This window comes from Oryzias latipes, chromosome 8 (genome assembly GCF_002234675.1).
Source record: "Oryzias latipes chromosome 8, ASM223467v1".
NCBI lineage: Eukaryota > Metazoa > Chordata > Actinopteri > Beloniformes > Adrianichthyidae > Oryzias > Oryzias latipes.
Genome location: NC_019866.2, coordinates 10,207,286 through 10,344,601, shown reverse-complemented (window position 1 = coordinate 10,344,601; position 137,316 = coordinate 10,207,286). Strand labels below are relative to the sequence as shown.

The window sequence follows — 137,316 nt, the reverse complement described above, 5'->3', positions numbered from 1 at the left end:
AAAAGGCAAATATGCTGTCCACGTTTTTGCATTGTACAAGTTAGCAGAATCAGGTCGTTGTGCAGTTAGCTAACCGGAATACTGCGTCAATACATGTTTAGGGGGAAAAGATCTCACGTGTTCACTTACTGACATCAGGTTTTTCCTGCTGTGTTTTACCGTTTTTTTCCCCTTTTCCAGACAGAAACAATTTGCATGTCCCTGTTTTAAACACTTCCTGGTTTTCTTTATTTTTTGTATGGGTAAATGAAAGTGTTTAGTATTATTCCTACATTTCTTGGAACTAGACTCATATTTTTCCCCCACAAAGCTGTGTGTCAAAAAGTGTGATGTCAGCATTAAGAGCGGTACATTTTCACAACAAACATCATCTGACAGCTTTAAGGTCATCAAAATTCATATTGAGACCACAAAAAATGACCGTTTGATATGATGGGACCATATTTTATTTTGGATATTTTAAAGGAAAAAAGAGACGAGATAAAAAAAAGAAGAAAATAAAGAGACATGATATATCCAAAGGGGGGGGACGATCATCTTTAATTCAAGAGCAAAAACAGAAATTCAAAATTCCGTAATGTAAGAAGCATTGTTATTAAGCCCATTTGTGTAAAAAAAGACTCAGAATTTACCTACATTCAACAGCAGAAGCAATCAATAAAATCTTAATGTAATAGGATTACAGGAAATAACTTCTCATTGTACTCCACATTTTAGTCTTTGCCAAGTCGTTCAGAGATATGAAATGTCTGCATGCTGATACTTTTAAAATTCTTATGACACAAACAAAATAAAACACAGATAATTCTCTTTAAATGGTGGTGAATGTTGAAATTTAGATTAGGAAATTCTTTGATTTGAGATTTTCCAAATAAAGGCTGGAAACTGTTTCCTCAGAAATGATTATGCACGTCTGGAAATCTCTTCTTTTTCTTGGTTTCCAGTGTTTTGGCGATTTCAGCAAAGCATTCATGCATGCTTGTAAGGGCATGCTTGCTGCAAAACCACACCACGTTTTTTTTGTTTCACATAACCACGATTTAATACGAATAAATAGCTTTTTTTCATTCCACATGGAGCTACAATGTTTAAAACACTTTGCAAATATTGAACAGGAACATCCCCAAGGGCATGAAATCAGCCTCACCTTCTGCAAAGGAATATTGAAAGTATCAAGGCTGCTTGCAGCGTTCTGTAGAATTTCTCTGGTAGTTTCTGATCACGTGATTCTTCAGAATTGGCTTTGATGACTATCCAGTCATAGGCAGGCGGCTGTGAGTATCTTGCAGCCTTAGTCAAGTGCTGCAGCTGAAGCAGTAGTGAAACCCTTTCAGCTCTCTTGTGATTCTTAGGAAGCACTCGCATTGCCCTTGCCGTTTTGGTCAAGCCTTTTACATAGTAGACTCTACACACAGAAAGGAATTCAATCTCATTCTCACGATTTTTTTTAGGATAATGCTTTGCTTTAAATGTTTTGTAATGTGCAGTTATTATGACATATAACGGGGATGCTTTTACTTTGAAGTAAACTCAAAGGATGGGAAAATCCATTCACATCAGTGGCTGACTTGTAATGACAAGTTAGAGTTAAAATTCATGAACTTCATGATCTGGCTTTAATGCCCCAGACGAAGGGAAAAAAACGTTTTTCCAATAAAGAACAAATGAAAGCGGTAAAGCAAGTTGTGACATGTTTGCTCCAATTAATATTTCTACGTCTGCTTCAAGTTACAGCTGATGATATACAGAAGTGCAAGGAAATTAAAGGTAACAAACGCTATCATGAATCATGAGGCTGCCTTTTGTTTCAATTTGACATCTGTTCTATTCTAAGTCAACCTGAGAGACTCGTAGTTAAACAGTGTGTTTTAAAATTCAGCACTAGCTTGGAGCTTTAATAGATCGATTAAATTGCCACAGCTATGAACCGGAGTTTAGAGAAAACGTAGCCTGCATAAGACGTTTTTACCCCAGGGACAGCAGCACCACAAAGCGAAACCTCATTTTGTGTGTGGCAGGGCTAATGTTTTCCACTTCACAGCAGCAAAATTCATTTCAGGAGAGATTTTTTCCCCCCACGTTATTCCTTTATTAATTTATTTATTTTTGTATTGCTCTTATTTGTCCCGTCCAGCAGCTGAGCAGACAGACGGAAGCTGAGAACGTCTTACGTTGAGCAGATTTGATTATTGAAGCTGGGGTAATGCTTTGTATTCCTTGCACAAACAGTATATGTTTGCATATATGTATATATTTGCATAAACCCCTTTTTATTTTAAAGTTCTGGACCAGATGGCAAATATACAAAATTACTGCATGCACACACACGTATTTAGCCACACACCTGTGTACACTATACATACAAGCCAGCTAACATGGCCGTATATATTTGCATACTAGCATACACGTAAAGACATACATACAATATGCATGCAACACAGAGCGCAGTGTTTGTAGCCTGGGTCCCTCTAGACCCCTCCATTGAGAAAGACGTCTGAGGACATCTGCTTGTCTGAATACCAGCCATCCAGAGACATGACCAGAGGGAACCACTGAAAAACATGGTATACGTAGAAGCCCCAGAGATTGGGCCTCAAAGGCCAAGGGTTTCATTGGAGAGCCCATCATTGCCTGGGAGTCCTTAGCACCAGTCACCACAGTCTCATAAGGGGGTGTCGGCCATTGGGCCAAAGAAGCCAATGCACACAAGACATAATTGACCTCTCCCCCTTAGTGTGTGTTATTTAATGCACTGTCTTGTACATGTATAAAAATATGTGACTAACATGTATTTTATCACCATTTTTTTGGAACCCCTTGTCTTTGATATGCTGTCAAAAACCAATCCTGCCACCGTCCAACCCTGGGCTCAAACAGGCAAGTGTGGCCCCTGGACAAACCAACAGGGGTAGGCTGATTCCTGAAAGACCATGAGGTTAGCTATGGGGGAGCAGAACGACTGAACTCTTTCTCTGTTAAGTCTTGTTGAGATCGATAGTTTATCTAGGCTAATATGGACCAACAATAGGTTTCTGTATGGAATGCTGGAGATGGTATTTGGATATTTCCAATTGAGTAAAACTGTTTTATGAGCTGTAGAGATGCTATTTTCCATCTCTGTATCTATGGCGCGTTAGCCATCATGATAAATCTGCTTATACATGTTTTTTTTCCTTCTTTTTTTCCCCCAAGAAATGTTCTCATTAAATTTAGCACACTCAGCATTAAAACATTGCTGGAAACTGATGCGTTTTCTTTTTAATTGTCTTAAAGTGGTGGAGAAGCGGAACAAGAACTGCCATGTCAGTTTGTTTAAATTAACAAGGATGCAATTTTAAAAAAAAATCTCTTTAACAACATAGAGAAATGAGGACATGTAGTTGCCATAGCAGAGGTGTTCTTCTGCCAGCATTTTTTGCAGGCTGAAGTTGAAATGGCCAGCTGGAGTATGTCAAAGTCATGGAAAGGCTTGATTAACACCAGGTTCCAACCTCTTTGCTATGTTTTTAATGTTAACAACTGTTGTTAAGGGGTTGATGCCTAGATTTTTAGTTTTTTATAGCTTTGGTTCATGAAAAAAAGTAAGAGTTACAACATTTTGTCCAACACAATTAAGATGGTTTTGTTGTTGGAAACTCTTGTTTTGGGTTGAAACGTTTCAATTTTAAGGAGTTTTGGAGTTTTAGACTGTGATCATAGAGTTTTTCTTTTACATTTGGCTCAGTGTTTCATCACATGCCGTTTTTGACCTCAGCACGTGCACAGCCAGTACGCTGACAAGAGCTTCTGGAGCCTTTGGCAACATTGTGGAGAAACCGTGAAAGCCCGATTCCCACTCCTCTTTCCAGTCTTACTTTGTTTACAGTTCCCAACCACTGGTTGCCATGGAGATGTAGTAAATGAGCTCCAGATGCAAGGCATCCAAGCAAAGCAGAGAAATCGTGAGTCATCGCGTCCCACAGACCCGTCCCTCTGAGTTTCTTCTGCCTTTCTTCTGAACTCTATATTTACTCTTGGAAATCCACTCCCTTATGTTCTTTTGCTCACAAACCTGGTTTCTATAATGATGTGTCTCCTGCACCTTTATCTTTGTCCATTGCTTGATTCCCAAAAGCTTTTGTCACAGCTCAGCTTTGCTTCTTAAAATGAGGTTTTCAAAGACAAACCGATAAAACAGGATATCAGAACGTTGCGAAATTAGATCAAGTCTATGAGGGGATTTTGTGTCATTGCTGTTGCCGCAGATGAAAAACTCAATCAGTGTTATCTCAGATTTACCACACAAGAGTTCACAGACAGCATGTTTAGAATGTTAATAAAGATTTTATTTCAGTTGAAAATCATTTTTGCAGCATTTGAAACATGTTTTTTTCCTTCGAACAAATGCTGATGGTTATTCATTTTGCAAGCAAATTCCAGAATGTTGATGACAATCTAACCTGACACGTCTTGTCAAAATATTTTTTAGTATAATGTCATTATGGGAAGTCAAAACCTGTGAAATCAGGCCACTTCCACTAATCTGTTGGATTAACCTGCTGGTGTCAAAACAGGATTTTTAGGCTTGATAAGATCTTTTCAAGTAGAGACATCTTGCTTCTATAGGTTTCCCCTAATATCACACATGTAAAAAAAAAAAAGAAAAAAACCTGACAGTTTTCCTTTCTCTAAGTCGCCTTCCCAGAATACCAAATGCAATTATTTTCTGTTGTCAGGTAGGTATAAACATAAACAATGTCAGATGAAGAGAAATCCCGAACACTCCTCTCTGTGCTGGGAACTCCCTGTGAGTCATTGTAACAGAATATGAAGCAGCCTGATGCGCTGGTAGATTGGTGGAGACTGAAAGAACAAATCGCCACACAAGGCATTAGAACTCACGTGCAAACACAGCTTTTGTAAATAACTGTAAAAGAGTACAGCATACATTTTTTGGGGAATGTCAACAAGGAAATCTTCTTTTGTTCTGCGCGAGTGCTTCTTTGTGTTGGAACAGGGTGTGCTTCATTTTGTGGTGTCAGGAAGGCTTGTTGAACTGTGACGCAATCAGTGAGTGTGATACCTTTGTGTGTAGACTGTAAGTAAAGATAAAATCAGTCTGTCTCGTGACAGGGCGACAAAGCAGCCAGAAGTACTAGGGATTTAGGCTTATTATCAGTACCTTTCAAAGGGATCTTCAAAGAGAAATTCTGTTGTAGTCCTTTGCCAGTTTTCCCTAAAATTCCTCAGTGGCAAAGCAGAGTTGGTGCACTCATCCGTTACAGAAATGAAATAAAATAAAATAAATATATATATATATACTTAAAAAAGCGCAAAAGCAGAATCTGTGCAGCTTTACAAGAACTGCAATGCTTTTTTTTCTTTCCTCGAAAAGACTTTGTTGGTAGAGTTCAGAGCTTGTTTGACCTTTGCAGAACACCTACAGGTGTCTTTCTGGTTGCAGTGTACTTTATCAAGCACATGCAATCGTCACGTGAGGCGATGTGGGCTTGTTTCTTAGAAATCTACACTCAATCTACACTGAAAAGTGCTATTGTGTAGCACCTTTCAACCACAAAGGAGGTTCAGAGTGCCATGCAGAAAAGCAAAAACCTTTTGCAGCTTTATAACAAAGTGAGATTAAAACATAAGGAAATAAAGAAAAGTAGGAGCTCTTCTACTGTGATGTGAGGAACTAGGCTGTTTGAGTTTATGTGCTAAATCACTCCTGCAGGAGATTGCCTTGTGTTAAGAATACTTGATAGAGCCCCGACTCTTCCCCTGTAGCTATGATGTTGATGCCTGAATACTTTTAGCTGATCAAACACTATTATAAATGGCCACCGTTTGGGGAAGCTCTTCTTTTCTTACATTTATGGCATTACTTTGTCTTTTTTATCACTCTGTGATGCGTTCTGTAAAGATAGCAGCATTCAAAGTCAACTTTACCTAATCTAGAACTGAGTTATTTTGAAGGAAATTGCTCCACACGTTACTATTCCATGTAAGTGCAAAGATATCATTTTGATTTCCATGTGACTTTCCAGTACTGGTGTATCAGCTGAGTGTTCCTGCTAAAACTATCAGGCTCCTAGGCTTCCTGAATGCTCGTTAAGTGTTCATATCTGAGATGTTCAGTCAATCAGGAGTGACTAAATTCAAATTATGCAATTCAGCCAAACAGTCATACATTTAATTGAATTTTAAGCTTAGTCTTCCTCTGTGCTGCCATATGTGGTGTAAATACATAAGAAAAAAAGGACATGAAACAGGATAGCTGCTTGTTTGTGCCAGCATGCATCAGCTGTAAAAAGCAGAAAGAGGTGTTGTATAAATAGAACACAAAGCTGAATCTGAAACCCAGTCTAGAAGTCCTTATATCAGATAATAAATGACAGAAAAATCCTGTCTGAGCACAAAATATCACGTGGACAGGAATAACACTCAAATGCACAACGTTTACTTTGTCAAATGGGCTCAGTCGGTGTGTCAAAAGAAGCCAAACAAAACACAGTAATACAAAGAAAATCCCCAGTGATTGGAAACATTGTTGGCTCTGTTCAGGGGCGTGGTCCATGTCCATTTTTTAAAACTGGGTTTTTTTATTCTTTCAGATACAGGATCCTGTGGGTTCTTTTTTTTTTTGTACAGTAAGTCAATAGAATGGAATTGAAAGATAAGTCTCAATGTTTTTACAGTAAGCTTAAAAGCACAAAAACAAAAGGGATGTTTCTGATTCCTTTCTGGTGCATTATGATAGACTTGACAGCATTATGAACAGCTCACTTCCATGGAAGTCAAGGCACAGACATGAGAGAACGGGCACACTGTGCTCATTGTGTTCTCCTATGTGTCAGTACAGACTGATTTTAAACTTTTGACTTACTGGTTTTTCCAAGTTCCAAGGAAAATACGTGGTCTTAAAGATTACGTTCAGTATTCTAAAAGAAATAAAGCTGAATTTTTAGGCTTTTCCTGAAACAGCACTAAAGGGAGAATTTTTGCAGAAGAATCGCAAAACTGACAGGCTGCTGACAATTAATGGATCGAATGAAAGCCTGTCACCGAGAGCTATGCATGTGCTGACCTGTCATCTTTTCTGTTTCATGCTGATTTATAGGTTCTTTCTGCTGTTCACTAGTATTAGGGACAAACCCTGGTTTTGAACTATAGTTTGATCTTCCCAAACTATAAAAAGGTTTGAATAAGTAAAAATAATACAGGGATTTTCTTGTAAGCAGCCCCAGACAGGAACGTGTGATTTTTGTTTGGTTCACATGACTCAGAAAACAAACAGAACGTGTCAACTTTTACAACTGCTCTTTCTACTGAGCTTAATGTTTGACTATAGATGAACAAAAAGATTATGTTCAGAGTTCGGGTGGTAAAATAGAATAGATTTTTTTAGTCAAGTTTTCTATTGAGGCCTTTCCTGAGGTAGGTCTATCATAGAAATATGTCAAACATTTTTGAAGTTTGTCTTGCCAAGAATTCTTACTTTAAGAAATAAATTCTAGTCACTTAGAAATGCTATTGAAAAACTGTAAGAATATTTTTCTTGCAAGACAGAAAATAAGACCATTTCTTGTGAAACAAGGGTTTTTTGCTTTCTTAAGATTGAGTTTTTGCAGTGCTTTTAGTCATTCTGTGCATTAATGTGAGTTTTTTCTCATTGGCTTGATGTTCTGCAAGTTCTTTGCCTATTCACATGCTTTCTTGCAGTCAGTTGTACACAATGCAAAGTATTGTGTACAACTGAGGGGGGTTGATGGGAAGGATATTGGAAAGTCATCCTAATACTTTTTCTGGAAAAGCTATCATGACTAAGCTTTCTGCATTCTTTTAAACAGCAACTGATAGAAATATAATTGTTATAAATTAATTTTGCACCAACAAATAACAGCAGCTCAAAAAGTTATTTTTTGCTCTTTCCACATCTGAGACAGTTTTTGATAATGCAGTTAGGGGAAGAAAGATCTAGGGTCAGCCCAGGACAAAATCAGATTCCTTGTAAGTCGGTTGAGTCATGTTTGATGAATGCAGATTTGGAAAAACCGCAAACTTCCTGCTAAATATCTTTCTTTTTTATCTCAATTCAGTGAGACTTATCAAATGGCATTACACTTTGGCACAATAAGAATCCCAAAGCAGTGAAACCTAATCTTGCCACTTCTTTGTGCTGAGATCTTGCCCAACATCCCAGCAGTTTTTAAAGATTCCTGATTTGGAAGATCTTGCTTGAGAAAATCTGCTGGCTTTCTTATACTTCTGCTTTTCTTTCATATTTCTTGAGAAGAATTGTGGTTTGTTTTGTACGGAACCTGTGATCTGACATGGGCAAAAAAAAAAAAAAAAAAAGAATTTGTTCCCACGAAATAATATTCTGAAAACAATTATCCTATTGTATCCTGTTGGCATGTTGATTGGTCGAGATGCATTATGGGATATATGTAATGCATTATGGGATACGTAGCATGTCGCCTTTGGATGTAAAGTGACTGCTAACAAGTATGTTATTAAGAGACAAGTTACCTCAGCACCTGAATATTAGTATTCGTGTTCGACTCTAGACTACAACATCTCATACCGAAGCGGCTCACCGTCTGCTGGCCAGCCTGCTGCCTGGATGCCGGCATGACAAGCAAAAGAGCTCCACGGCCAGCTGTTGTAGGAACTAAAACTGTTCGGGGGCATTCAACTAATGATGACATCACACTATTTGATTGGCTGTGCGTTGGTCCGATGATTGGTTAAGATAGTGATTGGTCTGGACAAATAAGGGTACGATAAAAGAAATTACGATACGGTTGTTTACACGCAATACGGTTCTTTGTGAGAAACATGGATGACCTGTATTCAGCCTTTATTTTGTCTGGTAACACAAATTCACATGATTGTTTACATGGTTTCTCAAGACTGCATTTCTGCACTCAAAAGCCACCTCCGCAAGCTCACAGACAGTCCCATAGTCGCTCCTCTGCTTGGAGACACAGTTTCTCCCGGGAGACACTGGCAACTCGCTCACGCAGAGGAGACTGCGGTACAAAGCGCACACCGTAACAATGCCCCCCTACCCTGCCCGCAAACACAAAGCCATGAGTCCGGCTGCTCTGCTCAGAGACACGGTTCGCTCATGTTGGGCAGCCTGTTGATTCTAACAGCCACAGATCTTTTTACAAAGTGGGTTGTGGCAAAGACACAACAACAGCCACAACAAACAATGATGTCAGACACACCTTATGAGGGAAAAGAACTTTAGGCTACAAAAGGAAACGTGAAATGAAAATATGTAGAGCCTGAGCAGATCTCAACGCTACGTAGTGTGTCCAAGTGGGGTTACAGTGGTGTGAGCTCATCATTAGCAGAAGGCCCCCGAACACTTAGTGCATGCCGAACAATTTGGGTACCTACACCGGCCGAAGCTCGCACACCAGAATAGCTCGCTCGCCAGTCGGAGCTCGTTTGCTTGTCATGCTGTAAACCCAAGTATTGCTTACATCCGTGTTTTTGAATGACTTATCACAAAAATTATTATTTAGATCCCAAAAATGTATTATTTCGTGGGAACGAAATATTATTCCATGGGAACGAAATATTATTTCATGGGAACGAATTATTATTCCGTGGGACTGAAATATTCATTCGTGGGAACAATTACCTATGTCAAATCACGGGCTCCTTTTGCACTTTTGCAGGATCCTTAAATTTTTTGTTTTGAGTAGAAAAAAACGAAATAAATATAAGATACTGCAGTAGAAAAGGGCCTAACTGGTAGGCTAAATTTAGATAATGGTTGGGCTTTTGCTTTACAAGCAGGATTTTAGAATAATGTTAAGGAGAAGAACAATCCAATGAAAACAGGAAAAGGTCAGGGTGGGAAATCAAATCTGTCCTCTTTCCAACACCTTTTAAATTCATGTTTTCCAGAAAGTGCTTACAGAGAGGTATTTCATAATATATTTAGAGATTTTTTACAAAACAAAATTAACATAATCCTTTTATATAATCATTTTCTCATTACAATGGCCTCTTACTTGTTGTTTAGCTTTTTTAAAATATGCCTCAAGACATATGGTTGCAGGAAATGCTGACATCAAACCAAACAAACCAGTGTTTTCTTTACTGGTAGGTACAAGCCCAAGGCTTAATGCATGTGCATTACAGTCAGTCGGTGCTTCCCAAGCCACATGGGATCCTGTTTTACAGCCGGAAGAACCTTGGAATTCATCATCCTTCCATTCTACAATGATTCTGATATGGTAACAGAGTGGACATTAGAGCCACGTCGCACTGCCAAATTCCGTTTAGATTGGGTCACATGTTGATTATTTAATTTAAAACAATTCTGTTAAACAGTAATTCAGTTTTTGTTGTCTCACCAGATGCCAGATTTCCAAAGCACCACATTGGGCTTTTTTCTGTGTAGAGCAGAGGTGTCTCCTCATAGCTTCCAACTTCCTGACTTACTGTCAGATCTGAGAATTAGGTTCAAGGCCTGTTTGTCCATGGCTGGCCCCAAAAAGCCCACCCACACACACACATATATACTGACATTCTGAGGGACACTGTCAAATGCATTTTCCAAGTAAACAAAATACATGTGAACTGGATGTAAGAGCTTCTAAACTTCTCCAACACAAAAAAAAGTAAATCAGCTAAGCTACCTGTGTACTCCAGATCGGAACAATTCCTATTCGAAAATGTCAAATCTAAAAATAAACAAACATCCCCTTTCATGCAAAGTAGAGGCCTATTTAGAACGTTACCCTTTTTAAATAACTGGAACAGGAAAGAAGGAAAACATGACTCTACAATCTCCCTTAAAGTCAAATAGTGGTCAGTATCTGATGGATTCGCCTAAAAAAATTCTCAATTTCACACAGACACTTGGGCCGAATCCGAATCCAAATTCTTTCCCTACCCTTACAGCTTCTCCCTACCCGCATCGCCCTCCAAACGGAGAGTTATGGAAAACTAGTGTCTTTGAAGTCGGATGTTTCTCCCACTCTATGACGTCATCACTGGTCTCCAGACATTACATTAGCGCAGAGCTGCTAGTGCTCAGAAATGCTTAAAAAACTTGGTTTTCAGATTTCAAAAGGTCATGCTAAAACGAAGTATTGCTTAAATTTAAATGTAAACTTCTGTGCATCAGAGCACACCTATGTGAAGATAAGGGCTTCTCGCGACTGGGCATCCCTCTGCCATGAGGGTTAGCCCTCAAAAAGTATTTGATACAACCCTACCCCTCCATATGCACCCACAATTGCCCCTACAGTAGGGAGAAGCGTAGGGGTTAGTTGAAGAATTCAGATTCGGCCTTGGACCATATGAGACTCGCACAATACTGTGGAATTTTCCTTCATTCTTTGTTACGTAACTGATGGAGTTGAGTCAGGTTTATGGACACGCTTGCTTGCACACCCCCTTTCCAGTTTTGTGAAAGTTCCAGTCGACTGAGGTCAGGTTTTCTGATGACCAATCCCATAACTTCTCAGTCGGTTTGTCACCTTTTTTTTTGTGTGGCAAATTTGGATCGCCGCGTGTACTCAAAGTCTGGAAAAAGCCACCCACATTCAAACTTGAGTAATCTGAAGAGTTTTTAGCCAAACAAACTAATGAAATAGTCTGTTCCTTTCAGCTCCTGTCAGGGTGTTTCCACTGAGTTTGCCTTAAGTAAACTTGCGTGGTCAGTTTACTGGTTTCCACAAAAGAACTAGATTAGAATTGAGAAAGATTTTTGCAGGAGAAACAAAAAACAAGTGTTAATATATGTCAATATCCAAATTATATACAATATATACAATTTTTTGGTGTTTTTACCATGTTTTTGTGACATTTTTCTGATGATAGAGAATATATATTTAGAAAATCAAGCATAAAACTGCATTTCTGCACATTTCTTAATTCAAATTGTAAACAATCAGGAACAGATAAAACAATGCAGTTGAAAAAGCTTGTGACGTAGGACCAACAACTGCAGGCTACTAGCTCCTGCTCCGCTCCATTTTGATGCATCCACTTGTACACAAATAGATCCATGTGCGTCTTCATTTTCCGCATCTGAGCTGGTATCTTGCTCAAAACTGCGCCGATGGATGGCTCTAATATTACTCGTTATTTTTGTTGCATCGGCAATGTTTGGGATGTGAGGGGCAGTAAGCTAGCAGGAGAGCGTGTAAAAAGATGGATGATGGAAGGTGAGGGCAGGCTTACTCCACGCCAGCAGTCTAACCCACAACTAAGAGGCAACTTTATTTTTTTTATTTTTTCTTCTTCCAGGGGCGACTTTCTACTGAACTGCTGTCACTCTACAGAAACTATGTTGTAGAAAACGATACAGGTTTTTTAATTTTGCCCAAAAGCTTCATAATCATAATTAAAAGACCACTGGGAGCGCTTTTATTATAGTTTTAAAGACCAAACTTGAAAAAAGTAAATGTATCTTTATGTAAACCATATGGAAATATACAAAGCAGCAGTATGAATGTGAACTATTCTAGATTCCATTATCAATGCTTAGCATGAGCTTGTGGCCATTAATGGGACGAAAGTGAGCTTAACAGTGAGATAGCTCATAAAATGTTGACTGTAAGTCTGTTCCTGCAATTTGACTCACAGCGCTGATGACTGTGTCCATTTATCACTGTTCCCAACAACTATATACACTCATATCCTGCCTTGGTATATTTTTGCCTAAAAAAATTAAAACATTAACATTAAGTTAATAAAAATCAATCCTGGAGCTGTCTGTGGACCCAAAAAGTGGTTGCGGTCATTGAAACTTCAGTTAACGATAAAAACAACCCAACATACAGCACATGCTTGCAAAATAGCTTTGACCAGAAATGTACAGTTGCTCAATTTACATAGAAGGAAGTGCCAGAATTGTTCCGCAGATAAAGTATGAAACAGCGGCTGAGTGACACTGAGATGTGGAGCTGCACAAGGGACAGCTGTGGCCTATTTATTCACAGCAGAGCATGAGCGATCACCTGCTGTAAATTCATGGCCACATCTGAGAGCTGTTTTTTTTTGCACAAAGTGGATCATTTGTCCAGTTGATGCTGTGACAACAGGCCCAAATATGCAGAAAGAGTCAACAGTGAATCTGCCCTTTAACTGGAAATGCACAGTTGTGTTATGATGAGCCATGTGAGCGCGCTCCATTCTGACGAAATTCAGTAATTCCTACAAAATGGAGGTTTCACCACTCTTTGTGAAGTTTGTAGTTTTCACAATCCTGATGTAAAGGTGCTTTAAAATTATGCTGCAAGGACTAAAAGACAGTGAACAGTGAGTTGAATAGCTTTCACATGTTTGCCATAGACCACAAAAAACAGAAGCCACGCCTCTGGGACAAGATTAGGGCAAAGAGGTTAGAATAGCGACATGACAGGTAAATGTAGCTATCAGAGCGGCGTGCGTCATGAATGGAACAAGATGCTTTCATGTGAATGAGGCTTAAGAAAAAAAAGGCCTCCAAAGATAGAAGAATGGGAGGAGACAGAGGGGGGAGGAGGAGACAGCAGTTGCTGTCTTAGTAACAATTCAGGGAATTGATTTCAACCTCTGAGAAGTGTGACTCATCCTGTGGCGTGTCAGGAAACCCTTCAGATCTTTGTCACAACCTGCGTGACTTAAGCAAACACAGGCTCATTTGGTGTGAAATTATCACACCTCTTCCCTTTTTTCTAAATTCTCAAAACTCGCACAGACCCATCAGTGGGCATGGCCGCCCCCCTTTTCTGCCATACATGATCAGTTCTCCGCCAAAGCAGTTTTGTTTTACTTTGAAAGTTCACCTATAGGATTATGACACCTTTGTGATCTTAAGGTAGAAACAAGGAAAAGAAAATGAAAGCTCTTTTAAAAATATCCTAGTCACTTCCTCTAACTGTAGACAGGCTGATAAAAGCAGCTTTAGCTTTTAAAAAGTATATATTTTTATAATTACATTTTACTCTTTTGAATGTTATTCAAAGTCTAATAAACTATTAAGAAAAAGAGTTATCTCTTTGTGGGTGATTCATCTGAAATTAGTTTCCATGAGTTTCAGGTATTTTTTTTCTCTTGGTGACCAGACTTCTTTAAAATGTGGCTATTTCTAATAAACAGTCATGAGGAAATGTGCTTCTCTCCACCTCTCGTGTGAGAACAGAGGACTCTATTTTTTTTAGTTGTTTTTTTTTTAGCTCACAACGCTGATAGGAAGTGATAACTTGAAGTCTGATGACTGTTTAGGAGAGATGAGACCCCCCAGTCTCTGAGCTGTGGTTATAATACCCGACCCCCGCGACTACCACCACCAGTCTCAGAGCCAACTTCTGTCAGATAAAAGAGTTTCCTCTAAGCTCTGTCTTTCTGTTACCACAGCGCGTCATGTTTTCTCAGATAAGAAGTACAGAAGCCAGTCAAGTCTCTTTATTCCATCCCTGTGTTTTGTGGTGGGCTTGGTGTGTATTAAAATAAAGTTACAGTAATTTTGTGAAGACTTTTTCAAAGTGGTTCAAAGCATGGTGTGATGTGGAAGTCAGTAGAATCTACCCACGAAGACAATTTGACTAATTTTGGATTTTTGTGATTAAACACATTTTTCCAGGCTGACTAAAAAAAACTATATCGATAAAAATAGAGTTAAATGTCCTGACGTGTACTGAGAGTACAGCACTGGTTTTATCCCTGTAATTTTTGTCAGTTCTTTGTTTTCTACGTCAGAGTTGGTGATTGTGTCAAACATAGATCATCAGTTTCACATGAAACTTCTATGGTGATAGCATCATTGAGCTGAGTACTATGAAGATTATGTAAAAAAAAAGACAAGCAAATATATAGAAAGAAGCTCTCCCTCATCTTCGTGTGCTGCGTTTGCGGTGGAGAGTGCAGATAGAGTACAAAGGAAGCAGCAGAAGAGATTCAACAAGATGAACTCTTGCACGGTAAATTATAGGAAGTGAGAGCAAAAAGTTTGAGGCTTTAGACTTCAAAGATGGAAACTTCATATCTTTATGCTAATCTGACTCAGGTGAGCGGTATGAAAGAGGCCCTCCTCTTGTTTCCAGGAAGAGCCCGTTGTAAAACTCTCTCTTTTTATCTTTGCAGCTCAGATAAGCAGAAAAAAGGTTTCCCATAAACTGAAGGTTTCCAGCATTACAAACCAACTAACCCTTAAGAAAATGAATTTGTGTGGTTGAAAAAAAAAAAAAGATGGGAAGAAAATAATCCAAAATGAGTCTTTCTGTTTCATAATCTTCAAGATGTAGTCATTCATGAAGACGCCTTCCTGGAAAATCTTTGGCCTTATTTGAAAGCCAAATTACTCCAGTTCCATTCAAATGAGCTTTTATTCCAGTAATTCAGAAACGACATGGGGAAATGCCTTATTACTCAAGACCTAATAGCACATTAGGACTTTAAAGTCTTCATTTTTTTTTTTAAACCTTCAAAATAATTCAAATATCTATTTATAGAAAAGATTTTGTGTAGTTTTTCACACTTTTTCTTCATGAGAATTGAGTTCAGATGTAAAAGTTGTGCTGGCAGCTGTCAGGGGGGGTCCCTAACATGTGATGATCCAAACGTTTCTTCCCTCATACCAACCAGTAAATATCAAACGACAGTGTCTGGGACCGCGTAATGGCTACAAACTAATGTCTATCTGCTAATTTATCCACTGTGTAGAGAACAAAATAAACAGTAGAACATGCTTTACATTCCCCCAGCTTCATTTGCACTTCTAACCATATCGGGCACACTGAACACAGTGATTACACAGACGATAGGAATTACCATGAAATTAGCTGATCTGGATAACTCCAAAAAAGGACTGAGCCACTCCAAAGTTTAACTTTCCTGTAATACCACTGGTGCTGTGAGATTAGACACAAGGACAACAAAAGTTTCATTAGGACTTTTAACCTTGTGGATGATTGACCCACTTCTTGTTAGCAAAATGGACCAAATGTCTCAGGTACAAAGAGTGTATTTTCTTTCCCCATCTTCTGGTAACGGTTAATCTTAGGGTTCAGGTCAGGGCTAGTCTTGAAAAAAGAAGGGGGGGGTAGAGGGGAGTCTTGTCAGTAGTCAATGTTCTGCTCATTGCCTTACTTGAGTGTTTTAGCTGTGTTTTAGCTGAGACCAAGTCGAACATTAAGTTCCATCACAGATCAGATGGTCTTGAGGTTTCATTATATGTCACAGATTCAAGACACCTTGTGATAGATTCAGCAGAAAAGCCACAGACCATAACCAAACCTCTTTCTCCTTTTACACTTTGGACAGTTTTGGCATTTATTTCATCTTTGCATCTATGAACAAAGAGCTGACGATTCTAAAAAGGTTTTGATTTTGTCACATCTGTCAGAAGGATGTTTTTCCCAGAAACACTTTGTGGATAAATAAGTTGATCCAAAAAACATTGTCCTCCTTGGTTGTCTACCATAATGACCAATACGTTAATGCAGTGACAGATAATGAAATCTGACACAGATTCATCTTAATAATAATAATAATTATTAGATGCATCTTGTAACAACAGTTATCTATGGTCTTATGAACCTTAGACTTTTGAAAAATGTGAAAAATGTGTGCAGCTGCAGTCTCATGAAGATCAAGCTGCTCAGACTACCGTGAACATTATTTGTCTTTCTAATCTTCTAAGAAAACTCTATGTGTTCAAAGTGGTACATCATGTTAGCATACAGCACACTGGCGACAAATCCCCCTTTACTTAATACTACTTTAAAGTCCCACTCCAATCATCTTTTGAGCTATTTGAAAAGCATTCCCGGTGGTCTCATAAACATAATTTTGCCATTTTTGGGTAAAAAACATACAGTGTTGTTTTCTGGTACATAGTTTCTGCAGAGCGGAAAAGTGTTCATTAGAAATTTCTTTCTGGATTGAGGGCGGAACTGTTGGCGCAAACTAAGCCTGTCCTCATTTCCCATGATCCCTTTGTTTACACATTCTCCCAATTGCTTGCAGCCCCTGACAACCCCAAGCTAACATTAGTGGTGCAACAAAAATGGCAAACAATAGCCTATTGGAGAAATCCAGCCATACAGGTTTGAGCCAGATGCCAGTTTGAATGAGGAAAACGAAGATGTACATGCATCTAATCATCTGGAAGTGGATTCAGCGGAGCAGGGTGGTTGTGGCCGGCCATCAGTAGCACCGATGTCACCGATACACGCTTTTTAAAATTGCTTTTTTTGTCTATTCCCTGATTCACAACAATTTTATTAAAGAAATACTCAGAAATGCAATTTTATGTTGAATTTTCTTAATATGCATTATGAGGAAAAAAATCTATAAGATGTTAAAAAACACCAGAAACAGGAGTTTCAATGGAGTGCATCTTAAAATACACATTTGATGCTGATTAGAGAACACCACTCATTTTATGATCAAAAATTTTTCAAAATTTTCTCAGACTACATCATGTTTTCCAGGCCTGTTACATTAGTTTGCTTTTCTGCAAAAATTCCACTTTAGAACTCTCTAAAACCAATTTTGGAATTTTTATGGTTAACTTTAGTAAGTTTCTGCTTGTTTTTTCAGTTATATTTCAGTTCCTATTGTGGTTTCTTTTATTGACAAAAGGAACCAACACAGAAGTCTGAGTGCCGCGGCTTATTTAGTTTTGAATCAAAATGTGATGATAATAAAAAGTATGAGTTTTGTATAAGTTTACCAAAAACAGCTAAAAAAAAGTTGGAAAAAAAAATTCTTAGAGGATATCAGAAACTATGTAAGTATTATGTGAAGTATTATGACCAAAAACGTTACACTATGTTGTTTTATCATTTAAATATTTGAAGGAAATGTCATTTACCATAACTGTTATGCCCTTTTATTAAAGTATTACTTACTAATAGTCAACACAATAGAATGGATTGAAGTGGAAGTGAAGCAACAACTTCCTCAACATGACATTAGTCAGAAAAAAAGCCCCATCTGAAGGTTGAATTAAGTTTCCACCTTTTTCCGTGTGGACCACAAAGGTCCTCAGCTAGTTTTCATATGTACACTTCTCTGCTTAAATTTAGCAAATTGTTCAGTAGCCATGCAAGCGGTGGGAAATTTATTTCAATATGTTAATTGAACTGGGCAAAACAGTGGACTTTGAAAAAAATTGTAAAATCAAGTTAACCATTAGAAGTCTCTGAACTTTGTTACGGCTGTGGCCATATTTGATTTGGATTTCTTTTTGTTCTGTATTTTGTGAATGGTATTTTTGTATCAGAGAGGGACCTTGTTGGATTAGTGGATCTTTGTGTGTGTTTGTTTGTTTGTTTGATTATTTTCAGGTGTGCTGGAAAGGGTGTGGCGTCCATTTGGACCCAAGCTGATGGAGGCAGCCTCAAAAGCACCATATGGACCTCCAGACTGTCAGAAGGGAGCCTTGCAGCAACAAGTCTCCACTGCAGCTTGGCCTTCTTCATTTTGTTTTGTAGTTCTCCACCTGTTTTGCTGTGTGTTGCACTTTAGTATTTTGTGGTTTTATGCCCACTCTGTTTAGTCTTTTGGTGTGAAGCTGTAGGGGTGAACTGCCATTTTCTTTAGTACTTGTTTTCTCCTTTGTCTAGGGAGGTTTGTGTTTTGTCATTGATTTCCCTTTTCTTTCATTTACAGGTAAGATGACATGTTTCAGTTAGGTGAGGTTTTGTTTGTTATTTTGGCCTTGGTTCACCCTGAGGCCTTTTTGCTTCACTTTTAGATATTGTTGGTCGTTGGTAATATATCTAAAAATAAATTTGTGATACCTTTTGTATGGAGACATTCTCCTGGTGTTTTTGTTAAGTCAATTTGGAAGCCAAAACTTTACTTTTTTATGTTATGCTCCTCTAGGGCCCCTAGACATTAAAAAGGGCGTAACACTTACCGGTGAGTTTGCTAATCACACCAGCTGTTTACCGACATAGAAATGACACTCATCTCCCGCCCCATTAGTATAGTTTTTATTAAAAATTTAACATAAAGGATTCAAAAAGTTTTACATTTTTAAAATTTTAGCCTTAAAACAAACATAAAAGTTGGAATAAAGTTTGAAAACAGTTCATTGGAGGTTCAACTGGCTTTTTAGTAATTTTTCTGATTATTTTAACTTTGTCTTTGCCTTGTTTTTGGTTTTATACATTATTTTGTTTATACATGTTGATCTTCTGCTATTAAACATAAAAACTATTGGATCTAAAAACTTATGACTAAATTTACTGCTCGGAATTTAGCTTATCTTTGGGCAGTGTCAGGTTCATTGTGGAAATATTGTGAAATACAATAGAAATGTGTGTAAAATTAAAGAAGCTGGGGATGTACTCAAAAGATAGGCATCAATCTCTAACACAAACCGTTTCAAAAATAAATTATAAGGTAATAAAATACGCTTTCAAAAGGATCCAGACTACCAAAGGTTAAAACAAGCAACTGCTTGTATGTATGTCATGTATGTCATGTAATGCATGACATGAGTGTCTTACAGCCATGAATGAACATGCAGTTTCCATGGTAACCAGGTGACGCAGCTTTGGTGACGCAGCTTATGTGGGATGTAAATGGGTTCAATGGTCAGGCTGCGAGGGTTTGGAGACCGCCGCTCCTGAACCTGACTGAGGCGGATCCGCAGTGACGTCAGCCGAGGCTCAGAACTCAGCCATCCAAAACCACACAGACCCCTTAATATTTACAGCTAGGTAAACAGTAAAATACTGCCCATGTGTGTTTAGATCAGAACCAAACTGCTTTCAACAATAGAGACATGACTCATCCTTTCATAAAAATGATCTGTTGAGCTATTAATTTACAGGAGCCCTTGCGGGGATGAGGGAGGGGTTACAGCACTAAAGCAGTGACACAAATTCGGACACTTGTGTATTTAACCCACGTTTTGGATCAAGATTGTACAAAGAATTCACTCAGTTCACCATGAGTTTGTCTTTTCTCAAGGAAGACAAAAAAAATTTGACTTCTTGAAAACTAGCTTTAAGATATGTAAGACAGTTAAAACACAGATTTTACTCTATTCCAAGTTTCCTTATGTGAAACTTTTGCAAAAAAAACAGTAATTTAACAAACTTAGGCATTGGATTTTCCTTAAGAAAGTACTTTTGAAGACTTTCTAATTCAGCCTTTTTGTTATTTCAGAAGCTATGTACGATCAACTATTAGCAATAACCCCATTGTTAAGCGTTCTTTGTTCTAAGTGTTGATTTCTAAGTATGTTTTTCTAAAAAGTGTCAGTTTTTCCTTATTCTCTTGGTGCATTGATTTTTGTAGTGTTCTTAAAAAAAAGAAAAACCTGATAAGAATAATAACGATCGGTTAAACAAGTGTGCAAAGATTGTTTTGAATGAACAATTCACAATGAACGCAGACTCCATTTATCCTGCTTGGTGGTCACTGAAGAAACCCAAGCCTGTGTGGTATGAGGTAATGCTGTAGTGTCTGCACTCAGCTGCACGAGTGGATCAAATGACGGCAAGGAGGTCAGGGAGAAACACTTCCATTTTTAATCAACTCACACATCCTCTGTCTTTTTTCTTCTCTCTATCACATGCACAGAATAGTCTTTTCTCCTTCTTAAAAGCTTGAAGTAGAAAAAGGTCCAAATTACATTGTGAGTCTTTACATTTACCTTGTTCAGGATCAGTCAACCGCACAAAAGAACATTTTCTCGACATTCATTCACCTAAAAGCTGTGAAAGTGACGGTTGTGCATTGCCGTCTGCTTTTTACTCTTTACTGGCAAATCCCGGAGATGTTAATGCTGCTTGGATAGGTTAATACTACATGGGTGCTTTAAAGCGGCACAGCTGCGCAAATGAAATTCAACTGGAGACCTTTAACATGCGGGGAACCTTTACCGCATAAAAAATAATCAGGCACTTTAGAAGCATACCAGCCGAGAGAAACTCTGTCTAGAAGATTTATTTAATCACCAGCACTTATGAGAATAAAAGTTGCTATTCATGAGCACATCTGCAAATTACTAGATTCGTTAGAATGAACTAAAAGACTAGTGCATTAAAAAATCTGAAACCATCTTTTGGATATGGATGCACATAGTCTCAGTTCAGTTCAAAAGTAGAAGGATTTAAATATGTTTGTCCACAGGAGCCATGAGTAAAATGCAAAAAGGTTGCGGAGCAGCAATTAACATAACTCTATGAATAGAAAAGGAAACAAAAGGGAGAACTTTTACCATATTCATTACTTGGAAGGGAAAGAAGGAAATGTAAAGGCCTGTGCAGTTTCTGTATTCACCAGAAATGACATCACAATGAGGATGTAGCTAACAGAGATGAGTGTGTATTCTGTTCCCCAATCCTGTAAAGTTTCATTGTGCCAAATTCAAATAATAGGCCATTTTTTTGGTTCACGGAAGCATTAGTTTTGACTTTTGAAGTAACATTCCCCTGAGCTACTGTCATAAATTCAAATTCAAAAATTTTACAAGAACAGAATTTCTGTTGCAAAAATGGATTCTGGTGAAGTTTTTCTTAAAAATCCACACATTAACTCAGTTTTTACCCGTTGGCACAGATTAACTGACGGCAACTTTCAAAATTTGCAAACTGTCAGCAGAGCGGCATTTTTGTAGGACTTGTGCCTGCAGCTCAGTTTAAGCAACCACTTTATTTTTGGAAAGTCACATTAACCAGAAATTGATTCATCTGACATTTTTGGTAACTGGTCTGGGCTGGTCTAGTGGATAAGTAAAAGTGTTGTTTTTTTGTTTTTTTTGTCATTGTTGTAAGCTTTTGACACTGATCAGGCTTTTCCCTGTTAATTTATATTGGAAATAAAATGTGAGTTAAAGAGTTTTGAGGTCTAATTTCGTCCTCTGATCATACTGTTTATTAAAGTAAATCCTCATCCTGTACTTTAAGCTCCAATTATCTTGTCTTTTAACTGCTGTAATGCTGTTGTTTCCAAATGTTGTAATTTATGTAAATGTGAGCATAAACTCTTTTGAGTATATTCGATCTGTTTCAGATCAATTTATTGCCTAAAATGTCTGCACCTCTGATCCAGTGAACATGTCGACGTGAAAACAGTCAGCGGCTAAGATCGGGTTAACCCTTGTGCTATCTTAGATGACCCCACCCTTACTTTGACGTGTTCTCCCTACCAGGACAAAGGCGGATAAAGCTGGAAAGATTTAATGTAATCCAAGTGAGGTTCACAAATCATTGAAGGAAAAAAGTTGAGCGCACTGTCTAGTGGGTCTAGATGACCCATATCCCAATGGTAAACTGCCTAGGATAGCACAAGGGTTAATATGCCAGCAATCGCTTTTGTTGAGATGAAATGTCATACATTTGCATGCATGCATTTTTGGGTAAAAAACAAAGATACCAAAATACAACACTCAAAATAAAATGGATTTCGAAATCAAAACTAGTGTTTCTATTGTAAAACACATTATAAAAGATTAATGTGATTAAATAGATATTCTGTGCTGTTTTTTAAGACCAAAAATACTTAAGAGCGGAGCATATTTCATTTTCAATCTTGTATGATTGTTCGGTGAGAATATATTTTTCTTTAGAAAACTTCCTCATTAGGAATTTCTTGTGAAAAATGGCGCCTGCTTTTAGTGTCAAGCTAATGACGAATTTTAACGGTTGAACAATTGATGTGATCGGCTCGACAACTTCCTCTTTCTTAATAACCAGATCAGAGCAGGTTTAGTGTTTCGCAGAAGCTGCCAGTTTTATAATCAGACAAAAAGTGACAGACATAGTCATTAACTCTTTTACAACTGTAATACGAGTTGGTGTCTGAACATATTTGTGATGGCTCACTTTGAAATATGTGTCAGTAGGATGAGTGAGGACTAAAGTGGGGAGGCACAAGATGGCACCTATCCTTATTCATCCCATAAAAATATTTAAAATATTACAGGGAAGGTTGATGAGTGATAGAAACTGTATTTTTTTGCTTTAGTCTGTTTTCATTGGAAGATGGCAGGACACAATGGAACTAATGTTGATGGCAGAATTAAAGACCCACTCTGATGAAAATGGTGTTTTGGGCATTTTTAACATGTTCTTGTAGTATTTTCTCATGAGACATACATAAAGAAAATTAAGCTTAAAATGGTATATCTGAGTATATTTTCATTGAAATCCTTGTGAATCCCAAAAAAGCTTGCAGACAAACAAATATTATTATTATTATTAATGATAATAATAAATTGATTGAATTTATCTGTGCTTTTCCAGATGATCAAAGCGCTCACAATGTGTCCATTATTCATTCACTCCTCATTCACTGTGATGTCTGCTACTGATGTAGCCACAGCTGCCCTGGGGCAGACTGACAGAGGCGTGGCTGCCAGTACGCGCCTACGGCCCCTTTGACCATCACTGGGACATTCATACACACTCACACACCATTGGGGCCACACTGGAGACAGGGAGGGTGAAGTGTCTTGCCCATGGACACAGCAACAGTTGACTGGGGGAAGCAGGCATTGATATGCATGATTGTTTTCCTCACCTGAGCTGGCATCTGGCTCAAACATTGCTTGCCATTTTTGTAGCACCAGTGATGTTAGGTTTGGGTTATTAGGGGCTGTAAGCTAGCAGGAGTTAGTGTAAATAAAGGGTTGATGGGAAATGGGGACAATCCCACCCACGACTGAGAGATGAATTTCTAACGAACTGCTGGAGCTCTGCAGAAACAATGTCCTGGAACACAATTTGTTTTTCTTAATTATTTTTGGCTTAAAATTGCATAATTGTAATTAAAAAGAACCACTGGGAACACTTTTGCAATGGATCAGGCGATGATCTGAGTGGGCCTTTAATCAAGGCTCTGTGGGGGGAAGGGAAGTTGGCAGAACCCCATCAATGAGCTCATGTTGGCCCGTCCCATCTTGTCTCGACTTTTGTTTTATCTCTTAAAGTCGTTCAGTTTGACAATATTTGCAGGGAGTTTTGGCTTCTTTGTTGATTCAAGATCACTTTGACGAGCAAAGGCATTGCCGGTTATTCATCTCCTTTGTCTTATTTACTGTGGCATTAGAGCAAGGTCTGCGGGAATAAGCACAAACTGCTTATCAAGCCTAGCAAACATAGCAGAGGGCAGATGTTGGCTGAGTAATTGGATGCAATGCCTTGGAAACATTGTACTGTTTATATTTAACACTATATGACTCAGAGCCCTTTGAAGAGGAGGATGCAGTTCACCTCACACAACGTGGGCTTTTGTCCTGCCGACACATTGAGTGATCAGACACGGACACAAGGAGACATTACTGAAATGAAACAAAGTAATCTCTCAGTCAAAGCCATTAAAATTCACCAGATTACGTTTTTGTTTACTTTTGCTAACATGTCTGCACATAGACCACAATTGTCCAGCAAACACCGGATCACCCTAAAAAAGCACTAATTTCAATGAACAGTTCAGATCATTTTCAGGATCTTTATTGCATGGACAAGTTAGTGACCTTTTATGTGTGAAACTGTAAAGAAGTTTTCATTAAGAAGATAAGAAGTGTTTGCATTTATATCCCTGTGGGGAAACTCTTGCAGAGAAGGCACATGACCTCATTGTAATGGAATAGACTACCAGGAAGCAATGCCAAACACAAACTCAGCTTGCCCTGACTGGAAGCAGTGTGCTATTTGTATTTCCTCATGTGACCTGCATGTCACCTCAGTGGCATAATTTAGTGATCGGCAAGATGACAGTAACACACAGGTAATACAACTCCAGTCCAGAAAATTTTCTGTTAGGAAGGGAGAGAAAAAAATAAAAATAAAAAACACATTTTGTGCATTTACTCTGTCACTGCAGACAACAAGATGCCATAGTGGAGATCACAAACATTTTGTGTTCTTTTTTATAAATTATGTGCTTGCGGTTTTAGCGATTTCCAGATGATATATAAAAAATAAAAAAAAAATTGTGTCTGGGAGCAAAAGCAACATGAGAGAAGTGCTGAGCCTTTTAAAGAGCAAAGATTTCCAGTCAGAGTCCAAAATGCATGAAAAAAAATCAATAGTACTGCTGTGAACCAGACATGTTCACAGGGCAAATATTATTAGATATTAACATTTAACAAAGCTTCCCAAAACTTCATAACTCTTTGATCAGAGAGAAATAAATCATTGCAAAGTCCTGCAGTCTTACATTTATTTTTCTATTGGAATGTCTTTTTGCCATTTTGAAATTAAATAGACTGTATATTACACCGATAACATATCCGATAACATATTTCATTTTGTAGTATACTTTTTAGTGCACAAAAAAAGTGTTTTTCATAAAGTGCATTCATAAAGTGCATTGCGTTTAAAAGGCCAAAACATTTTGTGTTTATCTCACATTGAAATTAAGTCCCTGTAATGCAGCTGCTGCAGCATCCAAATCTCTAGATGTCAAAGAGGGCGACTGTGTTGCAGTCTGTGTCACAGTCAGTGGTTGTTCTTCAGTGCATGACAGCTTAATGAAGGACTGTGAGCAAGGCACTATTTTCAATTGACTCAAGTTAAGACGCTGGGAAACTGAAGAGAGACTGACACCTGGTGGTTGGTTGGGGAACACTTTTCCAGCTGTGGCTGGTGCTCTGCTGCAAACATTAGCATTCACCTGGATGATTAATTGCTTGCCAGCAGTCTCTGCATGTACAATGAGTTTGTGATAAGGCTTAAAGAAGTCTATGCTTAAAAAAACAGCAAGTTTCAAGGTTGTGTGGCTTTTTTTTCAAGTGTAAATTAGTTGTGTGTGCTCTCCATGGTTGGAGCATGCCAGGAATGGCAGATGTTGCTTTGTCAATCAATGTTTGACCTGAGAAACTCATTTTAACTGCTATTGACTTGGACGTGATCAATTTGGTCAGACCTTCATGATTGCAGGGACATAAATCAAATGAAGGAACCAGAACCAGAATGTTTAAAAAAATGCCTAAAATCTAATTTTTGGCCAAATTAGTGCTCTAAGTTATTTTTTCTTTTCTGTGACTTATTTTGTTTGCAAATAGTCATTAAACATATGAATGATGATATGCCTGCGTAAAGAAAAGACATGAAGATAAGGACTGGTACAATGGTACATTGGTACAGTGGTACACTGGGAGTAGAGTGGTAAAATATGTAAGTCAGAAAGTCATTACTTTTTTTTTCCTCTGTTGGGAGCAGATGAAAGGTAAAACAATGTGTGACTGCAAGATTCAATTTCATTTGTTCCTCAGGGGGTAGAGCTTGCAAGGTCAGTCAGTTTTAAGCCCTGGAATTCCAAGTTATTGGTTCAAATGTCTTTGTGGAAGCCTTTTTACATGCTAGAAACAAAAGCTTTATAACGGAATGACATTTTGTTTATCATTTTTTATCACACTATGTTTAATAAAATACTTTCACCAGCTGGAGAAAGCAGCTGGGTGTTGAATCATTACACCAAATTTAACCCTGAACCATTGTGTACTGACATGACAGCTTACAGCATAGAGAAACAGAAAACAATTAACAATAAACGCACCAAACACAATTTTGAATGAAGCTTGAATCCCGCAAACACACTTGGTAAATGCTACAGCATAGAAAAAGTATTTGTCGGTTACTAATTCTGCAAGTTGTCCCACTTAAAAAGATGAGAGAGATCTGTAATGTTTATCATAGATTACGTTGTTTGATTTTAAAAGAATGTACTTGTATAATGGTGCAGAAAATATATATTTAACTCCAAAAAACAAGCAATAATTTTTTGTCCCTCCCAGACCTGCAACTTCTCCACTATGACTAAGACCAAAGAGCTGTGTAAAGACACCAGGGATAAGATTTTAGATCTGAATAAGACTGGGATGAACCGATCTAAAATCAGCAATCAGCTCAGAGAGAGAATACCAACTGTTGGAGAAATTATTAGAAAATGGAAGAAACATAAGATCAATGACGATCACCTTAAGCTCCATGAAAGATCTCACCTGGTGGGGTAGAAATGATTTTGAGAATGGTGAGAAATCAGCCCAGAACTACACTGGGGAAACTGGTCAATGACCTGAGGAAACCTGGGACCACAGTAATAAAGGTTACCATAGTAGCACAACGTCGTCATGGATTCAAATCCCACGATGCTGGAAAGGTCTTCCTGCTTAAGCCATTCCATGACCAGGCCGGTCTAAAATTTCTCAGACACCATCTGGATGATCCAGAGGAGGATTGGGAGAAGGTCATGTGGTCAGACAAAAACCAAGATGGAACTCTTTGGCGTAAACACCACTTCCAATGTTTGGAGAGGGAAGAGGCTGAGTTGCGTCCCAAAAGCACTATAAAGCAAGGAGGTGGAAACATTATGCTTTGGGGCTGCTTATCTACAAAGAGGACTGGACAGCTGATCTATTTAAAGGCAATTATGAATGCGGGACCATGTAAGGTAGAATTTTGAGCAGAAACCTCCTTTTAGTAGTGAGAACTTTGAGGATGAAACAAGGCTAGATTTTCCTGGTAATGTGATCAAGCACATCATCCAGTGGCTACATTCAAAGCATTTCAAGGTTCTTGAGTGGTCTTGCTAGTCTCTGAACGTCTGTGGAGGGAGTTTAAGGGGGGTATTGCCCAGTGACATCCCCATAACAATCCCAGCTCTTGAGAAGATCTGCATGGAAGAATGGACCAAAATAACAGCTACAGAGTGACTAAACCAGGTGAAAATGTTTGACCTTTGTCAATGCCAACCAGGGTTACATTACAAAGTGTTGAGTATTGACTTATTTTCATTATACAAATAAGGTTTTTAAAAAACATACAATGTGATTTTCTGGACTTTTTTTTTTAATTTTGTGTCTCACAGTAAAAGTGTATCCATGATGAACATTACAGAGTTTGTGAGTGCCAAAACCTTTTTTGTCTTGCTGTATTTCCACGTTGGGAGACAGCTGCATGTGTTACACGCTAAAACATTCAAGGAAGAAGAGTCTAGGAATTGTAAACGCTCCTCCCGGCAGCCTCTATTAAAACTATTAGAATGGCAACTGGCAAAGATGTTTAATAAAGCAACAGAGCAGAACTTCAAATGTATATTTATTGAAAAGCACTGAAACATTATACAAAAAATAAAAACTAATATAAAAGAAAATCAGCTGCCAACCATCTGAATGGAGGGACGTCATGCCCACCGGACTGACCACAAACTCTTCAGGACTTTAACTATGATTGATAGACAATGGTTTATGCAACAATCAGCCATGACGTGTGTATTCTTAAATATAGAAATATAAATGCTTTGGAAAATTGGTTACTCTGAGGATCTTCTTAAGTAATCAGGATGATTACTGGACAGAAATTATTTGCTAGCTTTTAAATTTAAACTGCCAGAGCAGAAGGCTATAATTTGAGCAAAGCAGGCATTGTGTGTTGATTCCTTTGTTAGCTGTCACTAAATATATATGTAATCAAAAGTTATGGTTCAAGTTTTATTTTTGGCTTTTTCAGGCTGGAAGAATTAGTTTTACAGCGAGTTTTAACATGTAATATTTTTATGAACTGAAATATAAAGAAAAAGGCATAATTGAAGTTTGGGTTGAGACTTTTCTTTGGTTTGTTTGTTGTTGGTTCTTTGAATACTACTAATTATGTTGGAGAGGAAGCCGAAAGCCCCCATTGCTTCCCGAGTTTACTCTAATTTGTAAGCCTCAGGTTTCTGTCAGCATCCTCAGCAACACAGAAGGCTTTAATGGGAGCATCAATTCACCTCGGTTCTGTCTATTCCAGGGGCTGTCGGAAATGTTTCTGTAGAGTCCAGCTGAACAAAGACCAAATTTAGGAAAACGTTGTCTTGTCTCTGTAAGATTTTGTATATTTAGGCAGAAAGTTTCATGTAAATATAGGTCAGTTAACTCAAATGCTATGTGTGTCATCCTTCACTAAGTGAATTTAGAGGGTGTGATGCTGCTGAAATCATGCTGCTTATTTCCAAACCGGGAATCGTTGTTTCCCACACATAGTTCCCCACATGCCCTCTTTGCATTATTTCTTGGCTTCATTTAACCTTATTAGTCTCACATTTACGCAGCTTGCCGGCAGTTTGGGTGCTTTCGGAAAGAAGCTGCACTGCGAAGATAAGAATATGTTTGACCAGAACAGAAAGAGCACGTCTTTGTGGAAATAAACTCAGTCAGGACGAGGGCAGGAATGATGGAGGAGAAAGCCCATTTGTATTATGAATCCCAGTCCCCTTTCTCATTTCCTCTCTCTTTAGACTTCAAATATTGTGCTGCAGATGTACTTCTTCTAGTTTTGTTTTTCTATGTCTGTCTGAAACCATACAGCCAAATATCTGGATGCACCCTTCAATTTCAGACACATATTACATTAGGAACCATTTCAGTTCCCTTTTCTATCACAAACCGATTAAAAAAACAGAATTGTCTGATAGAATTTTGAAAGTTTTCCAGTACTGCTCACATTTCCTCATCGAACAATGTCAAATCAGGATGCAGGATGCTCTGTTCTTCAGCTCATCATTCCTAAAGTAATTAGAAGAATGTTTTTTGATAACTTACACAACCACTGCACTTGAAATTCTAGCTTAAACCCCAGTCTGCTTGTGCTCGAGCCTTTAAAAGCACAATCTGCTTGGACTGGGAAAGGTTTCCTGCAAAAACAGCTGCTCCTTCCCCATTTAAATGTGAGCCAAATGAGGCGGAAATCATGCAAATATTGATGTGTGTAGTTTGGCAAAAGGAAAATGCCGGGTTTGTGATTGAGATAGGATATGTTTTTCATTTTCAGGGAACTTTAGCACTATTGAGTTTGCAGATGCATGAATGCACAAAAAACTCCTCTAGAAAAGCAAAATTAGGAATGAAATTGACTTTTTATTAAAAAAAAAACTTTTCATCATCATTGGGGTGACATTATTGTACAGTGATTTTGCTTTTCCTGCATTTGTTGTAAAGATGTGCAGTTGTACAACATTAAACACAGCTCTGCTCTATGAAAGCAAATGTTTCACAGTCTTTTTTGTTGCTAAAAATCCCTTCATGTTTTAGTATCAAAGCAACACTTACTGAAAAAACCCACTGTGTACCCTTGATGCAGCCTGCATTGTGTTTTTTTTTGCCATATAGTTTCAGATAATGTTGTTTCTCTGTTCCTTCAAAGACAGTTGAAACAAAGATGGAGCAAACTTTTTGCAGCATCTTCAAGGCTGAACACAGTTTTTCATCCATGCAACAGAATTTCAGCTCTATTTTCCTTTTGTTTGGACTTTTTTTTAATAAACAGCCTTGGCACTGAACTTCCATCCTATGGGAAAGTCTAAATACTAATCTAACAGTTTTTATATCTTCGTAAATGTAGGATCTTTTTTTTTCTTTTTTGGGGTTTTCTTTTAAAATTCAAGGTAGATTAAATGTGTTCTAAAGCCGCCACACAAAAGGGTCCGACATCTTTCTGGGATCGGTCTGCCGTCAACTCATAAATGATGGCATGACTCTGAAACGGAAAGCAGACTCCCCTGAGGTTCTCCCCCTCCTCACCCCTTTCAGCCTCACAACTTTATCTAGCTGTAAAGAATGTATTAATCAGTACAGTTGTGTTGACTTTCACTCATATCATCCTCCTCATGCAGCAATGCAGGAGACTTCAATATCTTAATTTTTTTTTTTCATGTCACACACTTCAATGCATCTTCAAAATGACTTTCACCATGTAAATTAGGCTTCTTGATACAAAATAAAAAAAATAAAAATAAAAAAAAAAGAGGAAAAGTTTTCTTCTATTTCAAAAGCCTTTTCAAGGTACAAAAGAAGCAGGTAAAACACATTCAGCATTGTACACCTTACAGTTTCCAAACCCAATCCACTAAAGTCTTTGTTCCCTTTTCTTTCAAACTTTCTGAAACCTTGACAACTTGACATCAAAAGCAGTTTGGACTCAAGTATTTATTTAATGCCACGATATACAGGGTACAAGCAGTCTGTCTGGCTATACAACAAAAATAAAATGTCCACGTTTATAAATGTTAGCCTAATAATACAACTAAAAACATTGTTAGACTTGAGAAGTCTGCATTTGTGAGGACAAATACAGATATTGCCAATGAATCAACATGCAAACAAATAAACGTAAAAAAACATTAAACTCTAAAAATGTGTCTATCAAATCTGCTTTAGTTTTGTTATTATTTATCAATTACTTTTTCCCATGATTAAAAAAAATTCCAGATTTCCTATGTAAAAAAAAGAAATAAAATCCTTAGACCTGTCGATCTTTTAGATTGATGCAGCGACTTTCTGTGTGTGTGTGACAAAAAGAGGTCTCAATCCTGCTCCTCAGAGACTGCATGAGTCCCTTCTTAGTTTATGAGGCCACACACTTCTGAGACTTCAGCTCCCCACAGCGTCTAGAGCACAAGAACGAGACAACGTGGACCACAGAAGGTCTAAACAAGGCACAGCTTTTAAGAGTTGTCAGAGAAAAAGAGAAAATCTTTGATTCAAACTCTGAGGATAAATGTATTGATGTTTTCTCTGGCAAAAGTGATGATTTTTCTTTTTAAATCAAAGCAATCATTGTTAGACACATTGCAGAAAATGTATATGGTTTTCACATTTAGTAGATGTCTTGCCAGGAATCAGGTTGTGCTGCATGTTTTGGCAGTTTTCTTCAACAAGTAACCACTTGATTTAGTGACAAATGCAAATATTTTCATATTTTCTGTATTCTTCAGATTTTTGTAAGTAGTTCAACATCTCATAAGTCCAAAAATGCTGTTGAAAGAAAAAAGGGGCCAAGAAGCATTGAAATGTTTATTTTTTTACATGAACAAAAAAATTCTGTAAAACTTGATTGAATGAATAAACTAATTAATTTGAAGACCTTAGCAAAGCCTTTCCATTGTGTTGTCACTCTGTGGTTTTTACTCAAGGACGACGCAATAACACAGGTCTTCACAGCAATCTGTTTTACACTCACTCGTACCCTTGAGGCAGTGACGTATCCCCTAATATGAGACACTGGCGCTTTATCCATTATAATGATAGACTAAAGGGAAAAAATTAATAAAAACAATGACTTGCTTTAGGTAAAATCATATTTATTTTCATTCAGAACACCCAAATGCCATTGCAAGATCTCCACACTGTACTCTGATTTAAATTCATAGAAACGCTTTGTTACTTTATCCTCCTGAGAACCATCCTATTTATTTAATTTTTCTGTAGTGGACATTTGTGTTTGGATTTGGACTCATCTGAAGTTCTCTATTAAGACCTACTTAAATAAGGACATCCAAGCCTTTCCAATTATATCTCGTGTTTGGGTGGAAGATAAAATTTAGTCTATAGAGGTTATGAATTAATGGGTTGTTTCTAAGGAGGATATTATAGATAATCAGAAATATTGTAGTGATGTAGTCAAGTGTTGTAATAATTACAGTTTTAAAACAATAAAAAAAAAAATGATTGGACACAATCTGTTTAAAATAAATAATAAATCTCAAAACACAATTAAAATATATAGATTAAAAATATATACATACATGTATACATACAAAATAAATAGATACTTAAATAACATATATAAGTAGCTACGTTCTTTGCATTAATAAATAAATGTGTTGTTTTGCCCCACTAACTTCTACATTCAATCAGTTGTCTTATAAACTCCTTCTTTGCAAGTTGTTAAATGTCAGAAACACTCATCCGCCAAAGATGAAGCTGCAGTTCTGTTAAGCTTTGGATCACTGATCACATCTGATAGCAGAGTGAAAGCAAAAGGTTCTTGGAAAGCAGCTTGGGCTACAAGACAGGCGAAAAAGACATATGTTTCAACACCAAACCTGCAAGGAAAAAAAAAAAGAGAGACTGATTTAAAAGTGCCCACATTGGCAATGAGACTGAGGGTTTAGAAACCTTCTGCAAGAAAAAGAGACCTGTCTCACACGAACTAATGGGGAAAAACCTAAATAAATTCTGAAAATGAGCCCAGAGTCAAAATTACCACACTCTGTCAAGTACAAGGACATGAACCAAAGAGAAATGGCTCAGCACCAACTTCTGCCACAACAGATTGAATTATTATGTTCCATAAAGGTTTAATGGGATTTCTGTAGGTCTCATATATAAAAGGAAGGCTATGTGAGGTTGAGAAGGTGTAATTTTGCCCTGTTTTATCGTCTTCTCCAGCCGGTTTCATTTGAGACGGGATTACTGGCTGCAACGCAAACAGCTGAGTGGACACAAAGGCTCCTGGTTTGGTCTGTGATTAACTGGCCAGAGCAAGTTAAATCATGTTACAAATCACATTTAGACAAACACACTTCGAATGCTCCAGGATCTATCATAAACATCCGTATCAATGCTTTTCCCCTTCCGGATGACAGAGCAGAGTAAATCTGAATTAAATAAATAAAGCTCATATCCACATCCAAAGTTGGAGAGTTCTTAGCTCTTTTAAGGCTATTTCCCTGAAACGTTTTACAGGGGCAGACATACCAGTGATCCTCTCAAATGAAATACGAAAGATGAACCAAATCACATCTGAATTTAAATCTCTCCGTTCAGTAGAAAATACTGAAAACTGTTCTGTTTACGTCGCTTAAGTCCCATTAGAAATAACAAATTTATCCACATTTAAAGGTAAAAATCACTGCACTACACATTTGTTTTCATAGCTTTAGCAACAGAATCAATTACTTTATGTAATATCCATCTATTTGAAAGTGGGTTAACACTTTTACAAAGATCTAAACATATTTTGTTGCAATACAATCAAAATGATAAATTATTTCTGTTAAATCAAATCACTTTTACATGTAATAACAAGACTTTTGGCTGATTGAAATGTAAAGCCTCTGAAAGGCTAATTTTAAGTACATTGTGCAAACCAAGAATTGGCTGTGCTGACGCTTCCGATTATGTTGTTATCTCAGAGTTTAATTAGATTACAAAGGCAGAGCCGCATCTCCTTTTCTCCTCATTTCTTCACCCCCTTCAGCGGATCCTCCACAACTGTTCGCCACATCTAACAATCCAAACCAAATATTAAGTTAGAAAAACTCAAGCAATGCTTGTTAAGAGTTGTGGGATGGTAATAGCGCAATCCATCTTTTCTGAAGTGCTTAATGCTGTATATTAAGAGTGTTCTGTTCACTTGCAGTGAGCAGAAAGAGGCTGTTTCATTGCTAGGACACAGGTTATTACACTACTGAGTCATTAAAGAGGGAGGCAGGCAGAACATGCACATGTGCCGTACAACGGAAAACAGCTTCCAGCCTCCCCAAAGGTGCACTCACTCTTATATCCACCCCATTTCCATGACAAACACCTCCACCAGTAGCTTAAGCACAGAACTGTGTGCGAAAGAGGCGTAAACTTACATTTAGACGTTGCTTTTAAAAGTCAAGTGCTTGCAGCCGCCTTCTCTCCGGCATCTACAAAATGCAACAGTTTCTCATAATCAGAGAAGTGCAGTACTTATTTATTTATTTCCTCTCTTTTTTTTTTTTTGTTTGGTCTTAGGCACACCAAGCAGCAATTTAGCAGCTGGGCTGTTAGGAATTATTAGAACCTATACCCCCTCTTACTGTGTGCCATGCGGTGGTTTGCTCCACAGAGCTCTCAATGAAACACACCGCAGCACTAATGCAAGCCACATTTAGAAAATGCACAGCACTGGAGAGGGGGGGATGCTAGCATCCTTTGTGAGGCGTGAGAGTCCCAACACATGAAAAAGAAAATATTGACACCACAACAAGGCTGGAAACATACAGTGTTAATACAATCAGCGCTGGGGAAAAAATGCACGGCTATAATTACCCTGTGAATCGTCGGCTTCGTTTCATGTGACATTATAGTAAAAAATGGACAATGGAGACAAAACAGCACAAGATGAAAGGCAGCGGTCTATAATCTGCCAGCAACCACAATGAAGAAAAAGATGTTAAACAAGATAATTTAATCAGCTTCTTTGTCTCAGTTTGTGTTTACCTACAGGCATCTTTTATTACATTATGTGGGATTAACCTCTTGTTGGTCTATTACCGTTAATAACACTTTATGAACAATAATAAATATGTAACAGCCACAAAAAGAAGGTTTGTGTGTTTTGTTATAACATGGCGATGGCTACTCCCGAGTCATAGTGCCCCTTCATTTGAATTATTCTAGCAGCCAGCATGAGCAGAAGGCCGGCTGCCACCTCCAGGCTGTAGGAGAGCCACGCCGTGGCCAGTGACCAACCAAACGACACCTGCACGAAGGTGAGGTTTTCAGGGGGCACAATCCGCTGGAACTCCTCCATGGCGAGATTGGAGTATTTGATGTACGTGCTGACCCCTGACAGGGTGGAAACACCTGTTGACACACAGACGAGGAGATTTCAAAGGTTCAAAATATGCAACTGTGGAGCGGAGATGTTTGAGCGGCAGGACCTTGAGCTGTAGTCCTTATTAAAAAGCGACGCAGAAAACTTTTAGAAATGACAACAGTGCAAAGAGGTCACTGAGCTCAAAGGTGCAGATCATCCAACTAATAATCTAAATATGAACGGTTTCTGTGTTCGAAACTTATTTGAGAGGATGCACTCACATTTTGCACAGTTTTAATGTATTTTTTTTAGAAATAATTCGACATCATTTTATTTAAATAGATCAAATTATCTTTTTAAAGTTTGGAGTTAAATTGGTCACTTCTGAGAGTATCTGAAAGGTTTGAAATCCAGCCTAGGAATTACAACTGTGAATGTTCCTTTTTTTTGTCACAAAACAAGAAAAAATAAATGACCATTTCCCGAATGCAATCCAACAAACTTGTTGTTTAAACCTAAAAAAGATCCTGCTGTGGAGATATGTTTCAAATGAGGCTTCAAACACTTATGTGAAGTGACAGTGAAAACACTGATTACTGGACATTGTTTCTCTGCTCTGCATTGCCTTGTTCTTTCCTCCCTTGCATGCGTATTATCCCAGCAAAGTGCCCACAAATTGAATTTAGTCATTTACATAACAGTGGGAACTTTGAATGCATTTAATTTCATTTGTTTTTTTCTTCTTCTTTCCTTTATATTAAGCGTCTAGCATCTCCATTAAATCTGAGGTGAGCCAAGAGCAACATCACCAGCTATTGACATCAAAATGCCTGAAAGACATAACCTGAATCATTAAGTCTAGTGTTCAAACTGACCTTTTTGAGGTACAATGAAAACAAAACCCCTTCACACATCACACACGCACTAAGGCGCAGGACATGATCCTGAAAATCACACCAGCTAAGGTTAAATCCACAGCTATGAGCTTTTTTCTCAACGAACACAATCTGCATCAAGATAGCAACAGAATAATTATCCTCAAATTTTGGGGGATTTGATTTCTATAAAAAAAGAAGAAAAAAGAGAAAGAAAAAATCTGAAGACCAGATCCGTAAATATATTCATTCTAAGCATTAAGATATCGAGCACACTAACATTGCAAAAACAGACATAAATCCAAAATAACTGATGCTAAAATATCAAACTGAGGGAAAAAAAACAGCTCTTAACAACCAATAAATGATGAGAAAAAAAAAACAACCATTGAAATCCATTTTCTCTGTTTACTGTTGTGAATGCAGCAAAGCTCAAACGTTTTTCTTTTCCATCAGGGTTTGGTTGAGAAAACAAATAAAAATTAGCTGTCAGCTCTGTAAAACATTTGAGGCTTATTAGGAGAGACGATGTCATATATAATTAGACGCATTTCTGTGCCACACTCGTGCATCTACCTTGAACCATGCTAAAACTAGGATTCAAACTGAGTTCAGACTAAACCAAATTCAAGCTGTGGTCACTGTGAGAGTTCAGCAGCTGAGCCATTCACAAGGGAAAAAAATACAGATACATCTTTTTCTATCTGTAATACAAAAACAGAAGAGTTCTGTTTACCAAAACCCTTTTACTCACAGAGGACGCAGCACCATTAGGATATTTTCTATTATTATTTCCAACTAAATTGGAAATTCACATCATGGTTTACCAAGAATTGAAGGAATTTGTGAAGGACTTTACTTCTGAGTCTAAATAAATATTAGTTGTGATTGATTTTTTACCTGTGACTCAATAGGGATTTATTATTTCCCAAAGAAATTATTTTTTTATTTTTCAGAAACAGAACATGATAACTATATAGGGAACAACAACAGAAAAAGTCAGACTCCTTCAATCAGGAGCAGTTTTGTGCCTCTCTAGTTTGATCAGCAATTAGCCAGCGTACCATCATCAATACTGTCTATTATGTCATTATTCACGCTGCGATTCCTCACTTGAATGGAGTCAAGATTACTGGTCAGCTCAGCAGGCATCGAGTTGTGATGCTGATCCATTTTATGCAGATTTATCTCTAAAAGCAAAATGATATGCCATTATTTAGTAAATGACTGCTGCAAGCACTCTAGGAATCTTTTTGTGTTTGAGAAGAAGATGTGCTAAAGCACATGGGACCTAATGCGTGAGGAGGACACTTTTTTCTAAATGTATGTAATTATTCTAAATATAGCAAATTGTTCATCTGTCCTTTGCAGGAAATTTGATATTGACATGAATTTCTCTAATTTTACTCTTTGGAAAAAAATATTATATCATTTCAATTCTCTACTCCTCAATAGGCTCTGGAGCTTATGCAGAGAAATTTTAAAAATACATTTGCCTACTCTGGCTATAACTTTGAGGAAGAGAAATAATTCTTTCATAGTTGCAATTACAGTTTTCTTATTTATGATCAGGGGAAAATGCTCTATAAAAAGACTGAAATTAGATATAAGCAAAGAGAGGAGATGAAATTGAAATGTTAATGTCTCCTTTCACCTATAAATGCACTCATTTATTATTTAAATTGCACAAGTTCACCCTGGGTTGCAAAGCATGCTTTATGATTTGAGGCTCTGCAACAATAGTAACTAAAGGAACTTACTGCAGGTAAGGAAGTAGCATGCTGATGCGGCCAGCAGCTTGGGACTGCAGGCCAGCGAACTGACCAGTCCAAAGATCCATCCCAGCAGTAACAGCACCAGACTGAGAGGCAACATGATGACCACCACTCTGTGCAAGCCTGCAAACATGCGTATGGTTACAAAAGATGTGATTTCATTAGTGGGGCCTGAAGTGAGCTATGCACAGTACTGCTGAGTGCAATCATTTGGATAAGCAGCTGGGATTTCCAAATTGATTCCTAGTATCTGGGGAGCGACTGGCTCCCATTCCTATTGTCAGTAGAGTATAATCAACTCAGAGACTTGCAAGCCTCTGTGACAGCAAATGATTTATTCCTGTGTCTTTCTTCAACATTGTGAACACAGACTGTTTTTAAAGCCCCATGGACTCCGATCTAATCTACTCAATAGAGGGATTGTCTTATTTAAAAATAAAAAGATAACCAGATAGGAATCAGCATTTAAATATCCAGATTGTCTCCCAAATGTAGAAAGATATATGGTGAGAACACTTACCGATGAGATGCCTCTCTGTCTCTGACAGACTGGACATATTTGCTGTGAAAGGAGTGATAACTGAACTCTTATTTGCTCCTGAAAATGTCAAAAGGAGAAGATTACACGTTACAACACCGGTGGTGAAGCAGGTTCCTCTGCAGTCTTTCTCTTATACTAAGCAATCCTAGTTTTAAAAAAAGGAAGGTATTGTACCCATAAGAAAATGCATAGGAAGCCTCATGTGCAGCACATGGTGCAGTTTATGCAACCTCCTTTTCGAGAGGGAGTTTAGCTTCATGTTGTCTCCTTACTTGACATGTATTGATTGAACTGTAGATGCCACCAGCAACACATTCAAACACACCTCAGGCTGTGCAGAACACTGGCAGAACACATTGCACCTAAGTCCAAATATCCTGAAAATTTTCTTTGCAGCCATGCACAGTTTGTTCCATGCAGCACAGGCTGATGGAGGGGAGAAAAAAAGTTGATGCTACAAGAAACTGATATTTATTATTACATGCAGAAGTTGGATGCAATTTATCTACATTTTGATAACTGAGAATATGGAATTGCTTTTGCTCCAACTGTTTATCAAAATTACAGACATTTGTTATACACCTGGGCTCCCCAGGATGTGATAACTGATATTAAACAGTAAAAAAATAAAAAAACGAAAGCAACACCAGAGAAAATACAAAAAGAGATCTGCTGCTGGCGCGGGTGGAGATTTTCCACAACCACTGAAGTTAATTTGAAAACAATAAATCCATAGAAGTGATTTATTCCCGCGCACAATACTGCGCCTTCCAATTACCCCGAAAACAGCAAAGATTAAATACAACAGTAACATGAAAATATAAATGTCATAGAGGGAAGTTAGACTGACAAACCTTCATTGATTGTCCATAATCCAGAGTGCGAGCTCAGGTCATCAGGACCCGTGCAGTTGGGTTTGTTTACATTGATTATGTACCAGTAATCAGTTCCAATTGCAACAGCCAGAAGGATGAAGCTGAGCATGCCGGTGAGCCCAGCGGAGAGAACCACAGGTCCGTACTTCATTAGTCCGCAGCGCAGGAAAACCTCAAGGATGTGTTTCTTCAGCGCAGCAATCTGTGAAAACGCTCCACGATGCGTAAAAGCTCTCCAGCTGGGCCCTTCCCACTAAAATGTTGCCTCTTCATCATCAAATTCTGCTCTTGAACAAAAGAAAAAGAAGAAAAGCCTAACAGAAAAAATTGATAACAAGTTTGAGTTTAGAAAACACTAAAAATTTATATTTGGAAGGGTAAAAAAATCAAACTTAAAGAAAGGGTGTTTTTTGGGTGTCAGGGAGCAACTGCGCCTCTGTTAGGTTCTTGTGGCGCTCCGAGAGTAATTCACACCATCAAGAGTGAGGGGAGAAAATAATGCGCATCCGGTGCAGAATTTCAAAATTAAACTCCAGTCAGATGCGCAATGTGCTGTAAGGTGTGCGCACGGATATGCATTTAGGCTGTTTTCTTCTGCTTAAGGGAAAAAAGAAATAGATGTTCTCACCTAGGATACAAACGGTGAATGCACTCGGAGAGGCTCCGTGTGGGTGTGACTCCTGACCAAATTCCAGCGCTGAAAGCAGATGTGCAGCATGGAAACAGTTTCTGCTCCTTCACCACTATATAGCATCTGAAGAAACGACCAGTTTCTCATTTGCAACCAGATCCTTCACCCGGTCACGCTTCTACTCCACGCAGGTCTGTCACTAACTCGCGGACACGGTCACATCTGCCAAACGGACCCTCAAGTTGCAAGGGGATAGTGAGTGAAGAAGGCAATTTTCAATTGCTGACAGGAATTCTCAGTTGGATTGAGGTGTGCTGTGCAGGTTGCACGGGATATTTACAGTCCACTCTTCTGCAGCTTTATGGCTTTGTTTGCCTACTAAATCTTTTATGCTATACTATTTTTTTTATTTATTATGCCTTCACACAACAACAACAACATATATATATATGTATATATATATATATATATATATATATATATATATATATATATATATATATATATATATATATATATATATATATATATATATATATATATATATATATATGTATATATATATATATATATATATATATATATATATATATATATATATATATATATATATATATATATATATATATATATATATGTACAGTACAGACCAGAAGTTTGGACACACGCAAAACAGAGTTTTCTATATTTTCATGACTATGAAAATTGTAGAGTCACACTGAAGGCATCAAAACTATGAATTAACACGTGGAAGTATATACATAACAAAAAAGTGTGAAACTACTGAAAATATGTCATATTCTAGTTGCCACCATTTGCTTTGATTACTGATTTGCACACTCTTGGCTTTCTCTTGATGATCTTCTAGAGGTAGTCATCTGAAATGGTCTTCCAACAGTCTTGGAGGAGTTCCCTGAGATTCTTAGCACTTGTTTTGCCTTCACTCTGCGGTCCAGCTCACCCCAAACCATCTCGACTGGGTTTAGGTCCGGTGACTGTGGAGGCCAGCTCATCTGGTGCAGCACCCCATCACTCTCCTTCTTGGTTAAACAGCCCTTACACAGCCTGGAGGTGTGTTTGGGGTCATTGTCCTGTTGAAAAATAAATGATGGTCCAACTAAACGCAAACTGGATGGAATAGCATGCCGCTGCAAGATGCTGTGGTAGCCATGCTGGTTCAGTATGCCTTCAATTTGGAATAAATCCCCAACAGTCTCACCAGCAAAGCACCCCCACACCATCACACCTCCTCCTCCATGCTTCACGGTGGGAACCAGGCATGTAGAGTCCATCCGTTCACCTTTTCTGCGTCGCACAAAGACACGGTGGTTGGAACCAAAAATCTCAAATTTGGACTCATCAGACCAACGCACAGATTTCCACTGGTCTAATGTCCATTCCTTGTGTTCTTTAGCCCAAACAAGTCTTTTCTGCTTGTTGCCTTTCTTTAGCAGTGGTTTCCTAGCAAATATGCTACCATGAAGGCCTGATTCACACAGTTTCCTTTGAACAGTTGTTGTAGAGATGTGTCTGCTGCTAGAACTCTGTGTGCCATTGACCTGCTCTCTAATTTGAGCTGCTGTTAACCTGCCATTTATTAAACCTGACAGGGCACACCTGTGAAGTAAGGACCTGGTCTGTACTGTATATTTTACCTTTTGGTGAGAAATGTCAAACTCGTCTTCACATAAACACAGGTGTTTCAGAGTTTTGGGGATGACACATGACATTTTATTGCACAGGTAATTTATTCCTAGACTTTTCACCAGCTAGAACACTTTAAGGGCAGGAGGGTGTCACAGAACTTTGGAAGGGTGACCATTACAAATGAAAGTAGTGATAATACATATTTCAAACAATTTTGTTATTTAAGCACATAATTTGAAGGTCTTAAGAAAATAAAGCATTGCTTTTGTGATTTTTAATAAAGCTTTTATACATAATTCCTTAATCTTTGTCAATTATGATACTAATATTGACTCAAAATGTTTTTTGTTGGGGAGAGAGCTGCCCCCTTCCCCCCAGCTTTGCCCCTGCTTTACTCGAAATTTAACTCTTTTTTTTTTTTTTTTAAGGAAAACCGATTAAGCAAAACTAACTCCTCTACTCTTTGATTAGACAGGTTATGGACCCTTGAAGCACATGCACAATAACTGAAAAGTGGTTTGAACAACAGTCCTGAAATCATTTTACGCAGATATTGTGTTTTCTGGCTCAGGGGCCATCTACAGTAGTCATTTCAATAAGAAAATCATCTTACTGCAGGGAGCAGCTTATGGCTGCAACTGATCTCAGAAAACTGGTGACTATTACAGGTTTTTTACCAAGTGAGGGGGAGGATGTGTTACTCTTGACCTCTGTGGCCACCATCCCTCTCAAGCCTAAGGCCTCCTATTTAAAATTCAACCATTTGTCTGATATGAGTGTTTTCTTGAATCCAAAACAATCCCTGCACAAACATTTTACATAAATAAATCATCTCTAATGATCATAATCCTGTCACAAATTGCATTATACTGTCTGAAGACACCATAATGCAAAGTCTGTGGCTAAATCAATGACTGAATTCTGGATGGGAGATAATAAAGTATCATTTTATCCTCTAACCCCATGGGTTGATATCAGATTTCTCTTCCTAAAAAAATGTCTTTACTCCATGGCAAAAATGTCAGCTATTAACATATCCAAATATCAGATTTAATTGGATTTATTTTTCTTATATGCGTACAGTAGAGTTCTCCGCAATGAGAAATCATGAAATAGCTCATTAAAAAATCAACATTTTCTTCCCTGTCGGTGGGAATGAATAAACTCAGAACATCGTCATAAAAGCTTTTTTTCCTCCTCTGCTGCTTTTTCTTTATGGGCAGAAAAAGCTTCTTCCTGGCAGCTCATTCAGGACAGATTTGTGAAGAGCATTTCTGATTGGACAGACTTCCCTCTGGTCTTCTGCTCTTGGAATGATTTTAGACAAACTCCCATTTATTTGGGTAATTCACTATGAATTAAATATTTGACTATAAAGAATCAATTTACCAAATCTAATATAACAAACCTGTGAGTTTAATAGTGGCACAAAGGATGAAAATTATTCCACTTTGGCAACACCCTTATCAGAGAATAAGCTCTCTTTTATGATAGAAAATTTGATTTGATTTGCATTTTTTTTATTTGAAATGGTTTATTTCAAGCAATCAAACAAGAATAATACACAAAACAATACAATCATCAGTTATACATTCAAATTTAGGATAATTAGACTTGGTAATAAATATTGCTTGAAAGGGAGTGGAAGGAAGCGAACTTATATAATCCCATCCCAGTTCTACCGTAACCATTTACCACATGATTTATCCGGTTCCAAGCTTTTATCAGACAGAATTAACAATCCTGAAGTATCAATAAAGCACATGACAAACATGAATTACTTAAATTATTATGTAAAAAATAACTATTTTAGAAATCAACATTGCAAATGCAGATCAGTTATCTAAAATATATGCAGATCATGTTCCTTATAAAGGTCATGTTTATGATTAAAAAATAATACTATATCAGTAAAATACACATGACACTGTTTCAAAAATCTTCATAGCAAAAATTGATCAAGTATCAAAAGTTAAAATATGTGCGAAATTATGTTACATTAGGAAAAATCATGAATCAATTATTAGAAATCAATCAATTTAACCATCTTCAATAATTGATTAAGGTTTTTTTTATATTAAGGTAATGCTGTGAAATAAAATTAAGAAGGGTCCATATTCTGTCGAATGACCAAGGTTGGTATTCTTTCTTCCGCTGATTAATAGCCGTTCTTCTGGAAACAGAGTTTAAAGTTCTCTCTGCAGACATTAGATTAAGGTCCCATATCCTTCAAAATGGATTTCTTCTGATCTTTATTCTTTGAGAAAACAGTATTTTTAAAAATGGGATTGTGTTTTTCTATTCAGGTTGTGTCTGTGAAGAAAGCATTACCTTTTTACCACTACCTCTTCAGACACTCCAGTTCCCTCCTGATCCCAAGGAAAGTGTGATCTTTGGGTTGTTTTTCTCTGTTAGCCGCATGTGAGGCTGGTGATTTATCAAGAGTCTTCTCTCCTCCTGTAACCTTTTACACACCTTTGTGTCAGAGGTTGGTTGTATACAGATAAAGGATGTGGAGATCTGTGTCTTTAGTTTTGTTTTTCTGGGTTTGACTATTTTACTCACCGTCAAATACAGAAAATTAAAACAAAAATGCTGAAAAATAAATAAAAATAAAATAAAATAAGAGTCGATTTGCACATAACACACTAACGCATTTTTAGCTCTAATGTTTCTTTGCAAAAAAATTAAAAATTTATGAGAAAGCTGCTGGTAAGGACTGCCTCCTCGTTATGTCTGTCAAATGAAAATTCACTTGATTGCTTCTTGAATTGCAACTTTAAGCAGCTTTACTCTGCAGGTGGGAACTTCTGGCTATGTGAAAATGCAAAGATCATTGCTAAATTAAATGAGCAGAACATCGTAATATTTAAGCATTCGGCGACATTTGGCTTTCAGGACATCCTTTAGTAAATATCATTGCATTATAGGAACCATTAGTTTTACAATTTTGCATAAAAGCAACTTTATATTTTGTAAATAAGTTAACTTCTTCCCATTCCCTTTCAAATAAAGCTTAAAATAAACCAGTTTTATTTTTTCATGATAATAGACTGAATGAATTAAATGAACATAATTATGTTTCTGTGATCAAGCCACTTTATCTACTGCATTTAAGTCCATCATGTACTAATGTTCTCTAAATTCCCTTTTATTTTGCTTTTCTGAACTAATTTGTACATTCTACTTTTTTTATTCACAGACAAGTGTTAATTCTCCCTATTGAAAGAGCAGAACTGATTAGAAATCAAAACTGAGTTGTGAACAGTCATTCTCATATTTTAATACTTCATTTCCAACATTAAATAAAAAAAAAAACATGAAACCTCTGCTTGTGATACATAATCTGGTTTTAAGAACCATATTAGACTTTTTAACAGAACCTTGAGCACATGATTTGGTTGGAAAAATTTCCTAATGGATCGTATCAAATAGTGTCAAAAGGTTGAAATTCTCCAACTGGGCAAATAAAAAGCCATCTGTGAAATATCAAGCATATTGCTACACCATCTGCAAAGCGGCACTGCATTGCAGGCAGAGTTTAGTCAAGCAGCCTTAAAAATGTACCTTTAAACAAATAAACAGAACATTTTTTAGTATCATATGTGTATAAGAACTGCTTCCTTTTATTCAAATTGAACATAGACTCCCTGGCCACATTATTAGTTACACTTGTCCAACACAAATTCCTAATCAGCCAATCACATGGCAACAACTCAATGTATTTGGGGGTGTAGACATGGTCAAGACAATCGGATGCAGTTCAAACAGAGTATCAGAATGGGGAAGAAAGTTGATTTAAGTGACTTTGAAAGTGGCATAGTTGTTGGTGCCAGACGGGCTGGTCTGAGGATTTCAGAAACTGCTGATCTACCGGGATTTTCACCCACAACCATCTCTAGGGTTTACAGAGAATGGTCTAAAAGACAGAAAATATCCAGCCAGCAGCAGTTCTGTGGGTGGGAATGCCTGGTTGATGCCAGAGGTCAGAGGAGAATGATCAGACTGGTTTCAGCTGACAGGCAACAGAAACTGAAATAACCACTGGTTCCCACTGAGGTCTGCAGAAGAGCATCTCTGAACGCACAACATTTCCAACCTTGAGGCAGCAGAAGACCACACCAGGTGCTACTCCTAACAGCTAAGAAGAAGAAACTGAGGCCACAATTCACAGGCTCACCAAAACTGGACAATAGAAGATTGGAAAAACGTTGTTTGGTCTGATGAGTTTCCATTTCTGCTGCGGCATTTGGATGGTAGAGTCAAAATCCGGCATCACCAACATGAAAGCATGGATCCATCCTGCCTTGTATCAACTGTTGGTGGTGGTGGCGTCATGGTGTGGGGGATATTTTCTTGGCACACTTTGAGCTCCTTAGTACAAACTGAGCATGGTTATAAGACCACAGCCTACCTGAGTATTGTTGCTGACCATGTCTATCTCTTAATGACCACAGTGTACTATTACTTTCAGCAGGACAATGCTCCATGTCATAAAGGTGATATCATCTCAGAGTAGTTTCTTGAACATGACAATAAGTTCACATGTTCTCCACAGTCACCAGATCTAGACCCAATAGAGCACCTTTGGGATGTGGTGGAACAGGAGATTGGCATCATGGATGTGCAGCTCACAAATTTGGAGCAACTGCGTGACGCTATCCTGTCAATATGGACCAAACTCTCTGAGAAATGTTTGCTGGACCTTGTTGGATCTATAAAGCACTAACACAGTTCTGAAGGCAAAATGGGGTCCAACCTAATACTAGCAAGGTGAAATAAAGTGGCCGTTGAGTGACATTTCCTTTATACTTCACCTCGTTGCAGGGAGGAGGGTTTTCGTATGTTTTTCTTCCTGTCAGCTGTTAGACTTTACAATGCCATTGAACAATAATTATTGTTGTTTTTAATTATTTTAGTGTATTTTTGGTGTTATTCACTATCTACCTGCTGCTTTCATTCTATTCTATTCTATTCTATTCTATTCTATTCTATTCTATTCATAAAAACAAGACATGTACTGTTAAAAAGGCAGAGTCTGTGAGGCTCATACTGCAAACTGATCAGTTTCTACTTTTTACAGATAACAAAAGCTGTCTGTTTGTCTGTAACTACCTGTTATATATTTTTTTTCCTCTTCATTTTTCTGTATCTCAACAAAAGCTGCAAAAATAGAAACTATGTGTTTGCACAACTTGTGATGCTGTCGCACTTTTACACATAAATATACATTCAATGAGCCTTCTTAACACCAAGGAAATACGTTTTTCTATTAGTGTTATTAATGTCTCCACATTTTGCTCCTGGCATCTGCACCTGCTGCTGCTTAATCAGCACATCAGCCAACTTTCCAAAAAAGAGCCCTCGAATCAATTTTTTTTAAAATTGTTTTGTGTGTTTTTTTGATTTGATAATACTGTGTTTCTAAGATAGGGTTAACCGGATGATGCGCAAACTGTGGAGCCCAGTGAAAATATGTGACACCAGCGGGATTCTTTTTGACAGCAGTGCAAAGGAAAAACAGTAGGTGTTATTTGGTTTCTGTCTTATCTTGTTACTCCTTGAATCAATACTCCTGTCTTTGTCCATCACTGAATACCGCTCTTATTTGTCAGAGAAGTGGGTCTGACTATTTTTCTCCCAACATCCCTATTCCCAGCATCATCACTCACATCTTTCATAGTTTGAAGTTTTAGTTGGAATCTCAGTAATTTTTTTCTCAGCGGTTTGTCCATAGAAAGGATTTTTCTGGAACTTATGAGGGGTTGTCACTTCCCTTCTTTTCTGCTTTAAGTTGGTGTGGTAGCTATCTTCAAGCAATTTTTGTTGGCTAAGTGAGCCTTTCCGCTCAGAAGACCTATCTTCTTCTTGGTGGGGGTTCAGGTTAAGCTCGTTTATTTAAAGTGCTTTCTTTATATAATTGTTTCTATTCCTTTTTTGTTTTTGGTGTTCAGAATGATAGACATATTGGTCCATTTCCATGCCAAATAAATAGTCTGCGTCAGTGTGTTGCAGGGTGGTATGACCCAAAAAAAATCATGCCATGTCAAGAAATGTGATCTTGTAGTTCCGACCTAAAAAAGTCAACGCTAAATTGTTGGATTGCTTTCAAATATATGTAAAAAGATTTGTGATTTATTTTTTCAGTGTTTGAATTTTCACTTTAGACAAAATGGCACAAATTTTTCAACCAAAAGAGTAAGCTACAAATAAATCTGTTCACGCATTTTACTGATTTATTTTTTGTCTATAAGAACCGAGTTTGAATGCTCAGTAAGCAGCTGCCACAATTTGGGTAATATTGATGAAGATTTAAAATTATTGTTTCCAAAGTCTGAACCATGACTTATGAAACTCGGATCTTCTTCTTCCTTTTTTGGCTGCTCCCATCAGGGGTCGCCACAGCGAACAAGTCGCATGGTAAACTTAGTAATGTTTGACGCCGGATGCCCTTCCTGACGCAACCTTCTCAAACTGGGCTTGGAACCGGCACAGAGGTAGAGAAGGGAACAGGGAGCAGCCCGGAGTTGAACATGGTTTCACAGACGGAAGGCGCCGCAAACCAGCACGAGCTAAACCGGCTCCCCAATTATGAAACTCGGATAATGACTTTATATATTCAGAGCTTTCATTTAATGCACTGCAGAAAAATGTTGGGTAATAAATCTTTTAATTAAACATTAAGAGCTCAGCGAATTTGACAGTCATTTGTGCGGTTTGTGATTTGTGAACACCAGATTTATAAGCTGTTAGGTGTTAATAGGGAGAGCTTTCAGTGTTACAGTGTGTATATTTATGTGTTTTAGATGACATAAGTGATATTGAAAAAATAATGAATGGTCTTGTTAAAATAAAAGATAGGAAAAAGAGATCTGACAGACTAATTTAGAGGTATAGGCTGTAATCTCTCAAAGTAGCTGCCATATTCTTTTAAAAAGTCAAACATTGCTTTAAATGGACTAAATATTAGTTTTTAATTAATTAATGTTTGCCAAGACAGCGATAGGGGAAGGCAGGCAGACAGTCTCGTCTGTAACAGAAAGAAGTGAGGTGAACACTGCCACCTATTGTTCTGAGGGAATAAAAAACATTGTGGTAGTCTCTACATATAATTGTAATGGAGATGTGAATTGAAACTTTTTTTCTAATGTGCTGCAAGGAGGAAAAGGGTATTTTATAAAAGTTATTTGCCTCTTTCATTTAAACGTTTGTGGTGATCTACTGATTCTCTGGCAGTAAATCACCAGCAAGTCTTGTCTGCCAACAAATTTTAAAGACGAACAAGTAACTAGCTTGTCTATGATAGAATCCCATAGATGTAGTATATGTATATAAATGAGCTTTATGAGATGATTTGTTGTGTATTTATTATTTATTGAACATTTATCATAGAAAGAAGCAAAAATCTTTACAAAAACCAGTAAAGTAGGAATATTGATATTTGCACATTTTCAAGTTTGCCTCCAGAACCAAATTTAGCATATTGTCAAGACCATTTTCAAAAAAAAAAAGAAAAAACTTTCAAAAAACAAAAATAGTGAATTAATTAGTGTCTGAAAAGTAAAAACATTCTAAAAACATGGCAAGACTTTCTCTAGAGCGGATACAGGTTGTGTGTTCAGCCTTTGAGGCCTTGCTGCCAACAATGTGTCTATTAATCCCAGACTGAAAAAAACAACAAAAACATTTTCAAAATTATCCTGAGACTACTGCAATAAGGAATGATTTCCCATCCTCCAGAAAATAACTAACAAAGGTGTGCACACTTGACAGCTTTGGTCATTCTTGTTTTCATACATCAGTATTGGTGCTACTGAAGCCTTGGCTGCTCATACCCCTTGTAATTCAATGAGTGTTGATTGAGTAATCAGTTCAACACATGATGTTAAAGACGATATCAATTAACAGGATTGACCTGATGAAGGCTAACATTAAACAGACAGGTCAACTACAGGGTTCAGTGTGGATTAAGGCCCCAAGCAGGACACCAGAGAAGCACTTTATATTTCACAACAAATGTTTTCTATATGTGCTCCTCTTTGATGCTTGTCCCTGATATGAAAGTTTGATGCTTATATGATGTATTTTCTTCTCTGGAATTCTTTGCAGTTTTTGCAGCTTTTTACAGATAGAAATCACTGGAATAAATTTTTTTTGCCTTAAATAATGATAATATTTTCATTCAATATACTTTAAAAGGAAAGGACAAACAAAATAGATGTATAAAAAATAAGATAATAGTGTCTGGTTCTGGGTGCTTCTTTGAATTTAGTAAAATAAACCAAAAACACTTGCTTTTGGTTTTCAAAACAGTGATTTTATTTTGAGTCAGCATGCTGAACAGGAAGTCTGAGAGTTACTTGACTCTAAATAGCTGTCAGAAAAGATTTTGAGCTTCAGATAATAATGGTTGTGAGCAGACACCTACATTAAAACATGACTACAAATGAGCAGCCAGGATTTTTATGGCATCCCAAGAGTCCACAAAATGTTTTCTACATTTTGTGCTTTTTCTCTAGGGATGTTTTGAAATGTAATTTCCTTAAACTAACTTTATAGGGGGAACCCTGTGGTTTCAGGTAATAAAATGTTTTATTGGTTTGTGAACAATTTTTTGTTTTTCTTCAAAAAGGGGAATTATCAGCAGCAACAAGCCAAACTGAATAAAACTCAGACTTTGGTGACTCATCTTTGTATTTGGCTGCCTTTTCTGGCTGCTCCCAGCCTCTTGCTAGATGACAGCTGAGAAATCAGAGGAATGAATTAGAAGTTTTTTTTTTTTTTTTTTTTAAATCAAGGATAGGTAAATGGATGTTAAAATGGGGTAGTGGTGTTTTTTTTATTGTTAGAACATTGTTCTACCGCCCTTTCATAAATTACAGATTTCCACAACATGCAAATCATTTGATCTTGGCATTGGTTGTCATTTTAAAAACATCTAACATTTACAAATAAAAATACCCACATGACTTCCTAAAGTGTTCACTTTATCCCAATGAAAAAGACAAACAAAAAACAGAAAACATGGGATTAGATTCCTTAAAAAGTTCTGCCCGTTGGCCCTCTTGCACCTACGTTTTAGGCCTTTTTTTTTGAGAACCAAGCGGGACGAGATCAGTACTCCCAGAGTGAAGACACATCAACAGATGCTCCATCACACATGAGCGTGCCGCCCTGGTCTCCACGAAGGTATTTCCCATTGGATCCTTTGATGGCGACACGTCCATGTTCCAAAAACTCAAGGAAAAAATTCTCTGACTTTTCTCCGTCTGAGCACACGAGGCCGTTGCTGGAGACATACCAGAACTTTCCATTCACACCTGTGCAAAGATGGCAATGAGTAGAATTTCAGTTAAATTAACTAATTTCGTAACGTCCTCGTCTGGCATGAAAGTTAAAATGTAATGTTTCATACATGAAAAGACTTACTTTTTATAATGTAGGCGCCGTCATTGAAGATCAATGAGAAGATGTCATAGACGGATCGATTTGCATCCAAGGTGTTTGAGTTCTTGTGGTGACACACAAAGCCATTCTCCCCGCGAAGGATCAGCATAGGGCGGTTAATGAGTTTCATCAGAAATAATTCATCATCTCCTGCAGAGACAGATACATCATTTGCTGTGTCTGCGCCTAGACAAAGGAACACTCCTGTCTGAGCAAGGAATACTATTTTTAAGTCCCTTTTATCAAAGGCTGCATTGAAAGTCTCAGGAGTTGGCCAAAAGCATACTCACCCACTGTCTCACTGATTGCAGAGAGCTGCCCATTCTTTTTTGTGCATACGTACTTTCCATTGCTTGCTTTGAGTGCCACCCTTTGTCCTCTCCACTCAATGTCAAACATAGTGTTGATCTCTCTGGAAACAAGACATGAAACAACAGAAAAGGGGTTTAATTTAGGAGGAAAATGTAAGTAATGAACAAACAAAATGGGATGACTGAATAAAAAGTCAAAGACACACAAAAAACATTCGTGTGGTTGAGCTGCCTCATGCCTCTTGGAGTGTGTTGCTTCCAATGCTAATTTGGGTTTTGTTTAGGTTTGTAACCAATAAGGAGCAGTAAGAAATGTAACGAAAATATGTCACCTTTTTTGCTTTTTAACGTTTTTTTTTAAATTTTATGCAACAAATAAGAGTGAGAGGAAGTGTTTGAAAACATCTAGTACATCACTTGACACTCCTGTTGTATTCTGGGCCAAATTGACCCATTTTGAAATGTAAAAACAAAACAAACACTTAAAAGTGTTTTTCTACTTTGAAACTTTGTCTACTTGGCTTTCTTAAAAACAGTTTAGTTACTGTATTTGTGGTTAAAATAGAAACAGACACTAATGCTGTTCCTCAGAAGCGAGCATAACAGGAGGGTTAGGTCAAAAAAGGTACAACACTTTCCATAAATGGTTGACACATACGGTAAATGATTAGAATCAAACCTAAAGCTGCAGGTCAGCAGTAAAAAGATTAAAGTCAAAGATATGCTGGTTAAGGCTACTCACTATTACACACCTAAATGAGATTTCCTTGTTAAAGCTTTAGAAAATCAACAGTTTTGAAGTTTATACATAATCGCCATCAATCTGTTTTAAGTATTTTCTGGGATATATTTCTGTATAACAACCTTTGAAACTTCCTAATAGGTCAATTGATCATTCTAAATCTCACAAGAACAACAAAAATAAAACTACTAGCATAGGTGGGTAGAAACAAGTACTGCATATTTTATCACTGAAATCTACTCTTATAATAATAATCCCAAGAGTAGTTTTACTGGACAACACATTTTCCGTTACTTCAGCATAGTTCAAAATACCGTGCTGTCACTCAGTTATTGAGCTATGTTAGTATTTTTCAGTCTGCCTCATTCTGTAAATCAGATATGTTCAAATCGTGACTCATCACTTTAGCACTTCCACCACCGACAACCTGCTTACTCTCACTTGAGTAATTAGTTGGATGAATACTTTTTTTTACATTTTACTTTTATTAACTCGTCTTACTTCAGCCAAAGCCCGTCCTTGACGTATCAAAGACATTTTTTGGCAGGAAGAATAGCTATTGCTTTAACAAGAAGTCACGGCATTCACATCACATCAGATTCCTGTGAAAAACTGTGTGAACAGAAACGTAATTTACTTACAGTACAAATTTGCAATTTTTAATGATGTTTGAATTACACATAAGGTTCAAAATGACCAATCCCTGAAAGACTGGTTGCCACAGATGAAGTAGTTTATAATGATGGAAGGCAAATGTGAAGTCGTTGTAGGGATTAAAATTTTAATGAAGTTCTTTTTTCTAAATAGAACCTTTTTTTACATAAATAATCAAATTTCAGAACTTGAATACTGCAAGAATTGTGTTATAATTGCAACTATTACAATACAATTGTAAATACAATGTTTTTGTCTTACTTTAAAGGTGAAATAAACTACCGTACTAACAAAATAAAATAAAAAAATATTTTTTTTTTTCAGATTAGCACTTTGTGCATGTATAAAAATAAAGGTTGCATGTCACACACAGGTGAACAGTGGGACAACAACATAGAAGAAAGCTCTGCTTTTGCAAAACGCCACTCACACTTCTTTAGCAGTGGACTGGATCTCTCCATGGGTCACTAAAGTCCAGTAGGATCCTCCATTGGTCCTAAACAAAGCTTTCTTGCTCTCCTTGTCTATTTCCATCTGGAAGGTTTCCATGTCTGTCTCCACATCTTGGTTTGCTGAAATACTCACTCCTGTTGATGAGAAACATTTAGATACAACTGAGATTAATTTCGGTATGAAGGCAGAAAAGTGGGCTACATTTCACAGCATTTAACTCTTTATATTTGTTTCCTTTTAATTTTTGACTTAGTACTGATACCTTAAAGCTCAGTAACATACAGTATAAGCAAATAATATAGAAAGCTTTTGTTTCGAATACTGGAATGTTTCAACTATTTCTGTTTCATGTCAAGTTCTGAGCCCATTACATCACATACTCATTGAAATCTAGCACTGATGTGCCACAACATTTCAAATAAATCCATTTTTGTAAATGAATTTAAGTTGCATGTTTTCATAAAAAAGATTTGAAGAAGTGCATTGATGTTTGAGAACTAATCAAATGTTAGTTTGTGTTTGTTTACCAATTTCTTGAACATTTGCTTTTGCGAGTTTCAAGTGAACAAACTAATGACATCATCAGACTCAGATTGCAAAATGTAACCAAATGAATGGCGTCACTGTTTTGCCAGTGTTTTGTTTGTCTCTTTGAACTCAACAAAGAATTGGGCCGACTTCTTTAGAGGCCTAAAAAACAAATCCCACCATGACTCTGCATTCATCTTCAGAGATAAAGAACTAATGTGAAAAGCAGTTGGTCGCCCTTCATACAGATGTTTGAATCCTAAATCACTACCTGACAACAGAAGAGACCTGCTTCTACTAAATGGAGTGACTTGTGTAACATGCAAAATCAGATTTGACTTATCATTCAAGTGACCAGCCCATAGACCCTGCATCATCAAGATAAATTGAACTAATAATTCCTGGTTTGATTGCTGAAAAGCAATCAAACCAGGAATTATAAATTCAATTTGTCTTTGCAGTTTTTGTCCTTTTAGATGCAAATGTTTACCATGTAACTTTCAGTTTCTAAACCTACATGTACAGCATTAACTTTGATATGGGTGAGATTTGTCAGGTGGTGGTGAAATCACAGACACGTAGCCTGTAACTGAACCGTGTTCGCCGTAGCTCAAATTAGGTGCCACGGAAATATCCCTCAACCTTTCTCTTAATCCCGTTACAACCCTAATCCCCCTCAGTCAACCCTCCACCCTTCCTGCTCGGTCGCATACTTTAATTCCCTGAGTGGTGAAATGCAAATCTGCACTGCAGGGCCTACTAAGAAGCTTTTAGTACCTTGTTCCTTAAAAAAAAAAAACATGTCGCTGCCACCAGCACCCGAAAATTAAGGTTTTTGTGTCCCCTCTGTGAAGTTCCAGTGTGCACAAATATTCCCTTTTTAATTTAAAATGTACTTTTCTTTTCTTCCTTTTCTTATGCATAAACATAAGAAAAGCCTGTAGACAAAAGTTCATTGTTAGGATCTCTTGAAATGCATTTATTGCTGAACTGGCATGATTGTTGTGGTCCAAGCCCTCAGAATTTGAGCGAGAGCCATACTGTGTATTTAATTGAATCCTGAAGGCTTCAAGGCTTTTCAGGTTTCAAAACAGGAACAGGAAGGAAAATTGCTCCTCAGTCTTCTTCACAGTGCTCATTTAAGCATTACAAACCACACAGGTTGAAACAAGACCATGTAACTAAAATTATTGACTGAAGTTGCTGGTGCTTTCAGTTCTAATATTTGATAATTTTCCTGATCAATAGCAGTAAAGAATAAGTGACACCCCAGTGGCTTCGAGTCATTTGCACACAACTTAATCTTCAATGGATTCACAGTGAAAATGACAAAGCCCATTATCACAACGACCTCCACAATCTGGCTGTCGAGCTGTCTGAATCCAAGGAAGATGGTAAAATCTGGTTCTGAAGTTGATAAATTGAATGTATTTGTTCTTTCCAAGACATTTTAAAATCGCAAACTCCAAAGAAACGCCCCCCGCCTTTGGATAATCTTCACAGGTCAATGCTCCTGAATTTAAAACGGCCAAATTGGTTGGTAGCCATCCAGATCAAGTTTTAAAGTTTGTATTAAATTTGATGAAAGCGAAATTTAAAAAAAAGTCAGGACTCAGAAAACCAATCTAATGTAGATAGCATTTGTGCTTCAACTTTTTATGCAGCAACTAAAATCTTTTTTTTCTAATGTAATTTTGAAAATCTTAAAAATATTTCTCCAAAAGTGTTGAATCCCTCCCCTTGTGCCACCTAAAGTAAACTGCACTGTAAAAATGAAAATAAACTTAAATTTCTTGAAAACAGCTTTTTAAAAACTGTACCAATTACCTTGTTTGACTGACACAAATCTTTTATTGGCAGCTTGAAATACTACTTGTGGATGACTTTCTTCAAGATCAAACAGCTCATCTTTTCCGGGTTTGGAGCATCTGCCGGAGCGCAGCGTTCCTGTGGGGCCCAAAGGGGCCAGATATTTCCCATCGCAGTCCTTGAAGGCTAGCTTGCCTGACTTCAGCTCCAGTGTGAAGCAGGTTGTATTGCTGTTTTCCTTCACTAGTTTGCCGTCGTTGCTCAGAAAACGGCTGTCACAAGTCTTCAGGCTGTACTTGCCGTCCAGGTATACCAAGGTGACTAGGGAGTCGACCCCCCAGGGAATGTTGCTGTCCACTGAGATTTCTCCATCCGAGGCAGACAGATGGGCATAGCGCTTACGTGCCACACTTAGCAGGCTAGCCTGGGGGTGCAAAGCCAAATGAACAGCCCACAGCTCTTGCTCTCCAATGACTTGGGCGAAGCAGGACAGGTAGTCCGCGGAGCCTCCAAAGTAGCGCAGGTATGGCTCTGATTGCAGTGCCCAGCGACCATCAGATTGGGGCACAATAAGGAAACGGCATTCAGGATCAGGCTTCTCTGCCCCACACGTGATCTTTCCATCCTTGTCAGCAGCCAAATAGCGTCCCAGGTGGCTGCGAAGAAAGACCACTTGACCGTCTTGCTCATCCTGCTCCAAGGTCCAGATTTGTTTCTTCTTCATGCTGGTGCCTGAAGCATTTACCTTAAAGCCAAAGGCCTCAGCTGTCAGGTAGCGGTTCTCATAGTTGATCAGACCAAACTGTAGCTTTAGAGCCTGGTTAATACCGTTTGTGGGCATGCTTGAACAGGCCGCACGTTAACGCTGCAAATGGAAACGTTCAGGACCAGCAATGCAAAGGACAGTGAGGAAAAACAGACATGCAATTAAAAAGATAATCAACCAAAGGCTCAGCAGCTCCCGTCTTCTGTCTCCCAGTCTGTCAAGTGTCTCCACCTGCGCTTCCTTCTCCTTCTGTCACTTTCTTTCCTTTCTCAGAGGGCACGCACAGGTACTAGCGCTCAGTTCCTCAGTGATTTAGGATTAAAATCAGCAGGACACAGCACCTCAATCCAACAAGCCGCTGACGTCACATAGAAGCGCACCACCCGCAAACCTCCCCTCCTCCCTCTGCTTGCCCAGACTTCTTTATTTCATTCAAATCTTTTTTTTTGCCATCTTTTCTGCTCTTCATGTGATTTTCAAGACTCCTGTTTTACTGGAGCGGACACACTCATGTGCAAACGAGTCACACAAGTTATCACCCATACTTGGATCTTCATACTAGTGACTGCACTATCCAGCTCAAGGATTATCCTGGCTTTGATCTGCTGGCACACCACAGTAATTGGAAAAAGTCCAGAGAGTAAAGCTGTCTTGTTTGCACCACACCGATCCTTCGTTTAAACAGTCCTAAAAAGTTATTTTAGGAGACCGGTTTGCTCTGTTTCAGCACACAGTTTGACAAAACATAATGAAAAAATCTGTTTGATTTGAGATTTGATTTAAAAACAGAAAAAGTGCTCAGCAAAGCACTTCTTTCTCATTTCATTGGACAAGAATTAATGCATGTTGCTGACTGATTTAGAGGTTTTTTAATAAAAGTCTTTATGCCAGCATGGCTTTGAGTTGATGGATGGGGCTTGCTAGCAGAAGCATTTATTGTGCTTTGGGCACCAAGAAGAAATTTACATCAGAAAAGTCTGCGAGCCTGTCTGAGAAGAATTTGAATGGCAGATTTGAATGTTCCCAGATTTGCCTTTTCTGTACTTTCACTGTTTTTCAATCCAAACCTCAATGTTTCCAATCGTCTTCAGACTCTGATGTCTTTCTCAGTTATTTAATAAGGATGTGCCTCCATGTCCCACCATAACCTTTGCCACAGTACACGCTAAGATCAACCGTTCTAAGAGCATTACCACCCTATTCCACTGTTTCTCAATGTTGGAGATTTTAAAACCAGGAAGAAGTGATCAAAAGTGGAGCACAGTTCAAAGAGGCATTAGTTCTTCTTCTTAATCTTTTATCTTAATCAGCAACTTTTAAAGAAGTCTTTGGCCACTCTCTTCTATTACCCTTGACAGTTAGGAGTGATTAGCATGGTTATCCCAGACCACCACTGGGGGTTAAGGCTAATGTTAATCTAAGGGCAAAGGTTAGTAGACTGAGAGGAAGCTGTTTATGGAACACATATATTCTGAAGGACAACATTTGTTGTTGAGGAGGCTTTTGTAACTTTCTGTTTCTTATTCTACCATCTAAAAGAGACAGAACAACTTGAACTTGACTTGTGTGAAGTACTCTTCAACTTTGACATGTTTGATCTGAATCCTGTTTAAAACTCTTTTTTGACTAAAGGGTTTCAGTTGAGGCATTTTTGAATATGCACAAAATACTCCAACTAGTTTTCCAGTTCAAGGTAGTAAAGTTCAATTATTAGCTCAAAATGGCAAAAAAGTTAAGAACTGCTGAAGGTTATAAAAAGATAAGACTACCCAAAACATTAATCCCATTTTAGGAACCATAAAATGGATAAACGTTTTATAGCAGAACAGAAGTTCATTCGTTCTTAAAACCTGCATCGTTCTGGTCATTCCCACACAATCTCCAACTTTTTAGTTTTTTTTGTATCTTCCAATTATAGCAAGATAATAACCCAAAGCATAAATTTAAGTTGCTTCAATACTTGAAAAAGGTATATAAAGTAAATACAAATCGATTTATTTTTGCTACTCCGTACTGGACAGCTGCTAACTATTGTTGTGCAGCAAAAGATAATATGTGCTTCAAGCATAATAAACTGAGCTCTCAGAAAACATCTGACTTTCCACAAAGTTTTGCTTATTTGAAATCTTTGCATTTTCGAGGAAGCATGCAATAAGTAAACTTAACTAATCTAAATTGAATAATTTAGACAGAGAGCTACCATGGAGCCTCAAGTTGAAGACCCGTGGTTTATATATTCTACAGATGTCTTTTTGTAACTCCAGTTGTTTATTGAATTATTATTGCATGTCCGAGTGCAACCAGACAGAAGACTTTCCAATAAGAAGCTGAGAACTTTTTATAATATTTTGATCATCACAGGCTTGGTTTTGTTAAATCCTTTGTGAGTTTGAGGTGGCACTGAGTATTTCAAATCTAAACAGCTCAAATGAATGTTTATTTCAACTAGATTCAAATATACAACTTGTCCTTTACAGTTTGAATTTTTTTATGTGTTTTTTCCTCATGACCACAAGATGGTAGCATCATCTCTTTGTGCCTTAAAGGTTCAGCTGCTGGTTTCCACACGACCGAGGAACAGTAGATGGCAATGTTGTCTGCAGATTTGAACAGATTAGTCATCAGTCATTATTAGATTTCTTGTGATAAACTTAGATATGCTGTAAAGTAGGAGTTTCCTGGCCAAGTGCACATAAATAAAAAGCTGAACAGATTTACTACAGGAAATTGATTTGAGGTCTGTGGGTGAGACGGCTCCTGGATGTTTAAGTGTTTTAACTTCGCTGCTTCTTCTTGAAGTAGAATCATTTACTTGTATTTTTTAAAATATATATTTAACCTGCCCTTTATATGTGCATTTTTGTTCAGGCGCCAAAAACAGTCAAAGGCTCAATTGGAATGCTTTATTTCCGCTCCTCCTTCCCTTTTTTTTTAACTTTTTGAATGAAATGAAATTAAATATCCTGCAAACTTTATTTCTTTGATTTTCAATGTCCATTTGAAAGGTTTGCAACTACACATTAAATGAAAAACACACAAAAACACAGAAGGTCATTAGAAGAAGAGGTTAATCAAATGCAAACACGCATTTGCACACATGCATTCAGGGATCAAATGGTGAGCCGGGGTCTGTCCTTACAGGCCACGAACACGGATTAATGTGCCTAGCATGGTGATTTCATTTATAACTGTCTGAAACCCTTTCAGATAAGACCATTTTTCAGGTTGCCATCCATTAGCACCTTTAGACTGCATATATTAGCCTGCTATGGTCCCAGAGCCCAATTTAAAGGGCCAGCAACCTTTTTTTTTACACTTGCACCATAAAGACTTTGAGAAAAGATTTAAGATTTTCTCGTATCAAATTGAGTGGGGCAAATTCCCAACAGACAGTAGTGCAAATGTTTTAAGTAAGTACAGAAATGATACTTTTGTTTCCCCAGAGGTTATACCTTCAGGACAGTGAAATCACAGCACCATAGAGCTTTTTTCTGAACTTTTTTCTTTGGCAATCTTTTTATTTTACTTTTAAACAGTCTTGAAATTTTTTCAAATAACTATTAGAATTTTAGCTTTGGTTTTCCTATTAAACGTATCTTTGGAAATGTCCTCTATTTGCTCTTTTGAGCTCCCATTGGACTAGCCAGCTCTAAAACCAGTAGAGGAAAACGCACCATGAGACACGCAGTAAAAGTAAAACATAAAATGGCTGCCTTGGCTTGGATTCTCCTTCCTCAGCAATTCGGTGCTCACTGACCCCATTAATCCAGGTGTTCATTCATCTACGGGCCGATTCCTCCCACAGGCTGCTCCATCCTACTGTGTTTGCACAGCGCCAGGAACCGTGGCCTTGTCATTTGTATCAGGCGTAGGAGGTCCTTTTCCTATAACAATGTAATTGGGATTGCCAATAAGCTCTGTAGCAACCATATAAATGAGACTTGGTAAATGTCAAGGCTTTTAAAACTTAGTTGTAATGCCATGTTTATTTTGCAGGTTGTCATTTGTCTGAGGAGTGACCTAAACTTGTCTGAACAGAAAAGATGCAGAGCTGCTCATGCCGCACGAGCAGCAGTGTAACTCAATTTGAGGATATTGCTGTCAGTTCGATGCATTATTGACAAAGACACCACATCGGTCAGGCAAAGCAGCCTGTAAATAGGTGGGCAGTAAAATAGGCCAAATTTTTCATTGATTGGGCTGCAGACTGGTGGACAGAGATCAGCTGTGTGGAGACTGGACTCTTGTTTAGATGCAGACAGGATCTGCTGTAAGGGACAGGGGTTCTCACATTAATGTCATCCCCGGCTTACTGCTTCTGACATCAGGTCTAATATGAGGCCTCAGCTGCTTCTGTTCTGATAATTCAATGTGTCCTTCATATAAAGAGAATTATGGTGGGGTCTGAAATGGCAAGTATGAGTGTGAATCTGTTAAAACTGCCCTATTTGTGTGCAACAGTGTACTAACTCTAGGTTGGTGTGTGGCTCTGTCTGTGTGAAATTTCTATGTTTCATTGCTCACAATTTTACTGCAGACATAATTTAACTTATTTGATCAATCAAAAGCTTTTCACACTGAAGACACAAGAGACAACAAGAAACACAAAACAGAAGATACAAAAAACCCTCTAATGAATAATATTGCAGGAAATTCACTGAAGGTTATACAAAGGTTATTTGAATGTAAACTTTGATTTTTTTTTATAAATTTACACAAAAAATTTGAAAGAGATGGAAATAAGCAAGAAATCCCCAAAGACCCCCAAAAATCAGGGACTTTTTTACTGACCCCAATTTTTTGACCAGTCTTTGTAGACCATAGATGTAACTTAAAACGTTAAAAAAAATTAATTCAGGGGGTTCATTTGTGATTGGATGCTTTTTCCCTTTTCACTCTTTAAAATCACAACTGAACATCTTAAGTAGTTCAAAAGCAAACGTTTAAAACAGTTGTTACCTCCACAAGCGGATTTAAAGTTGAAAGGACCAGACTTATTTCCCTTAACACTGACAAATGTCCCCAAAATACTTTTAAAACAACAGGGGTTTTCCCTGGACAAACTTATAAAAAGATACGTATTTAGTCGCTCTACCCCTCTCACACACACACACAAACACACACACGCACATGTGCCTCTTCCTGTCTTCCGTAGCTTGTCTGACAAATTGAGTACATTTGTTCATTGGAAAACATTTTTATGGAGCAAATGCGTCTTCTCTGTGTCTCCTGTTGTTTCTCATTGAGAGGATCCCCTCACCACCACCACCACAACCCTCCTTTTTTAGTAGGCTAGATTGTTTACAGCAGGAAGTGCCTGGCATCCTCTCACTTGGCATGGGGAGAAAGTGACTTGGCTGCTGCTGGTAGCCCGACATCGCTCGCAGTCCCAGTGCCTGCTTCAGTGTAATTCATGTGCTTCAGGGAGACATCCTTAACAGAATGGAGAGCAGTTTTCTTCATTATTCCGTCTGCTTTCAGTTACGGTCTGAATGGCTTTTTAGGGCTAGTTAGAGCTTATGAAAAAGTGTAGCTGATTAAACTGTAGATCTTACTTCAATGTGCAAAGTGTGTAGGTTTCTATTAGTGTTGGTTAGTAAACTTTTCAAGCAATGACCCAGACCTTAATTTAGAAAAAATAAATTGTAATTCTTCAAAACACAGAAGATCTTAAAATTATCAGAAAACAGCCCTCCACTGTAGTTCCCTTCATTGCCAGTTTCTGGCAAATACAGACCCAGAGTACCTTTGCACAAGAAGATATATATGTACATCTGTAGATGTGTATATATGTGTAAATGTTGATCTGCAATGCTGCAGGGAAACGCACTTTCCAGTAGCTCTAAACTTTACAAATCACGACTTGTTTTCCACCAAATACGTGCATGCACACTTTAACACTGTTAAGAAACAACATTTATCTTATTTGATCAAAATGATGTGACATATGAAGTTTAGTTTTAAAAAAGCTTTATTTATACAACACTTTTCTTTTACAATGTTGCATGTAAAAGTGTTTGAGCATTTAAGATAAAATATGCACATACATAAAAACAACATAACAATTTAAAGACCCGCTCTGATTAAAAACTGTGATTTTGGTGTTTTTAACATCTTCTTGTGGCATCCATTCAACGATTAAAGGCATACTGTATTTAAAGAAAATTGATCTCAAAATTACGTTTTTGAGTGTGTCTTTATTCAAACTGTTGTGAATCAGGTGTAGACAAAAGAAATGCAGTTAGAAAACACTTGTAGTTGTGACATAGAAGCTACAAGTCAAAGCCTCTTGCTCTGCTACATTATGAATCATCAACTTGTAGACAAATAAATCCATGCACGTCTTAGTTTTCCTCATCTGAGCTGCTATCTGGCTCAAAACTGTACGACTCGATAGCCCTGATATCGCTCGCAAGTTTTGTTTCACCGGTGATGTTAGGTTGGGGTTGCTGGGTGGCTACAAGCTATCGGGAGAGATGGTGGAAAGTGGGGGCAAGCTTACTCTGTGCCAGCGACCCCGCCCACAACTCAGAGGTGAATTTCTAATGAACTCCTACTGCTTTGCAGTAACTATGTCCTATATGACAACACAGGTTTTTAGATTTTGGCTAAAAACTACACAATCTTAATGAAAGAAAATACTACAAACGCTTTGAAAATAGACTAAAAAACGATCGGAGTGGGACTTTAAAAGTAGTAAAATAAATATTTAGAGAAAGAACCAAATAACTGCTGACAGATTGCAGTAAAACCTAAAAGATGAATTTATTTAGAACCAGGATTATAGCAGCTCTAAAAGTCAGTGTTATATGTTCAGTTGCACCAAGCTCCTTATATGAATTTTATGAATTTAGACTACTACAAGCGATCAAACACTTTTTCCATCCTTGGATCATTTGACCAGTACTGATTGTTTAGCTGATTGTGCAGTTCTAAAAAAAAAAGGACTTTTGGTGTCTTTAAAGTGCAAACTGAATTTTCGCCATCTGACCCTGGAGATGGATGCTGCATTGTCTGAATAGTGCTAGCTCCTGCATAAGTACACCGATTGGTTTCTGTTGAAGTGCTAAGCCGGCTGGGGCTGTTTATGCTGAGTAAGCTTATATTTTCTCGAGCACGCACCACCTGTCAGCAAGCACTGCAACTGTACGGGGATGTGTCTTTGTGTGTGCCATGAAGCATGCAGGAGCTATGAGCCAGAAATCCAGGCCTTCTTTTAAGTCTCCAGCACCAGTAAGCCATTAGCAGCAAGTTTGGTGAGCCTTCACTAAAGAGCTTTTTGACGCTGTTACTATATTCCAAAAGTGCTTGTATATACTTCTGTTAGTCCATACTGTAAGTGTAAATGCAGTTTTCTCTAGGGGACCTACAAGATCCTCTTACACTGTCGGCCGCACATCAAAGAGTTAAGAGCTGTCTGGCTCTACAGTCATTAAGCTCTCTCAGATGCAGTAAATCAACTGCAACAGCTGTTCTGATCACCTATTAAAACTTCCATAATGTTCTTTGTGTACAGAGTGGGGCCTGTAAGCTGACACTAACCGACAGACCCCAGAAAAAAGCTGCACTGAGCCTCTAATCTGCTTCCTATGGATGTCTTATCCAAAGATGAAGTGGGCGGAGATGGATGATGAAAAGGGGGAGAAAACTTATTATCCACAAACCTTCAAGCATGTGATCGCATGTTATATGACTTATTAAATAAAAATGTAGCTTAGAACATATGTATTCTTTTCCAAATTTTATATTTTCTGGAGAAACTGCAAGCAAACACGAGTAGATAGAGCACTTTTTTAGAAGAACTGCTAAAAATGTGTGCCTTTTTTTGCCCACTGCAATCAATCCTTTGATCTATTTTAAAAGTCTTCCCAGTGGTCTTTTAATTAAAATTATTCAACAGCGGAGTAACCCTGCCCCTTTCCCATCATCCATCTGTTTATATTCTCTCCCGCTAGCTTACAGCCCTACACAACCCCAATCTAACATTAGTGGTGCAATAAAACTGGCAAGCAAAATAGGAGCCATCCAGCCGTCCAGTTTAGAGCCAGATGCCAGCTCAAAAACGAAGACGTACAGGGATCTAGTCGTCTCTAAGTGGATGCATCAAGATGGAGAGGAACAAGGAGCTTGTGGCATACTGATTGCAGCTTCTACATCACAACTAAATGTTTTGTCTGCTCCTGATTTACAACAATTTAAATTAAAAAGAAATAGTCAGAAAGGTGATTGTAATCTTAATTTTCTTTATATATGTCCTCCATCATGAGAAAAATGCTGCAAGAACCTGTTAAAAACACCAAAAACATATTTTCATCTGAGTGGGTCTTTAATGACAGCGAGGAAAAACAATATTTCTGCCAGCATCATTAGCACTACCGTTTGTTGAAGATGACTCAACCCCAGGCAAACCTCTCACACTGGTCCAGAACAACTGGAAAATCAATAACAGGACGAGCTGCCCATACTACTGACGGTCTTTACAGTATCAGACTCATAGGAGGCCAGTCTCCATGGAGACACAAAAAGGGCTTGAGACTGTCCTCAGGTGAATTCTCCATGTGACTCCACCGGCTAAATCGCTCCTTTTAAGGTTTCGTTTTCTCCCTTGACCACATCTTTCCTTTCCTATTGTTCTTCTGCTTTCTCTCCCACTGTTCAGCATTGCTCTCTCGACCTGACTTTTCCATCTGTGTCTTTTGCTCACACACTTCCCCACTGACAGGCTGTGAGGAGGAAATTCAACAGAAAATAAAAGGTGAAATTGGCTCTGTATAACATCTGTCACAGACAATTCAGGGGATGGATGGTAATCTGCCCCTTGCTAAGATTTCTGGGATGTTTGTCAGTTGATCTTATAGTGCATCTCATGCATGCTGTTCCTGTTTCCTCTCCTCTTTCTCTGGTACAACCTCCCCTCCACCTCCTGACATGCTTTTCTTTTGTTCCCCAATCAAACATTCAGATTGTTTTTCACCATCTCAGCTTTTTATTGACTTACAGACTATATATGGACACGAATCAGGTACATCCACTGTTTTAAGTTTGTATCATATTTAGCACTCCAGCCCCAGTGGATTTCTTTGAAGACCATAAGATATGTCTCTGATTAAAGCATGGATTTGCTGCTTTGTGACTTGATAGAATCTCCAGAGGCCTGTCTTGAAGGCTATGACAAGCAAATATCTAAGCAGATTGTATATTTTTAAATAGTTTGATAAAGTTATAAGGAAAATGAAGTGATGCCACCAGGTGGACGTGTTTTAAAGACACAAGATGGTACTATTAAAAATCTCTTTTATGTGCACCTCAATATGTCTTCAGGGATGAATGATTTTTTTTCCCTGTATCCTGCTAATGCAGTCCCTCTGCACTCATACCATTATAAGATCTAATTTCACTTTCATTAGGGTTAAGATTTTTGAGGAAGATATCAGACAGGTTCATGGACAGTTTTTATAACACTAAAAAGTGAGGGGGAATCTACAAATGCCTCTGTTAATTCAAATTTGTGGTTAATTTGATGATATTTTTTCGTAGGAGTTCATTTTCATTTGTTTTGTTACAAGAAATTGTACTTTTTTTCGATGCAATAAGCAAATTTGTGAAAAATCCACCTTGAGATTCACCAAAAGACAATAAAACATTATTTTTGTAACATTTACAGCTGTAAACTTATGAATGAAATTCAACAGTACAGACTATGACACATATTACACAGGCTCAAAGCAGCAAGCAGCAGCTATTGTACTGTGATAAATGGACTGTCTTCTGTCCCTGTAGCCTTGGGGTGCTGCATTGCTCCTATGGGAGCCTGGAGATGCTTGGTGGCCTCTGTCCTAGGTTTCCTGTTTCCTGATTCAGCACCAGCTGTGTGTACCAGCAGAAAAAATAACCCACGAAAGTCAAAAATAATTCACCGGGGATTCATGGGGTGGCACGAGAACAGATAGAAAGTCAGTGTTTCAGAGGAAGGGTCACTGTCTGGGATCACTATGAATGATGTCCCCTAGAACAAAGATATATCAGACTTTAGAGGAAACTCTGATTATTATGAATATACAGGTATACCTTTCTTTTTATTTCCAGAAGTTAAAAAAGAAAATTGTTTTGGAGATTGCATTTGTTGAAAGCGTATGAGGAAAAGCTGCATTCAATTCGAAGATTTTTGATTAACAAGAAAAACTTGGCAAATTTGTTTTACTATTTGAGGACAATCTCTGATTGACTGACTACACTCCCTGGAGCTACCCTGGCACTAAAGGAAACTGAGCTTTATGGCAACAGTGGCAGGCGTGCCAGCGCAGTCATGGTAACGACTGTGGTGGGCTGTCGAAGAGAGCTACGGGAGAGCTGTGTGGCAGCACTGTGCGGTTCAAACGCCTGCTCTCCCCATAATGGAACAGCTGTTTTGAGATGTGGTGTGCCGAGGCGCTGGAGCACAGAGTAAATAGAGGAGAAGAGCAATGTAAACAGAATGGGATGGTGGGAGCAGCTTCTTTGCTACCGTGAAAAGACATAAACACCCCAGAGAACTAAATGGAAGACTTGTCAACTCCAGAATGTGCCACTACACCAAGAAGTTTAGAAATATTGTGAAAGGTGAAGCTCAAGTTTAATGTCTTCTTTGTTTTTTATTCATAATGGTAGAGCTAATTCATAAGCCCAAAATGAAAATAAATGTATTTTGCCACACACGATGCTAAAATAATCCATCGAAAATTGAATTTATTGAACAGAATTCAAGTGAAATTGATAGTGGTTTTTAATCCCATAGAGTTTTAATTTGATCATATGCTTTAATTTAAAATCTATTGTTTTCAAAAGAAAAAAAAACTATTTGTCAATGTTCTTGCACAAAGATTTACAGGTGAGGCTTTAAATGGCAAACTGCACCATTTCTTCCTGCAGGATTGGAGACGGCCAGTCAGCGTGTGATGTGTGTGAGGTTCATTATGTTTAGTGCTTTGTGCAACATATTTCTTTCTACTATATGCTCAAAGAGCCCTTAAACAGTCATCGGTTTGAAGCCTTCCTTTATGTGTTTGATCAGTTTGATAGAGTCCCTGCCTCTCTAGCTTATCCTACATCAGAGGTGCAAGAAGATTCTCCTGCTAAAGACACATTAACCAAAAGGCAGTCAACATTATACTGTACACTGTGCTTCTTTCAGGTTGCGTCATTGTTGAAAGTCTGTTTTGTTTGATTCATTTCGAGAAGAGGGGTGTGGCTTACAAGAAACATGTTGGTCCAATGACTGCATGAGGTCTACCCTAAGCCTGTAAAAAAAGATGGATTAGGTGATGACATCATCTGTTTTTATGGAGTTGAAATAAAGCCAAATATATTGTCATCCAATACCAGCCTTTTTACGGATGACAAAAAAGGAGGCAACCAACTGTACAGTTGTTGAAACATTTAGACTGCTTAAGTTAAATTGTAAATTTGAAATACAACTATAAATTAACTTTTAATGGATTTTGTGTTGAACTTCTGACTCTAAAATTAGAAGTATGTTTGTTTTTTGGTGCCTTGACATCAAAGTAAATAGACACTGACTTGCTTCTGTAATAAGTCTACTGGTTGGTAGTGGATTTGCTTTTTGAGTTTTAATATGCTTCAAACAGGAAGTTGGAAATCTACTTACTGGTAGGTTGGAGATAAAAGATAGGTAGTATCTGGAGAGTAAGTATTAAACAGTAATTGAAGGTGATGAAAATGATGAGACCTAAAATATTTAACCCCTGACCCCACATTCTGCATGATGATCTGCCAACGCCCTTTTAAGTCAAAGGGGATAGAAGGCATGTAAGTGAGGGAGCGGTTCATTGTTCACAGATTTTTTCTTTAAAGTTAATACAACAGGTTGTGTTTTGTCTATTAAAATAAGATAATTATAATGTGATCTCTGTCTCTGCACTGATGTCATCTCCTCTTAGCCTATTCCTCCTGTTTGGGGCCTGAAATGTGTCCCCAGTTTCCAGGGACCAACTCAGTGCGACAGTGGTTCAGTTAGTGCAAGTGTTCATTTTCAGATCAGAAGATTACTGGTTTGAACCACGGCCCCTGCCATGTGGCTTTGGACAAGAATCAGGAGCCCCCTGTCATTCCCCCTGTTGTGTAGAGACAAAGAAAAATGACTAAATAAACAATTTGGGAGGAATATTCCTAATGCTCCTCCCATTTCTTAATGAGTGCTCTAAATTTTTTCATTTTGTCTGTAATATTATTTTCCTCTGCTTTACACACTTGACGTTCACATTATTAGGAAGTTAAATTTTTTATTTTGCGTTGTTTCTTTTTTTTAGATTTAATAAACTTCGTCCGTGTTTAATTGGAAGTGCCCCTGGTGAGGCTGAACATTTAGAAAATGATTACAAATGCAAGAAATAAGACTAGAAAGAAAAAACTTCTGTTGTTTGTGGAGCAAACTGCCACCAGTGCAGCACATGCTATAATAATTACGCATTAACTTCTAACCTTGGCCTTAATCTGATGTAATTTTGGGTGCAACTGATTAATTAAGCTAAAAGCTCACTACAAGAGAACCAAAGATGCCTCTTTTTTAATTATTATTATTATTGAGGTGATGCAGAGTGTTTCCAGCTGTTCTGCCGTGGCAAGTGGGACATTACGGGAAGAAACTCCGACCCTTTTTGTGACAGGTTGTAATTTTTCCAGCTATTGCAGGCCCCATAGAGTACTGTGGACGGTGGGAGAACAACTGCAGCTGTTGAAACAGTAAAGCATTGTGGTGCCACAAAGGAGACACATGAGGAGATTCATGCAAGTTATATAAAAGCCCCGATTTATATGTGGAGGTCAGTCGAGGAGCAAAAAGTGACAACTCATCGTACTGAGTTTCCAGGGTCAGCCAAACTCTCAGCTGTTCTGTTAAATTTGGACAATTAGTACTAAATAAAATATGTATTTAACTTAGGTAAATGTGCTTTTGAGGGAACAGATTTTGCCATAGAAGTACCATCTTTGGCCTTGTAACCCTTGTGCTATCCTAAGCACTTTAACATTTGATTTGATTTGATTTGAAATGGTTTATTTCAAGCAATCAAATAGGAGTAATACACACAAAAGCAATATAATCATCAGTTATACATTCATACAGTAACTAATCAAACTTAGGATAATTAGACATAATTAATAAAAATTGCTTGAAAGGGAGTGGAAAGAAGCGAACTTATATAATCCCACCCCGTTATACTATAACCATTTTATTACATGATTTATCAATATCCGGTTCCTAGGTTTTATCAGACAGAATTAATAATCATAAGGTATCAATAAAGCACGTGCCAAAGATGAAATTACTTAAGTACTACGTCAAAAATAACTTTAGAAATCAACATGGCAAATGCAGCATCTGAAATATATGAGCTCTTCATATTCCTGGGGTTTCTTCGGGGGCATGGTCAGCTCTCTTTTTGGAGAAAATCAACTTCTTAAGTAATTTGAAGATAGTATCCGCAGAGAGCCGCGACCACGCGTCCTGCCTTAACCCCGGAACCGGAAGATATTCCATTGGAAGTAGGGTCATCTAGACGCCACAAGACAGTGTGCTGAACCTTTTTTCTTCAATGATTTGTGATCCTCACTGGTGTTCATGGATTACATGAAATCCTCTTCACCTTTATCCACCTTTGTCATGGTAGGGGGAACACGTCAATGTAAGGGTGGGGTCAAGGGTTAAAGTGTATTCCTGAGCATTTTTCTTTATGGGACTGATCTTAAAAATGTCACATACATGGCTAAATCACCTTCTAACCAATCAAGAAATTTGAAAGGAATTGGAAAAGTCTTTATTATTTGTCGTTTTGTAGCTGTCATGCAGAAAAAAATAAAATAAAAGTAAAAAACTGTGTTCACGACGTGGGGTAAGGAGCCACTGTAATCCTGTGCAAGGCTGTTTTCGCATAGCTGATAGAAAATCTTTACAAGCCACTGATAATGAGGAACAAAGAAATAGATTAAGGGTAGCAAAGCTGAATGCACATCATAGCAGATGATTTGATAGCATACACACCAAATGCTGTTTTTACCAGAGGTTTACCGTTCAAAAATGTACTATTAGCAATATTATTCTACATTGTAAGGTTAATTTTAAGTGGGTTTTATGCAAAAAACAAAATATTAAATTTTCCATTCATCCTATTTTAGAGTAAAATGAATTATGACTATTATAACTAAATGCTATTTTATTAACTACTATTTTTAAAACTTAAGTTTGCATTTTAAAAACTCAAAAATTACGTACCGGTAACTGTTTTTAAAATTTTCCAATTACTTCATATGAAAATCTAAAAGGCCAATAGGTCACATCAATAAGATCGATAAATAAAAAGAATTACCGTACATGTGTTGAAATTGGTATCAATTGGTATATATATAGGTATATATATATATATATATATATATATATATATATATATATATATATATATATATATATATATATATATATATATATATATATATTTAGATATATATCTATAGATATCTCTAGATATATGTACTGTATATATATTTGTTTATGTGATTAAAGTAAAAAGCCATCATTTTTTTTGTTTTTCAAAAACGTTTTACAAAAAGGCAAATACAAATTCATCATGTATAAATTAAAAAAAGGAAAATAAATGTAAACTATCACAATCTAAAACATATTTGAAAATACATTTTATTTTTAAAACAACCCCTAAAGCAAATGAATAATTCAGAAAAAAAATTAAAACTGTTTTTAGTATAAACAATTCAGTAAATTCATGCATATAAGCAGTAATTAGTTGACAAACGGAGGAGCTCTAAAAGCAACATTTTCTCTTTTATTCATAAAGTTATCAACATTTATTTTATTTATGTATTTATTTTTTGCATTTTCCATTAATTTAAACTTTGAGGTTGTGTCATAGTTTTGATTACCTTGAAGTGTCTGGAAGTCTGTGATCCTAATGCTAAAGTCTCAATAATGAAAAACAAAGTTTTCTTTAGAGTCAAAGCACCCTGTGTCTATGTGAACCGTTCGTCCTTCTCTTTTCTCCCAGCACCTTGTTAAGACCCAAGACCTCACTTCAACCTTTTTTTTTTTTTTTGCTTCACAACTACAAACTGTCCCACACACACTCTCACACACCGGGCTGTCTGTCCCTTCTGAAACCCCCTCGCAGTCAGAGTCCAGACAGGGTCAAGCAGGGGGCGAGACATTTATGAGGTGTAGATATTTGTGCAGGAAAGCATTCCTCCTGTTGACACAGAGGAAAAGTCTGGATGCTGACCAAGCTGAACCAGATGCACTGAAACATGAGGCCGGCCCATTTCTATGTTGAATGTAAGGTCTGGTAACATAAGCCGCATTTATAAACAGAAAAAGAACATCTCTACTTTGTTTAATAGACCTTTAAATAATTAGGAGATCAAATATGTTTTAGTCAAAAATGTTTCATATTAGTCTGTCTAAAATCATTTAGCACTTTACTTAGTAAAGACAACTGAAGTAAAACCATCCCAAAACATATTAGGCCTGACATTCCAGCACTCTTAACAATGTCCTCAGCTTGAGTAATGAACTGTGTTCCTCTCACCCCCACGCCGCCAATGCAGGGAAGAGAATGGCACAGACACAGAGCCGTGGCCATAGTCAACACAAAAGGTTGTGCTAGTAAACAGAACTGTTTGTGTTTATTGGGTCGCTACTGGAGATGACTGATGTTCCCATTAGTCCCTCCCTGTGCAGAGGGGGAAGGGATGCTGGTGCTCCGGCTGCATGCAGGACAAAAAAGACCCAAAGGCACAGAGAGAAAGGTCACTGACCCATATTGTGCCTCCTTCAGGCCTGGCCATTGGTCATTCCTGCAACTAAGCTTCAGAAAACCGGCTTTGTCCAACTGATGCGCGTGTACACAAACAGACGCTGCAGGTTAATTAATGATGGTGCAGCTGAAAAGAGAATTATACCTGCTCCAGGCTCATGGGGGGAGCAGAAGTGGTGCCTTTGGTCTAATAAAAAAGTTTTAAAAATGGACAGCGGTTAATACTTTTTACTTTTAATTCAAGTCTGACGAATAATAATTTGAACAAAAAATGTCAAAATGTGTAAAATGTAATGTTCTTTACCTCCCACTAGAGAGCCCCCTACTTACCTTTTTTATGCTATTGGAATCACTAAAACAAAAGAAAACCAGATGGAAAAAAACAAAAAAGCTCATTTTTGTTGCTTTTAAATAATCTTAAAAATAGTAATTCATATTTTTAAAACTTACCTTAAAAACTTTTATTTTAGATTTTTTTGGCTCACGAATAAAAAAAAAGCAACTATGAAATATTACATTTGTTTGGAAAAAACAATGAAATGAACAACTTTTGATTGCTGACGGCATCGTCCGCGTGTCTGGCTTATCACAAAAAGACTCAGGCAAGCCAAAATTCAGATTTTTTTCCTTTAGCATACCAAACTGTTGGAAACTCGGATTTCAGATCTTTTACACATTCACACACATAAAACTTGTGTCAGTGTTTATCACTGTCTGCCCCCCAGACGGAAAGGTGACCTGCAGTGTCCCCCAGCTCCTTCCATGACAGATGTAAGAGGTCCATCAGATCCTCATTAGGCCTAAATGTGATGGAGCTAGAATACAAAATGAACTGGTTTCTGCTTTTGCCCCAAAAAATTATTCTTTTTTTGTGAGTGATCTGAAAAAATATATATTCATTATCATTGATGTAAAATACATTTTATATAAAGCCTAACTGCTTTTAAAAAACTAATGTAGTTTTATTATTTTTGTGTTTTCTTTCTTTTTTTATTATAAATACCACAACAGCAACATGGTGACAGTAATATAAATTTGCATGAGATCATTTTTTAAAGAAAATGTTCCATAAATTCTACAGAAGAACATATTTTTGTGATAACCCCTTTTCTCTGCCTATTTCAAGGACACTTGATAAATTGGACATCTCTTTTGACGCTTTTTAACCTTTCCACAGATGCAACAAAAAAAAACACACTCTTTCCTCAATGAATAAAAAAAGAAGCAAATGCATTAAATCTGAATCTCAGAATCACATCTTAAAACCAGGAAGTTTGTATTTGCGTAGCTTAAATCCAGCAGGCTGTGTTAGATGCTGTGACAGATAAGTCTTTATTTACTAAGGAGCTCAAAGCTCACATAAACTCAGTTCAATCAGTCACACTTGCATCAAGGGATCTGAATCAACAAATAAAGAGAATGTGGCAGAAATTTTGGCTCACCAGTAAATCCCAGTATACAAAGCCTTGCAGAAGAATGGAGTACAGATTTTGTGTGCAATTAAAAATGATATAATAAAAAGACGTACGCAACAATGCAAAATATGCTGTTTTGAAAAGATAGAGGAAGATATCAGTTACGTCCTTGGGCGTAAATAAAAAAGATTTTTTTTGGACAAAATCTAAAAAAATGAAAAAGCAACCCCAAAAATGTAGGTAACTATTTACATCTAATGTAAATGACCACATTAGCTTTAAATGTTTTTTTGTAAATAATTCATAAATGCCAAATACTAAATTTGAGTTAACCATAGGCATTTATTATCCCGCATTTTTGGGTAAAAAAAACTATCTTTGCCCTGGAAAAACAGCATATTTCACAAAAGTTGTCCTGTCTCAATTAATAACAATATTGTTTTAATTTCTTGGTTACATTATTCAATTGGTTAAACATGACACACATAGATGTTGTTCTATCCTCGAAAAAGCAAAAGGCAAAAAATAGTGTAACCTTATAAAAAATGTAGTTTTTTCATTAAACAAATATTATGTTCATATTTATAAATCTGTTGGCTATTTACTCATTTCATTTTATGCATCACTTTAGCAGAAGTGTTACTTCAATAAGACCCTTACAATCTGTGGCGGACTTTACAGTTTGGGGGCCCTGGGCAAACAATAACATGGGGCCCTCTGCAGCTGTTGTATTAATAAAGCAATAATAATTAATAATAATAATAATAATAATAATAATAATGTTTTGATAAACCTTTAAAAATTGGATACACATTTATATCTGAAAGATTTCTTTTAAAATTAGTTTTATTTTGAAAGAAAACATTAAAGTTTTTGAGTGGACTAATTTGTTGCCCACTCACTTTCTAGTAGTAACATATGATAATCTTTTGTCTTTTCTTTAGTTTGTCAGGTTTTACATAAGAAGGAAACGGAACAAAAAAACTTATGATGGAACTAAACAGTACCTTATCACTTTCACTGCTGCTATCTTCGCTTCATCTTACTGCATTTTTAATTTTTATTTCAAATCTTGTCAAAGCATTTCTCTCTGCTTGCTAACTTGCTTTTGACGGAAGATTTCATTGCTGCAGAGGGACAGGGGAGGATGAAAAACTTTCACATAAGCAGTCTTATCCCATTTCAGATTTAAAAAAAAATAATAATTAACATGGCATGAACATTTTTTTTAGATATCTTTTCATTGTTTAGCTCAGGGCCTCAAGGTGTCAGGGTCCTCCTTTGCCTAATGCTAAGCCCACCTCTGTTTACTTGTTATTTTTTTACTTTACTTTTCAAATACTTTAGCCCTTTTTTGCACATATTGAAATTGATTAATTCTAAATATGTCCATAACAGTTGTTTGAAATGCATTTAAAATTGTTAGTTGAAAAAATGAATATGAACAAAATGCTGGTTGTCATTAAAATGAACAGGAGGACAAACAGCTTTCCCATGATAAGAGGAAGATGTCAATGAAAGCACACAGAGCTGCAGCTGAGAGGAATCCAGTGTTGTTTTTTATTTATTTTCACTAGATGGCCTCTAAAAGACCAATTTTATTTAGGAAATGCAAATGCGACATCACACCAAGAAAAACAGTGTCACATTCCTATAAAGCGCTCTTGGCATGAACAAACAGCAACACTGACAATAAATAAACGTTGGCAAACAAAATAAAACTTTGTGAACAAAAAATACGCATGATTGCATGTCAAACAAGTCTAAACTAGGGAAAAAATGTACTTGGCACAAATTAAATAAGCTTCAGTGATATATAAATTTTAGTTTTGTTTTATTAGATTGCGCAAACATAATGTGTCCATTGCTTTGTGAGTCTGATTGTCCTTCACAGCTAGCATTGAGACTGTTGTAACTGTACAAAATAGACACAGATGGCTAATAAAACTAGAATATTTCCTTTGAACTAATTGGTCGTTCTCAATATCTCCCTTTTACCAATAGCTTGACCTTTATAGTCACATTTCCAGGTGTCCTCTTGGTGCATATTCATCTCTTAAAATCTGCAGATGTGTGCAAGAGACTACCGTAAAACATCTGCACGAGTTTTCATAACTTAACAGTGATTTCTGATTTGAGTTCTATACAGGTGCTTAGGATATCTCGTTTTGGGAGAAGAGAAAAAAAATGTACTAAAGACACTTTGGTATTTCGTAGGCCATAATGTGCCGAACTTTTGCACTCATCGCTGTAATGCACAATAAATATATATTTGAATTAATGACCCAGTCTAAGTGTATTTGTGATTACGATTATAAGGATGCTACCTGCACACACAGCTATGGCGTCACAACTGTATGCTAATTTATAATTTCCTTTGACCTGTGACCACAATTGCTGTCGAATCCGGCTTTCTAATGATGAGGCGATTAATGAGAAGTTAAATTATAAAAAAAAGGCGTTTTTTTTAATCAGTCAAACACTAATGTAAAGCAACAAAGCACTTTTACAAAAAGCCACTTTACCTTTATTTTTTGTCTTTTTTTTTATAACAGGATGAGCCCCCTCTCTCAGAAAGGGTTTTTTCTCCTGTTACAGTTTAAATCCATCTGTCTCATGTGTGCTCTGTCTGTCTCAGCAGGGCATAAGCAGTGCAACACTAACCTCCCCAATCCTGACCCCACAAAGCAAAAGGGGGAAAAAAACAATCAAAGCACAATACAATGTAGTCCACAACCATATAAAAATAAATCAATTGCAAACATGGAAAGATACATCTCATATATACAATAATCTCCTATATAAAATAACTTTTATGTACATATAGACATACAGACAATACAATAATTGAACTGTACAATGCACACCTGCGCATTTCTTGACAGGTGAGAGGTACTGAAGTGTATGGCTTGATTGTGAAAAAGTTCAAAATATTTACAAACTACTTTTGCACCTTTTACATGTTTAACTTCCCTGGAATGAAAAATCTTAGAGGGAGCCCAGAACCTCACTGTTCATTTCCATTCATTTTTTGGTAACCCTACGCTTCAAAGAATTGGTCCAGCGTAACTTTTTTTAGGCTCGTCGTAAATTGCACCCCTCAGTGCAATCTAACTTCGCTTCAGAAACATCTGATGGAAGCAATGAATGTCTTAAATAGAGAATAGTTACTGAATTTACCCAGGAAGACCCAAAACGTTTGCTGTTTAAAAAAAAAAAGGAGTTAACGAGTCTTCGCTTCGACTTTCACAAGAATCAGGTGTGTACAGTGTCTCAGACAGCCCTGCTGTGGTGCTGACATTTAGGCCGTGAGCGTCTGGGCTCATCCATGCCATGTTTTACCCATGTCATGTCTGTCCTTCAGTAGTGTCCTTTCAGATGTTTAGCACATGACGGTAACCCCTTCAACAGTGACCAGCTGGCCCGTCGTGGGGTCGTATGTCCCAGCCAGGTAGTAGAGGTCTTGGGGGGCACTGTTTGACTTCTGATTACCAGTCAGACACTCGTACTCCTCTCTGCTCACCACCCGGCACTTATGAGAGATTGTCTGGACATCATTCTCATCCTCATGACAAGACTGGTAAAGGGCATGCTGGAGGAGAACAGACAGGGTTAGCTGCATCGTACGATGAATCTAATATGAATAAGAACTTCACTGAAAACAGGGTTTGTAACTTACCTTGCCATCACGAAGCCTCTTGCCCATCTTGGTCTCCTCAGGATGATAGAACCATTTAACTTTGACCACCATTCTAGACGTCCAGGATTCCCAGAGGCTCTCAATTTGACCTACATATGGGAGGTTTGGACGCCCATCTGAGAGAAACACGGCACAATCTCCAACCCTCATAATGTCCCTTCCCCGTACGATGGCCTTGTAAAAAAGCTTTCGGGCCTTGCCTTTTAGGCCACGCCTCTGTCAAAAACAAAACATATTGACCAAACAATGATAACTTATTTTGATCAGATTTGTTGCCGTTGAGTATTTTATGTTGAAAGAACCTAAAAGCTCACCTGTGTAGGGTTTCCAGACCATCTCCACATTGGCCGGCCTCCCATAAATGAAGACATCTTAGGTCTTGGAATAAATGAAGTGTCATCTGGAAGCAACTTGGGTTTCTTCACAAATTCCTTGTTTGGTCGGGAGCTGGAGCTCATGGATTCCTTCCTCTTGAAGGACTTGCTGTTGGAGACATGGTCAGAAGGGCCTCCTTTGACACTCGGAACAGCAACGGCTTTGGCAACAAAGGAGTGCTGTTGAGCCCTTGAAGAAGTAGATGGTTGAGATGATTGGAGGAGGCCCCTGTGAGAAGACAGACAAGTCTGCAGCATCATTGCTGATGCGTCCTCATCTTCTGAGCTGTAGGAGAAGTCATTGTCGGATGAGCACAGGCTAGAACTTGACAGAGAGCCTGAGGAGGATGAGCTTGAAGAACCAGTGGAGGAGGAAGAGACAGAGAGTCGAGGTAGAAAACGGCCAGCCGTCCTGAGTCCTCCTGTGGCTGCAGCCATAGCAGCACTCCTCCTCCCTTCCTCTTCCTCATCATCATCAAGATCAGAGTAGGAACTGTGGCATTCTCTGTGTGAGCTGAAACCCAAGTCACCATATTCCTCCATTCCCAATGAAGAGGAGGGCTTTTTTGAGGATGTGGTCCCTTTCAGAAGAAGCTCCACCTTAGATGATCCACTCTTTTTGTTGTCTTTGACTAGCAAAACTGGGTGGGAGTATGACTCTGTTCTAGGAATGCTACTCACACTGGAAGATCCACCTCTGCACAGCAGAGCCTTACTGTTCTTTGTCTTGGGAGAGGTCACCCCTTCATGATCTAATTTGACCAGGAACTCTTGACCAGACTTCCTGCCTCTCGGCAGGACCAGGTCATCTTGTCTGCGCTTTTCACAGTAGAGCTCATTTCTAATTCCCAGAGATAAACCTGAGCCTGCTCCGGTAGACTGATTACAGAAGGAGTAGCCATTTGCGATGCTTCGGAAGGAATCCACCTCAAATGAGCTGCTGCTGAAAAGGCCTTTGGATGGAAGGGAGGCCAGTGACGGGGTTTGGGTTGAGCAGAATAGGGCATCCTCCTTCCTCCTCAGGGGTTTCCTGGGTGCTCCGTTGAACTGAAACAGGTTTTCATTTGTTCTCTTCTTGGTGTTTGTCAGTGAACCCCAACCCAGGAATGATAAAGGAGTTTTATTGGTACTTTCTGCCTGCTGCTGCTTTTGTTTTTTCCCAGAACCCTTAGGTCTCCCTGTCAAAAAGACAGAAAAAAAGGAGAATTTTAAGAGAAACATGTATTCCTGATAATACAGTTTTAACTTACTTTTATTTAACTCCTCTTTTTAAATGTTTTTGTAACATTTTTTTTCTTACCTGGCCTTCTTTTAATTGCAGTTAGACTCTGGTTGTTGGTTGAACTGCTGACTGTAAGTCTGTCTGAAGGCCGACTCATGGGTGCCTGCTCCAGACTTGAACCTTTTTTGGGCGTTGCTCCACTGGGTACCAAAAGGGCAGGAGATGACTCCCCACCTGGATGACAAATAATTTAAGATCATGAGCATGAAGGGACAACATAATGAAAGATTGAATTCCCATTCCAGCTAAAGGGGAGGCACCCACAATGAATCTGGTATCCTGGAGGCAGGAGGCGGATATTGTGAAGGGAAATCTTCCCTCTGTCTCCATCATCAAACTCCACCATCACCCCTCCCTGCTTTCCGTCATCACATGGACCACCTGTGAGAGACAAAAAGGCACTTTAAAGTGTGCCGAATTGTAAAACCTTTGTGCACGCAGTCAAGTAATCTGAAATCCCACCTCGGCGAACGTAGCCTGGATACAGGCACCGCGAGCGCTCGCTCCAATAAGCACACACCCGAGTTCCTTCACCGAGAACAGTCTCAGACTCTGGACGTATATCCAGAACCTGAAACCCAAACCAAACCATAATTAAGATTCATTACAGGTCCAACACAATGAACACATACATTACAAACAGTCTGAGAGCAAAGGAGCATTGTGAATGGGCAGTCACTGTGCCACGTTTCCAAGCGGCACTTATCTCATGCCAATGTGCCAGTCAGGGCTGAAAGGAACGGAAGCCATAACGCAGTAAATCCTGACTTGCTGAGTAATACTAAAGAGGGCCTGAATAGAGGGTTTGTGATTGCAGGTTGCCAGATCCTTTCTCCAACAATGAAGGCAGCCCCAGCATCCGCCGCTCACTAGGGGCTCTTTCAGGTTGCTTTCATTTACTGTTGCCATGGCAAGAGACCCCTTTGACTGATGAAGTGTGGATGTGATAGTGTGGTTGGGCGAGCGGGGTGACTGAAAATTGGGGTATGGGTGGCAGCGTCAAATAAATGGCTTTCTTCAAAAGAAAAAAAAAAGGGGAACGGGCAGTAACTTTAAAAGCAGGTGGGATGCCATGAATGTTTAGATAAAGGGAATGTTGACAGAAATCCAGCAAAGTTATAAAATGACACAATAAAATGCTTTATGGTGACATAAAATACTTCTGAGTGTGTGAGTGAGCTTAGATTAATGAGTGGGGGAGATAAGTACGGTCTCTTTTCTGCACTGACTTTTACACGGTTAAACACGTGCTTCAATACAAAAATGAGAAAGGATTTGAGGAATTCAGGAACTAACTATGCCTATAAATCTGCAGCATGTGAGCTATGATTGAAGTTGTTCTGCTGAGACTCTCCATTATGTGCAAACATAATTTCCTTTATCTTTTATTAGCAACAATGGGACCTAAATACCACAACTAGATAAGATATGGTCATGGCCTTTTAATGGTAGGCAGTGTTACAGTGCGTAGACAGTAATGTTGCCAGGGAACAATTCCTACTTAACATGAATGGATCCAGAAAGCTTGCACACAGCAAACTACATGATACTTGTCAAGACTTCAAACCTTGTTCTTAGACATTCAAACGTTTTAACTTCTCTTGCAAGCTTCTCTCAAAATCGGCACAGAGAATTTTTTGTCTCATTGGATATAGGATCTAAGAAATAAGTCAAAAACATTTTGTTCCAGATTCTTGACAAAAGAAAAATTGAGACTCAAAAAATTCAAATTGCATGATTTAAAAAATGTTCATAGACATCTAAACGCATTTGGTTTACATTTTCAAGAATTGAATTGTTATTTATTTTCTGAATGTAATAAGAAGCTCTGTAATTTTTGGCTTTAAAATTTTAAGGATGAATTTTAAGGATGTTCCAAGCCTTAAGGAGATCATTTTAAAGTTCAGTATGTGTTGACAAGTTAGACTGGCATTCATTGTCATTACTTTGGAAACAAAAATACAAACCACTTGCTTAGAGCTAACAAAAAATTACTTATTATTGGGCTGTATAGCATTCAATCTGAAGTAATGCTATCTAACAATCTTTGATTGGAACTCATTTCTAAGATTTCTTATTATGTAAGACTTACTGTATAAGAAAATGTTAATACTTTCTAGTACACTCCTTTTAAGATTAGTGTTATTTTCTTGTTAGGCTACCTTGTTTTGCAGTACAGCAACAAAAACTTTGTTAAAAACACATTTGTAGTTTCTTAAACCAATAAAACTAAACATTTTTCTCATAAGTTTTTGTTCATTTGACTTTAAAAGACTTTAATAATCCACAGACACTGAAATATGTTGCTAGAAGAGAGATAGTTGAGCAGAAGTTGCTAAAAATCTAGAAAGAAATGACTGAGAGGGTTTTTACAGAGTGATGAAACTCACAGCCTCTTGTAGCAGTTGTTCCAGTGAATAGATTCTTGAGCGGTTTCCTCTTTCCCCATCAATACTGATTTTAAATCTAAAAGAAAAACATGCACAGAAAAGAAACAGATTAGTTATTTAGGGGTCTGTTTTATGCTATCCTGGATCCCACATCATGGGTTACTCCCACTCTGCTGCTGTTATTGCATCTCTGCTCCCTGAGAAAGAGCAGCGTGGTGTGAGATAATACAGAGCGATTTATGATTACCCTAGGAACCTTTTCACCACAGATCAATGACTTCTACTGTAACAAATCAGCTATGTCATTATCACCAAACAGGAAATGTACCCCGAAAGACTGTGGAGCTGCCTGACTGATCACTCACATGTCAGGGATTTCCAGACTGTGGACCCTGGCAGCGTAAAGCAGCTCATCCTCCTTAGAGATCAACACCTTCAGTCCATCAGTTAAAAGTTCTTTGGTCAGGACACAGTTTGGAGCTGCAAAGGGAAAAGTAGAGACCGATATCACATTTAGACAACACAGAAACACACCGCTGCTGAAAGCTCCGTCAAAATGGTAGTTTATTATTTTTTTTCTACCTTCGAGGCTTTTGTTGTTCTGTCGATGGCTGCTGTCATCTTCCTCAGAGAAGCTGCTGCCATCCATCTGAAAGCCCTCATCCGCCGCGAAGCTCTCTAAGAGACGGCTCACAGCTCGCCCCTTTGACTGGAGAGTATTGGTGAAAACAGAAACCAAATTAAACAATGACAATTTTTTGCATCTGATATAAACCAGCAAACCTCAAGCTGATTCACACAAAATGCCATAAATGCAAATATTTTTGCACATTTTAAAATGGATCCAATTCTGTCAAGTCCAGCAGACAATTTTCCAGTGAAAGACAAAAAATTCAGGTTTTAAAAGAATCCATTTCAGTTTGGGTGATACTAATCCTCATTTTCACCTTGTTTATAGTTCCTCTCAGGATGGTGCTCTTGCGGGTCGCCCTCTTCAGCCTCTCACTGGTCGTTGGAAAGGTGGCCAGTCCCATGCTTCTCCTGAAGCGGCTGCCTCTTGTACCAAGGCTCCCCCATCGTGGTTCCTTGGATCTGGCTCCACACGATCTTCTTCCTCCTTCTGGTTGCTGGATTTGATGGTTTTTGACTGCAGTGGCTATACCCAGCCGACAGGTGGGTTTCTTCCGTACTTTGACTTCCCCCTCTGTTCCAGACAAATTCTGGGAGCCTGCGGTTCAAAATAAAGACACGGATTTAGACTGAACTTACAGGAAAGGAGGAGAAGAAGAAAACAGATGTTTCCCATGAGGATGTGGGACAGAATGGTGGACTTATTGTTTTCAAAGGGCAGCCTCACCATAAAGCTCCTGTCTCCGTTTCTTGTTCCTGGCCTTTTGGTTGGCCTCCAGTTTCACCACAGATGAAGGGCTGGGGCCCGTCACAGTTGAGCAGGAAGTGACATCTTTGGGGGACTGGGGCCTGTAATCTCGACCTTCATCAGTCTCATAACTGTCTTCCTCTTCTTCTGCTTCTAATAGTGAAAGTACAGCATATATGCGTTTATCTTCTCGACACAGATGCTAAAATTCAAAGTTAAATCCCAAGACATTCTTATTTTCACTGCCTTGCCTTGGTCAGATGAGTCACTTTCTGCAGAGGAGCTCTCTTCCTCCACCACTTTCCCCCTCTGGCTCCCATGAACCTTTGCCTTCTGCTGACTCATCAGCGAGGATCCTTGCGAGAAGGTGATGGATCCATTTTTATGTCCACCACGCACAGTTCCAGCCCAGTTGTCTTGGGGGACACTGTCCACACTGGCTGCTGAGGAGAGGGCAAAACAAACGTTGACAAGCAGGAAAAAGAAAACGGCATCAGCACAACCAAAGCCCTGATTAGCAGTGTTTACCTGTATCACTCTGTCCCCCAGACTCCCGCCTGGATTCAGCTTTGACTGAATTCTTGTTCCTGAAGCCATTCTTGGGGTTGGGGTTACAAAGGGAAACTTCCTTGTCCCTGGGGCCTGTTCCTGAGAGATTCTTTTTAACCTGGGCCTTCTGTTTGAGCTGTGCTACATCACCAGCCAGCTTGGAGCTCAGCACGCTGTGAAGACTGCTTTTTCTGCCGCCTTTTATCTGCTGCAACAGAGACAGATGAGAGACTGAGAGAGCGGGTTACAGCAGCTTCAGAGTCTTCTGAGTGTCAGAGGAAGAGGGCCCTCATTTGCACTCACAAACCACAGAGGAATAAATTGACAAAGCCCCAGCGAAAGAAGGCATTAATGTAGAAAAAGGAGGGATGGCTTGTGAGGGTAGCACCCTGTTAAAAACAGTGTACCAATGGATTATGTCAAATGCAAAAAAAAAAAGAATGTTGACGTTTTTTACTTTTGCTAAAAAAGAAGGACTAGGACATGGACTGACCTGTGTGCTACTGAGTCGCTCAAAGCCTTGACTTGAGAGCCTCTTCTTCCTTCTCTGGCTTTCCCCGCCCCCTCCGAGGTCCTCAGGCGACAAGCCAAGCCCCGCCCCCATCAACCTGTCAGTCAAAAACAAGAAAAAAGCATTTATCAGAGGAGAATGGGGATCACTTGAAAGTAAAAAAAGGAGGGGGTAGGACATCATAAGAGAAAAACTGAGTTGAGTCACCTCTCTGTGGGATCTAATAACTTTCCTTTCTTTGTCTGGTGAACAGCGGGCCTAAAAAGGACAAAGAAGGCTCAGTGTCTGAACAGCGCACTCCAAAAAAATTAGGATCTAACAAGAAGCCAAGGACTGTTTGAGGGTGGTGTGGTCTGCACTAGGACCTTATCAAGGGAGCGTGTTTGTGACCTGCAAGGCTCTGCATCCCTTTGAAGGATACCCGAACTGTTTTAAGGACACTGCATTTGTATTCAGCTGCATGATGTTCTCCATGAGTTGCATGACTGTGGCACAGTCCCCCCCCCATCACCACAATGTACTGTGTACTGCATAACAGGCAAAACACTCCGAATGCCCTTGAATTTTTCCTCCTGCAGCAATCCCATATAGCACACCGACATAAGCCTGGCTACGCTCGTACAAAGGATTAACCAAGCATTTCTTGATTTGGAAATACCTTGAATTCAATAGAAAAAAGTTGATCCAAACTTGTTTGTGCACTATTGTTTTTTTTGTTTTGTTTTTTTTTAAGAAAAAACCGTGAAATACAAAGCATACATTTTAAATAGTTGCAAGATCTTCAAAGTGAGGGCGACAGGGTTGTCCAGTTTTAAAGGTATAATTGGTGAAGAAAGCGAGCGTGTTGAGCAAAGCTCTCGTTAAAAGGAACTGCATCTATGCAGGACTGTAATGGCATCAAAGCTAAGTTTTGTTTCTTTTTTTTTTTAAACTCAAAACTTAAGTTTCAGTCTGCTGGATTATAAATAGTTTCTACAGTGTTTGATACAGAAAAAGGGAAAATAGGCAGACTATCTCCATTCACAAAGTTAAACTTTTTTTAAATTTCTAAAACAAAACAAAAATCCTTTGTCAAAGCATAATTACCTTTTTTTAAATGATTGGAACTGTATTGGATCAAAACAGTCCTACACAATTTGAAATATAACACTATAACAGCTAGAAATCCCCAGGATATCTTAGAACATAGTTTCTGCAGAGCAGCAATAGTTTTTGCCTCTAAATTACTGAATTGAAAGTACTCTGTTAATTTATGTCTTCCATCATCATAATCATCGGGATAACCACCGGAGTGGGTCGTGAAGTAAAGCTTAGGACTTCAAGAAAATGCTACATTGTATTGAATTAATTTTGACTCATTGCATTTTTTTAATAGCATACCACATGACAAATAAATAACAGACTGGTGCCGCACTCACTTTTTCAAGCACCTGAGCCTTCTTGTATGGATTTGTTTTATAGAAATTACAAAAAAAAACCTTAGCTGCTAAACAAATATGAATGTAATTTTTGGCATGAATTAGTCATCCATAAATCAAAGTCAACCTTGATGGAGCATTTGCCAGACAAATGATTGCTCCAGCGAAATCAACTTAATGGTCAGATTTATGGTTTGTTGGTTTTATTCTCCCTGATGACAGAGGTTCTGAAATAACACACAATAAAGTGCCTGGCCTTGTCAGGGTTGTCCTAATTCATCCATGTATTAGCAGGGACTTCCTAAGCTGACAGAGGATACATCTCATAATCAATGTGCACTAGTGTATGTGAAGGAAGAAGAAAGGCAGAGGGACTGTCTGCCCACTGACAGACTGAGTGACAGAGGTGCCTGTGAAGTGTGAGTCGCTCCTGTGAGGCAGATCCTGCAGCGTTCTGCCTTCCGCCACTGACGAACATAATGTGACAGAGTCCCTCCCCTCTGTGGGGGGGCTGGTAGGGCTGAGCGCATTCTGACTAATTAAAGCGAATTGATTAGCAGTGTTTGCAGCCAAGCAGAACCCGCACACACATAGAAAAAACAATCTAATGCATGAATAAAGGCTAACAAGGCCTGCATAATTGAGTCATATTGCACAAACAAGGAGGCTTTAAAGCATTTTTACACCTACAAACTTCTAAACTCTAATAGGGCTTAAGCAAAACAAAACAAAGATGCCAAATGGGTAAACTCAAACCTACTGTCTTTAACTCTTAGTTATATCACTGATGCAGCAAATCCTGTTCTTGCCTGATTTTCTAGAGCATTCCTTTCTTGTGTGCTGTTTGTAGAAAAGAGCACACCTTGAAGAACGATAAAACTCAAAGTTTGGAGGAAGATGCCTGGAGTTAAGTGGATTTTACATGAAACACAGCAATGCCCTCTATCTGCTGTATTTCACTGCAGGGACTTGGTCTGCTACCCTTACATTTGGGCGTCATTGTCACCGAGCATCAGCATCTCCAGTCTGATTAGCACTGGCTTGGCAAGAGGGCAGGGGTACACGAGTGGAAGGAAAGTGGAGGTGACAACCCAGAGGGGCAGCCGGAAACACTGGATGCTTGTCCAGATTTATGAGTAAGAATGGAGTATTGGGAAAGAAGAGATGCTGCAAGGTGGCATGTGGTGCCCTAAGCCTTCTCAAATGCTCATGAGAATCCTAAATGAAGCCTGACCTTTATCCCCAGTGACCCTCTGCCTTATCAGGCCCTAACAACCATTTCCAAACAGCTATGGTAGTATTATAGACAAAAAATGGACGAATTAAAATGTCTCAGTTTTCTTAGAAACACTTATATAGACTTGCATATTTTCTTTGGTTTCTCAAATTCAGATTTAAGTGGGGGCTCTATAATTAAAAATACATCTTAGCTGGATCAAGTTTACCGACATCTGCTTGTTAGCTCTCACACTCCAAAACAAGTTCAGGGAAGTTCAAATGGAGCCACAGCGGCGCCGCTGAGATTTCTTGTCCAAATGAATCCGACTTCAGTTATCAATTGCAGTTCATTTATCAGGTAAATACCAGCAAACACAAACAACAAAGACCATGTTCATATTCTATGAACATTAGCTTAGAAGAGTTCAGAGGAGAAATCTGAGAAGGGTTCATCCGTTCTCCCATTTCCTGTTTTTGCTAGTGAGAAGCACTCCTTGTATGCAGGCAGTACAGAGGGGCTTATCATGCAAGACTGAACTGCAGCCAGCCAGCAGAGACAGACTAACAAATACTCACTTGACTTTTCTTTGGCCCTCAGTTAAGGACAGTGGACCTGTGGTGAGGGTGGGTTTCCGCTTCCTCGGCCGGCCTGGCCCTCGCCGTGCAGGGCTACGCGGAGTTTCCTCCTTCCTGCACAAATTTAAAAAAAAGGCAAAACGAGAAAAAGGGTCAGTTTAAATAGAAGCCACATTAAGAGGAATCGACTCTTTTCACTCGTTTCACATCTGAAGAATGGATTAAAAACAGTGATACTCACTGATGGTCATGTTTCCTCTGAAGTTTGACCAGTTCCTTTTGCTTTTCTTTATAACGACGTTGTATGTCAGCCAATTTTACACGCATTGCAAGTTCAGGTCCGTCCATAGCCTCCATGTTAACTTTAGCTGGGCACACCTGAGATACACAAAGTTTGTTATATTGCTAAGGTGAGAGGCAACCATAAGAGTTTCCTAGCAAACACAACGATAGCCTTTAGGTACTAAAGAATCTGGATGGGTTGTGGTCTTACTGGTTCATTTCGAGGAGCCCAGCTGCACTTTCGTCGTAAATTGAAGATCCTGCGAGCCGGACAGTGTCGTCCTGAACCCAGGCTGATGCTGTCTTGGGCTCCCAGCTCCAAGGCACGAGCTGTGGCCAAAGTAGCAAGGCTTTGAAGGTCTAACATGAGCAGATCTTCTTCTGTTAGGCAAAAAACAAACAAAAGGTTCATTTCAGCACCTCTGAATTTTCTGGATTACGAGACAGTACAATTGAACAAATTCATGATTTCATAGTAAAAAATATCGCAATGAATTCTAAGTTACAACTAGTTTTTCTAGTTGTAACACAAATGAATACTTGCTTTGACTGTTTTTGCTGTTAACCCTTGGTAGTCCAGGGCCTTTTTGATCAATTTGTCTACTAGAATTTGCTCAATTAATTTATCTTTAATGTATCTTTCTTGGCAATGCTAGTTTTTATTACAACTCCCAGTTTCTTTTTTTCGGACAAATGTTTAATGATATTACACAATAATTCCACGATCCACAACAATTTGGATCAGCCTTAAACTGTCCAAAAAAGAGTATTAAAATGTTCAAATGTTTGCTGATAGAAAAATCATAATAATTCAGATGAAATAGTTCTTATATTTTACAACAAAAGATCAAACACGTAGAGACAAAATAAAACAGTATGAACCCACAAAGAATGGCAAAAAAACAAACAAACGGGCGAAGCCCCACTAAACTATACACATAGTTTCAAGGATTTATTCTAAGGCGTGTCATAGTTCTGTGTCATAACTTTTGTAATGTTTGTTTCAACCCAAAATGTTTAAAGCTGAACCTTTTTTCATCCTCCAAGTTAAATTCTGAAAGAAAACAATGCTAATGGGGGGCGGGGGGGGGGGGGGGGGGGGGGGGGGCAGCCAATATGACTCACTGGTGAGTTCAGCGACTAATGAAGGTTAAAGACCCAAACTCAGACATTTTATTTCTACTACAATTCCATGATGGAGTGTAAAAGTACTCAGGGAAACTTGAGACTGAACGAGGAGGATGCAGCTTATCATTTTAGAGGTCATATCAATATGGACTCACCAGATGCCGCAAGATCAATGGCCATCTGGGCCAAGTGCTTCCTATGCCCCTTTATCTTTGACCCAACAGCTTTCCGGGAAACATGATTTGTCAACAAATTGGCACTTTTTGATTTCAAATTGAATAAATGTTTTTCTTTCTTTTACTTGTTCTAACACTTGTTAAGTAAAGACTGTTGTTGTGACTGTAAGGCTGCCACTTTTCTCAGCTGTCAACCGTATCACATCACAAACATGACATCACTTTTTTACTGTTGGTTGATGCCGGTTTTCCAAAAGTCTCCTTTGGGAACCATTAAATGCATTAGGATGCCGTGGTAAACACAAAACATCTTTTGCATGAATGAAAAAAAAAAGAAACATGTTGTGCTTTGAAAAACAACAAAGCTTTTAAAGGCACTTTAAAACAATGGGGTCTAATTAGCCAGGCAATTCTCCAAGGTGTTGAAACCATCCATTGCCTTTGTGTTTACTCATCAACTAACCAGAACGTGTTTGGGGGGGACGGAAGACCTTTGCTGTGCTGCACACTTGTGAACAGCTGCAGGATGGACATTTGTTTCTCTCCAGCAACCTTTAGGAGAGGATTCTGCATTCAAAAATTGCATTAAAAAGAATCAGCACACTAGCATGTTGATGAGCTCTGTAGAAGCACGTTAGATGCCATCTGAGGCTTTTGAAACTAGCAGCAGAAGAGATTTTTAAATGGCATAAATCTCAATAAGAAAAAGGTCTTGAAGAATGCTAATCTCTCAGTAAACTGGGAGAAGTGGAGTTGCGGGTTCAGCTTATATGAGTGGGGTCATGTGTCTTGTGGGGGGCTCATGTATTGTCCCTCACCCTGGCTGTTCCCGCTGGTCCGTTTCTGCTGCTGTAGCTCCAGATCGGCCAGCTCGCTCAGAAGCGCCATACCTTGGGTAGAAGTGCACTGCAAAGGAGCAGGTGAAGGGGGGCTATGAGGGAACAATGGAAATGGGGGTACATCTGTGCAAAAAGCGGCAGCGATCAGCAGCTCCAGACTCCAGTAGCAGGGCACGAGAGGTTTATGTGGCTGGGCAATGGTTTTGCAAGCCGAAGCTGAGGCAGGGGACAGACACACAAAATCCACTGAGCCTTCACCATGGGTCATGTTGCTCCCACAGTCCTTTGCTCCTTTAGAGAGTGGACTCTGCAGCTGTGGGGCTGGAGGGGACGCTGGGTCAAGCTCAATGATGGCGGGCAGCTCTGGCTCCTGCTCCCCTGGTATATTGACCTTTTGATCATGCTCCACCTGAATCTCCCCACCCGCTGCCACCTCGTCATCTTCCTCCTCCAGAGTAATTACAGCTTCTGGCCTTTTAGGCTCCTCTGCTGAAAGGGGAACTGTAGAGGAAGCCGTCTCACAAGCTGTATTCTCAGCTGAGGGACAAACCAGTAGACCAGTGACGTCTGAAGCCGGTTCATCTGCCTCCTCTTCATCAGGCACATAGTTGGCTGCTACCACTGCAACCTCAACCCCCTCTCTTGGATCCAAAACCCTGTCAGCCACTGCTTCTTCTTCTTCTGGCTCCACTTCCTTGAGTGGTAGTGGCTCTGGGAGGGGCATGACCACCACTTGGCAGGCTAACTCCTCCTCCAGGCTAGCAAGGGGCTCAGGAGCATGCTCAGAAGGCTCTGCTTGGACTGCTTCCAGGTCAGCTGGCTCAGCCAGTTGAACATCCTGTGGAGACGGCCCACGTCTGAAGCCCATGGCAATAGCAGGGTATGTATATCCTGGAGGTAAATCTAAAGAAACAGACCCAAATGATCAATTAATTAGATAAAATCATTTTATTTCTGCATTTAAAGATTAATAAATCTATGCTAAGCCTTTTTTCTTACTACTGACTAATCTTTTTTCCCCCTACTGAGGGAAAGCAAGATTAAAAAGTGTTGAAGTCCCACTGGCTTGATCTCCCTGCAGAAGCAGGGGTAGAAAACGTCAAAGAACTGTGTGTGTGTGTTTGTGATATTTACAGTGAGCTACACCTTCAGTTCATCAAAAAGCATAAGCCTCCTTTTCCGCGTAAGAAATGTTAGACACACATTAAAAAAGATGCAGAGAGCAGGGCGTGAGAGGCGAGGACTACCGCTGAGGCCCGTCTCAGCCATTACCAAGGTAACAGAACTGGAAAGCACCACAGCAGACAGCCGCCATTTTCTTTAGCTTTGAGCTGTTTCAGTCAAGGTTTTAGGATATACTTAGGATATAAATTATGTGCAAAAAAGGCAAATCAGTAATCTAAGATCAGCTGATTTATTTCACTTATTGTTTTTATTGAATAAAACTATTCATTGGACAGTAAAACATGTTATTTGCAAACTTCTTTTCTGCTATCCTTTAAATGTGTTAAAACTGCTTCATGTCGACAGCCATCTCTTTGACTTAGCTTCAACCCAATGTTCTGGATGATGCTGTAACCAAAGCCACACAGCGCACTGCATCAAAGGCAGCAGGGAAGCTATGACGATTTTTTTCTTAAGCTTACCCGGCTCCAAAGACTCTGGATAATCTTGTGGGGGCTGTCCTTTGCCTCTCTTGTCTTGGGATTCAGCCCCCTTAAGCATTTGAGGTGGAGCAGGACTGATGGCAGGAGAATGAGGGACTGCTGCAACGGGGCTGGGGGCAGGGCGGGGTGTTGAAGGAGTGCTTCTAGGATGCTGGCGCAGGGAGGGGGATTGGTAACAAGGTGACATGTGAGTGGCGCAGGCCCCAGGGGATGAAGCGTTTCTCTGTGGGGGGTTGTAGGGGTAAGCCTTGGCAGGTTTGGACATTCGCGGCTCTGAAATGAGTTCCTCTAGTTGATCTGAGGGCTCATTTGGTCTCTTCTGTATCTGCTCATTGAAAAGGGAAAGGAAAAAAGATTCTTATTTAAACTGCAATCTGAGAAAAACAGCCTAATCCTTGATTAAATGAGATTTAGAAAACATAAAAACTTATGACTTCATTAAGTTTGACCTGTTCACTGTGAGGAACCTGATGCTGCATGCCATGTACTGCTCTGTGAGACTGCTGCTGAGGCTGAGACTGCAGCTGGGATTGTTGTGACGGGTGACTCTGGTTCTGGTGCTGAAGCTGCTGATGCTGCTGGATGGCATACAACTCCTGTTGCCGTAGAAACTGAGATCGGGAGTACACAGCAGGATGTTGCATGTGGGAGGGTGGGCCCCGGGCGCCGTACACAGGAGGCCACAGCCCTTGCTGCTCCATCACATCTGATGAGAAGAGGGAGGAGGAGAGTGATGAAAGAATGTGCATGCAGATACACACATTCGGCATCAACGCATACATACTCGAATGCGTTAGGGAGCAGAAAACATTTGTCTCTTCCATATCTATCATTACTCGCCTCCCACACACGTATTTTAAAACAGCAACAAAGATTATGGATCATTTAAAAAACATTGTATTCATATGTTACAGCAGAGTCTACCCTTCTAAGAAATGATTTTTGACTTCTCAAAACATCTCCCCAGGCAGCTGCAGTCCTACATGCACGATTCTGTAAAAGCAGTTTCTAAGGAATTACATTTTTAGAGTTTGGGAACATTAAGACAAACAAAAGTTATGGTAAATGCTGAAATGCGGCCTGTGGCTACAAGGACAGCTTTGTGGGACGTGCAAGGGGAAACATTTTTTCTTCTGTATGAGACAAAATGAGCTACCCTCCTTAAAGTTTTGATCCAAGTGTTTTTTCTTAGGTCAGCCTCTTTTTTGGGAGTCACATCAGATTTGGTCAAACTTCTACAGATGATTAACAGATTTGTTTTACTTTTTATTAACCCTGTCCACGTCTTACGTTTGTTAAACATGTTTGTTGTTTTCTAAAGCTAAAGGGTCTGCAACCTTTTATGCTGAAAGAGCTTTTTAGTTGACAGAAAAAAGGCACAAAAGTCCCACTTTTGCGTTTCATGTTTAGTGGCTATGAATCAATTCATTTATAATATATAGCTTATACATATTTTCTATTATTGAAATATAACAGTATTGTAATTTTCTATATATAACCTTTGAGAGAAGTTCCTTTCAAAATAAAATATACCCAAATTAAATAAAATCCTCCTCTAAAAAATGTATAAAATTGAATGAATAATGTCAAACAGGGTATTTTCTGTCATTATGACTTCAGTGTTCTTTCATCCTGTTTCTCCTTCCACTATTAAATATAAACTTGACAATACTGGTGTAGCATCCATTTTTTTGAATATATAAACAAACGTAACTGCAAAAAGATCAATTGTTGATTTAATGTTGATCTTGTACTAAACCCCTCTAACAGAACCATCATTTTTTATGTTATCCAATGAGTCAAATGTCGAAACATAAAGCTTTAAACAGAATAATCAAAACTACAAACCCATTATTTCTTTAAATTATAAGCATTTTTCTCTAAAGTCAAAGAGCCACAATGGAGGAGTGAAAGAGCATGTGGCTCCGGAGCCTAAAGTTGCTCACACAGTTCTCCAAATTATGTAAAAGATTTTAAGATGGATTTGACGCCATAATTGAAGCAATATATCAACATTTTCTTTAATTAATATGCTCATTTGGTTGTTGCATACCCAGATGATGGGGAGCTGGATGGGTTGGAGGCTCAGAGGGCAGGACAACCAGCTGAGCAGAGGGGTCCTGAGGCAGAGGAAGGACTGGCTGCAGAGGGCCTGGCATAGCTGCAGAGAAACCTGGTGGTAGGTTCTGGTGCAGAGTTGTATGGCCTATGCCTGTTTCAAAGACAGAGTTCTTTAAATTGTGCTACTAAGATACAAATCATTTCAACATACAGAGGTAATGCTTTATGTACAAATATATATTTTCACAGTAGGAGGTCATTGAGCCTCTTTGAATCAATAGTTATTTATCTACCGTAAGAATGTCCTGTCATCCAGAGGGACGGACTTCCAGTTCTTGGCATCCAATGGTGGTGAGCAGAGTGTGCAGCGGGATCTCCCAATTGGCCAGACTGGATGGAAGTTCCACCAGGAACAATGAGGTGAGAAGTGAGGTCACCATGACAACTGTTGGTTGGATGGATCCTTGCAAACTCCACCCTTTCTTTATTTTCCCTGTCATAACAATGAGCCAAAAATTAAAAAAACTGCACATAAACATGTATTCTTAAATGGTAATTGGATCAAAAGCAGCAGCATATGTTTTTTACCTGATATACGCTTCTCTCTCTCTGTCCAGACAAGTGATACCGATTTGTTCGTCACTCATCCTCTTCCTTTCCTCCTCAGAGGGATCTGAGGGATACATGGTGCGTGGTGGTCCTGCGAGAAAAAGCATCAGCTAAAAACCAGCTTTTACTTCTCTCCTTGGTGGAGACATAATCCCAGACTCCTGCCTCTTCTCTAAACACTGACACGTATTGCAAATTAATGTATTTCAGGTGTTAATAGCTTTTAGCCTCAACAGAAATATTGCCGAAACATCAGATCTGACACATTTAAGTTATTTCATCAAGATGTGAGGGAATATATAATAGACTAAAAAAAAACATAAACAATATTCATTTACAACGTTTGTAAAATTCCTAAGGACCAACTATTTTCTAATACATTACAACAAAAATAAGTGCTCAGATCCAGGACATGTGTGTGTCATGTGTGTGTCAAAGCCCCTAAAATAAATCAGTTTTTGTAGAAAATATGTAGCTTTTTTTCTCACAAAATATGGATTCCTTTGAATGGTTTGCATGTAGCCTCACACAATCTATCAGCTCGATTAATGTAAACTGAAACATGGATATGGACATTATATTAGCCTTTGTGCAACGTTTTCTGTCTTTTATTGCATTTCTAAACAAGAGTTTATTATTAATACTGTTTTCTGATCATCAGCCCTGACAGGAATTAAGTTAATCAGAAACAGCTGCCTGTTTCTAAAAGTAATCTACAATCATTTATCATGTTTGGGACTGCACATTGTGCTACAGAGGCAAGTTTTTAAACTAAAAATATATTGTTTTTGTGTGCCCTTGTGTGTTAACATTAGCTTTGCTTACCTTTCACAGAGAGCTGCACCCTCCCGTGTCGGCTGTTGGGATGAGTATCCGCTGAACGACATGAAGGCTCTCTTTGTCTAGCCACTGCCACTGCGATCCCCACTGGTGGCTGCCGAACCTCACTTTCCCCGTGGCACAAATCACCCATTTCCCTGCTTCGGTATTCAGGGCGCTCACCATCGTTGGTTGGGCCCTTCCTGGAAGGTAGAGTCTGTTTGTTACCCTGTAGGGCACAGCTACCCCCTGGTGGACCTGATTTGAGATTTCCCAGCCCCCCAAATGGGCTTTTCTGAGAGAGGAGCAGTGGCTGTTGCTGGTTGCTGTATTTTAGCAGGCTCTTCATGGCGCTGCTCTCACCCTGAGTTGGACCTTGGGGATCGGGTTGCTGCTGTGGTTGACTGTGAAGTGGTGCAGAGGGAGGCTGTGGAGGAGGCAGACTGATTCCTGGTTGCTGTTGCTTTTGCTGTGAGTGTTGCCCTGTAGTGCTCCCGAGCTCCATGTAGGATTTCCTTTGTTCCTCCTCTGGTTGTGACATGTGATGGGGGGGCCTCATAGTCCATGGTGGCACAGTGGACTGCTGCTGGTGGTGCTGTCCACTGCTGTTGTTGTATCCATAGGGAGACATGTCCATCTTTCTTTTAAGCTCTTGACCATTACTCAACTCAGCTGGTGAGGGAGCATCTGGACCAGGATGGCCATGCTGCTGGTGGCGAATCCTGGCTACCTTTTGACCATCTCTCTGTAAGGAGCAGCTACCACCAGGGCAATGCGCTGCTCCAGGCCCATTATGCTGCCCCATGTTTTTACCCCCAAGTGGGGAGGAGATGGGTGGGGGTCCCTGATGGGAGCAGTCTCTGTAAGGAGAAGTATTTACTGAATGAGGAACAGAATGGCCAACTTTGGGTCCTTGGGGTAATGAGGATCTAAACACGTCTATGTCAACTCCACTGTTGATACACTCAGCACTCTGTGACCGTACAACTTGGTGCTGCTGTGGGTGTGTGGGCGGTTGTTGGGAAGGTGGAGGAAGCTGTGAGGGCTGAACATGTTGGTGATGGTTTTGCATCCAATCTGGAGCCTTTTCTGTCTTTTTGTAAGGATGCTGTTGTTGCTGCTGCTGCTGCTGCTGCTGCTGTTGATGTTTTCTGTGCCAATTATGGTTCCCACCTCCATTTTTTTGCATTTCTTTGTCCTTGGCATTGCTGCCTCCTCCTCCATTTCCCACACCCTGACACTCAGGGTTACCAGCCTGGAATGAGCCACTAGATTTGTCCCCTAGGTCTCCTGCTGATGTCACAAATGTGAGCCCAGTGGCTTTAGGCTCCCTCCCTACATTGACTGGCCCTCTCTCTTGGGAAGCAGAGTTGGCTAGAGGAGCAGCTGGAGCTGAACAGAAAAAGTCTGGATGGTGGTGTGTGTGGTGTGAGTGATGTGGATGGTGTGGATGACTTGGGTGGAGCTGAAGGCAGTGGAAACCTCCTGGATGAGGGTGTGTGTGGGGATGAGTATGAGAATGGGGATGAGGGTGTGTAGCTCCAGCAGCAGAACCCATATGTAAGGGTGGGGGTACTGAGTAAGGGAGAGAGTGGTGAAGTGGTGCCTGACCCCTTTCTAGACAGTCTGCAGGTTGCTCACTGATCCTCATGTCCCCACTCACCCCTTCTTTGGTGCAGCGATTGCTACCACTTGACCCCAGATGTCTGCCCTGAGTGCTCCCCCCAACTCCTATTGCTCGAATGCTTGTACCATCCCCACCACAGCTGGACAAAGAGACCTTAGGCCCAGTTCCTGCATCTCCATTCTGCATCTTGCCATTGTGTAAGCAGGCACTAAGAGGCTTGCCCATGTTCTGTGGGTGGTCCTTGCTGTACTCCATTGTGAGTGATGCCTTATGCCTCTCCAGGGCTCGACTGTTGACATCTTCCAGGGGAAGGGGGTGTTGAGGATAATGGGGGTGCTGCGGATGGTTGTGGGAATGGTGTTGATGTGTGGTTTGGCGAGTCGGGTTGTTGTGGTGCTGCTGTTGTTGCTGTCGCTCCTTGGCTTCTTGTTTGCTACTGGTTCTCTCTTTGTCCTTGACAGATATCACCCCCCTTTCCACAGACCCTTCCTTGAGTCCTTTGTGTATTCCAGCCCCCATTCCTGAATCTCTGTCTCTGCTGCAGGACCCCTGAGAGTGTCCTGAACCTGGCCGGGACATCTGCGGCATACTATGGTTGGTTGAGATGAGCGGTGGCTGAGATGGGAGACCCCGCAGATAGAAGTTCTCTATAGAAGGACATAAAACAGCTCAGTCATTGTTATTGAAATCATTAGATGAAATCAATTTACAGGAAAAATAAAATTGCCTTACAAGTTCGTTTTTACTAAAATGTAATTTAACCCAAGAGTATATTACCAACTTAACTGTTCTGTATTCATGTAATGCCAAAAGTTGTCTAGTTCAGGTTCACACCCCTATTAGAGCTGGTTAAGGGATGAATAGGCTTTGACTATGTCATTCATATGATTGGGTTACACTTCAGCTCTTTAACCTCTGACCTTTTTGTGTGTCGTAGAAGCGGTGCTGCCCGTAAAGAACTCCACTGTTGGCGTGGTGATCCAAGTGGCTCATTGGAAGGAAAGTGTGGGCCAGACTTCCAGAGAATCTAGGATATCCTGGACCTGCTAAAGAGCGAAGGAGCAGGGTTAATAAAATGTGATAAAAGGTATAGTTATGGACTAAGTCCAAAATGAAAGCATTAAAAAAACTGCTGTCATGTATGACATTTGTCCATAAGGCCTTGGTGCAGAGGGACAGCCGTCGATCTCTGATTGGAAGATTGCAGGTTAAGTTCCTCCACTGCCTCCCCATGTGTCCCCTTATTGGACCAAGTAGTTATAGGTTGGCGCCAGCGTTCGGAAGTGGAGCCACCATCACTGTGTAAATGTGTATATGGGTGAATAGGACAGTGACCGTAAAGTGCCTTAGGCTTTTAAGGAAGATAGAAAAGTGCAAAATAAGTATAGACCATTTACCATGAGAAATTTGGCTTTTTCTCTCTTTGGCTGAACCACCAGTGACCCCTCTGGCTCTTTCTATCAGATAAGGATAGATGTAAAGCTTGTCTGAACAATCAACAGAGAGCTGATTGGCTAACTCTAGGGACCATTGGTCACAAGGATGTGGGGGCTGTCAGCCTGTAAATCTGGCTAATTTGATGTTGCTCACTGGTAGGACACAAATGAAGGTAGAAGAAAGAGACAGACCATCGCAATATTAACACAAGTATAACAGTGGTGCTGCAACATCTAAACATGTTAATTGTAGGCCCACAACTAAATTATCTTACCTCAATGCTTTCTAACTAGATAGTTAAATACAAGAGCATAGATCTAAATTTAAAGGAATTAAATGTTTAGCATGACAGTTATAGCAGCATTTTGAGGTTTTAATATTATTAAGTGTTGCAATGTTACTTAACATACAACTTATTTGTATTACAGTGACTCCATTTATGGGTGTAAATAGTATTTTTAAATCTGCCTTAAATTTTTTTTCTGTTCGTTTTGGTTTAAGTAGTTCTTCATCTCCGTTTAGCCCATTTGTTTTAGTTTCACCAAAAAAAAGGCAGCAAGGGAAGATGGAAATGGAGAACAACATGTAAACAGACAGACATTTCTGTGTTATCAAGCACGTGACCCGATTTGAAAAAGAACAGGTGCAGTTCATTTAGCAGCGTGAGCAGCACGGCAGTTTTTACTGGAGCTCCAAGTGAATGTCTCACTTTCTGCTGGTGGAACAATGGAGCCAGTGCTGTGAGCCAGCTCAGGGGGAGGGAGGAGTGTTGTGGTGGGCTTAATGACCTCGTCTCATTGCAGCTCCTGCATCCTCCCATCTTAATTAATGAAATGCACGGAGAGGGTAAACAGCTCTGCAATAACACAGGAGGTGCTGCTTTCTGAGGAGGGCAACAGAGTCCTAATTGCATATTCTTTTTCCTTCATTTACCTGCTATTTTCTTTACTTTTAACTGTTTTTCTCTTTCCTCCTTTTGTCTCCGACTCTTTCTTTGGTGTCTGATTAATACGCTAACACATTTATGTCAATTCATCAACTGAAGGAGAAGAAACATGGCATTTTTCTGTGAATTTTTTTTTTTGGGGGGGGGAAGGAGGCAAACTGTTTATCCAAGCCAGGAAGGGGCCTTTTTTTTGTTTGTTTTTTACTTCTGCAGCATGTTGTTTGTGAGCGTGACGATTGACGGCGTAATCCCCTTTCACAGTGTGGTCTGGCTGTGCCCGATAATGCCAGCCCGCTCAGTTTCAGCATGCACTCCAGTGGGGTAGCAAGAGGGGGACTGCTGGGCACGGCGGAGCCCATTCAGCCATTAATCTGGGCCAGGACAAGGGAAGCTGCTGCTGCAGGCAACGTAAGCAGGGTCTTAGTGCAGTCTGCTGACTGTACAGCAGCATCGCTCACTATGGCTCCTTCCAGGTACAGACACACAAACACACAGAAGGATGTCAGCATGAGTCAGTCAATAAGATGCGTTCATGGTGCATGGCTTTCTTTCCAAGGAAGGAGCAGAAAGGACAGAGTATCAGAGATGAGTCTTAGAGGAAAATTTTAAACTCTTCGAAGTATATGTAATATTAGACAAAAGTGTAAAAAAATACACAAACAAGAATAAGAGAATCCTAATAGATTTGGATAAATATTGGTCAAATCAGAAAAAGAGGAGGTTCAAACCTAAATATTTGTTGCTGCAGAAATGGCTTAAACATCTCATAAATTGAGAAATAAATGGACAGAGCAAGGCGTAAGAAGAGCAAGAAGAAAGGAGGAGCAAGCTGAGCTGTCTGTCAGGTCTGCTAATTGAGAAAAGGTGACAGAACCATCTAGACACAGAAAGGGAGGAGAAGAGAGGAGCAGATGAGGGATGTTTGTTGGAGGAGGGGAAGAAAACTGTGCAGTATCTCTTCAGGTTTGACTAATTGAAAGGAAGGGATACAGGGTGGCGCAAGGAAAAGAAAGGAGAACGAAAGAAGCAGGTGTGTGGAAGAAGAGACGGGGGAAAGGGGGGGGTGCAGCTTAAATCTCTCTAAAAGAAAAACCCAGCAACTGCTCTAAGAAGAAAAGATGGACAACAGAGGATAGGCTTGGAAAGGCATATCAAAAAGGAGTGGATTAGGCAGGTGCACGCTGACAACTGTGTATGCGTGCAAGGGTGTCTTTATATGAGGACAGAGATATGAGACTACGGGTATACTTGGCATAATATAAGAAGCCAGTTAATCTCCAGTCAGTTGGCCTGGTCTGTCCGGAGACGGATGCTTTTTTTTCTTCAAGCCAAATCCAGAAACTGAGGTGTGAACATTTATCCAATTTTAAACACTTCCAATGTCATTCAGGGGGAAATGTAATGTGTGATTTTCTTCTTGTCTATCCCAAAAAACTGGAATTGCCTAAATGGAAAAAGATGACTTTGTTGTAGATTTTTTCATACTATATTTCTTTGTGTGAGCGTTTCCTGGATGTAAATGGTTACTGACAGTAACTGTAAACACATAAGCTATACATTTTCTTTTATTTCAGGGGTGTCCAAACTTTTCACGCAGATTTGGTGAGGTAGAACTGTGTAAGGGCCAACCAATTTTAAACTATTTTATAAAAGTGTTATTGCAATGGGATACTTTTCATTTTTTCATAAACCAGACATACATCTTAATACTGTTAGTTTTATACTAGAAAACCCTAAATACATCTGGATTCATATGAAATGTTACATAATATTCATAATTAATAATCTGTAAACTTCTAAAGTAAAATCATGTGAACAGGAAAATCACACACAGTTATTATGTTCTGAAATACAAAGCATGTTGGCTTTGATCAGAGCCACAAATAAATTATTTTCTTCTCATTTGGCCCTGAAGCTCAGGTAGCCACAGATTGTTACCACAGGATTACAACGGCTTATTACATGATTTATCCAATCACAATCAAGAAATTGTACACATAGCTCTTAGAAAGTGCTGGGAGTAGCATATTGTTGATTTTGTGACAGGAGTCTGTGGGATGGTAGAATTTAAAGGGCATTGGCCAATGCGCCAGACTTTAGACATGCTTCTTTTATTAGATCTTAAATAGACGGTACTTTAAAGACCACACTAATATTGAAATTAACTAATTCATCCAAATGATTTTTAAATGCTGTTTCAGTCAAGCATGTGAAATAAAGCACGATGTGTTATGTTCTATATGAAAAGTGTTATATTAATAAAATTTGATTTGATTTGACATTTATGTAAAAACAGACACAAAGGCTTAAAAAATCCCAAATATTTTGAATTTAAATGCAAGACTAAATCAACAACCTCTAGAATCCGATGCATTGTTGCATCACTGCATGAACACTAGTGCATGTTGAGAAATGTCGTCAGCTTTGACAAAATGGGAGCATGTGACACCTTGAACTTCAAATGCATTGATCTGACAGGTGTATTTTTTTTATTATCAAGTTATTTCAAGACCAGGTTTCAAATTAAGATGAAACAAATGCTTGGTGACAAAAAAAAACAAAAAACATACAAGCACCTAGGGACCAAGACAGATCTTGTACCGATAAACAACTTTCTACTTTAAAATTTTATTTTTTTGGTCTTCATTTATGGACAATTTCAAGGTTATTGTTTTATACATTTCTGTCATTTAGAGGGAGACTAAATACGTTGAATAAATCCAAATACTTAGGAAATGGAACAAGACCCAAAAGTCACTATAATGTTTTCAGATCAACAGAAACATGTTAAAACATTTTATTTCTAAATTCACTCTAGTTGAAAATTTTCAAAATAATAGTATTCTTTCAAAAACTCAGCTAAACTACTGGGATTTGCATGCAGGCAACCACTTGAAAACACATTTGAAGGGGGAAAAAAAATGACAGCATGTCTTTGTGGTTAAAAGTAAGACACTAATGCGCTGACACACGTACAAGTCAGTGCCTGTGCTGCTGCTGGTAGGGGGCTCCTGACACCCAGAGAGAGCAGGCGAGAGTCTGTGTAATTGTGTCGTTCATTTTGATGACTTGCTTTTTATGCAAAACAGGAAAAAGACAATATGCAATTATCTTGAGGAGGGAACAGCTGAATGTGGTTGATGAACAGTCTGGATTCAATCATGCTCTTAGTGCGTTATATGCAATTAAACTGCAATAGAGATAATGGCCTCCATTGCCAACTGAGTAATAATCCCGGTCATAATCACCTCCATTACTTTTATTAGGCTTGGCATCATCGTCATCGCTCTTAATATTATTTTTACCTCCCCACAAAAAAGAAAGACAATGAAACCTTCAGACAATGAGAAACGACAAACAACAGTTCTTACAAAATTAGCCTAGAGGGAAAAGGTTTCTGACTGCATAGATGCTGACTTGGTTTCAATTTGTCTCATCCTCAGTTTAATATGAAGATTTTTATTTATTGTACTGTCTCTGCAGCTCGTGAGCAGGACCAAAGTTGCTGTCAGTGGAAGAGAAAAAATATGAAGCATGGGATGTCCACAAAAAAAACCTCTGGAAAGTCACATCTCAGGCCATCTTGATGGATAATAGGCACTAGACCACTCAAGCAAAACTACTATCCTTTGTGGTTAACCCTATAAAGAAGCAGCTTTCACCAATACCTGCTGCTCTCAGCTTCTCTGAGTCTTACAATGACAATCTGTGGGATGATTTTTGAATACCATTATTTAATATCTTCAAGTGGGCCTAATATTCGTATACCAGATTTTTTTAGAGCTCTAAGAAGTCTTAGAAACCCAATGTGTGTAACCACTGTGTCTTGGTACTCATCGTTTTTAGACGATTACTCTGAGATTAATTAAAAAGAGAAACAGGAGAGATAAATGTCAAAAATAGGGGCCTGAAATAAGGGAAAAGGGTTGGTCTCCCATGCGCTTACAATACCTTTGATGTTGTGACCACACACATGTGTGGACTAGACTGTTTAAGTGTCTCCTGCTGTAAAAATTCTTGTGTAGGGCTGGTACATAAAAACGGCAAAACAACAGAATTTTCATTACTCTTAAATTGTTGACTTTTGCTCATGTGTCCTGTCACAAAATATAATATATTCCTAAACAAAGTATCTTGCAATGTCACTATATTCTTTTGCACACTTTTCCAGAGCCCAACTTGACTGTGAAATAATTTTAAATCAATAATTATTATTTTCTATTTCGACTTCTAGAGTTATGTATGGATGCAATCAAATGCTCTCCTTCTTTATTTATTTTTTCTTTTGTGAGAAGGCGGAGCTCCAAGGTACTTTTTTGAAAGGGAGCTCAACTCTCCATAGGCTCCTCCTAATTTGCAAGAATTATTCTTTTTTTTGGGGCCATTAATGGTAGTAAGGTTTAATAAATTTCTATCTAAAAATATCAATTTAAATGACGTGTCACACAGCTACTACGTACATTTTGAGCATATTGCACAAAAGAAAATTGGTCATAATATATGTGGAAAAAGTGAGAAAAGTTGTCGTCTTTACATAGAAATTTATCACAAATTAACCACATTAAAACCACGAAAGTAATGCGAATTAAGCTCGCAAAGAACATGTAAATCAATGTAGAACATGAACTGTGCGTGGTTATTGCGCTGTTTGTATGCAATTCATTAGTGAATTAGTGAATATACCCGATAAAAAAGTTATACATCTGTGTTACACGCGTGAAAAGTCTGTTATACATACGTGAAATGGACGTGGAAAGCAACACATTTGCGTATGGTTTATTGCATAAGGTTTACGCAGTAATAATAAACTACGTAAAATACATAAAAACTGCATAATTCTCAAGCGAACAAAAATTGTAAACAGCCCAGAACCAAATTCACATAAAGACCTGTAGGCCGAAACCCTCGATGGACATCTGCATACATCAACAAATAACAAACGCTACAAACACTTAGGAATTACATGTATATATATATATATATATATATATATATATATATATATATATATATATATATATATATATATATATATATATATATATATGCATATATATATATTTGCAGGATGTAGTGTTACTCCGACAGTTTATTTATGGAATGTCTTGGTATATATATATATATATATATATATATATATATATATATATATATATATATATATATATATATATATATATATATATATATATATATATATACATACACATACACACACGTAAATATGTATCATGAAAGACCAAAATTTCATTGTGGAAAATGCGCAAAATGTATGTAGTGGCTGTGTGACACGGCCTTTAAGAGCTCATACAATAACCTCAACTCCTTTGAAAGCAATGGGGCGGTGCTAAGTTTCCTGACATGGTTTGGAATTTCAGAAACTTGTGCATTGCACCACATTTTTTGTTCATTTAATGCTATTTCTCCCAACTTAACAATCTTTTTCTATTATTTTCCCTTTTTTTAACTTAGAAGTCCTCATCTTGTTAATCTCTTTAATTTTCCTGTCTGACTAGCAGTGGCCATCAAAAAATGGTTAACACAAAACTTTGCGTGTGTGTCTGTGTGCTTTTATTGGGCCAACCGTGCAAATGTTTGTGTAGACGAGGTTTTGTAACACTGTGTGTTGGGTGGGAACCATCCCATTAAGCTGTGATGGAGACACCAGTTGAAAGCTTTGTATTTACAACAAGTTTTTTTAACTGGCTCGCATTCACATGTGCTGCTTAAGAGTCTGGAGTGGCATTCCTGCTGACATGAACTGAATACCGCAAGATTCTTTCGCTGAACTTGTGACCCTGTGTCTGTATCCAGAAACGGCGGCATGGTGTTCCATCCCAAGCACGCTGGGGCTTTTTTTGGTTCTCAAATAAAAGGGTGGGAGACCAGCTCATACTAGACAGTTAAAAGCCATACTTAAGTCTAAAACCAAGACATTCCATAAATAAACTGTCGGAGTAACACTACATCCTGCAAAGTCTTTCTTCTAAATCTTACTGAGAAGTGACTGCTGTCATGTTAAACCAACTGTGCCTCAATCCAACAGCATTTCCCAATATTGATCGTAATCGATTTATTTCATTTTGAAACAATTTTATAGATCGATTTGATTAAAACTTCAAACAATCTGGTTGGATCACAGGAACATAAGTGGATTCATCGATTAAGACTCCTATTATGTTTGCAAGGTGTGCCTAGATTAGAGCTTGTGGTGTGTTATTGTGTGTGTGTGTTTTAACATACCTTCATGTGAATGGGGAAACCAGATCTGAGAAGCGCTAGAGTGGGGTCCACTTCGGAAGGAAGGTGAAGAAGGTGAGGAAGGCGGCCGTGAAGGGTGAGGCGGGTGGGAAGGGGGGGAACCCAAACTACTGGCCAGAAAGGTCCCCATGAAGGAGGCGGAGGAGTTCCCCATCAATCCGCTGCCTGCATTTTCAAAGGGACAGTGGCAAAAAGAGAGAAAAAAAAAGAGGTGAGAAATGGAACAGTGTAACCTCAAAGTGATTCCCCCAAACCTTTAAAAAGTGGTGTTAGATCTCATTGTAAATGTACAAAAAGAGCGCCCTCTGGCTCTCTTTGGGTAAAAACTGTCAAGCATGGCAGCAGATGAGTGAGTGACAGTATATGTGTGAGAGAAAGAGTGTCTATGTGTATCCTCCCCCTCCCTGTCAACACAGTCCTCTCCCCTCGTCTTCTCTCCCCTCACACCACGTTTCCCTATGGACAGACAGAGGTCTCATCTCACAGCTGAATACACACTTTCTCAGGCTCTCTCCCTCTCGCTCTCACACACTTTTGCTCCTGCTCCCCAGTGTCCCTTTCTCAATTTCTCTCCCTCCCTCAATTATCTTGTTCTCTCCATCTCTCACTTTCATGCCCTCAATCTCCTTTATTGCTTTGCTCCATTTCACCTCGTCTCTGTCTCTTCTCAGTCTTGGTTTTCTCTACATGACGCTGACAGTCCGGTTCTCCTCTTTGCTTCCATGTTGGTGTTTTACTCCTTTTCTTTCATCACTCCCCCTATTCTATCAGAGAAATCCAATTTTTTTCTGCTCACTGTCCCATTCTGATCAACAATAGCACTATCTGCATGCCTCATACCAATTTCAATAGGTTCCTTCATTTGTCCGGACCTGCTTCTTTTTTAACTACATTGCAATGTTTTAATTTTTCCTTTTATATAATGATGTCACTTGCAAAGCAGTCTGTCCCTAGCTGGGTGACTGTGTGTTTAATAAGACTATGATGAGTAATTGACCATTTGTAGAAACGCCCATGTGACTGGGGACTGATTGTCTATTATGCATTACTGAGCAGGATGGAGAAAACAGGCTGATTAACTACTGCTTGAATTGCATTACCATTAGTCGCCCACCAATGTGCTTGGGTGAGGGGCTTGGGTGCTCGACCTTTTTACACATTTATTTCCCGCAAGTCGCACCACAACAAAGTCTCATGCACATGCATGAAGTTGTGAGCAAACAGCACATGCTTACAAAAAAAAAATAGTTGACACATTGAAGGACATACTACAAATGATCGGCGTCTTTAGATGCTTGATTTAGCTATTTCTTCTTAGAAGATCCATGCTTGAATGTATGCTTTGTAAAAAAGAGAAAACATTTGCGCTGAGGCCCTAACCTATGAGGCACTAAGGGAGTGTGCACATATAGTGGACATGGAGGAGTTATAAACTGGTCTGTCTGGCTCAAGGCATAGGTAAACCTACAATTCAGAGAACAGGGGACCAAAGTGAGAAGATATTGAGACATAACAGGTCTGATGTTGGCATAAAGTAAGGTTTTACTTGTGTTAGTCATGAAGAACTCTACAGGACCAAAAGATTTCCAGAGAACTTTGTTACCGTCAAAAACATCTTGTTCCTAAATGGGACCAAACCAAAGGTAACAATTGTTGCAGTTCTGGCAATGACCACCACAAGTTGGTTTCCAAAGAAACTATTCCCATTGATTCCCATGTTAAGAAGTCCAACTTTGTCCTATAAATAAACCCATGTTCAGCTGGCCTTCAACATTTTTTTTATTGTTTTAGAGATTTAAATATATTTAGTATGGCGAATGGATTTTTTTATCAGTTGCAGGAGTGTAGCAATTAACTGACTTAATAAATGCATCGAGTTTTATTTTACTATAACATACAAACAACAAAGTTTATCACAGCGGACAACACACGTGATGGCAGCAGAAATGATCAAGCCATCATTACAGTCCAATGTGTGGAGACATATGACCATACAGTGTGGTATAATGTTCCGTTTTTATTATTTCGATGGTGGGGTGAACTTTATGAAACAAAAATGTGAATGGATTTGCCATTAATTCTTGTTTATGGTACTTGTTTGTTTGTACACATACTTAATCTACACTTGCAAAAAATATAATGAATCTGGAAAACTTCAACTGCACTGTTCGGTATCCAGGTATTTTTCTTTGAGTCACATCGGTTCAATGTTTGGCTAAAGATGTCCTGGATTGTTTATAGTGAAATGGATTCAATCGAATTGTTCATTATAAACCAAAATCAACAATTAATCAGATCTGCCTCAAAAAATTATGATACAAATTGAATCATTGTTAAAATTAATTGTTTAATCAGTTGTATTTATTTATGTTTAATTAGGGTCGGGTTTATTTGTTTGGCAGGTGGGTGGATTCATTAAATTATAACTATTTATATTCCCCCCCAAATCACACACTTTTGAGTTGGATAGAATTAGCTTCTGTCAATATGGCTGAACCACTTCTAGGTTCATTTTTGCACTTGGATGCTGTCACAGGCTATTATTCCAGCAATGTCGTTAGGTCAAACTACAGTAATCGGAAAACCAAAGCTATTTGGAGGAAAATGTAGAGATTGAGATTTATTTTTTGTTTGGCTGCAAAAAATGTGTTCCATTTTTTTGTATTACAAGGAAGTATTGCAGGGAGACACAGTGAAAGAACATTTGTTCTAAAATTCCAATTATAGAGCGTTGATGATAACAAAAATCAAGGTTGATTAGTAGGCACTGTGAACTGCTCTGTTGAAATACCTCAAGAACCATGCCATTGTCTCATTTCAACCTTTGCTCTCCTCCTCCTCACTCTGGTGCCACCCCCTATCAACCTGCCCTCATGGAACACTCCTGGCACGGCTCTATGGACAACACGTTCAGGGGGGGTCAAGGGCAGCCCGAAGGGAGTGGATTACGGCCAGCACACTCACCAGGCACTCATCCAGCCTCCATCATTCAGACACCTTGGGCTCCTGTATGCCACCACTTTCCACACACTCGCCCTCCCCTCCGCTTCTTGCCTGTTGCCCCCAGGATCCCCAGCTTTCCTCAGTGCCTCCGGCTCACATAAATCATCTAATCCTCCTGCATTATTAACAGTTGTGCCTCTGAGAGAGAGGGAAGGGGAGAAAGAGAAATAGATAGTGACAGAGAGAGGTTGTGAAGCCCATTTTTACAAACCGAGAGGAGAGAGCGTCTGTCAGAAAGGGAGGACAAAACTTTAAAGCAAATGTACCAGGCAAGGAGATCTATGAGGTTGGGAGGGAGGGGGAAAAAGGAAAACCTTTGAAATGTTTTGTATCAAATGCAACGGCCTTCATGACCTCATCAGACCTTATCCTTTTTTTTACAAAAACAAATGCAGAGCGAGACGAGAAACAGTGCCTAACTTCGAACCAGCCATGCTAAAAAACCAGACCAAGTATGGCTATTTCACGATAAATTAGTAAAAACTGACTTCCAGCTTTAAAGTGAGGTTGACATGGTAATGGACAAACAAAGGTTCAGCAACTGCAGCTTCCTTCATAAACATAGTTTTTAGGCATTGTTTGCAACTGCATTTAATAGCATGTTCTAGTGTTTTTAAAATGACCAGATGGCATTTATAGAGCTCGATCCAGAAAGCTTATAAAATACTGCAGAGTTCACACATACACAAACAACATCTAAAACAGTTTGGAGTTGCTTCCAAAAGATCAGAGATATTGCAGATCACTTTCAATAAAGACCCACTCAGATGAAAATCGTGTTTTTGTTGTTTTTAACATGTTCTTGTAGCATTTTTCTTATGATGGAGGACATATTTTTAGAAAATTTTGCACAAAATTGTTTTTTGAGTATTTTTTTTTCAAACAAAGTGGTTATTAACAAAGGGATGATGAGAAATGGAGGCAGGCTTAATGCGCACCAACAGTTCCACCCACAACTCCTGCTGCTCTGAAGCAACTATGTCCTAAAAAACGACACAAGTTTTCTTATTTTGGCTAAAAACGTCAAAATCATAATTAAAAGACCACTGAGAATGCTTTTAAAATAGATCAAAAGATGATCTAAACATTGAATGTTTAGTAGATATTTGAAAATCTAATTCTTAAAAACACATAACTCCATGACTCTGAGGTCGTATAAAAATATTCTAAACTGCCTCTGTGTCAGAAGGAGCAGAACATTTCTCCCATCAGAACTGTGACGGGTATGACATACTGAAAAACGTCTGTCAAAATGGTCGCTAACTTTTAGGTCTGTCAGTCCCCAGTATCTGAGCCCATTCTCATTGTGTTTTCAGTTTGCCTCCTGCATGGTGAATTTGGTGCATTTACTCCATGATGCAGCACAAATCTGAAATATTCTCGTCCCACCAGTGAGCCTCAATGTCCTATAAAGTTGTCCTTGAACCAATTTAACCCTGAATAATTAGAGGTGTTAGTGAGGAACCACACACATTGTAAAATTCATGGTGTTAGAAAGAAATAAAATGAGTGGAGCAAAGATCCAAGGAATGGCAGCAGTAACACTGAACTAAATACAGTTTACTCGGTAGCCTTATTAAGTGGTGATTTGGATCCACAGAGCCTGCCACATCCACATAAAAATCTTAGCACCAGTAATATTGTCAGCTCTGTTTGTAACGATTATTTTAAAAAATGTTTATCTATTACTCCAGATCTAAAGTGTTGCCAGCAAACTTGGAAGAGCTCTTGAGAAAACTGGGTCATGTGTGTCCTAATCTGCGCCAATCTCTGACAGCCATTGAGTTTAATCCTATTAAGGAAATAAAACATTATGAACCTCTAAGATTTGGAGACCCAAACATCCGTCTTGACACCCAAACATAAGTTTAAATGAATGCAGGACAACAGAAAAACAAACGCATATCAAAAGAAGTTTTACCAAAAGCCATTATTGTCTTTTAACTTGGACAACAAGTGTTGGCAAACTGGGAGGTGGAGCAGAAGAAGGAAGGCCTGGTTGTCATCTGAACAAAAGAAAAAAATCGCACTGGAGGCTGGTAGGCATTGCTACAACGGTGGGCAGATGCACTTTGTCAATGTGCGGACCCAAGACACAGTTGTAATTACTTTTATACACACCTTCCCAAGGAATTTAATCTGGTTTCAATTACTTGGCTGCAGGGAAGGAGATTTGTTTGGGTCACTAAGCAGCTTCATAAGCACCCCTCTCTTTAACAGAACTCAGAGGTGAGTGGTTGTTTGGTGCCTTAACAAGGAAGTACACAATAATAGGATGTAAAGGGATTCATCAAAATCTAGGCCAAGCAGCGATGGGGGGGGGGGGGGGGGGGGGGGGGGGGAGCTAAGAATACAACAAGCACCCACTCAAAAGACATTGTTCTTTTGGATGCTGGGAATCAGACCAAAATCATTTTCTTCTTCTTCAGATGCACACACCCATTTATCTACACAGAGCTTGACTAATATAACCTGCCCCACATATTTGCTTCTGTGCTTTTGAAAAATGAGCCAAAGCAGTGAGGGGCTCTTCTTTTCCGACAGCTGCCTGAAGGGACGGATGGATAGGCCGTCTAGAAAAGGACACAAGACGGACAGTGAAAGGGGAGAGTGATGGCGACAAGAGGGGAGAGGCAGAAAGAAAATTGCAGGTGGGACTCCATGAACCTGCTCTCCACAGCTCAGTGACCAGCAGTTTCAAAGACAGCAAACTATATATAAAAGAAAGGAATTCTTAGTGAAAAAACAAAATCTCATTTATCTCAGTAAAAGTCAGGACAGAAAATGCAGCCGACTATCAGCCTGTGGTCAGCACCATGCAGCATTCAGCTTTGTCCAGCACCCCAAGTAAGTTAAACAGATTTAGCTTATACAGTCACTACCAGTGACAAAACTCACACACCCTCACATAAATTAAACCATTATGGCCAGGTGATATAAAAAATGGTTATGACAGAGTGAGGGCAGCTTAAAATCCAGCTGTTGGTTGTAAAAGCTATAGCTGTTTCATACAGATTCAAAGCTTCTTTATAATTGTTCACTTTTACTAGTATAAAGAAAAGAAAAAAAAAGTAAAAAAGGATCGGTGATTGTTGACTTACCAAACAAAAACATATTGAACAGGCTTGTTGATAAAAGGTTCACTTCACTGTCTTTCTCATCGGGTTTTCCAATCCTTGCAGCTCCATGTTCTGGCCAGGAATTAAGACTCTCAAGAAGAAACCAGCGAGACCTTCCACAGATATGTTCACCCATAGAAACAACAGTGTTTTTGAGAAACGGCACTGGACAAGCCAACTGTTCAGATTAAGAACCAGAGGCAGACTGCACATGCTACCCTAGAGGGCCGCTGACTAACCCAGCGCCTACTTCCTTACAATAAAGCTCAGCAGGAATTTGAAATGGCTACTAAAGTGGGGGGATTTCCTTCAAACAGTCAAAGCCATCTTGAAAACATTAGTGCAACTGGTAGCCAAATTCCTCCTCGCTTCAGAAACAACTGTTGCAAAAGTTGTTTTCTTTTTTTGTTGTTGTTGTTTTTTGGTGATTGGGCGGTTGGTTGACCTGAGGGCGTGGGTGACGGTACTGTAGGAGGCTGGTCTGCTGGAGAAATATGCTGAAGTAAAAGTGAGAGAGGAAGAAAGAGACAGTAAGCAGCCAGTCCAGTGCTGGAGCTGAGCCCAGTGCAGGGGTGGTGGAAAGTGCCAGCAGCGCACGCCTCCGACACTCAACACACTGCGTGCCTGTGGAGTGAGTTTAGTGGATGTGGTCAATGTGCGGGGGGTGGGAGAAGTGGAAAAGGAGAGGCAGCTGGAAGGATGGATAGAAGACAAAAGTGAGAAAGGCTTTAATATGGGGGGCAACATCCAGTAAGTGAGGGCTGTGGGGGGTGACAACTGTGATGGGCGTGTGGGAGCTGCTGAGCATATTTGAGCTTTTGTCTGGGTTTGTGTGTGTGTGACTGTGTCCATACGGTGGCTGTCAAGTTGAAGTTGACAACAAGTTCTTGCAGAGTATCTACGGTCAACCACCCTGTCACTTCTAAACCAATGACAGGGTACAAAAAAGTTTAGTGACCTCTTCAAGCCAAAGTCAATATTTTTACAAGTTAACATGACAGCAATAAGAGATTTCAAGACAACCCAGCTTGTCTGATTTTATTTGACAGGGAGTCTGAAGGCCGGCTTAAGAAAAAACGCCAAATGATCAAGAACTGTATATTAGATTGATGCTGTCGTAGAGGAGTGGTCCCCAACGTTTTTCAGCTCAAGGTCCGGTTTAATGTCAGACAAGTTTTCACAGACCAGCCTGTGTGAGGCTATAGTGTAAGTCCAATTTGTTTCTTGTTAGCCTCCAGTTTCCCCTAACTTTTGAGGGTAAAGTTTAACTTCATCCATCGTTCTTTGTACACAAGATTTTCATATAGGAACCATTAAAATGTGATGTAGCAGTCTTGCGCCTCATCCGACTTTTAAGGCACGACAAATAAATACCAAAAAAGAAGAAACCAAGAGAAAACTGGTATTTTCTAAAGATTAACACAAACATTAATCCGTCATTTGATCAACTTTATTAGCAACGTCCTTGTACTATTAGACAGCCAATTGTTGAATTGTATGCATTTTGATTGATTACAGTGTGTAGAATCAACTGTAGCAATAATTCCATAGTTGGAGTAAAGACTCCTGATTTTTGTTTGTCAAATGGAACTTTTTTATCTTTTCTTTGAAATCACAGGCTTTCCTCACTGGCTCTTTTCTGCAAAAATTAACTTCCCAAATATGTTTGTTGTTTGTTAACCTTGCTAGCTTGGGGGGTTTCAATTTAGCGATATGTGCTGTTGTTTTAAGAAAGTTGTGAATCTTGGACAAGTGTCGTGTCAAGACTGAGTTGGATGTGGTAGAGAGAATCCAGATGTTTCCCAAAATAAATCTTTGTGCCACATCCAATTATAAATAAAACGGAAAAAAAATGTAGTTCATGTTTTTTTTTCTTACTCTGTGACCCATTACCAACCGTCCTATGGACCAGTATTATTCAGCAGCCTGGGAGTTGGGGACCACCGTTGTAGAGCATCATCAAAGTTATCTCCAACTCATGTTTGCTCACAAAATGCCATCCTACATAATTGTTACTTTATTTAAAAAGTCATCTTTCAATAAGATATATTACAAATGTTCAACACTACCAGTTTTCAGCAATTGTTGGAGAATAGGAGGTGGATGACAGGAAGTGTTAGTGGTGTCTTCAAGAGTTCCTGAGAAAGAGATGTTTTATGAGCTCAGTAAATAAAGAGAATGTTTTGGTCGCTATTAGCCATAGTGCTGCCCAGGAAGTGTGTCATTTAGGAGCCAATAAGACCTCTGACAGTCAAAGTAAAACATGGTTAAAGAGTCGAAAAGAAAAATCTGGAGTTACTGCAAAGAGACAAAGAGAAAAGTGCAGGAATTCCGTTTAAGATAAGAGACAGTTAGAACATAAAGCAGCAGGAGCAGATGGATCAAGTAAACAGCGCTCAAGCAAAGGGTTGGTCTGACTAAGGTGTGTATGCTGTGCTGTATGTTGAGTACAGCTGGTTGCTGAGTCACTGGCCACATCTGCAGAGACATTCCAGATCCTGAAACCAGAAGGTGGGAGGATGGACTTGAAACAGCAGAAACGCCAAGCAAGGACAAATGAGCTCCAGGCCTGTTAACCTCCTCTTACACTCGCCGTGTACATTCCCTATTCCCATAACACAGATTTAAAAGCGTACATACAAGAACAGCAATGTTATGACATAAAACACGGAGCTTTCCATGCCTTATTCCTTTGGCAACCTTAGTGTTCACGATGTAGCAGGTCAATTCAAGTGTTGTTCTGTCATTACATTCCTTCAAAGCACATGTTGCTGTTTTTTTCATCATTTTAAATGCTTATATATATATGTGTATATATATATATATATTCCACCAAACTATAAACTAACCCAATTTTTTCCCCTTCTAGTTAGTGCATTTCTTACAAATAGGGCACAAAATACGTGGCAGTAAACCAGCAGTTATGCTGTCCTTGAGGAATACATTTATGTGTTCAAACTTTGGTGACCGCGATTGATAACAGACCCACTGTCGCCATGAGAGCATTTCCAGACCATTTGGAAACTCCTTGCTGCACTTTTATACACATTTTAGTTTGCTTTCTTTTGTTCTATACTAGCTTTCTTAGCATTTTCACTTTTAACATCCACACAAACACACTTTTAAATGTGTGCTCACAGCATCCCAATACAAAAAGAGCCGCCTACAGCTGCGTCAGGCCATCTCCCCAACAATCCGATCTGTTTTCTTTCCCATGATGTTTCCCATTGGCAAGGGGAGTAGAAAATCAGATTTACTCCTCCACAGGGCCGTTGCAGTTGCACTGATATGGAAAATAATGTCAGTTCTGCATGAGGCCATAAACATTATTTTGGTCTCTCTTGTTAATGACACATTTCTTCCCAGCATTGTGAATCTCACAGAAAAAGAGATGAGACTGTAGGGGGGAAAGGAAAAGGAGGAGGAAGAGAGGAAGGGGAGAGAAATCCTCTGGGGCGTTTCATGCAACAGGGGAGTCCTTCACCTCTCAAACTGCATCCTGACATCTAAGACTTTTCTCACTCCCACTTTGTTCACATGCGAAACATACAAACAGCCTATCAGGGGCTCAAGAACTTAAACTGTTACAGTCTTCTGGTAAAACTCCCCAGAAATGAGAATAAAAAGATCTCCCTGTTGGAAAATGAGCAGTCAGATTCTTTACAGATTTGCCTCCAAGGCTTAAGGCAGTTCTGTCATTTGGTAAACAAATATTTTATTGGTTGTAGTAGCTAAAGGACGAACGCCCCTTCCATGCTTTAACACAGGTATTAAATTTACACTCTTAAGCTACAGACACACTGGGTATGTAATGCATGTTTAAGAATGCGCTAAATGACGGTTCTTGAAAGCGCATGGTGTTCACACAGAAAAAGCAGGAAAAAAAAAGTTTTTCTCCTTTTTCTTTTTCTTTTGCTCCAGGATTTTCTCTTTCACAGCTCTATTCCAATGGATTATATATGAAACACTTGGTGCCATATAATTCCAGCTGGGCACAAACCGCAATTATAAATTTCTCCTCAATGCTCAATTTTCAAAGGGTTGGCACTTTGGTCAATTAAAGGGGAAAACCATCCATTCGCTGATACTAAGTGTGAGTCCCTAGTTGGTCAAAGTTCCACCTGGTTTAACTTGCAAATGCGCCTTCAATGGCCAGCGATTTGTAGGTAGAGCCCAAAAACGGCTGTAAAAACCTGTGTAGCAACTTCTGAACAAGAGTTTTGAATGCGGAAGTCCGAAACATGCAAAAATGGGCGTTTACTGAGACTTTTCTTTGAAAGTGGCTGCCTGAATGTGCGTTGCCGGGGGCAGTGTGAATGTCGCTTTAGTGGTGGGTTAAAAGAAGATCTATGAAGGCTGCACACCTCAACTCCCAAACAAAAGTCTTTCTTCTTGTTGTTCACCTTTCGGCGTATCCCTTCAGGGTTCACCACAGCAAATCACCTTTCACTAATATGGCGGTTTGGCAGAGATTCTCTTCCTGACACAACCCTGTATTTTATTCGGGCCAGGGACCCAGACTTGAGCCCCTTTGTGGCTACATAGTTAGGCAGTAGCGTGAAGGGTCTTGCTCAAGGACCCACACTGAATGAAGCTTAGTTCACCCCCTGGGAAACAAACCCTGATTTCGAATGTACCAGTCCTACACACAGCCAATGGAGCCATCCAGACTCAAAAACAAAGGTCTTACTTCAATGATGTTAAAAGACACTGCAGAAAGCCAACTGTTAGACACTAAACCATCATCTGGCAACCATTAAAACCCATCTGCCATGCTAACAATAAGTTGGTGGAAACAATGGATATGACTAAAGAATATGTTTGCTGCACTCTCAAAGTTCTAAAAGTGATCTTTCTGGTCTGCTGGTTACTCTTAAAACACACAAATAGAAAAGCTCTGGATCTGGTTTGCTGATGACTGATCTGTCTAAACCACCTAGTTTTATGTTTAGGCCATAGAGGACGGATGGGTGACTAACAACATCCCATGTTTTGCCCAGCTCGGCCGAGTCATGGGCACAGACGTATTTCATTCAAACAAAACAGCACTTTAAAACAAATCCTCAGCATTTTGCTCTCTAATTAGTCTCATGGTAACTTTTGAACTCAATTGGTAAATTGAGATGTGGTCAAACTAGGCAGGTTTTGTTCCCCCAGGCTAACCAAGCATAAGGTTCCAGTATTTCAGCCTAGCACGGCCTACACTATCTCTTTCTCACTCTCTTGTCTTTGAGTATCCCACTGTTCTTGCGATGCAGGATACTGATGCAGCACAGAAGGCAGTAAAATTGTGTTTTGCAAGTGTGCTTTAGAGTGATTGTACCCATGCGCTGCACATATGTTAGCACCACATCAAAGCATCTACCAGTCCTCGGTGGTCCAAACCTCTTGTCACTGAACCAGCCGTACTAGGTAGATTGGCTTTGGAAAAGTTAAGCGTGGATGTAGGTGGATGTTGCTCTGGCGCACTCAAACTTGTTCAACCCCAGAGTCAGTTTGCTTTGGAGGAGACACGTGAAGGAAAAACACTGTGGCGTGCTGCGTGCGCTGATAAATACAGCAACATGGGCGTCACATTTCTTCGTCACCTCATCCACTTTGGTTGATGGATAATGATACCCATAACACCCCATAAATCTGAAAGCAGCTTAAGTCAGTGGAGGAGATTTTCCTGACATTTTCTCCTTTTTCTTCTTCATCATGTCTTTCCTCTTGCGCCTCCAAGTAGCCATGGCCCGTACCTTCTCAGTTTTCCCCTTTCATCCTCACACCCCCTTTATGAATAGCTGTTTTTCAACCCACATATATTTAACAGCTTAAAACCCAATGAACAGCATTCCTTGGTTTAATTTTTGTATAGGGATAGTTAGGTTGTGCTTACAGTTGTGTAGGATTTGCGGCTTTTCTTTAGTGAGTTTCCATTGCACCATCTTCTGGTTTGACTGACTACTGCAGTGAGTGAATGAAGGGCTCCTTGAGTGACACGTTTAAGCGTTATGGCAATGCACTGACGTCAGAACGTTGACACAATGGTCACTGCATCAGAACTAAACAAAACGTCTCTGTGTGTCCATCCGCAACTGCTCAGTTCTACGTTTCCCTTTCTTCCCACAGCTTGTGGCAGTCACACTGGTATTTTCACTTTTTGTGTCATACAAGTTAATGTCCCATCCTACCATTTCCTTCTACCATTTCTCCTCTTGTCTATTTTTTTTAAGTCTTAACAGTTCACCCTTCCTTTTGACAAAACCATCCATAAATCCAAGCTCTAACATTAAAACAAAAGCCATGAATTGTCTGATTGCCCTTTTACCCGCCCCCCTTTTGCCTCCCTGAAGCCCAGCGCCTCCTTTAGGTCAAGGGGAGCAGTGCCTGGCTCAAGACGTTGCTTTGCTGGTGTCCTCTGAGTCCTCTCAGATCGCCTTGTAATATGATAAAGTTCTGGAGTGATGTGTGTGTGAGAAACAGAAGGCAGCTCCCTGCTCTGGCTTCTCTCCCTCTGATGCAGCCTGTCAGAGGCACAGAGGCAGAACAGAGCAGATAACAGAGCAGGGAGCTGCTACACCAGCCAGAGAGCCCAAGGTCTTTCTGCGGTCCTGAATGTAATTTGCCGTTGGTTCACAAGGGGGAACAAAGGAGAAATGTTTAATTCTTGTAGCTCTGTCTAAGACAAACGCAAGGATTTTTGCTCTGATAACCTACATGCAAGGACAAGAAAAGCACCTGGGCAGCCAAGGTTGAAAGTTATAAAGCATCACATTATAAAGATCACACTTTCACATGTGCCTCTCCTTGACTTCACTTGTTATAAAGCTTCTTAGCCATAATGACACTACTGACCTCATAAAGATAACCGCATTCCTTCCCTCTGTAGCAGCCTGTCTTCTCAAAATGTGAAGAAGTTCTTCCAAATCATGCCGTAAATTCATTTATGAAATGCATCTGACAAACGAAGCCTTAAACTTGAGTTATGCCTGTGCACTGTTGACACCGTCCATTCATGGAATGCTTCTGCTGCTGCTGCTTCACATCTGCAGAAATCTACTTAAAGGGAGGCCAGTAAAACTAGGAGCATTTCCTGCAATCTGTCCACATGAGAGAAGGTCATCATCCTCACTAAAACATGAGATGGGACGCAGAGCAAAGAAATGACTGACAAAGAGACTCCTCTCACTGGTTACCTCGAAGGCCTTTAACAGTAATAGAATAATCAATGACTAAAAAAGCAAAACCAAGCTGTAAAATCTTTAAAAATAAAAAATAAAAAGGGACAATCATTTATGTTGGGTGGGCTCGCAGGTTAAAAGTTTGAGTATTCATCTGCATATCACATCGGAGGCAGGCGTTGTGGGGTTACTTAAGGATTGCAACATCTGATCGAACTTAACAGATGTGCTGCAGCTGTTCGTTTGGTTTGTCATCACACATCCTGGAAAAACACCGAAAAATTTCAGCAATACCACACACACACACACACACACACACACACACACACACACACACACACATTAATAACATTCAAATCCTGGGTCCCAAATAAAACATTCATGAGCCGACTTAATTTTTCTTCAACTCTTCTGGCCCATAGTGTTGGTGTTCTCTTTAATGGCCATAGGGGAGAGTCAGTCTATATGATATATTCGATGATTTAGGGAAATTATGTTAAAGGAAAACAGCAGGTTTAAGTTATGAGGGCACACCAGGGAGAGGTAGCACAGATAGACCTCAGCTGAGAGTTTATATATTCAAAGGAGAGCAACAGCTTTCAGCAGGTTATCACTAGAGAAAAAAAAAAGAGCGGAGCAGATGCCATAATGTAAAGGAAAGGGCTGGAAGGAGTGGGGAAACACAGGAAAGGAGACCAAAGAAGAGTCATTTGTGGGGTAATGAGAAGAAGAAGGAGTGCTGAAATGGTTTGACACAGATTAAAGCAAAGGTAATACAGGTTCTTAAATGGGGATTTGAAAAGCAAGTCACTGACATCCTTTTTTTTTTGTTTCCCCCCATTGGAGTTCCCTATCCTCCGGCTCTTGCCTGTCATTCTTGTGATTTTGACGCTTGCAGGTGATAATTGGTGCTTAGACCGCTCATCCCTTCAAGGCTGATGGAAAAATACGTGTCTTAACACTACAGGCTGGCCTCCAATTTTTCCTTAACTGAGCAAAGGATGTTAAGTAAAGGATCTTTGACAAGATTACCTAAATACCTCATTATCTTTTGTGTGCTGACAGAAACACTGGGTCATCTGAATGTCCTGTGCCTGGACATTAACTTCGTTATGTTCTGCTGCAGCATCATCCTGTGATATCATTACTTGTTGTTTCTTCTAACCTGCAGTTTCATGCCAGGCATTCCCTCACAGCCCATGTGTGCGGGTATGGATTTGTGTGTGGTTTCCAGCCCTTACTGCATTTGTTCTGGCACTGCGCTCCATCGTGGCGCTCGGCTTTGTACTCCTCCGATAAGAGAGCAGTTATGTCAACACTGGGCGCTGTGAAGGAGCCGTCTGATCATGTTGACATTCTACAACACTGCTTATTTACTCTGACCACAGACTTCAGCCATCATCTAAAACTCTAACACACTAATGACCAGAAGCTTCCGGGCATGGAGCCCCCTCCTGGCTGTGCTTGGTAAAGGCCCTGCTATTGGCAGCCTGGGTTAATAAGTCAATGAGATGAAGAGTTTAAAGCACAGCTAACATGCCATAAAAAAAATGAAAAAGCACAACCTTTTCCAGAGTAGCGGTATGAGTCTGCAGATTGAGTTGAGCTGAGCTGTACAGAGCCTGTAAAGTAATCTATTTATAACTAGAATAGGGGAGGGGGGTTAATTGTCTTCTTTGAGAAAGATCCCAATTTCTATCAGCCAGTCCCATAAACATGGGATCCAGGTCTCTCATTAAGGCCCCTCTGCTCTGTTCTTTTTTTCTCTTCTTTTTTGAATGTTTCGTCCTGACTCATGCCTGCTTCAGAGAAGCAAGAAACTCCAACTTTGTCCGCATCAGGACAAGAGGAAATGAAGTAGATTTGTAGCATTGAACACAAACATACGCCTTGTTTAATGTCCCAAAAACAGATTTGTTTGTAGCTCATTTGTTTTGGCACAGAGGTCTCTGTCTGCATGCATAATTCTCATCCCACAAAGAATGAATGATTTCCGCCAGTGTTTTTCTCTCATGAAGTTAATGGTGTTTAGAGATAGCTGTCTGTGGACGTCAGCTGTTGCCAAGAACAATTCTTTTCTTCAGAAAGGACATTAACAAAAACAGTAAAGAGACAGATGCATAACTAATTGGACTTTTATTACTATTTGCCCCCTGTGCTATCTTAGATGACCCCACCCTCACATTGACGTGTTCTCCCTACCATGACAAAGGTTGATAACGGTGGAAAGATTTTATGTAATCCATGGACACCAGTGAAGATCACAAATCATTGAAGAAAAAAGGTTCAGCGCTCTGTCTAGTGGGTCTAGATGACCCAACTCCCAATGTTAAAGTGCCTAGGATAGCACAAGGGTTACACTCTCAATTTCCCTCAATCAAGAAGCAGATTGTCTTAAGAAAACCACTGAAACCTGACCTGACCTTTCCTTTGTGTCACAAAAAGCTCTGTTAATAGCATAGATTTTTATTATTTCAATTTCAAAAACCAGAATTACTCAGAAACCTATGTGTGAATGTGTGAATGAGAGCAGCTTCCCCATTTCTAAAGTGGGCTTTCCACCACCTATATCACAACACTTAAGCACCTAGAATAAAATCTGCAGGGATTCCCATCAGTTTTTTTTTGGCCAAATATTGTTTTCACACAGTAAGAAGTCTCAAACTTTTTTTTTTTCACACTTCCACCACAAAGCAACAGAGGGAATTAAAAATCCTGATAAGCAGGAAGTAGTTTAGCGAAACAAATAACACAACAATTAAATTTTATTTTTAGTGACAAAAGTGTTCACGAAAACATTTTAAGTATGGGGTCTGCAGGAAAAAAAACGGACTTCTGCTGGACTCCAATTTTTTCTCCTACTAATCTTTGGAAGTAGAGGGGAGCAAAAATGCACTGGGAAGGAGTTGGAAATAAATAGAAGGATGCGGGGGAGATTGACAGAGACAAATGGGAGAACTTCTATAAAAGCTCTTAAATTAGGAGACAAAGGCACGACGGGTCCATCTCTGGAAAATGATAGTTTCTTTTTTAACTGCCAACACTAACCGCCTTTCTCTTGTTACATACTGTGCGTACACGAACACCCACAAAACCAACACTTCTGGTTTTGTGTTTTGCATCGTGTCACTGATGTAAAAAGGACAAATCGAGCAAATTGAAATTATTTTTGCTCATTCCTGTCGTTGCCGCTGCAACGACAGGCAAGTTGGATTGACAGATGAGGAGAAGGTGCTCCTCAGACAGTTAGTTGTATGCGCTCAGTGGGAAGCAGTCACTGCAGGATGTGAGAGAGCAGAGTGCATGGGCACCCGGCTGGGTTTTAGGTTATCTGCTGGGAAGGAGACTGCAGAGTGAGCAATGGAGCTTCTGTCAGCAGCTGACATTTTGGCCTAAATGTTGGGCGGGGGTTAACAAGAATTGTTCCTAAATGCTAAAACTCCTTTGAATATGTGAGTTCTATTATAAAGACTGTAAACAGGTTGAGGAGAAGGAGGGCTCAGGCAGTGTAAAAGAAACTTGAGCTCTGAGCAGGATTGTCCCAGAGACTGGTGGACTGATGGAGATCCAAAAGAACTTGGGATCTGCTTTCATTCTGAATGACCGCCATCTGGCTTTACTGGAAAAGGAGCTTGCAGATCTGGAGAAAACTCTGTCAAGCGACAGATGAGACAGCGAGCTAAGACGGGTGTGTACGTGTTTTTTTTTTTTTTTGAGTCTGTGAACTGGTGCAGACATAGTGTCAGTATTGATCCTCAAAGCATCATCACTTTCTGTAAGAAGATCTGTCAAATGGGAATACACACATTTCTTCAAACGCACACACAAGTGACTTCAAATATCACAGACTCCACAGAGTAACTAAAATTCCTTTTCTAAACTAATCACAGGTTCCAAACAACCCCTCCTTCCCCCGAAGCTCACAATTGTACACGTGGTATTGATCCATCCTGTTTCCATATGTGCATGTCTTTGGTCTGAAAACAGACTCAGATGACTAATTCTTCTCTTTAAGACACACTCCACTAAAATTAGGTTTTTGGTGTTTTTAGCAAGGTCTTGTTGCATTTTCACCCATGATGGGGGACATATACTGTGAAAATTAAGATCAATGCTGCATTTCTGAGTAATTTTTTTCAAATCGTTGTGAATCAGGAGCAGATTAAAAAAAATGCCATTGGAAAAATGGCATAAGCAGAGAGCTCTCAGAAGGAGAAGGGGGCGGGGTTGCTCAACACCAATAGTCCCACCCACAATTAAGAGGCGAAATTCTTTGTCTGTCACTCTGCAGAAACTATATTCTAGAAAAATTCTGGTCCTACTGACATTATTTATTTATTTTATTTCATCTTTTTTACTGTCACAACAAGTCAGCTGCCAGTTAGCCTACTTTACCTCCGAGTGAGCTTAGCTGTTTTTGTTTCAGTATGTTCTTAAAATTAACTAATTTTGACAGACGTGCACCTTATTTCTAACATCTAACGAATAGAGTGGTGTGTCTGCTACGCCTTTTTGGACTGTTTTCCACCACCTCTGGGTCTGAAACTGTCTCCTGTTGCATTGTTTACACGATCCGCTATTGACGCCTGGCACCGACAAAATCCTGCCGGAGAGCGCTGTATTATTACAATTTTTAACAAAGCTATAGTCACAACATAATTTCCTTGTAATGGGATCAATAACATCTAAAAAGTCATTTTAAGTTTTTTGTTTAATAACGATACTTCAATATGCATGTGCTAATTTAAAGAATCTATGTTACGGGACTCGAAGTATATGCCTGTGATCACGTGACAGGGGAAATTTCATATTCAAAACAAAGACAAATTGTATTCACATCAGACATGTTAAACATAAAACTGAATGTTGTATTCCTATTTTTTCTGCAAAGTTGTGCACAAAGTATTAATTGGTGCACAACTTTGTCTTTATGAATACACTTCTTTTTGTCAGATTCCTTAACCCATACATGTCACTTAAAGTTACAAGTTCAGATAATTGTGCCAGTAAAAACAAAACAAAAAAGACTACACCAGTTGCAATGAGGAAAAAATAAACAATAAATAACCACTAGTGTTATTTTACCCTAGTTTGGTCAAAAGCCAAATGGCAGAAATATTTTTCTATGGTTGCCCCAACAGTGAAACTGCTGTGAAAATGGAAAAAGCTTTTTAGATAAATTGTTTAAACGTTAACTAATGAGTATTTGACATTTAAAGAAAAGTTGTTGTTTTTATTGAGAAGGCTGTATCTTAACTTTCAAGTTCTTCAGCCTTTTTTAATGTGTAGCTCCAAAAAGAATGGACTCACCAGTGTCACACTTTCATGTGTCAACAAACGTCCACTAACCCAGCAAGAAACCATGACAAAATTCATGTTAATTTTTGCCTTGACCTCTTTGACCTCTTGGATCCTATAGAAACTGCAACTACCGGTAAATCTGTATTCTTTCTGTCAGAGGCTCTAATGAAAAAAACTGCAGGTGTAATTCATTTCATATTGAAAATGCACCTTTGAATACAAAATTCACAAAGTAAAAGCAAAATAAATGTATCTTAATGTTGACATTCTGATCACATGAACACAACCTAATCCTAATTTAAAAATTAAGTAAAATGAGTATTCCCTGCATCCTCATCTAAACGCGGACGAGAGAAGGATGGAATTTCAAATGCTCAGGAATGGAGCAAAATCCGGCACCTGCATCGGCCCCCATCCACCCCCACATGCTGCCCTCTCAGCTGCCTGCCACTCTTTCCTCTCACTCCTTTTGTACAGCCTCTCCAGCACACAGCTCCTTTGATTGCCATTTCCTATGGGCATGCACACTCACTTGCACACAAACAAACCCAATGCGTGTATACACAAAAACACACTCCATCTTTGCCGCTTAGAGTTGTTGCAGCTGAGTTTGGATTTGGGAATAAAAAGTTGCATCTTACAACAAATAATGACAGGCACTCAAGAAACAAGCGATGCACCAATATCACAACAAGATGGATGCACACACCCCTGCAAAATGCTAAACTTGCAAAAAGATGCAAAAAGCGCTCTTAAAAGCATGTTTAATCATGTATACACACACAGCCAGCCACCCACACACAGCAAACGCAAGCACACAAGTGTGTTCGCACACCCTCCCATTATGCTGTATAACCAAAAGGCATTCAGCCTTTTCAGCAGCATTCTGAGAGCCAGCCAAGGAAGAAGGCTGTCAGTGCATTAGCCAGCATGTAATCATAGCCCAACCTCATTGCAATTAGAACTGGTTCTAATTCTTCTCTGGAAGCACTGCCCTCTCCCACCACTAATAGTTTACTTTACTCCAACAACAGCTGACAGAACAAACCCCCCCCCCCCCCCCCCCCCCCATTTCCCACCTCCAGCAGGGTCTTTTAAACTTACACACGTGTTCACTCCCTCACACATCCACAGCTGTGGCCCGTCTTTCGGCATGGGGGGATCGAAACGGATCCTGGGAATAGACCTCGGCCAGGTCCCACTTGTGCCACATCAGTCCTATGATTATCTCAGCTGTGCTACAGTTCACCTGCATGAGGGAACCTATGAGCCGAGCAGAAGAGCCATGCCTTTAAGAGGCTGTTGACCGTTTTGGGATATTTAAAGACCCAGAAAGAGGGAATGCTCTCTGCACTGATGGTATTGTTGTTAGCCTGGGAGCTGCTGCACTTGGGTGTCACTTCAAAGCATTCCCTACTATTAATCAGAAGCCACCCAGCTCTCCTCTAAAGACCCTGCTGGCTATGCTGCTAACTACTCTCCTCAACATCAGCACAATGGAGCCATCATCACTGCTGTTACGCTACGCCTCTGCCCGACAGCACACCTTTATCTCCGTATTCATGTTACACATTCACAACCAATTAATTTACCTGCCATCTCCCAGAATAAACTGTGGAGTTGGTGCCGGGGTGCATTCACGCGCACCTTTCCATTGTGTGGCAGTTGCTGCGTTAGGGTGGGGGGTTGTGAACACCTGGCTCAGGTTTCATGCAGCAGGTTGCATGCCCTGCCTCAGAGGCTCTTTATGTAAGCACCTGCGAGAGGCTGCAGCCTGTCTGGCACAGGCCCAGCGGCCCAACTCTATCCTCATACAGCTTTCACCAGGCTTCCCAAGGTAGTTACCTCCGCATCTCCCTGTCAACTTCCCTTCCCCTCCAGGTCCCCCTGGAAACAGCAAGTCAGCTAACTGCCACACATCCTGATCCTGTGGCTTTAAAGTCCCACTCCAATCATCTTTTGATCTACTGTAAAAGCGTTTCAAGAGGTCTTTTAATTATGATGATGCTGTTTTTATGCAGTCAAAAAACCTGTGTCGTTTTCTTAGTTTCTGCAGAGCAGCACTCGTTCATCAGAAATTCACCACTGAGTTGTGCTTATTTGCCATCATCCCTTTGCTTACAACCCCAACCAAAAATTACTGGTGCAAAAACATAGCGAGCAACATTGAAGCTATCCAGCCGAGCAGTTTTGAGCCAGATGTCAGCTCAGACGAAGAAAACAGAGACGTTATTGGATTTATTTGTCTGCAAGTGGATGCATCTGAATGGAGCAGAGCAGGGAGCATGTGGCTTGCCGATTGAAGCTTCTACAACTTCAATCTTTTACAAATGGCATTTTTTGGTCTGCTCCTGTTTCACCGCGATATGAATAAAGATATACCCAGAAACACTGTTTTTATTTTGATTATCTTTATATACATCCACTACCATGAGAAAACATGTCAAAAATACACAAAAGAATTTAAATTGGAGTGGGCCTGTAAACACTTTATGCATTTTATGCAATCATCAAAGTTCCATATTTTTTTTTCTTTTATTTAAAGCAGACAAAAAAGTTATTCTTTTTTAGATAGCTTCCATGTAATGGACAGTTAATGTGTGAAGAGCACGGCCTTATTTGCTAATGTCTTGCAAATCTGCACATTCATGCTACATGAAAATGAGAGACTTTACAAGACACTCGCCCCCTCCCTTCTCATTTCTTCTTGTAGAGCACTGAGAAAGTAGCAGCGCTGAGGGGATGAGATAACCAAACGTTCACCGCTGGGAAAAAAAGGCTGTCAAAGCTCTGTCTTTCTCTCCCTCTTCTTTATTCTCTGGTTCACTCTCAAGGAAGTGAAGAAAAAAAAAACACTGAAGCGGTGGTTGCAAAAATAGTCGTGTTTCTATAATTAGATGTAAACAGATGAACCAGACTCTCAAGCTTGCTTTGTCCCATTGGCCCCATGGCCTCCTGGGAAGCGAGATGTGTAAGTCTGTGAGTCTGTGCGGTGCATGTGTGCGCCTCTTCATGCGTCTGTTTGCGACGCACCAGCAAGTGTTTGACAGCATGTGACACCGCGCATCAAGTCTTGATGTTGCTTTCCACTATTTTTCCTGTCTGTCAGGCTTTTCCACTTTTTCTTGGGCAAACACTAATCAGTTCCATCCCCCTCGTTCACTGGAGGGTAGGTCACTGGCTGTGGGTTGTGAGGAGAGAAAGCTAATATGAGCTCATGAGCGTACAGCAGAGGCAGACAAACACACATCTGTTGCAGCTGAGCCAGCCGTTTGCCCCAGATCCTGGGGATGCAGAGAGAGGATGCAGTGTAGCCTAGTGGCCACATCAGGCAGAAGGAACAAAAAACCTGCATTTACAACCAAATAATGTATTAACATAATAAAATGGGACAAGGATGGGGTTATTCAGTGTTAACAGAGTCTCGGGAACCCACATTAGAAAGCAGGAGCAACAAGTCCACTACATAATACAGCCTTTGCATCCAGTTGAATGATCTCAAGGGACTTATTAGTCCTTAGTAGTCTCTGATCTCACTGGTGATTTTGTCAATCACATCAGCTGTTTACAAAGTCGAAGGAATAAAAACCAATTAAAACGGTTTTTAAGGTTTAAAAAAAAAATTTGCTTTGACGTTTTGGGGAAAAAAACTTTCCCCCTTGGAAAAACACTGAATGAAGCCTCATTTGTTTTTTAAAACAATTTTTCCCTTTTTTTTTCTTGTCTGCTTTAATAGCAGATTTATACATTTTTATTAAGTCTCTACATATGTGATCTTTTGTTATAAAACATAAAAAGCGTTTGATCTCAATTATTGTTATTTTTGGAGTAGAAAAATGATTACATTTACCACTCTGAATTGAATTTTACGGTTTCAGTTTCAGGTTAATTGTGGAATTCGTTTATAATATAATGAAAACAAGATCTGTAAAAAAAAAGAAGCCGGGTTTGTACTAAAAAGATGGATCTCAACCCTTGCCACAAAAGAGAAAAAACAGTTTTGAAGACCCACTCCAATGAAAATGGTGTTTTTAACGTGTTCTTGTAACATTTTTCTCATGATGGAGGACACATAAAAAAGAATTTAAGATTAAATTGCATTTACTGTGTATTTTTTTCTTCAAATGGTTTTGAATCAGAAGCAGATGAAAAAATGCTTTTTGAAAAAGCTTGTAGCAGTGACAAACACTACAATCGGCGGGACATGCGCTCCGTGCTACGCTCCATTCCAATGTATCCACTTGCAGACGACTAGATTCATGTACGTGTTTCCTCATCTAAGCTGGAATCTGGATCAAAACTGTACGGCTGGATGGTTCCATTTGCCATTTATGCCGCACTGGTAATGTTAGGTTGGGGGTGTTAGGGGCTGTAAGCTAGCGACAGAGCATGTACACAGATGGATGATGGGAAACGGGACCAGACTTACTCCGCGCCAACAGTTCCACCCAGAACTCAGACAGGAATTTCTAAAAAAAACTATTGCTGCTCTGCAGAAACTATGTCCAAGAAAAGCAAACTTTTTTTTGTGTGGCTAAAAACGGCATTATCATAATTAAAAGGCAACAAGGAATGCTTTGCAATGGATCAAAAGAGGAAAAGTCCTGGCAACACATACATTTTCCTAAAAATTTGTGGCACCTCAGTCTTTGGAATCAATCATTGTTTTTCATATGATTGTGATGCTCCTGTTTTTGCAACAAAAAACAAATTACAGAACAAGTCATGATTGGAATTCTTTTTTTTTTTTTTTTTAAAGCAGAAACTTCAATAATGCTTGTTCAACAGGAAGCAAAAAGTGCACCTCCCGGCCTGGAGATCTGACATCACATCCAACAGGGACAGACAGACACTAGAGGGTTAACAATGCACCTGTCTCCGCCTTACAGCCAACCACAGGGTGCCTCAGCTTCAGTCAGGGAGGGGGTCAGTGTCTGGGGAACACATCGTAGGACAAACACACTCACATCCCATGGTTCTCACAAGCCCAAAAAAATGAGCACACACTCATTCAAACTCACGCCCAGGCATACAGTTTTGTCACTGACCGCAAATCTGCTGACAACAATGGGGCAACAGGCCCCTTTTTTTGTTCTTTTCACTGAGCGATTACAATAACAAAATTGAAATAAAAAAAAAAGTAATCTGGATTTTCTGCTTGAGCTGTTAATAATGTCTAACAGCTGTCACATGCAATACGGCCATGCGCTGAGGTGTGCCTGCGGCTGCCTGATGAGAAGCCCTCTGAAACCAAGAAAAGGAGGGAGAGCTGAACAAAACAAAAAGAAAAAGACAGAGAAATCCTAATCACAAACAAAACAGAAGTTGAATTTGGGCGAATGTAACTGACTGTCAGACCTTCCAAATGCCATGTAAGCCTTTCTTGTGCGCCAGCCAGGGGAAGTGAACAAAAGCCTTATTGGGTTCTTAATTCAACTACGGTACTCACTTCCTTCTGTTCAGTTTAAAAATAGGAAAGATAGTTTTGAAATCCAATGCCTTGAAATCTGATCCAGGAAGGTGTTGCCCCACGCCTCACTCTCACCCGTGGGTTTCTTTTGTGCTTGGCTTGTGTGCACGCCCCGTGCTTGAGGCCAGGGCTCTGTGGCATCATGCCACAAGGGGCTGAGAAGGTCGTCTGTTTAAAGTATACTCATTAAAGAATTCTTAGCCACCACAAAATCCTTTAATTATTGCTTTTTTGAGCAGGTAAATCATAAAACTAAAAAAGCAAAGCTTATTATTTCCATTTTGCATTTCTTGACTTGCATGCATGATGTATAAGCCGTAGAAATATCAGGTTTCTTTGGCAACCAAAACAGATAATCAAGGGCCGTTCCCTCGCTGAAACAGCTGAATGACAGTGCCTCAAATTTTGGCTTTCAGGGGGAGTGTCAAAGGAAAGGGGACAGATGGCGGCAGCACAGGGCGGGGAGTTGTTTCAGCCAGGTGTAGGATGCCAAGCAACACCTCCACTATTCAGGGGGACCCTAAGACAAAACAAATCATCCAACAAACATCGGCCCACTTTGTCACTCTGTTTTGTATTCGTATCCACATGAGACCAGTATCTGTAAAAATACAAAAAGCAGTTTTTTATAGTATTAAACATTGATTCTTATTCTCTTTCAGAGAATTCTGAAGCTGCTCTGCTAATTGATTGTGTCCTGATCATGAAACTAGGTTTGTACGGCATCCTCAAGGATGTGGAAGCGGGTCAAGGCAAACAGGGCCACAGTTTAATCTCAGTGCACACAACACTACAAGTACAGGGCCTTGAAGAAGAAGCCTCCCTTCCCATGAACTACTCTCACCCACTAACTAGTGGTTATTCTTGTGAAGACGCTCCTTTGCTCCACCAGGCACCTGTGAGCGTCTTTGAAGAGTGTACATCCACAGACCCATAGGATGTTCGTGCAAAAAAAGAGATAAAGTTATGTGTGCCCCTTTGGGAAAAATGAAGGAGGGCAGACAGCATGGCTAACCTTTGCAGGAGGGGGTGAGCTCAGATATCCAGCCAGGACATAAAAACCAAGTGAATGACAGGGACATCCTACCAGTAAACAATAAAGGGGGTGGAAGGGACTGTTTTTTATCTTTAACAGCAGCTGTAAAACACACACAAAGCTGGGATCTGCAACAATGGCCCAGAGGCAGGGGAGGGTGGTTTAAACAGAGGTGGCAGGAAGACCACCGCTTCCCAGACACAAGAGTCTTCCTGTTGGAACGAAAGGGGGCTGAAAAAACGAGGGGAAGAGTCAAAGAGGACAGCTTATGGAGAGGGAGAAGGGGCAGATGTAAAGGAAGGGCAGGCGGAGCAACAGAGATGACATAAAAATGACCTTTGATTACACGGGGTGTTTAGAGCAGAGCTCCACCATGGACAGCCCCACCCCCCACCCCCCCACTGCTTTGACGAAGCCACACCTCAGCCAGCGCTAACTGATCAGAACAATATGGCTGAAAGATGAACCGACGATCATAAATGCCAGAAGTAAAGACAGCTCCTCTGTATCTCCAGCTCTGACACCATCCAACATCTGAATCCCGGCCTTGCAGCCAACTGAATGAAGACTGTCTGCAAGCCTCAGCCAGAGCCGGCAGAAGCTAAAATTACTGTTTCTGAGGTCTTGTAAAGGAACCAGCTCAATTCAACTGAATTAGATGCTTTTCCAGGTCTATGTCCCTCCCTATCAGCAAATGCACACTGAGGGGAGCTGCTCCAATGTCACGTCCCCAGAACACAGAGCAAGTGTGAACTATAAATCGGCCACCTGACATGCATTACAATTGACTGCCTTGTAGTAGGTGAAGATGGACAGACGCAAATGCAAACTGACAGGATCTCTCCATGCTGCGTTCACCATGCAAGTAAGTAGAAATGCGTTTGCGCCTGATGTTGCCTGATATAGCTTCCCAACTCGCAGGATTCTTTTCCAAAACAAGAGGAAGAAAAAAAAAATTCTCGAGATAGATTGAAATTCTCAGTTCTGCTAGGAACAATGCCAGCAGAGGGGGGTCACAACTGCCTTTTTTTTTTTCTTAGCAGCCAACAATACATACCTCTGCAAAGACAGACGAGCTCTTTCAAGAAACCACATCAGAAACCTGCCTCTCGCTGCATTTTCACATCAACCCTGAAATATTCAGACTCTTTGTAAAGTATTCATGTGAACTAGTGTGCACATTCATCCCCAGGGGAGAAACTGAACACACTCAGCAAACAGCAAACTCAGTTGTGCTATAGTGTTGCTGGCATGCAGGTCATTAATGAAGTGCACCGTCAAGAAAGAGTTTAGTGAGACAATCAACATGCATTTGACAAGTGACCTTAAGCATTTATTTTCTAAAAAAAAAAAAAAATTGTTCTAACTTACATTTCTATAGAAAAAAACATATTTATTTATTTTAGCCTTAAGGAATCACCTAACACAAAACTAGACTCTTGCATCCACTTTTGAGATAAAAAAAAATGTGTATTTTCATGAAGAGAGCAGTCTGTACTTTTTTCAACTGAAAGCATCTCCTTGATTTCATCAGCTCCCATCTTTAAAATGAAAACCATGAATAATTTTGAATTAAGCTTCATGTCTCATCCACCTATTTGCATCATGGCACGCTTGACATTTACAAATATTATTAAGATAATAAATCAAAGATTGCACATCAGCAGAGTGCTATAATGAAAAATAGTAATAAGAATGGAACCTGGAGGAGAGGTTTGAAAATTATTTGAAGGCACGTCAAAGAATTTTGTACGTTAATTCAATCTAGTCCTTAAACTGCAGAAAAAAATGAAACCGTTTTCCTCTCCAGGACATTCAGCAGTCCCTCCCATGTGTCGCTGATGAAACTGAAAAGAACAATAAACCGCCTGTGCTGCTCATTGAACAGTGATGAAATTTGGAGGGAACTGTCTACATGTTGTTGCAGCATAACCCCACAAAACACACACACACACACACACACACACAATGGGTCCGGTGGGAGCACCTGCACCCTGTAGCTGGCATTTGCCGTCAAAAACTCAACAAAACATCTGTGGAGGGAGAAGGACATGTACGGATGCAGGCTCTGAGTGTGTGGAGATGCACGTGTGTGTGTGTGAGTGTGTGTGAGTGTGTGTGAGTGCTGCCAAAAGCAAACATGAATGCTGAGCGCTGAATGGCGAACATCACTCGTGATTTCTCCTGAATGACTAATTATGCCTGGTGTTTAACTAGATTTTGCAAATTAATTGAGAATCTTTACAAACACTGCGAATTTCCTGAATATATTTTAGTGAGGTAGCCACAACAGTGTCTATACAAAGCCATCACCGTAAAATATGAATCCAAATAAAATGTGTGATGCAGAACAACCTTTATGGTCAAAATTGACATGTTTTGTTATAATTGTATTGGGTAAAATATGCATTAAACAGCATAATATTTGCTTTCCAGTAACCTAAGACTAGGATGCATCATCCTTGTGTGTTTTTTATAGAATTCATTATCATACCATCAAAGGAAATTAGTTTAGAAGTGGAAATGTTTGATGTAATCAATGCCATTCTTTTGGACTTATTCGAATATCCTGTTTTCCATTGGTGGACAGAACAAAAGCATACATCTTGTGATTATTGGTAACATGGATGTCTTTTTTTTCCCCTGCTGTGCAATCCAATCTAATGCAATGCCTACATAGATTCAAATGGGGGGGGGGGGGGGTCACAAAAATCATCATAAATCAAGTAAAACTGTAAATAATAGTGTAGCTTCCATTTGTCGGGGATTGAAGGGGAGGGGGGAGGTCTGCACTGTGTGTATGAGTGTGTGTTTTCCCAAAATATATCAGTTGCAAAATTCAGACAGTAAAATCAGCTCTTGTTTTTGTTCAATGTGCACATTTGGGCCACTTCAGACCCCGTTTTCCTGTAAAAAAAAAAAAAAAAAAAGAAAAGAAAAAAGAAGAAGAATAAAATAAAACCAGACGCTGAAGAAAGCTCCACATTATAGACGGGGTTTTGCAGAAAACCTCTGCAGAAAACCTTGTGCAAACCTGCAGACTGACCCAGGCGGACCTCTTCATTCAGCCTCCCCCCTTCAATCTTTTCATTGCCCATATTTTTTCTTTATTTTATTTATTTATTTTAGAGATGACACTTATTGTATTAACATGAAGTGACAAAATCTCCTTTCAACAAACATGACGCACATGGGGAAACCAGTGTCACTACTCTTTTCTCAGATCTTAATTATTTTCTATCACACCTTTTGATGTATTGAAACATATGCGTGAATCCAAAGCATGTTCGAAACTGAACTGCTAATGTCATTTCACCTGATTTATAAAATCCCATTTTATCAATAAAATGTCAACAGCCACACCTGAGCAGCACGAGCTCTGATCCATTGTGTTTGCAGCAAAATCATAATCAGGTTGTTTGCACGACACCACCGCTGATAAATGCACATATGATGAAGCAAATGTCTTCCATTGGAAGGGAAGCAGGCCATGTTTGACTAACCTGAGTGGGGAGCCATTGGTATGTGTGACGGGTAATATTTCCCCGGCGGGAAGTGACCGGCGTGCTGCACAGAGCTGTGGCCCGAGGGAGCGATCCGAGAGGCGGCTCGGTGCACCAGGGCGCCCCGCTCTGAAAGAAGGTGGGCCGGAGCAGCGAAATCCCGTCCTTCCATTCCGAGGAATGTGGAATAATCCGAAATCCGGATATGGCAGGTCAGGAAAATCAAATGCAACCCATCAAATAATCCTCTCCTTCGTATCTATGTGTTGCATTCAGTCGATCGCAGGCTTCTCCAGCCAAAAGCGCAGCCCCCGTTCATCTTTTCTGTCAAAGGAGAGAATCAAAGCAGCTTCTCAATACACCAAGAAAAGAAATAATTGCACACCATGAAATATATATATGTATATATAAACTCTATCAGCGCATGCAATTAGATATAGAACAATAAATCACATCAACAATTTGCTTCAATGGCCTTATTTTTGCACATTTGCATGCTGCTGGAAGCTGCCAACAATCCGCATGGTCACAGCAGATGCAGGAGCGGCCAGAGAGGCATCCGGAAAGCCCACTGACATCAGCTTCAGCTCTATTGATCAGCCTGGGGTGCAGGCCTGCGTGGAGAAGTGCACGGCGACACCTCCACGCATCATGTTGTCATTAGTTCTAAAAAATAAAAACATATTAACAAATATATTGAATTTGTTTTTATGAGTGAAGGTATATTATTAAAAATATTTGGTGTGTGCACAGGCGTGTTATAGTGGACTGAAATCATGGAAATCTACTGAGTCTACATCCTGCTGCCTTCCTTCTGCTGCTCGTCCCATTGTCTCCAGCTGATGCAGTCACTTCTCTGCTTCTCTCATCTCAATCCAGCTCTCATTTCATCCTTTCCTGTTCCCACATTTTTGTACCATATTAGATCCTAATCTGCTAAACTCATATTAAAAACCAAAAAAACAAAATAATTTGTAAATACGTTCAAATAAAACGAGAAGACCAGATGCTTCTTCTCTCTACATGACAAATATTTAAACTCTAAATGCTGAAACGACACAGAGGTGCAGCAACACCTCAAAGAGATGGTTTTTGCCCCCCCCCCCCCCCCCCAATCTCTGTGCCCGAGCGCGTGCACGCACGGTCACATACGTGCGCGCACTCCCAGAAGTGTTTGTGTTTGGATGCGTGCACGTGAATAACTGCCCTCTCAGTGTTCATCGGGCCTGACCTATTTCAGGTCAGGTAATCAAACGGGAAAACATTTTAGGCAAAGGAACATCTACTGTCACCCCACCAAAATAAAAGTATTCAGTCAAAAATAAATAAATGTTGTGACCTACAACTTTTTAGAGCTTCAAAACCCTTAGTAATATTTTAAAATACAATTTGGTTTAGTCGTTTAAAATATTCTCATAAACGTGTAAAAAAGTGAATAATTTAATATAATTTAACTAAAAATGTGCATTTCCGAAAATCAAATAACTAGAAAAAAAATTGGTAAATTGCAAAGTATCTGAGACAGAGCAGGCATGTTGTAATAAAGGCTATTTTGCTCCCAGTCCTATTATCTCCCCATGCAGCCAGTTACAATCCACAGCCCACAATTCTGGGCCACATCAACAATAAAATCGCTCCACATCTCTGCAACGATTCCAGCCTGGAATAATCTGTGAGTGTATTTTAGGGTAAAAAAATAAAAATATAAAATAAAGGTTGAAAAAGCCTCGCTCCAGCGGTCGAGGCTTCAGTTTGTGGATTGTAAGGGGATCCAAGGTGAATGGCCGCCCGTCAGGAGGACTGCCTTTGTCTCCACACTGAGAAAGTGTTTCGCAGTCGGCCATTATGTTCCCTTCGCCATGCTGTTGCATGCAGCCTTCCCTGCATGCCCGCAGAACCACCAGCGAATAAAAGCCTGCAGCATTTATTATTAGATTTCAAAGATCATGCAATTATTGTTTTTTAGACAAAAGCTTCAAATTTCCTGTCGTGGGGATTTTCCTTTACAGGGCGGTGGAGACGGTTTCCTTTGATCGCAGCCTGATTTCTTTCTTTTATTTGTTTTTTTTCTTTCTCTTTTTTATTCTAACGATCCACGCAGATAATGACATTAAAGCAGCAGTCGATTTCATTCACAGATGCACGTCGACAGCAGCTGATAAATCCAATTACAATGAACGAGGTCGTGTCGCGCAACGACGGAGACAGCGGGTCCTCCGTGACTCAGCTGGCCGGCGAGGAGAGCGCCCCGGCCGGGGCGAGCGAGGACACGTTTCCCGGTCCCTTCCGAACCGCTCAGATTTTACAGATCACACCTAAACGCACCATTAAAGCTTTTACAGCGTTTAAAGAGGGTGTCTGTAAAAAAATACGAATTTCAAATGTACACTATTGACGATATGGTGATTTTAAATAATGAATGAAAAAACACGGGTTCTCAGTTAAGATCGATGCTGTGTTTTTAAAGGGAAAATTATGGCATCTTTTGGAATAAAAAGTAATAAATATAGGAAGAAAATTAAAAAGATAATCATGCAACCTAATAATAATAACATTTATTATTATACTAATTCTAATAATGATTCTAATAATAACAATAGTGTCGTTTAATGAAATATTTTCCTTTATTTTTTCCTCATACATATATGTGTTTTTATTAAAATGTCATTTACGGACGGTGTGTATAAATGCACAGCATGTCGCATTACGCATTTTAAACACAGCTTTCTCCCTCTCAGAAAACAGACAGGCCCTGAGAATATCTTTATTCAATTTGATATCTAAAATATATATATTTAAAAAATTACTACTTACTCGTGTGTTAAATCCTTGCATAACAATAAATTATAAAACCACAAAACTCTGGAAGAGAAGGTGCAAGTGCGCCGCCCATTTAAAATCAAAATCTGAGCTTAAACCCTGTGGCTAGAATGACAGTATTTCCATGTGAGGCTGTGCAGCAGGGCTGCTGCTGCCGCTGCTGCTGCTGCTGCTGCTTCAATCTGTGAGCGCGGAGGCCAGTGGGACTAGGGCTTCCGGCCTGGCTGGATTGCGGCTCGGATCTCCGAGCAGCGGTTTCTCTCACGATGCAAACTGCGTACCTCGCGTCTCGAGGGGGACAGGATAAACACGCCCTCCCATTGGTCGGATACCTGCAAGTTAATGGACTCGTGCCGCCCGCCCGTAGATAGAGCGAGCTCTGATTTGCAGGAAGGACAGACCAATGGTGGGGCAACGGGGAAAGCTGAGGGAAAGAAGAGCGCCAGATTTAAAGCGCGGGGACTGTTCCTATATCTCACAATGGAGCTCAGTGCAGCAAAGCACAGCCTTGAATATTTAAACATAATAGAAAACAAAATCTGACAAAAAATACAATAAAAAGGATGCGTTTGCATCACAAAGTACAATTAATTTAAGTATATTGCAAACTTGTAGCAAACATTTTAAAACAATCACTTGTTTTCCTCTCATTTGATGTTTAAAAACTGCTGTATGCAAACTTTTTGTAACCCAAAAAATTGTTTTACATTAAAAAATCTGACTTGATGACAAGTATTGATGTTATTCTGCAAATAAATCCATTTTTGCATAAATATTCAAAAACACTTCTGCATTTATTTGCATTTTTAAAAACATAAATTAAAATAATTACAAATGTGTTGTGATTGTGGATCTGCACTATTTTTTCAACTGTTTACAAACGAGTCCTCTCTGTATGTAAGAATGTGATTGGTTGGCGCCGCGCCAGAGCATTGTCAGTCACAGAATGTAAACAAGACTCTGATTGGCTAATGGCCAGTCCGCATTGGGCTGTCCGGGAAGAAAAAAAAGGCAATAACTGGCCTCACGGTTTCAAGACGTCCCGGTTAGATGATGAAAGGGGGATAGGAAAGGACGGTTTCAAGGCACCCCAAAGGCGGACCCCCGTTGGCCCTGAAGCCAAATGAGT

At 39.4% G+C, this 137,316-nt stretch overlaps 3 protein-coding genes across 9 annotated transcripts; all 3 read right to left on the bottom strand.

Annotated features, from left to right (window-relative positions):
- Positions 1-34,418: 34,418 nt before the first annotated feature.
- Positions 34,419-40,195, bottom strand: LOC101172580 (transmembrane protein 235). Its single transcript, XM_011478146.3, has 4 exons — positions 39,283-40,195; positions 38,408-38,485; positions 37,873-38,010; positions 34,419-35,284 (listed from the first exon to the last, which is right to left on the bottom strand). The coding sequence occupies exons 1-4, from the start codon at positions 39,452-39,454 to the stop codon at positions 35,040-35,042; spliced, it is 633 nt and encodes a 210-aa protein (XP_011476448.1). The 5' UTR covers positions 39,455-40,195; the 3' UTR covers positions 34,419-35,039.
- Positions 40,196-48,931: 8,736 nt separating this feature from the next.
- LOC101170272 (fascin-2-like) lies at positions 48,932-56,611 on the bottom strand. The gene is made up of 5 exons (XM_004071407.4): positions 55,544-56,611; positions 53,166-53,322; positions 51,319-51,440; positions 51,011-51,178; positions 48,932-50,901 (listed from the first exon to the last, which is right to left on the bottom strand). The coding sequence occupies exons 1-5, from the start codon at positions 56,364-56,366 to the stop codon at positions 50,696-50,698; spliced, it is 1,476 nt and encodes a 491-aa protein (XP_004071455.1). The 5' UTR covers positions 56,367-56,611; the 3' UTR covers positions 48,932-50,695.
- An 18,441-nt stretch (positions 56,612-75,052) lies between these two features.
- LOC101172334 (BAH and coiled-coil domain-containing protein 1) lies at positions 75,053-136,476 on the bottom strand. 7 transcript variants are annotated; one of them, XM_023957528.1, is made up of 29 exons: positions 136,182-136,476; positions 133,368-133,691; positions 104,752-104,934; positions 97,046-97,171; positions 94,505-96,772; positions 93,659-93,770; positions 93,364-93,563; positions 93,063-93,221; positions 91,459-91,715; positions 90,989-91,334; positions 89,322-90,245; positions 87,411-87,580; positions 87,159-87,295; positions 86,918-87,031; positions 83,913-83,963; positions 83,688-83,802; positions 83,174-83,402; positions 82,897-83,088; positions 82,625-82,798; positions 82,215-82,495; positions 81,850-81,976; positions 81,633-81,747; positions 81,268-81,343; positions 79,340-79,448; positions 79,142-79,258; positions 78,896-79,051; positions 77,536-78,773; positions 77,201-77,437; positions 75,053-77,113 (listed from the first exon to the last, which is right to left on the bottom strand). In XM_023957528.1, the coding sequence occupies exons 2-29, from the start codon at positions 133,537-133,539 to the stop codon at positions 76,904-76,906; spliced, it is 8,595 nt and encodes a 2,864-aa protein (XP_023813296.1). In that variant the 5' UTR covers positions 133,540-133,691; positions 136,182-136,476; the 3' UTR covers positions 75,053-76,903. The 7 variants fall into 7 exon arrangements, with proteins under 7 accessions (XP_023813296.1, XP_023813299.1, XP_023813300.1 ...); XM_023957531.1 differs by having other exon boundaries at positions 82,897-83,085; XM_023957532.1 differs by having other exon boundaries at positions 83,174-83,399.
- Positions 136,477-137,316: the final 840 nt, after the last annotated feature.

Bases quoted from the DNA above. Each gene is read 5' to 3' on its own strand.
- LOC101172580 (XM_011478146.3), bottom strand. From the start codon at position 39,454: ATGAAGTACGGACCTGTGGTTCTCTCCGCTGGGCTCACCGGCATGCTC. The intron at 38,486-39,282 runs GTTTGTCAGTCT...TGACATTTTCAG, and splicing joins ATTATGGACAATCAATGAAG to GAGCAAATAAGAGTTCAGTT. The intron at 38,011-38,407 runs GTAAGTGTTCTC...GCATGTTTGCAG, and splicing joins GACAGAGAGGCATCTCATCG to GCTTGCACAGAGTGGTGGTC.
- LOC101170272 (XM_004071407.4), bottom strand. From the start codon at position 56,366: ATGCCCACAAACGGTATTAACCAGGCTCTAAAGCTACAGTTTGGTCTG. The intron at 53,323-55,543 runs GTAATTGGTACA...TCTCATCAACAG, and splicing joins ATTTGTGTCAGTCAAACAAG to GAGTGAGTATTTCAGCAAAC. The intron at 51,441-53,165 runs GTGAGTGGCGTT...TCTTGTTTCCAG, and splicing joins CAGTCCACTGCTAAAGAAGT to AGAGATCAACACTATGTTTG.
- LOC101172334 (XM_023957528.1), bottom strand. From the start codon at position 133,539: ATGGAAGGACGGGATTTCGCTGCTCCGGCCCACCTTCTTTCAGAGCGG. The intron at 97,172-104,751 runs GTATGTTAAAAC...TTCGCTCTTTAG, and splicing joins GTTTCCCCATTCACATGAAG to CAGGTCCAGGATATCCTAGA. The intron at 81,748-81,849 runs GTAGAAAAAAAA...TTCCCTTTGCAG, and splicing joins GAACAACAAAAGCCTCGAAG to CTCCAAACTGTGTCCTGACC.